The sequence below is a fragment of the Megalops cyprinoides genome, chromosome 15 (assembly GCF_013368585.1).
Source record: "Megalops cyprinoides isolate fMegCyp1 chromosome 15, fMegCyp1.pri, whole genome shotgun sequence".
NCBI classification, from domain to species: Eukaryota; Metazoa; Chordata; class Actinopteri; order Elopiformes; family Megalopidae; genus Megalops; species Megalops cyprinoides.
The window spans coordinates 10184396-10307990 of NC_050597.1; the positions used below are offsets into that span (position 1 = coordinate 10184396).

At 42.7% G+C, this 123595-nt stretch overlaps 7 protein-coding genes across 8 annotated transcripts; 5 read left to right on the forward strand and 2 right to left on the reverse strand.

Moving 5' to 3' along the window:
* Positions 1-3670: 3670 nt before the first annotated feature.
* On the forward strand, positions 3671-10426 carry mtrf1l (mitochondrial translational release factor 1-like). Its single transcript, XM_036546751.1, has 8 exons — positions 3671-4391; positions 4788-4867; positions 5094-5277; positions 5477-5640; positions 6505-6622; positions 7611-7747; positions 7903-8145; positions 10200-10426. Exons 1-7 carry the CDS (start codon positions 3941-3943, stop codon positions 8110-8112), a joined length of 1344 nt encoding a protein of 447 aa, XP_036402644.1. The 5' UTR covers positions 3671-3940; the 3' UTR covers positions 8113-8145; positions 10200-10426.
* On the forward strand, positions 10250-12439 carry fbxo5 (F-box protein 5). The gene is made up of 4 exons (XM_036547225.1): positions 10250-10911; positions 11183-11273; positions 11519-11674; positions 12185-12439. Exons 1-4 carry the CDS (start codon positions 10250-10252, stop codon positions 12437-12439), a joined length of 1164 nt encoding a protein of 387 aa, XP_036403118.1.
* A 10648-nt stretch (positions 12440-23087) lies between these two features.
* sertad2b (SERTA domain containing 2b) lies at positions 23088-52042 on the reverse strand. Of its 2 annotated transcripts, none has more exons than XM_036546775.1 (2): positions 51971-52042; positions 23088-24165 (listed from the first exon to the last, which is right to left on the reverse strand). In XM_036546775.1, exon 2 carries the CDS (start codon positions 24159-24161, stop codon positions 23088-23090), a length of 1074 nt encoding a protein of 357 aa, XP_036402668.1. In that variant the 5' UTR covers positions 24162-24165; positions 51971-52042. The 2 variants fall into 2 exon arrangements, with proteins under 2 accessions (XP_036402668.1, XP_036402667.1); XM_036546774.1 differs by lacking the exon at positions 51971-52042 and adding an exon at positions 32658-32909.
* Positions 52043-56434: 4392 nt separating this feature from the next.
* Positions 56435-68724, forward strand: slc1a4 (solute carrier family 1 member 4). Its single transcript, XM_036546776.1, has 8 exons — positions 56435-57096; positions 58635-58677; positions 60974-61039; positions 63910-64076; positions 64731-64964; positions 65386-65580; positions 66103-66237; positions 66635-68724. The coding sequence occupies exons 1-8, from the start codon at positions 56579-56581 to the stop codon at positions 66897-66899; spliced, it is 1623 nt and encodes a 540-aa protein (XP_036402669.1). The 5' UTR covers positions 56435-56578; the 3' UTR covers positions 66900-68724.
* Positions 68725-69568: 844 nt separating this feature from the next.
* On the forward strand, positions 69569-80612 carry cep68 (centrosomal protein 68). Its single transcript, XM_036546169.1, has 7 exons — positions 69569-70113; positions 74513-74899; positions 75031-76479; positions 76672-76794; positions 76937-77033; positions 78456-78610; positions 79559-80612. Exons 2-7 carry the CDS (start codon positions 74558-74560, stop codon positions 79598-79600), a joined length of 2208 nt encoding a protein of 735 aa, XP_036402062.1. The 5' UTR covers positions 69569-70113; positions 74513-74557; the 3' UTR covers positions 79601-80612.
* Positions 80613-82505: 1893 nt separating this feature from the next.
* Positions 82506-94483, reverse strand: LOC118789666 (ras-related protein ORAB-1-like). Its single transcript, XM_036546170.1, has 6 exons — positions 94308-94483; positions 85095-85167; positions 84690-84785; positions 84202-84297; positions 83559-83690; positions 82506-83296 (listed from the first exon to the last, which is right to left on the reverse strand). Exons 1-6 carry the CDS (start codon positions 94328-94330, stop codon positions 83099-83101), a joined length of 618 nt encoding a protein of 205 aa, XP_036402063.1. The 5' UTR covers positions 94331-94483; the 3' UTR covers positions 82506-83098.
* A 7942-nt stretch (positions 94484-102425) lies between these two features.
* Positions 102426-118741, forward strand: LOC118790174 (actin-related protein 2-A). Its single transcript, XM_036547037.1, has 9 exons — positions 102426-102532; positions 106574-106684; positions 110650-110865; positions 112033-112105; positions 113301-113437; positions 114041-114190; positions 115632-115777; positions 116361-116493; positions 118459-118741. Exons 1-9 carry the CDS (start codon positions 102485-102487, stop codon positions 118627-118629), a joined length of 1185 nt encoding a protein of 394 aa, XP_036402930.1. The 5' UTR covers positions 102426-102484; the 3' UTR covers positions 118630-118741.
* Positions 118742-123595: the final 4854 nt, after the last annotated feature.

Sequence of the window (123595 nt, forward strand, 5' to 3'; positions counted from 1 at the left end):
CTAAAAATAATCATTTCTCACAGCCTTTTTGCTTTGGTTTCTCTGAAACAGGAATACCGAAAGGGCATTCTTCATCATGAGCCAGCAAGGAAAACCACAAACCTGGTAGTTAACCTCACTCTTTTATTGACAATCAAATACGCCAATGCAAGTGTCACAAAAATAAGCAACACTAAAGAACCTACAGGATCAGCAAAATTTGAGCAGTGGGTGTAGCATTGTATGTAAAGGCATTCAACAATCCACTTATCTATGAATGATCATGTTCTTTATTGTTGAATATGCAGTTTTTTCTTTAACTTAGTATACTAGCTTTATTCAGTAACAGTAGCTTCTGTGCAATGAGGATGAGCACTGGAAATCATAGTTGTAGCTAAATTAAATTCTGAGCACATTTTAAGTTATTTCCAGTGAGTGTATGCGGCCTTTACATGGTGCACATGGCGTGTAGCAGTTATGATGAAAGGCACGCAGCAGTGGTGCCCAGCATAGCCACGGGCAGATCGAACATGAAAAAAAGCACAGCACGTGTATTTCATGAAATCTCGCACAACTGTGCGAATCTGATGGGCTCCGTGATCAAGTAAAAATCATCGCCCTTGAAGACAGGGAAGGAACAAACCCGTCTGGTTTATCTCTCATTTAGAGACAGAGATTATTCTGGGGAAGGATGCCAGTCCTGTTTTGTCAACCATGCTTCATGGGCAGACTCCCAAAAGAAGCACAAAAAAGTTGCCATGGAGAGAAATACTTGCAGGACCTTGGAGCTACTGCTATAGTCACTTTATATTTTCCAGCAGTTTAGTCAGGGACAATTGTATGTAGAGACAGACTTTGCCAATGGATTGTAATTTTTTTTTTTAATAAATGTATGCTTTGTTTTTAGTTGAAAGTATCTTCAAACAATTTAAATCTCTGAGAGCCAGAAAAAAATGCACTCATAAAACAATACATGTCTTTCAGTTACTTCTTAAAAATACTTATTTTTAAATGTTGCAGCTGTCAGCCTTCCCTTGGCCCATGTGGGTGTCTTTATGTACAGATACACCCATCCCGTGTGTCTGTCAGCCTTCTTCACCTCCAACCAGGAAATGGGCAGGACTGCTCAAAACTTGCTAAATAGTTTAAACCGTTATAAGCGGAGTTTTCCGTTACAGTGTATCCTGGGATCAGGTCTGCTGCTGCTGCTGCTGCCAGCAGCTTTTAGCTTGGGGAGTTTACTGTAGGCCCAGGACTCAGTTCTCCTCCTTCCGCACAGAAATCTATTGTGACACGGCATGGTCACTGGCTTGACCCATTTAAAGCAAATCCTTCCAGTTCTTTAGAATAATTAGCAAGTAACTTTGCCAAAGATTAGGCTTTTCCCCCAGTAACATGTGGGGAAGCCAGCCCGGGCTTCTTGTTTCGCCATTGTTATTCAAGCTGAAAAAAAAAGGGTGAGTACCTCTCTACAGGAGCCATTTCCTGAGACAAAGCCTGGCTTCCCGGGAATTCACCTCCACGTTTAGATGATAATCCCTCAGACGTGAATAATGCACAGTGTCACTCACCCAGTGAACAACATACAACTGTTTGAGGATAGACATTTCCATGTATCCCTTTAAAATGCGACAAATACTTCGCAAAAAAAAATATAAAATGGCAACAGTAGACAGGCTGGTGAACAAGCCTGTTCTGCTAGATGAACAAGATGTTGTGGGCATGGTCTGTCAAGATTGCTAGGGTTTACTTTTTGACTGGCACGCTTTTCCCTTCTAAATTAATTATGCTCCATGACTTGTGTTTTCAGTTTCTCTTATTGTACCAATAACTTGGTGGAATGGTTACAATGCCTAGTATTAACTAGGCATTGTAACCATTATTATTATTAAATCGGTGCACAAGACATCTGCTTCCAAATGAATTTCTATCAAACTGTTTTTAAGCTAACAAGGCTTGATGGTGTGTGTAAGTATACAGACTTCAGTGTGCCAAATGTGCAGGAATTAAGCTTGGCATCTGAGTGTAATTGTGTGGTCTCTTTCTCCCCTATCCCAAAGCTAAACTCAACTCTACAAATGCTCAAGTCTCTCTCTCTCTCTCTCTCTCTCTCTCTCTCTCTCTCTCTCTCTCTCTCACACACACACACACACCATGTGGCTAGAATTCTTGGCAGTACATCCATAGAATTCAAAGATTCATTTATATAAAGATTAATAGTGTGCCATAAAGAACTCCAGTTGTCATGGTTTCTATGTGAAGTCAATGTGGTGACAACCCCAAAAACCCACAATGAAATGCAAAAAAAACAGCCACTCTCTTCCCTTTTGGGGTTAGAATCTGAAGATCCGCATCTTTATCAACCCTCTCCTGTGTTCCTTGTTTAGCCACTCAGAGTGAGGGCTGTTCTCCCTGCAGTCCTGTCTATGCGATGATACGCAAGTGTAGTGTTCCGCATGTGACCAGTCATCTTCTTCCATTTGGCCTTGATGTTTGCACTAAAGTCACGTTCTGTTAAGAGTTTGAAGCTGACAGCTTTAGCCTGTTTCAGAATGTTAGGATTGGGTGAAATTAAAAAGACTTAAAATATGTGCAGGTTCTAAGGGAAATCATACCTGCCTCTTTATGGCAAATTGATGAACACAGGACAAAGCTGTGTTGCAACGATGATGGTAACGCACGATCCTTATCTGAATGGCTCTAAAGGCTCATTATTACAGCACTAACCTGCTGTCTGCTTTTGCCACCAATGCTTGTTGCTTTAAGGCTCTTTGTGTTGAAATGCTCAAGAGAATGAACAGTTATGCAACCACCTTAAGTCATAAGATGAAACTGAAAAGTGATGGAAAAGCTGATTTTGTTGCCAAGCTTGCCATCTGCTGGTAAATAAGGGCTACAACTGAACTGCAATGCTGTATTTCAGAGTATTTGACACGTTAATGCTTGGAATTGAAAGATATCAATTATCTCATGCGCTACCAAACAATCATATATATTTGAATTATTTTAGTGCCCTTCACACTCAAATTTATGCTGAGCGTTTTACACAAAAAAGGTAAAATACCATAGCATGAACTACATATTAACAACAGTGAAAACAAAGGGCAGAATAACACAAATAAAAATGATTAAATAGAGGTAATAATAATGTAAAAAAAAAAATACATACAACTCTGGCAAAATCGGTCAAATTCAATTTCATTGAAAAGAAAGCACCACATAAAATAAATTGAAAACACATTAAATAAAAAATGAATTATGACAAGTGATAGTAACAGTTGTTATAAACCACACACTTTTGTGAACGAAAGGATTTCAAAGAATATGAAGTTTTAGAGCATGTATATCAAGTTATAATGATCTCATGGAGCAGTTACCAGTTCATACTCACACGCCTACCTAGGTCTGCCACAAAGTTTGCACATCTCTACGGAAAAAAAAGGTTTCAGCGTTAAAACACGCCGTTACTTACATGTATCAATATTTTATTCTCAATGCTGACATGAAAAATATACATGCCATCCAAACACAAGGACGTCTTCAGCGTGTTCGCTCTATTTTGAACATACGTATTTATGTCTGGACTTACGGTTATTACGACGCAAGAGGCACCCAGTACGCATGCGTACGTTGACAACGTCAGTGTCCTTGACGGAAGTACAAAATTGTCACATTGAAGGCGCATGACTGAAATGTGTTCTTGCAAGAGTGACTCTGTTATAATGAGTTGCATAAGAATATACAACGTTGCATTGTAATAGAGATGTATAGCTATAGTTCAGCAGGGATTTAAATGGAACGATTAGTTGACAAGCTTGTACAATATGGTGTGGTTAACTAGATAGCAAGCTGCTGTAGCTAATCAGTATAGTATGCACTGATCGTTATTAGTTATTGACAGTTTAGGAATTATTCAAAAATTGATATTAGTTAATACGAAGGAGGAGAATATCCTGCCGTTATGTCTCTGGCTAGCATGGCCCTTTGTAGGACGACTATACGCCAAGCTTCAAGAATGCACTGTTTACAAAAGCATGGATGTCATCTCCACACGCGTTCACCTGCAATGTTCAGAACTGATCACCTGTACACTGATGAAGGGACCATGTATCCTAATCGGCTCTTTCAAAGAAGACGAGGTCTGCACGGATCTCGGCCAATGATGGCAACCAACATACTTTCTGTTGAAGAAATATTTAGAAAGGAGTCGTTACAAAACTACCTGAAGAAAGTGGATACAGAATACAGAGACTGTCTGAGAAGTGTTAACTCGCCAGAGGGAAAACAGAATTGTGAAGAGGATCTGAAACGGAGGAGTACAAGAGTTGCTCATTTGGCCCCATTGGTTGACTATGTCAAAAAGCTGGAATTAAAACAGAAAGAGTGTGAGGAAATCGATGCTTTATTGAAAGGTTAGCGACTGAACGGATTCAACTGATTAGAATGAATGAAATAGAATTGCTTTGGAACAATTCAGCTACACTCTTTGCCAACTGTACAAACTGTTTTTCTTTTTTTTTTAAACTTGAATGGATACACTTGTGTTCTATTGCGCTGGAAGTGGCTCTAAAGAAGAGCGTCTGTTAAATGCATGTAATGAAATATAATGTTACAAATGCTTTGGGGTACTCACAATACAGTATTTAAGTAATGGCGTAACATCTTTTTTAAATGTAAGTGATCCTTTACTTTGTCGCAGACGTTGCCCGCGTGCCTAAATGTATGTTTAGCTGATAAGTGAAACAAGGATTTAACTGTTAATTTACATGTTAAAAGGTGTTTACTGATTGGTCTTTACATTCTTGCAGATGAAGATCCTGACATACGAGAACTGGCAGAAATTGACAAGGGTGCATGTCAAGAGGCTATAGAAGACCTTAGACAAAAGGTAAAAACTAAAACTGACCTCCTGTGAACGGCGCTTAATTCTTACCATTTCAGTTGTACCATATGGTAATACTATAAATATAAAGTGCTGTGTTAACATTGCCTGTCATCAACCTATGCACTTAACAAAACATCAAATCCATCTAACTTGCATCATGCAAAAAGTATACAATAGTGGCGGAGGAGCCCAAAGAAAACCAGTGTGTCTTTCCCCTGTGGAATTCCAGATCCTCTCCTGCTTGATTCCCGCTGAAGAAGTGGACGAGAGTGACCTGGTGCTGGAGGTTACCGCGGGTGTGGGTGGGCAAGAGGCCATGCTCTTCACAGCGGAGGTGTTTGACATGTACCAGAATTTTGCTGACTTCCACGGGTGGCACTTTGAAACACTGGAGTACATGCCGAGTGAAATAGGTCCGTGCTGAGGCTCTGTCTGTGTTTAAAATTGCCATTTCAATCTCAGCTTGCGTCTCCTTTCAATATTTGTCTGATTGCTTAAATACCCTAAAATGAGGATTTGCAGAAATGTAAAGTAGCAGTACAGGACGCATTGTTGAAGAGGAGAACCTTGGAAAGTCCAAATCCAGATTGCCTTTTTGTCTTATTGTGATAGGAGGATTGCGTCATGCAACTGCTAGTATCAGCGGGCCACAGAGTTATAAGAAGATGAAGTTTGAGAGCGGGGTGCACCGAGTGCAGAGGGTCCCCAAAACTGAGAAGCAGGGACGCATGCACACCAGCACCATGACTGTAGTAGTGCTGCCCCAGCCCACAGAGGTAAGAAATAATAACAGATTGTGTTTATATCAGGTAAAGGATCTTAAAAGTGCTTCACAGTAAACCTGACGGAGTGTGATTTACCCTAACCACCAATGTGTAGCACCCACCTTGGTGATATATGGCAGCCAGAACGTAGCTGAAGTGGAGAGGTAGATATTCATTAAGATGAATAAGCTGGGGGACGATTAGATCGCTAAATATAGAGAGGTAGTTTTGGAATTTGCTCAGGACAGTAGGGAACCTATACTCTGTGTTAAGTACCATGGGATCTTGAATGATCACTGCAACTTAGGACCTAGGTTTGGCAACTCATGGTCTCACACAGATAAATAGTAATGTTGCTTACACCTGTCTGTCAGTATTTCTTTCTTTCCAAATACAGAGATTGGTATCCATATTTGTATCTGCAGTTGTAACGGTCAGTTATTTAAGATGCTCTGCCTGTAAGACATTCTCTTTATGTTACCCATCATTCCTATTCTGTGGAGATCACATATATTCTTTGGACAGTTGAGGTCATGCTTGGAAGTTCTTTTTCATTATTTCTTCCTTACAACTCTCAGTGACGCTTGCTAGGTGTATTCATCTTGGTCATTGGTCATGCATGTCTGTAGGCTGTGCTACCTGGCATTAAGTGGCCTTTTATTTGGTCAGCGTAATAAATAAATATCTTGGGAGTACTGCCAATGTTGTGGACCGTTTTGTGTCCGCACCCCTACACTGGCAATGAATACATCAGTCCAAGATACCCTTTCAACAAGCACTTCTGTTACTCAGTCTGTCCAACTACAGGATACATCATGGCAAGCGTTCCAGAAATACTGATTGTCTTCAACTTGGTGTTTTGTTTGCATTTTCAAGATTGCTTTGACAATTCATGCCAAGGACTTGAGGATTGAAACCAAGAGAGCAAGTGGAGCAGGAGGCCAGCATGTCAACACCACAGACAGTGCTGTGCGAATTGTGCATATCCCCACAGGTAGGGAGCAAAATGACTTTTCAGGTGGTTCTGTCATAGACGACCATTCGCGTTATAAGGTGACTAACCGTGGAATTTCTTGATTTAAATGCACTGTCACTTCAAAAAGGTTTATGGGATATGTACCAGCCATGCACCTGTAGGGTGGCTGGACACACTGTTAAAACTGGTCAGACAAGTTTTCAGATTGTTCTGATCATGGCATTGTAGGGTTTGAATGGTTAACCTTACCAAATTTTCCAGAGCATGCATGTGAAGGTTTTATTTTGTTTAGCGTGTACTACAGTCATTTAACTTGGCACATTATACTCAGGAATCTGGGAGAGCATCTGTATGTGTATTTTTCTTTGTTAATGTGGATTTTAATGCAGACTGCGCCACAAAAAACTCCATGTTGTCCTTTTTCTACTGAGGTCTTTTTAATCTAAGCAAAGATTTAAAGGAGAGCTACACCCAGATTTGTCATTTTATGTGTCCTTTACTATAATAATTATTCTTATTGTTACCCTCCTGAGACTAATTTAGTTGTCCGGAATCCAAACTTATCTTCAAAGTATGTGACATATTACAAGGAGACAAAGCATATGCAAAGACTTGCGCTGATCTACTGATCCGTGTGGGACATGGGATGTAGAGATCTGATCAGAGATCAGTAAATCTGCACAGCTTCATCATCAGTTGAGACACTTTGGTGCATTTCTGTTGACCTGTTTTAACAGTAACAGGTCACCTGTACCTGAGGAGAGCTAGAGGGGTTTCTGCAGAACATGGGGTAGCAACATTTCAGCAGTAGGTGTGACCCCATAGATTGAAATGCGGATTTCCTGTATTTAGGTGCATATCGGCTCATGTCACAATGCCACGCATACCTGTGAAGTGGGTCAGTGGTATCCAAAGAACAAATTACCACACAGTGAATGTTTCCAACTGCTATCCAACATCCAAAGTTTCCAACCGCTATCTCAGTGATCCAAGGTATGATTTTTAGGTGTCGTTTCGGAGTGCCAACAGGAAAGGTCCCAACTGAAAAACAAGGAAAAGGCCATGAAGGTGCTGCAGGCCAAGCTTTACAGCTTGAAACTGGAAGAAGAGACCAACAAGAGATACCAGGCACGCAAAATCCAGGTACCACAGCTGTATATATTCATTATATTTTGCACTGAATAATGAATGTTACCATGCAGCATATATTGTGGAATGCATGAGTTTTTTAAATAAAAAAATCTGTTCTGATAACTGGTACTATATCTAGTATAACATTGTGTTTGTTTTTTCATTAGATTGGTACTAGAGGAAGATCAGAGAAAATCAGAACATACAACTTTTCGCAAGACCGAATCACAGACCACAGGATTGGAAAAACCCTCCACAACGTTAAAGAATTTATGCTTGGCGAAGAGCTTCTGGAGGAGATGAGTTTGGCTTTACAACAGTTTTCAGAGCAGGAAACTCTGATGGACATCTTGGAGGAAAATGCATCAAATAACTAGACATATTTTGTTGGGGAAAAAAATAAATAAACGGTATAAAATAATTTCTTATTATTTATTTATTTCTTATTTAATGTGGTTATTGTCTTGTCTACATTACTGAGATGACCAAGTTATTTGTTTGCACTATCAGGTGGTCTTGGAAGTGACGTCTCACATCCTCTTCTAACGTGTCACCCGATCAGTTTTCCGCTTAAGTATATGGTGACAACGTAGAAGAAATATGTTAAACATACACCCATACATCATCATTGTTGTTTTGATAAATAATATTATTATTGCACAATCAATTTCGCGCGACTGTACACGATAAGACATTCATTTATGGCAGTGTGTTCGTGGATGTATTTTAAACGCCATCTAAATCGTTGCAGCATTTGTCGCCTTTGAGATTATGCTTATTAGATAGCCTATTTACATCCGGCCTTTTGCAAGAAATGCTATGTTTGTTCATTGTGGATGAAAGCGTGACCATGGAATATTTTGGTCATGAGAATATCACAATTTCGCCGTGGTTTCCCTGCAATGTGGCACAACTACAGCGAGACATGCGCACCACATGTTGTCTCCGCTTTCTTCCTGTGGCGTCAGCTCCGCAATCGCGTCAACCCATTGGCTCTTTCCGAAAATTAAAGGTATCCCGCTCTCTGCTGTGATTGGCTGGCGTATTTCGGCCGCAATATTCAAACTCTTTAACTGGCGCTTTTTCTGCACTCATTCTTGTGATGTTCGCTTAGCCTTAGACTGAACTTATCTGGCGCCTCTCGGAGAAATAGACATTACAAGTTGTAAGGTAAGATTGCTGTCTGATTTTAAAAAGAAAATTACACCTGACGAAACAGTTGGCAAGGTTCGTTTTAGATTTTAGCTGAAATAGTCATTTGGCTGTCTTATCTGGATGATGTTGCACTAGCTAGCTGCTCACACGCACAAGTTAGCTAGCTGCGTTGGTCGCACGCAAGTCAGTAATTTACTTTATAACATCTTGCATAGTAAAACACTTAGTATTTAACGTTACTGAATACTGTTTTAGATTTACTGTCTAATGTTATGCGATAGTATATTGCTAGCAGTGACTAGCCATTTGGGGAAAACGCATAAGGTAAACGAGTGGGTAGCTAATATGGAGGGAAAGTCTAAATAAGGCAGGCAGTCTCATCGGATTTAATGTTAGCTGACTGGTTTTCCACAGTCTCCCTAGATGTTTAATCAAATACCTTTTAGCTAGATAGTCAACGTTCACTATGTGATAATTGTTTAGGCTTTTTTAAAATTTAATTTCTACCCTTCACTTCTATCTTTGGTAGCCAGTCCAGCCAAGTGAATGCGTTATTGGTTCGCGGTTCCTTGTTAGATCACTTGGATAACTAAGTTTTTGTTTTGTAACTAACGTTTTTATCATAACAAGCAAGTTGGAGGTTGGTATGGTAAAAACTTGATACAGGACATATAGTCCGCGGCATCCTTACTTTAGGCCCTGAGAAACCAGAATGTCTGGTCAAGAAGTGGGGGCGCTAAAAATGTTTCCTTTGCATTTGCATATTGGGTTTAGGCGCCACGGCTGCAAAGCCTGAACTCGTGAAGTGGGATAATGGGGGGGATTTACTTTATCACCTAGGCGTGAAAATGGCATAATTTAATAGTTAGAAACGAAGTCGCTTAGCATGGGCACAAGTAGAGAACGCATGACAAGCAAATCTCGCTTGCTAGGCGCTGGCTATTTATAGTCCATTTGCTGTTTTAGCTAGCTAACTTTTGTTACATTACATTAATTGTTAGATATGTATAAGTAACTATTGTATATTTACAGTATATTTCAATACATATACGTGTGACTGGAAAGCATAGGATTCACAGCATATACGTAAAATGTGTTTAAATTTGAATGTTTTTCTTTCCAAAAGTTCCCTAAATTAATTATAGATGGGAATGTAGGTACATTACATTGGACAAAATAGCATTTTTAAAATGAGTGACAGTGCAGATAAAATATGTAGAAATGCACTTGATGATATAAAATTCCAGGGGGCAATTGTCTCTGCAAATTTTATTTTCCTCACTTCACCATTTCCTTTCTTTCCCTACAGGCTTCTGTCATTTTCACTTGTATAGAGAGCCATAAAATACGCATAAGAAAATGAAGTGCCCTTTTACTCAACCAGAGACCCCTCGTGTCCTCAACATGGAGCATTGTAACAAGGTGTCGCCAAACCAGACTTCACCCAGGAAGAGTGGAGCCAGTGTTGGCTTCAAGCTCCATCCCCCGCCATGTGTGAAGATTATTACCTTTGACTCCACTGAGAGTGTAAAGAGCACCCACAACAAGGAGAACCATGAAGAGCTTCTCGACAACAGGGACTTTGACAGCGAGTTGATCCTGAGCAGCGGCGGGCTCCAGGAGGACAGCGGCTACCTGTCTCTTCAAAGCAGCCGCATAGAGAACGAGGACCAGGACTCCGGAGCTCTGAAGCCTTGTGGGAAGTCGCCAGAGGGAAATGGCTGCTCCCACTCCACTCCGGCCAGTAGCTCCCAGTTGGAGGCAAGTCCGTCCGGCCCCAAACTCCCGGTGCTGCTGTTTCAACGCGCTGTGTGTAAAGAGCTGGCCAAAGGCTACAGGAAGACCCAGAGCCTTGACCTGACTGTTATCAACAGTCTGGCGGGGGAGTTTGGTCTCGAGAATGTCATTGGTCGGAAAATGGGCCTGGAATACATGGACATATTTGAGGCACTGCTGAAGAAGAATATGAAACACCTCCTGACTAAGATTCTCCATCTCCTGGGGGATGCTGATTTGATAAAGTAAGTATTTCTTATTAGGTTGTACTCACAATTTTGGCAGAGGATCTCCTTCATTTGCACAATACAGATGCAAGCTTACATATGCACTATTGACCTCCTGTTATTGTTTGTCCTTCAAATCAGTAATGTCATTGATGAAGACTTTCATGTATAATGTGCAGGGAGGGGTGGGGAAGAAAAGCAAGCAGGCCATAGGGACACAAGAAGAGTTTTGGCTGGGTTTTGCATGTGTATTACGACCACTGAAGTGACACCTTTTTTCTTTCCACAGCTGCAAAAAAGTGAGCAAGACCTGGAGGAAGATTATTTGCAGCGATAGGAAGGCACAAAAGAAGTGTAAGGAGGCTGAACAGAAGCTGCGGGTAAGCCAACTTACTAAAGCAGACTTGAATATGTGCTCTGTTAAAGGAGTTGGTGTTAACAGCCACAGATTTCATGTGGGGATCATTCAATATTAGAATGATATTACTGTTTTCAAGATGTACTTCATGTATTTTTATGGCCCATTGTCAATGTGCATATACACAGGAAAGAGATTAAAATGCATAAATGTAATATCAAAAATTTGCTTTGTGAGATTTGTTAAACTGTTTTATTGTTTTCCTAGGTTTCTAGGCGGCTGGGAACACTTACGACACGGGACTTTGCCCCCTCCAGGGATGTGTTCTCTTCCGTCCAGGCCCTGGCCTCCACTCCCATTCAGAAACACTGCGCCCCGAGCCAGATGTGTCCTGACAGAAGCCGCTTCAGAGAATTCCAAGAGGTGATATTTCTATCGCAGTCGGTCACTATGTTGAGGCTTATGTTGTAGAGCTGTGTGCTTCCATCTGGCACCTGCATGCTCAGTTTTGGCATTGCATAAAAACATGATGGTGGCCCATCATAAATATGACAAGCTAACCTGAAAAGCATCACTTTTAGTACTTCTGGTCTGTCATTTGCACTGATGGTATCATACCTGAGGAAACATCAATCCCAGACCTGCTGCGGTAGAGCCACTTGACTTTAGCTGTGGGGAAAATAAAGACTTCGTTTATTTGTTTGGAGTAGAGGGCATTATGCAACTTGCATTGTTTGCTTTCTTTTATTAAATAATACCCATTTATAAAATGCTACAATCTCTATGCTTGAAAGGTACAACAGCGGTGTCCTTTAAGTTACAGGCTCAACTCCTTATCGATTACACCGCAGCGCGCGTCTGCTGTCAGTGTGCTGATTGTTGTGACAGTAGCTGTGAACCCTTTTAATGAACGCGTCTGAATGCCCTCACCAGGCTGCGAGCGCCGTGAAGAAGCATGAGGCCCTGAAGTGCTGCATGCGCTGTCGCTCCCCTGCCAGGTTCGACCCTGCCATCTTCAGAGCCACCTGCACCCGCCGGAGCTGCGGGTTCGACGTCTGCACGCAGTGCCACTCGGAGTACCACGGCTCATCCAGCTGTCAGCTGCGGGTGCTGAGGACGCCCGTGCGGTCCAAAAATGTGCCCATCATCGGGAGCGCCCAGAGCAAGCGGAACGTTAAGCGCCTGTGAAGGAAGACTTTTAAACGGGACCAATTCAAGAAATGCACTTTTAATGGAAAGAAAAATTTTAAAATATTTATTAGATGTTTTACCTGGTATTCCTCAAGACCAAAGTGTACAGGGTCTGTTCAAGCAATTGTTAGTGATTATCAGATGTAGGGGCCACTGCGTCTGATTTCACAGTCTGACAATCATGCTGGATGCAAAAAGAACACGCTTGGGGGGGTATTTGCTGTCTTGGGAACGTGCATTATAAAGTTTTATTGTAAGTGGACTTTTACATGAATTTTATGTCTTGATGGCATTAATTTCAGTGATATAAGTCTTGTTTGTTCAGTCTTTTCTTTGTAAAAATGTAAATATTTCATTTGTATTTAAATTTGTAAGTCAATAAAAATGTTACATGTGTTTTAAAGGATTTGGTTTGAGATTTTTTTTTTTTTTGAGAAATATCATTGGTCCCCCTACCCTTGAAACATAAGATTCTCTGTTGCAATCTTAAAAGATCAATATATTCAAGTGTCTTTATTTGACACCAGCTGGTCATACTGTCATGTCTAGTTATTTCAGTGTCAGTATTGCTAACAAGGTGGCTGGCTTGTTTGCTTGTAGATCAAGCCCCTTGCTAAAAGTCTAACCATTATTTGCTGCTGAAGAGCTTCCACAAGTGCCTGCATTGACATAAATATTTTAAACATGAACATTTTCAATTACTGAAAATATTTCCTCCTGCACTTGAATCTTCAGAGCAGCCCAGTTATCTCACATTCACCCACATAATATTGAGAGAACTGGAAAGCATGTTTCATTACTGGTGAAGGAGTGCAAAGTGTGATGTTCTTATACAGATTCAGTTGAACCAATGTTCTCTACTCCTTTGTTTTAAAACTTATTTTTTTGTCTTGATAGATGACATCCAGAATGACTCATGAGGCAAGGGTACAACAGTGCATGTAATAGTCACGTGAGCAACAGAACTTCAATTCTGAACAGGTGTCATTCTATCACTAGTGATGTGAGTACAGGAGGGCTATATTTTATCTAATGCAATAAGAGGCATGTGCAAGGAAAGGGAAGGAATGGTCGTTGTGTTAATGTCTCACCACTAGGTGGTAGCAGTGACTTTTTGATGTGTAATGTAACAGGCGTTTGAATGAAATAGAACTACAGCGGTATGCAATGCAGTGTTGTGTTTGATGAGGGTTCTTCTGAGGACATGCTGTATTTATCAATCCATTTATCTCAATATTCCCCACCATTAGCCACATCCATTGTGATTGTGACTGCCAAAATATATATTGTTTAACTGGGTAGAACACTTTTTTCAGAATTAGCAGAAAAACACACACACACAATCAAATAGTAAGATGGTACAGTAAGACAATGGAAAAACAGCTGGGATACATGTATTCCTGCTTATGTTCCTGCCTTTTGTTCCTGGTCCTTTAGCCCAAATTTAGTTAATAGGCCTAAGCCATCGGGCCTGGTTCCTCCTCTAAGATAAGAGGCCACAGATAAGAGGCTATTGCTTGGTTTTGAAGCCTTCTGTGCTTCTCACATAGGTGTGAAGAACTCTGTCAGTATGGGGCTTTGGCTGCAGAGACACAACAAAACATATCACTTTCAAATCTTGAAAGTCAAGATCTTTCACTGTATAAGTTTCCCCTTCAGGTGTTAATTAAGATGAAGCCACAAGGTCCCTGTATTAAACCAGTACCAAATGGGAGAGGCTACACTATAGCAAAGCACATACAGTTCTTTTCAAAATATAGGCATATCGTAAGTATATCCTCAACAGGAGTTCAGTGTAATTAGGCTAATGCTTCTTATGCGCATCACCTAATTTCCATTCTCCTCAGCTGTTCAGGCATAGCACAGATGGACCCGGGGCCTGGCACCATTCTGCTCTTTGTGGGCAGTGCTGCTGGACACTTCACTTACATGGTGTGTGGATCCAAACTTTTTCCAATGACTCCAGCTGCCCGCCGGAGCATGCTTTCATGATAGAACGCTCTAGAATTCAGTCTTTGCAAGTTATGTGACAAATGGAACGCATTTTCCGGTGTTGTTTTCCTGTCTTTTTCCTATATAATAATCCGTGAATACCGTGAATACAAACAGCTGTTATTCCTAAACTGTAATTGTGCGTTTTTTTAATGATATTTAAATATGTAGCCAAACTGACATGAAGGAGTCGTAGTGGTATGAGTGTTGTCCGTCCGTCTGCTGCTGATTAATGGGAAAACAGAGTGAGTGCCAGAGGACCTGCATCTTCGCGCGGCATCTTTGTTTCCCACAATTCACCGCGTAGGAATCCCGACACCAACGGTAAAAGATAATTCTTATTTCGGTTACATTGGAGCCCTGTTTTGTGGTCTGCATGGTTTGATAAAATTCAGCCCTCCTGCACCTGTGTGAAAAGTTTAAAAACATTCTGTTGTCTCGTGTTTTTCTATCATCAGAAACTGGAGCAAGTTAAAATGAGATCTTTTCCTATTCTATACAACTTGTTTCTATGCTGGCGCCCTCTAGTGATGATAGTCAAAAAGACACAATGCTTGATTTTAAGATTTATCCTGGTTGCAGATGAAGATCAGTGTGAAAGAGGGAAAATTGAAATAACAGAGTTCACTTCAATATACTTGTAGACATACAGACAGCTGAGCTAAATGCTATGGGCCACTTACACCTAGGACTTCCATGTTCACAGTTGCTTCCAGCCAATAATGTTCCTTAAGTAGCTCATCTATGCAAACATATCCCAGTGTCTTATATATACAGCTTAGTGCCTTACATGCCAGAGAGCTGGATCTTCTATCATTTTGATACAGGAAATCAATTGGAAGCATTCTATCCTTCGAGGATATTTTGAATGAAACAGATTACTTGTTTCTGAGATAATAACAATAATAACGGATTACATTTATATAGCAACTTTCAAGGTTGTCAAAGTGTCTTACAGTGAAGGGGAATACTCACCTCAACCACCACTAAAGTACAGCGCCCACCTGGGTGATGAATGGCAGACATTTTGCGCCAGACTGCTCACCCCACATCAGCTGAGGTGGAGAGGGAGGGAATTAGATGCTGGCTGCAATATCCTCACGGTAAGATTGCAGAAACCAGTCCAGGGAGAACGGGGAATATTAAGGACTGTGTTCATGCTCTTCTACAATGTGACTTGTCGCTCCCAGGCCCTTGTGCTCCTCACAGCCTCGCTCCCGGGCTGTGACTCTGTGGCATCGGTCAATGTCTTTCTCTCTCCGCTGCCTCCCACACAGAGCCCTCCTCTCCACATGCTCACTCTCTGTGCAGCCCTGACACTGTTCCCAACAGCAACAGCCAGGATCATCTTACCCTTCCCCCTGTTAGGACCATGTTCCTGTGATGATGGATTCCTAACCGTTTTGTGTAAAAAGATGGATACTGATCTGGGATCAGCGCATGTGAGGAACTATCTACATCAGACCCTGTCCATATCCATGATTGTGTGTAGGAATTCCAGGTTAGGGAGCAGGGCACAAGTGAACTTCACACCGTTCAACATGAAGAGAAAGTTCTCGTCTCACCTACTGCAACCCATTGGCTGGAGACAGAGGCAGGTTCACTGCTGAGGTCTGCTTGATGTTCAGGGGTAGTGGAGAGACAACGCCAGTATGAAATGATCTTCCCAATAATGGCAGTGAAGTGAATGAGTCATGTGCCGCTGCTCAGGCATTGTTGGACAGGGAGCAAGAGGCCGAAATGCTATCTACGTGAATGCTTCTCTTGTATTCGTGTGTAGACTAGCCACATTTTAATGAGTAACTCTGACTGACCTTTAGCACTGGCCTAATCTAATTGTGCTGCATGCTGTATGTGCCTTTGCTTAAACATTTTAGCTTGAAAACAGTGTTTTGCTCCTGAGGTGAAAAACAAAAGAAAGGAGTGGCTATCTTTGCATGAATTTGCAATGGGCTGCCTTTTGTGATGAAGTCTGACATTAAAGAATATCATAACTACTGTTTTGTGTGTTGAACTGATTATACCAATTCTTTTGATATCTATTATGCCAATCCAGTATTAGAACATCAGCTGTTTCTTATTCATTTCTACAAACATTAGCCAATGATCATTCAGATCGATAATCTGATGTCCACATTAGTGCATGCCTTCAGTTGTACACATTAATGTTTCATCTAAAGAACCCATGAGGTGGTTAATGTATAGTACAATGATTATAATAATAATATTGACTCTGGATAAATACATCCGGCTAAGCCTGTTGTTGTGTTAGTGCCTGCCAGTTCTCTGCTGTCACAGTGACAGTGCAGGCACACAAAGGGTCCCCTGCTGCCAGCGCCGCCGAGGGGAAGAGAGCTCGGAGTCACGTGAGGACAAACTGCTCAGACATGGCCGTCTTTCCACATTCCAGCCAGAGGGGGCAGCAGTAAGTCACCGTGGGTGTTACATAAGCATGTGTGGCTGGCTGCATGAAGTCTGCTTGAAAGGGGTGTGTGTGTGTGTGTGTGTGTGTGTGTGTGTGTGTGCGTGTGTGTGTGTGTGTGTGTGTGTGTGGGGGGGGGGATGGCGGAGATCAGCTGCAGGCAGGGCTTGTGGCGAGGGAGAGTGGGTGTGACTCAGCTTCCTTATCAGGAGGAGAAAAACAGGATCATTCAGATATCCGCTGCACAAAGCGAACCTGACAGAAATAAAGGGAGAGAGAAAGGGGGAGGCAGTGTGTAAAACAGCTCCAAGCGCTCTCTCTACTGTGCCACAACCGCACAACAAGGGTGTCCTCTTACTTTTTTTTTCTGCACAGTGGTTTAGATAGTTTTGGCTGTTCCACAATGCAAGCAGAATCTCTTTTCTTGTGCTCTTTTCACCAGAGTGTGCATTACATCCCTGTGTTAATGGGATCCATACTGTTGTTATGATGCTGTGTCCACTGTCAGAGTGGGACAGGAGCTGGGTCTTGTAAACCACAGCACTTCCTCAAGAGGTTTCCTGACTTTCTGAAGAAGTTTTTTTTTTCTGTGGGTTAAGCCCCTGCTTTGGTCAGACGTGCATGCATACAGAGGTGCACAGAACACAGGAAGAAGCATGCACTCTCACTCCCAAAAAGTAAGAAAACACACACACACGCACACACACCTGCAGGTAAAAGCTTTCACACACAAAACATGCAAACACATAAGTGTTTAAGTAAGTGGCAAATGTTGTGCAAGCAGTCCTGATGGGAGGTTGTGGACTACTTTTAATTAACTTAGTTTCCTGTCAGTCTCTCTGCCAGGCACACACACAAAGAGGTTGCTTGTTTTGATCATTGCTGTGTAGACCGCGTGCACATTCACTGGCCTTTAAATCATCGGCTTGACTTAGCCTCGGCATCACAAAGCTCCCTATATGAGCCCATCCAGATACGATGAAGATCAGCGAATCTGCTATGCACCACTAACAGACACCACAAGTCAGCCACCAATTAAATGACAGCTGTTGAGACATTGCTGTTGTTGACTGCGGATCAAACCATTTATGAGAGGTTCTATTAGCAATGTTTCATAAGATTTTCTACTGGAAGTAGCGTCTCATGACTATTTGGCAGGTGTCAAAGTTGAGGAAGATGACCATGTCAAATTGCAAAACCTGCCGGTCATCCTCCTGCATTGCTTTGGTATATATGAGGCTGAACAGACACCTATTTCAGAGCCCCGTATAGCATCCAGCCCAGATAAATGGGTTCTTGGGTTACCCATTCCTTGTGTGAATCAGCTTGTTCACAGCTGCTTGTTCATTAGCTAAAAAACCATTATTAGCTAAAGTCACACTCTCAGATTAATTTTAGCAATGGTCTTGTTTATCTGCTGGTGGGAGCCACCGTGATGCTGTAGGCACTTTTCTGAAATAGAAATCGTGATCGTTTCCATTTAGGCTTTCTGCACCACCAATATTTAAAATGCGGAAACAAATGATATTGTTCAGTCTCTGGTATATTACAAAAAATGCACTGTTTAAACACTGCAATCACACAGTTGAACAAAGAATCTTTTACTTTATGAAACACATTTTCAGTGTCTCCCGGTAAAAAGCCTTTCTCCCAGAAGAATCAGGGTTGGCCATGAAGCCTACATTACAGAGTGGATTACATTGCTTAATCCCTATTTACAAACCCCTGCTGCAGTCACTGCCTGAACTTGTTGCATTCAAATCACTTCAAACTCCATGATGTGTGCATCTCAGGACCGTGACTAGAGCTATATAAACAATCAGTTTCAGCCATGTCAGAGCACAGAAACAGGTCCACACACTGAAGATTACATTACATTATTGGCATTTAGCAGACGCTCTTATCCAGAGCAAATGACATTGGTTAGTTTTTTACAATGTTATCCATATTAAACAGCTGGATATTTACTGAAGTAATTGTGGGTTAAGTACCTTGTCCAGGGGTACAGCAGCAGTGGCCCAGCAGGGAATTGAGCTGGCAGCCTTTTGGCTACAAGTCCTGCTCCTTAACCACTACGCCACACTGCCACCCCTAGAAGATCCCTACAAGAAAGACATACTGTGCTTTTTATGAAACCAACCCCCTCCAGGATCCAGCCCCACTGAGCAGCACAGTCCTGCAGCTCTCGCAGGCAGGCATGGAGCAGGTTCACAGCCAGCCACCATTCAAAACGAGGGGGAATCTCTCACCAGCCTGCGAGGAGCCAGGCCACGATAGCCCTCTCCCCGTTCCAACTGTGCACCCACACCGCGGTCCAAAACCGTCCCCGGGCCATCCCGACCGCGTCTGCCCTGGCGCCGAAAATAGACGGCGGGTGAGTCATGGGCGTAAAACAGAAGCAACCACAGACCAAGGGGGACAGCATGGTGTAGGAAAAAGATCAACCTTTCCATGACATTTTTTGTCTTGGGATCATGAGGAGAGAATGATTGTGATTACGTTGTATTCCATATTGAGGTCAATAATATTTAGTATCAACATTCACATCCAAAAAATCAAAGTAACAATGACACAAACACCAGAGACATTTTTTTACAGTTTATTGTATAATATAAAACTACAAAAGTAAGACTGTTTCAAATTCATATACACCTGTCCACGGTCATTATATACTACAGCCCATAACTTGATGCAAATACAGTAATCCGTTTTGATGTTTTTTTTCTTTCACTGAATATGAATATGTTGGTAATATTGCATAGAAAAAGGCACAGCTCCAAGGTCTGTGAAAAATATAGCCGTCTTTTTAAAAAGAACAGCCCGCCCTGCCCCCCCCCCCCCCCCAATTCATACACAAAGTATCTCCATAGGCCCACTCCCACACTGCCCCGCTTACTGCATATTTGTCACTTAATGCTGACTAAACCACCAACTGGAAACAGCAACAAATTCAAAATGAAAAATAACAAAAGAAAGAAAAAAAAAAACTGCTGTACCATTCAGGTCTTCCTTCTTTTACACATACAGTTTGGCATTGGTGGTTGACAACGTAGGTCAGCTTTGGATTTCCAAACGTCTCAAGTTTGTGTGAACAAAGTTGTATTTGTATTGCTGCACCAGTCTTTCCCCCACGCACACAAAGCAACACAGACAGATGCACCATCACCATCCCAATCAGATTTAGAGAGTGTTAACCATGAACTGGTACAGATACCACACCAATTCAATAATGAATAAACAAAAAAAAAAGATACTATCATAAACATGGCTTTCACCCCATTTCCAGAAATAATATACATTCCTAAAAGAAGAGTACATTCCTACCATACATTCTGTACACAATTACAATCCAGATGTTAGCTTCACATCAAAATAAATATATTTACACGGGAAATGAAGAATAAATAACTTAAACAGAACAATCACTTCAAACCAAATATTTTAAAACCATTATTATTAATTATAATTATGAATTAATAGTATTGTCCACTCAGCACTCTCCTTGTCACCATTTAAACTGTAAAGACAACCTCACACTCAACCATACATGCCATTTCCCCACTAGCCTGTCTCCTATAGCATATTCCATCTATCAGAGCCAGAAATGACTGCACTAGGAATACAAGTTGTCAAGACTATAAATTGCCAGCCACTGTGTAGAGTGTCCTTCCTTCCTCCGACTGCAGTGATTTTAAGACAGAAAACAAGTTTGTATTTATAGCAATATGTAAATGTCTCACCATCCCACTTCTCGGTTTACCCAAACAGGTGGTGTTCAGTTCTGTGGAACTTGTATCTGTTCTTATCTGTGGTCCCTATGTCTGAAATAGCCGGACAGCGACTTTTTTGCAGGTTCAGACTGAAGTTGAATAATACTTCTCTTGTGGGTTCCATTAGCTCGTTAACTCAAAATGTGTCTTTTTATAACTGTAATCTGTTTCTCAGGACTAACACAAACACATTTCGGTCTAAAGGAAATTTAGGTCTCCTCAAATAAGTGTTTCCAAATCTTGCTGTGGTGAAATAAGCCAATGAAGCAGGAAACAACTACACAGATTTGCGGCTTAACAAGAACAAATGAAGTTATCAGCCCAGACATCTAACTGACACATCATGCCACTTTGCGTGCTACAAGTGACTTGTCACCAGAGCTGTAAGTCATCGGTGTGACACCCCTTCATCCATAAGCAGACACAATAATCAGGCTTTTGTGCTGGTAGCAGGGGGGAACACAGGAAATACAAAAATCAAACTTCACTTCTCCAACTCAGGCACCACCTTCAAACCTCCTTCATGGATCTTCCCATTAGCCTGTTCACAAAGCGCCCCCCCCCCCCCCCAAAAAAAAAAAGTTGTTTCCCTACAGAATCCCACCTTCACAGTCTGAAATGGCTGCACCAGGAATGCAAGTTGTCAGAACAGTGAATGATCTGTGTCAAGGGGGTTCCTCTCTACCCCCCCGACTCCATTAAAGTGCTGGTTTGTCACTGCCTCACAGAAGACGCAACCCGACCCAGCAGTGACAGGGAGAGAATGCTGTGCTTCAACACTGCTGAGTGCCACACTGTAAACCGTTTCAACAAAACTGGAATAAATTAATACAATTACTCATACCAACCTCATATTTTTTTTTCCTCCCACAATGACAGGCTGTATGTAGTCCTGCACACAGGATACACTTTAACGTACCGTTAAAAAAAAAAAAGAAGCAACATGTGCCATATAAACGCAATATTTGGCAACAGGCGTGATGATGAGTTGCAAATGGTTACCGTAGCATACAAGTGTACAACGTAATCACTTCAAACACATGGAAATGCCGTTTGGCGTAGTTGGTGGTGAGAAAGTGAGGAGGCTTGCAGATTGACCTGTCTGCAGGACAGCATGCATAGAGAGCCTCGGCAGCATTCCTGACCGAGCGCTCTGAAATAAAGGGCCAGTTGCATCTCTTGAAAGCAGAGTCCCAGACCAGAGTGAATGTTTGTTCGACACAGCTTTAGCGTTAGCGAAATCTCAAGCAAAATGGGTCTGTTGCGAAGTTAGTCAAGAAAAGTTATATTTAAATAATTAAAAATGTGCCTATTTTTTCTTATTCAAATCATTTTTATTCTAACGTTGTGATGGGCATTCTGAGCTTCTGAGGGTCAGAGAGGAGACTTTGACTCATTTAACACCTTAACCAGCATTTGTGACATCAATAATGGTTATACTTTCTAACTAAAATGTCAATTAAAAAGAGCCAATTAAACTTATTACTTATGCATGTATGTATTAAAAAAATAATACTAATCCACTGGCTCAAAGGGCCTCGTGAGGAGCCCTTTACCCATCAGCCCTGTCATTCTGGGTGACATACTTATTGCCCACTGGAGGCAGTGTCTTTTTGGTTTGGTAAATCTGAATGAGCTTCCTCCATGACTGAACTCATGCAGTTTTTCCACCCAGTGAAGCTTCAGCAGTTCACTGCTCTTGGACACACTCTACTGTGACTGTATTTCACACAACGTGGTATAAAAAGTCCTTCCTGTACATTTTGGATAACCTAGGAGTTCTGAGAAACAGTCATATCAAAATATGTGCCATTTATCCATTTTAGAAAACAACATTATCCATTAGGAGAATCGGTATAAAAATACAAATCGCCACGGGCAGCACTTTGAAACTGCCGAGTCACGCGTTCGGACGACAGCACCAGTCTTCAGACTGATTAATCAGAGCAACAGCAAAAAAAGACAAAATAACACTTTTTCCAACATTTCTGACAATGAGAATAAAACTAAATACAGAAAGACACATGCAACCTAATGTTCCTCTGTATAATATTTGTGCTTCAAAAAAGTTCATTCTCACACCAGAAGGAAGAGAGGTGCAAGAGTCCATGGGGTGTTATCAAGTGTTCTACAGGTAATCACATCTTTTTCTATGATTAGGACAAAAAGATGATAAAAATGACCAAAAAGGAGCAGAATTTGGAAAGTGGTCGTTGACAAATGAAGGCACTCAAATTCGCTAGAAGCTGTGTGTTTCTTTTTCTTTTTGGAAAGCCGAGCACGATGCATGCACAGTGTTGTGAAGTAGTATTAGGTGTCATCACGACTGATCATTACAACTTTCAGTCTAATAAAACTTATGCTTTTTTTAAAAAAAAAATAATAATAATAAAATAAAATAAAAGTATCAATTTATTTGCCCTAAAGATTTCTTTGAATTCTTCCAGCTGAAGTCTCGGAATCAAGAGCCAACCAGAACCTCCATGATGTGGTCCAGTTCTGTGAGGTCCATTTTAAAAGGCTGGTTCGGGGTGACAGACGGGGGACTGCCGCCGTAGGGGGAAAGAGTCTTGAGGAGATCGTCCGCCGTCACCACGGGCGCCATTTTTGAGGCGCTCGTCCCTGACGCAGAGGTGCAGGGGTCAAAGTCATACATGGAGGTGTCTATGTCCGCAAACAGGATGTCGTCCAGGGCCAGGTCTGTGAGGAACCCTGCGGAGCACGAGGAGCTCATGTCCAGGCTGCTGGGGGGCAGGGAGTCCATCAGTCTCGACTCGGCCGCGGCAGCAACACCCACCCGGCTCTCCAGTTGTGAGACCAGGCCCTCAAATTTCTGGCTGCAGGCCCTGCTGCAGTCTTTTGCGTCCGCGCCCACCGACGGCGAGTGGGGGAGGGCCGGCAGGTGCGGGGCCGGCACAGCAGAGGAGGAGGTAGTAGTCGTCGTGGTAGTCGGACAGAGCTCCTCGATCTCGTCCAGGGCCGAGGAGAAGCTGTCTTTCGCCACCAGCGGGGGCGGCCTGGGCAGGCCGTGATAGTGCTGGGCGGCGTGTGGGGACGGCAAAGTGCAAAACGAGGAGGCGTCGTCCTCCAGCAGGGAGGCGGGGGTGAGGCAGGAGTCCGGGGGTGCGGGGTCGGAGAGGGCGGACGGGGGTGGGGCCGGGGGGGGCTGCGGGGGAGGCGCGGCCGCCACGGACAGCATGCCGAAGGCGGGCTGGGCCTCCCGGAAGCCCTCGTCGACGGGGTCGTCGGGCGGGGCGGAGGGGGGGAAGAAGAGCGGCCGCAGGCTGCCCTCCTGCGTGAGCTCCTCCTGGATGCGGCGCAGCACGTTGTTGATGAGCACGCGCCTCTCCAGGCTGGGCTCCGTCGGCGCGCGCTGGTTGTACAGCTTCATCAGCGAGATGTTGAAGATGGTCTGCCTCTGCAGGGTGTAGGACACCTTGGACGGCGCGTCCGCCGCCCCGCCCAACGCCAGCGCTTTGCCTTCCAGCCCGTCTTCATCCTCGTCCAGTTTCCGCTTTGCTCCTTTACCCAACATATATCTGCAGGAGGGGGAGGGACAACATGCGTTAGCAACGCTGCAGTATGGGGGCAGCCCAAACCCAACCTGGTTCTGCTACACGTCTGATGACTGACGCTAGAAAACAGATCACTGACAAAAACCGGAACACAGTGAAACCTGGACATGAAAAACAAGGAAACTGTAACATTTCTGTCTGGGACTTTAAATGTCAAACAGAACAGGACCTTGCATATTGATGCGTTCTAACAAACAGCTCGCAATAAACAGGAAATGGCATTCACATTTGGTCTGTAAAACACGGGGTCACCTACAGACAGGATTTCACTGTAGCCAGCCAGCGTGCCTACATTCTCGAAAGATGTGGGACCGTCGGAACATGTGCAAGGATGACACATACACAGTCCGCACACTCACTCGGTCCCTATAACAGGGCCTACGTGACAGGAGGGGCCTTCCAACGCAAACCCAGGCTGCCTACAGTTGCCACAGCAACCAGCGTCAGCCTGGCTGACGTTTTGTCACGGGGTGATTGACAGAGCGTTCACTGATCAAGAGACGATTCCTGAGGATCTGCAGCCTCTGTGAGTCACTGTCTCTTTCTCTGTCAGCCGCTGTCACACACAACCACAACCAGTGAAACCAAACAGAGAAAAGAACTCAGCAGTCACGTGACTTCCAGGACACCTTGTGGCTCACGTTTACCCTTCTTGTTATTTCTTTCGAGTTTCACTAAAAAACTCGCTGGCAAGTGCCTGAGAATGTGATACAGTGAATGTCACCCTAAACTTTGGGTCATGGGTCGGAGACAAAAATTTAAATTATGTGTTACAGACTAGTCTCTCAACAACAACATTAAAAAAAAAAAAACACTGCCAATGAAAAGAACAACAGCTCCTTTCTCTGGAACAGAAAGAATAACACGCTTCTTCCTTGGAGTCTCCCTGCAAGCATTCCCTATTAACAGCAGCCCCGTAGCACTGGTGGCACCGCAGTGTGTATGAGCCTAATCCAGACTGACAGCCTCGCGCACACGCTCCCCCCCCACCCCCGCACAACCGCGCCTGCGCTGCCCCTGCTCCTCCAGGCAGCCCACTTTCTCAGGAAGTACAAATGGCGAGGCCAGTCACCTCACCGCCCGTTACCATGACAAACACAGTCAGCTGGGAATCCGCCCAGAGACAACAAGGGGGGGGGGGGGGGGGGGGCGCTTTAAAGGACTGAAAAAAAAAAAAAGTGTTCCTAGTCCTACTCTTTGTGTTCAGCTGCAGCTGGTACGATAGGCAAATCATGCAGAGAGGAGAAAACAACCTAGGAGCATTAGAAACACGGGACGAAATCTTCGTGTGCAACACAGGGGCCCGGTTTGCATCGCGCCCATTCGCAGTGGCCCGGGGGCCCGGGTGCACGGGAAGCCTGCGCACGCTCCAGCCACATAGGGAAGGTTTCGGGGGGAGCGAGGCGGCAGCCGAACGAGTCCCAGTGACTCTCAACAGGGACCTGCATGAGGAAGTCAAATGCCACTGCAGCCCCACCCTCGCATTCCTGGTGCTTGTGGCTCCTCTCCTCAGTTTGGCTCGGACGCCTCACACAGGCAGGGCCCGATCGGGCTCTGACCGGCCGCCAGGGCCGGGCCAGCTGGGCGGCAGCTGGGAGAGGGGGCGACACTCTGCGGCCCTGCTGACACCTGGTGTCACTGCGCAGCAACAGGGTGCTGGACGCTCCCTGCGTACAAAGGCGGGGGAGGGTAAATCTTGTGAGTGCACTGCTACTACAGAGGACCTCCGGTCAGACACCTCATCGGGAACAGACACAATCACTCTCACTCTTAACTCACAAAGGTGGCAAACACACATCCTGAAGCGCCAGACTGAAGATCACTGTGCCTGGGGCTATATGCCTGAAGTACCCATTGTGTCAGAATAGGGAAGGTAAAGGGCACTTCAGAGAAGCTTTCTCCATTACATCTGTGGGACTTTCCAAAAAAATGAACATCAAAACCTTTTTTTTTCCTTCTTAAATTGGCACAACTGCTTTGAAGAGCTTTATAAAACACTTGGCAAACCCCCATTTTAGACCGCAGTGTAAAAGCACAGCTAAGCTACTCGTTTCCTGGATACAACTCCTGCCAACTGCTAACTGAAACACAGCACTTGGTAACTGCAGAACTAAGGTGAAGTTAAAAAAAAAAAAAAACATCAGCTGCACAACTGGCAAAAACACAAACTTCTCCACCCTGTGAATTTCATCAAAGCTCTCAATAAGGACTTTTTCCACCATCTGAACCCGAGACAAGTAACTGGAGATGCAAACTTTTTTGCATCTAGTAATTTGGCAGACACTCTTACCCAGTGCAAATTACAAAACAATGAATCTGATGCAACCAAAAAGGTTCCTGTTAGTGTTTCCATTACATATCCCTTTAAAGTACCATTCCAGGCTGCCTCTGCCTGGCCTCAACAATCAGCAAAGACTGAGAGGTATCGAATTTCCTTAACAAGATGGTGGACAATCTCCACAGGTACAGAAAGTAGAAGACTTATTCCTGGAGAAAAGCCTGTGCTTTTAAGCTGGAAACTGTATGAAATATTTATCTTCAATGTGGTGTGAGACTAGCTAGCCAAAACACGTTTGAAATCTGCCTTCAGAAGGTCTGACACCTTGTCAAAGAAACTCTCACCTGTTTGGCTGTGCCCAGCGGCAAACATGACAACTCATGGCTCCTACATCCCCTTAGCTACCTTCAACTTTGGCATAGGACTGAAGTAGCATGGCAATGTGTGCAGTTCTAGTTCTGCTAGAGAAAAGAACATAGAAACGCATGAGGAACCATACTCGGGTTCCTGGTTCCAGTAGCAGCACCATGAATAATTCTTCTGACAACAAAACATGGCTTTACATAAAAACCACTCAAAAACAGACTATAGATTATACAGGTACAGAGACACTGAAATGTGTAGACAGGTAGACAAAACACAGTGGTATGGAAGCTGGAGCTTTGAGTGATACTATGATCCTGTAACTGGATATCTGCATCTACATACCTCCCATCCCCCTCATCTCTGCACTGTGCTATTTCAGGTCCTGAGGGGGCACGCACACACACACACTCACACAAACACACGTTTCGATGCCACAGAGTTCATCGGCGGTTCTGCACCCTCCAACACACGTGCAAAAAAGACAGCCCTACACCCCTCCCCGTCCATTTTCATACAAACTCTTCAATAATAAAAAAAAAAGAACTGCTGTCTCTTCTTACAGTATCCTTTTAGACACACAATCATCCTCTCAGACATGATTCTACACTAACTCCACAGGCCTTTCCATACCAATCAAAGAAAAAAAGGAAGAGTGTGACCTGTACACGGCCTTCAGAGGGACACATTGTCTTCACTGACCAAAAAGACAAGACACATGACGGCAAGATTCTACAGCTGTCAGAGATGGAAAAGCGTAAGCACATACCACCATTTTTCCATCCACTCGCTGAAAGGACAGGATTGACAGATGACAGTTACACTGCCCTCCTATTCATCATTCTGTAATGTTCAGTAATGTTTCATCTTTTAGTGTCACAGACTTCAAAGACGTACAAAGGTGATTAATCGCCTTTATTGAACTGCAGAGTTTCAGCATGGTGAACTGCCAGAAAATGCTTCAGACAGTAACCAACAAGTGCCAACATAAGGCAGCAGCTGCACCAGACCAGCCCGATGCTCTTCAAACATTCCAATACATCATCAGACGTATTGCTGGTCTGTGAGAGCTGTTCAATGACACCTTCACACAGAGCTTGTGAAGTGGAGAACTGACACTGCTATAATAACCATGAAGTTTAAGACAGTGTATACTTACTGGGCTCGCACAGGAACACACAAACAAGCCTAATGCCCAAAAACCAATTTTGCTTATTAACTCAACCCATGTGCTTTGTATACACTATCAGTGATTCATGAGGTTTTTAATCCCATGTGTCTCCTTGGATATGAAACAAAGAAATATCACTTCACTTATTTTCTTTTTTTTCCTGGTACAAATTACTGAGAGTAAGTCTGATTATTCCCACAGCTAGTGGTTTGGAGCCAACCTGGTGAACTATTTTATTGGTCTTTCCTTTAGAGAAAATAATAATAAAAGAATCTAGCCTTTATTGTAGCCCAGTACAAACGATGAGGAAATAAAGGTGAACTTCGGTCACTCAGGGTTTTTGGGAGTTCTGGAAACGAGGGCTTTGCTGGCAAAAGAAAAACACTGTGCTCACCTAACAGGCTTCCTGAGCGAACACTTTACACCAGGTGGGCAGTGCCAGAGCTGAGCCAACACCAGAGGCCTTCACTACAAAGACTGAGTAATTACAAACAGGAAGGTTATTCATGAGCAAAAGCCTGGCATGAGCCTAGTGCGCCAAAGCTTTTTGATTCTACAATAAACAGGGCAACTTTCTGAGGCAGTATCAAACTACATTAAACAGCTGTATTTGTTTAGAATCATGTCTCAAGCAGAAGGAGAGAAGGCAGCATGGCTATGATTATTGCGAAGTCCAGTCCCATTTAAACTCGCGAGTCAGCGAAAAGCACCAGGGAAAAAAAAAAAAAAAAAAACACACACACCAGAAACGCACCTCCTGTATCATTATTCAGCCATACACATCCCCAAACCAAGAACTGAAATCAACACTAAAATGGGATGAAACTTTGTAAAATGGTGGCCCTGTAGCCCTGTTGCTGATGGCACTGGCAAAGAGAGGGGACAGGTCTACAGGAACCCAAATCTGGGTACAGGCAGGCTGCTGCATGCTCAGAGCCATCTCTACTCGCTCCCAACAGCTGCACTGCTGGCTGCCAGCAGTGGAGGAGCCAGGCTGCTTTGGGTCTGTCTGACTGGGTACGCGCATGCTGTGTGTATTCATTTATAGGCAACATTACACCCAATCCTAAACACAATATGTCTGGGACCAGAACCATCATCATTTTCAGGCATACTAGTCAAACAAAACCAGAAAGATCTTAATCTGTCAAGTGAATGCGAGCAGGGTCCATCAATATCATTAATGTAATACAACTGTACAATGCACCAGAAGCTTTACAGCATCTTGCATCTCTGATAGGAGAACCCTAATAAATTACATATTGAGATGCACATTTAGCTTTCAGGGCAGTGGGGCGAAATAACATATAAGGTCCTCCTCCAGGGGACAAAAAGTCAAAACAAGACCAGAAGAGGCACCCATCACACAGGCTGTGACTACTTTTCTGGCGTTCTTGTCACACCCTTCAGTGCGCCAAGCAATAAATGTTTTTACTGTGAGAGCTGTGCAGTCAGTCGGTCAGTCAGACAGGGAGTGAGTGGGGGACGCTGTAGTTTTTCAGGCTGCTTCTTGCAACGACAGCCAGAAGACTGGCGACTGCTCTGTTGAAGGGCCGGCTGGAGTGACATCACGGCACCAAAGATTCTATATAACACCAAGATATCAGGCTCCATATACTTCACACTAATGAGTCTGTCTGTGCCATTCCTGAGTTGAAACTTTCGCAAATGGAAATGCTTCACTTCACAACAAGATAAAGCTGAAACTCCTGAATCAGGGAGGAAATCGCAGTGCATAGTCTCCCTTCTGATTGTCAGTCTCTGATGGAGCCCTCATAGACTCTTCATGTCACACAGAACTCTCACTCGAGAAAAATTTCATTGAAACTCAAACCTCAGGCAACAATAACACCAATGACAAGAACCCTGACTAAAATTACAGAACATTAACAGAGGACTTCTACAACATGGTTGCTGCAAAATGTGACCAACAGCCGTAGTCCTTACTCCTAGTGTTCACACAACCAAATCCCTGCTAACCTACTGCAGCACATATTACAATGGCAGTTTGACCACTTAAAGGACTGTATACAAACAGGTCTAACTTTATTCAATTCAATTTTATTTGTATAGCACTTTTTACAACACAAGTTGTCACAAAGCAGCTTTACATTGTTCCCAGGCCTATATGACCAACAGGAGAGGGTTAATAATTCTATAATATAATAATACGCAGTATCACTGCTAATACTTAAGTTCCATATTCCTACACATTCCAATAAAATGATCCAATTTGTGATGTGAAACTAATAGCTTGAAACAAAAACTAGAATAAATTGAAAACATCCATCCAAAATGTGTTGGCTGTAAGAACAGCGTGCACATCAGGTGTGAATCACAACAGCACACTGCCCATCCTGCCATACTCATAAGCCTTGGGTACAGACTGGTGGCCACAGATAGTCATACAGGGAAACCACACTTACAAAAGAACTGGCAGGGGGCATGCAACTATGCTCGTATCAAACTCAAAAAAGTAAAAAAATGGCACAGCAGTACATTCAAAATTATAAACAAAATGGGCGGGGGGGGGGGGGGTGTAACAAGTGCTATAGCTAAAAAAAGAAAAATCAACTTTTTTACAAGAGACTGAACAGGCTACAGGCTATGTGTTATGGGCAAAGACACAGAGGTAATCTGCTTTATCCAAAGGGTTGGCAAATCCTGGTGGACCTTGATCCCTCCTGGACATAGGCACCATGTGTCCTTTGGACTCTGAAATCACAGACCAGTGTGTGTGACAGTGAAATCCACTGCCGTGGCACTGCTGTAGTTAAGAGACTTCATGAGTCACACGCTCAACACTCCAGAAATAAAAAGGAGAAGAAAACTATGAGGGGAAAAGAAGAAAACTATGAACAAAATTAGATCTGTGCAGTAGTGTGACCCAGTCTGCAAATGAAAACTGGCATTTTTCACTGGCTTTTAGCCAGTCTGTTACACAACGTGAAAGTAAATTGATGTCTGCATGTATTACATACGATGAATTAATTCTACAGCCGAGAGCAAACTGACTTTGACAGACTATACATACATCTCACCGTTTAAGTCACCAGTGGATTGAATAATGTCATGGGATCATACACACTTTTCCGATCCCGAAAAATCTGTATCTATTGTACTCTCGCAAACACATTCATGCAGGCCTATAGTAGCTAATACCGGTAATGGTGCAGTTCGTGAGGGAGCTTTTCACCCCGCGACCGCCAACCGGAACTGTATTTAAAGAGCAAGGCTCTCTGTACGGTAGTGTGACCTGGCTTGCAGCACTCGAATTTTCCGAATTACCTTCCAATTGGATCGCTCAATGAAACGATCCAGCTACTGGTTGAACAGTGTCTCAACAATCCTCACAGGATGAGTTCATAAACTCCCCTGTAGATTTTGTCAGTATTTGTGCATAACTTTGCCTCAGATAAATTTAGATGCGACTTTTTTCCCAGCAGATACATTTTTCATTCATTTTTGTGATCGCCGAACACGCCAAACTGTAAAAAAACATCTTTGCATATGACTTCCAAAGATAAGAACATTTTAATTGAATCCTGAGGTCAATCTAACGAATATTCTCCTGGACATAAAAGACAACATCAATCACACTAATGACACTTATTATCTGCATTAGCGAGTCAAATTTGATAAACTACAGTATTCATAGTTAATTCAAAATCCACCCCTTAGTCTATCTGAACTAAACCTTGATAAGCACGTTCTAATGCTAATTACTACAACGTAAGTATTCATTCCAGTTTAATTCCCGTTGTGTTAATTTTCTCTATTGTCTGCAAAGCTAGCCCAAGGAGTTTGCTACAGATCTCTTTAAAACAAATTGGACGTATTGCTACCTGAATAGCACTTACCTCGGTTATCGACTGATTCTGCAAAAGAACTACACAGCAGCAACTCAGGACGGCAAATACGATGTATTTGTGACAATGCCAGAAATGGCTAAATGGGTTCATCGACAAATGAACTGCTTGGCGGATGCAGTTCACGCTTTCAAATAAGTCATCTGTAGCAGCTAGCCCTCAAACAGCTAGCTAGCTACGTAACTAGCGAAACCCTCTATCAAGCAAGCTTCAATAGCTAGCGTTATTTCTGAGGGCAAAATTAGCCCCGTTCCCGGGCTAGCTAAACATTAGCGAATGCACCAAATTCGTTGAGTAATCCACAGTGCCACTCGCAAAAATTAGCATGTTTTCGTAGGTGCAGCGCTCAGTTAACACAAGTTCACTCCAAAACTGTGACAACCGTCACCAAAACAGTCTGTATCGACACTGACTTACCAAGACAGCTTCCTCGCTAGCTACGTGCGAACTAAACTTGAGACCGACACAAGCTTGCGAGGAACGTACAAAGACAAAATAATTGAAATTGCACTTTCTGTACATAGCTATAAATGTTGCACAAATGTTGAAAATGCAGCTTTGAATGCCATCGTTTTCTTTTCATTGATACTACCAACGAAAGTTAGTAATAAGGACAAATAAGATGTCAGTCTCAATAATACAAGCAGTAAACTGGTCAGTACACAAGCTGGCCATCTAGCTTGCTAGCTGGCTCGCAAAGCTATCTAGCTAAGTTCAAAGGCTTATAATTCAGGCCATTTCTTTACATTTGACATCTCTGAAAATATGTACTTACCACATCTACTTCAACGTGAGGTTTTAAGTAAAGCATCAGGATCACCGTTTCGTGAACAGAGCTATCTCCAACCCTTAAAAGACGGCATCCAGTAAACTCCTTTGACTACATCGTTCTCAGCACTTCAGCTAATTCTCATCAGACAGCGGCGACAGAATACCCGAAGTCACACTATGGTGTGCAGAAGAGGGCAGACAAATTCTCCACCAGTTACAGAAAAGCCGAGAGACTGTGCTGTCAGCGCCGATCAAGCGGCCCCCGAAAAGGAATGACGTCCAGTGCGACTTCAGCTGTGCAGTGCCCCGACAACACTGTGTCTGGCTTCACCGAGGTCCGCCCCTGATGCGCACGCATACTCACAATCATTCGCCTAGGCTGCGTCCTTTCTCCTCCCCCACCTGGCTCGCTCTCTCTCTCTCTCTCTCTCTCTCTCTCTCTCTCCCCCTCCTCTCTTTTTACGCTTAACAGCTGGGAGAGGGACCGAGCAGTCGCAACAACTACAGCCAGCCTGCTACACATGCCCCTTCTCCATCTGAGTAGCCAATCAGTGAAAGGATTCCTGGCTATCCACTCCCGGTCCACTCATGGCTCATGCATGTGCTTTTATACCATGGGGAAAATGCTGATATTCTTTCGGTGCTGCTGCCGCCGCCAAAGTTACGGTCAGCGCAATAAGAAGGTTTGTGCAAGACTTTCACGGGACGCCGAAATCAGCTGTACAACCTTGCAGAGTGGTTTTAAAAATCGTACAGTCGGTGACACCAAGCAGGCATATCTCCACAACACTCTCGTCCGAGAAAAAACAAGCCCGCTGTGAGAACGAGCAACCGCAAATATTTGAAGCATGCAAGTTATTCAACAACTTGAAAACCGGTCAACAGCTTCACCTACTAAACATTTTTGTGTTTTACATATACAAAAATGAATACTTTAGATATAAGAAATAATTAAATGTGCATTTAATTCACGTACATACAGGAACGTTTACGCACAAAAATATTTCACGTTGTATAAAGATTTTGATTATTGAAGACCAGAGGAACAAGCAAAGCAAACATCATCCACGGAGATGTAAAATGTCAATGCAGTCCTCTGTCGATATGCGTAATACACATGCAACTATCTGCCTCTGACTCCAAAGCAACGGTGTTTTTACCAGTTTATAGTAAAAAGCATGCATGTCCCAAATCAAATAGGGTGTCCTTATAAGCAGTGTTATATACACATTTCAGAATATGTAAAAACTGGTCGAACAGGTATTTTCATGGCACAGAAATTAAATAAACGCTGAGGCATATAAACTTTTCACTTAATAGAAAAAAGGGTTCATTAATCAGTAATGGAAGCATCAACCTCTTCGTGACTGAAACATTTTGGCAAAGCAATACAAACCCATATAAAATGCTCTGCTTACAGAAATAAAATAATTTTGGATTCTTGTAAGGGGAGTTCACTATAGTATAGCTATAGTGTAGCTATTAAAAAATTATGGAGTCAGATCTGGTGCCAATGATAAGGCAGTACTTTAGTAACACCATTAATAACAAACCACCGATTTATTTTGATGAATGTTGGATGTCACTAATACTGAAAGCCATCCAGTCTACCTGGTTAGCTTCTGGAGTGGTTGTTTTTGTCTTGACATTCATTCAGTAGAGGTATGAGCAGAGAACGTGACTGGGATTTGAGGAGAGGGCAGCATGTGTGGGTGTTTATTCTCTCTCTTGACTGCTGTGCTGTCAACAGACTGCTGCCACACCTCTAACAGGATATGTGCCCAGGTGCATTATGGGAAGAGTGCCTGCATGCATCACCTTGCCCATCCACAGACATCTGTTTATGCCAATTGTTAAACCTGGCCTAGGCTGACTGAGACAAGACCTATTACCAGATGGCAAAGCAAAACCAGAATCCTTTCAAATCATGGGAGCTGATTCTGTCCTAATGAATAAATTAAATGCTAAAAATGATATCCCTGCTTTGTTAGTAATCTGATCCATAACCCATGCACACACTTTATGCCTGGTCACCACTCCAAAGAGTGATCTCAGACTCCTGAAAAACAAGAGGAAATAACAACAGCTCAACTTCCATTCAAAGAGGAGGGTATAAAACGCTGCATCAGGTGTGTTTTCCAGTGGAAACAAGACTCCAGGGCTCTAAGCAGCTCAAGCTACATTTACACCAACGTTTTGATTGCGACACAGTTCCCATTTTTAGACTGGATCGAGGTTTCATAAATTTTCTTAGTGTGGACACAAGAAAACATTAGCAGATCAGTTATATTAAATTATGATTTTCTCCTCACATCTGGAATGCTCCACCTTGGTCAAATCAATCTTCTGATGTCATCACACTGTGCTGTGAGAAAGGTGGATAACTCTGGCTGCAGCACGTTTTGGAAGACCAAAAGTCATGAACAATATGAACGATCAGTCTTGGCCCTTCTCCCACATCTATACCTCTCTCTCAGCTGTGCATACATTGATGGCATCCATACTAGCAAAGACTGCAAACATCCCCCTTTCTGTCATTTTCCGTTTACCACGCTTTGGTGAAGACACTCCTTTGCCCAGCTGCAAAGCTCTTCCCCCAACAAAAGCAGATTTTGCACACTAACCCCTGCCATTTTAAATCTGCAGGGTCTCCATTTTATATTCTCTTCCATGTTCACAGCTCTACACAGACAGTTCTCAGTATGAGCATACAGAATCAAATCTGAGGCAGGTTTGAAAATGTGTGTGGGTACATGGACATCAAACTGGATCTGGAAAAGCTGAATTCATCATCATCATCACTGAACCCAAATGTAAACATAACCTCAATGAGTGCCGCTGTGGTGTCTCTCTGGATGAGAAGGAGCTGATTGTGTCATGGTTTTTGCAGACAGCAGTAGGTACGAGCACTGCCACCCTGGTCCCACTCCCCCTTGCCACCTAGCTGACTTATTCCAGAGGAACAAAAGCGGGCAGCTGGAGCCTAGAAAAGCAAAGAGACCAGACTGCTTCCCAGTGCAGCACTGTTCTAACCTGAACAAGTAGCAGCATGCCATGCTAAGAGACAGTGAAACCTAATATCCATGTGGCTGTGCCATTTAACCAGTCAGCACGAGAGGGGCCACTTAAAATCCCCTCCGGCAGGATCTTTAAAACTTTCATCAGGGAACAATGAAAGTTACCACAGAGGTACTGGAAAGGTTGAGATAAAGTTCACAGTGTTATAAATCCAAACTAAACCAAACCTCTGTATCGGCACACGGAAGTGGCTGGATGTGCCACACTGCTTTGTACGCCGTTCGTAATAATGGAAGATGATGACAGAAGGTGTGCAGTCAGGTTTACTGTTGTCTATCTGTCGCCAGCGCGTGAGAAAGACTGGCCGTATGCTCACCTATTTTCAGTCTGGCATGTGCTCAGGCGGCAGAAGGCTCCGACGCCAGCCCTCTCTCATGTTTCACCAGCCAGCAGCAGTGAGCGCAAACAGGTGAGAAATGCAGAGAGCGTGCGACTCCGTCAAAGCCCATAACTCAAACCCAAACAAAGGATTCACAGGCTGTGGGCTGCTTCACTAACACCGGCAGAAAATGACACAATTACGAACGCAGTGTGTGAGCATGAGGCACACAGCTTAGTAAACATGTCCAATATGTCCTGCGTGTGCAATCTCTTTTGTGCACTTTGAGCAGACTGCAGTTTTCTTTGGCAGTTTTATTTCCCCTTTTTGTTGTCTTTAGCAAGCAGCTACTGTACAGGGAGGTGGTTCTAAATAAAGAATTCACGTCAACAACAGGAAATGACTCCCTCGGTAATGAGGACTGAACCAAGTAGCACTGGATCCTGAGCTGAACCCACAACAGCCCTCTGTGCTCCACCCAATGAGTGGCCACAGTCGCCAAGGAGAGGCCCACCACTCAACTCTGCACTTTGCCCACTGGTTACTCTCAACATCTTCCGCCAGACTCACCGTCTCAGCAGAGAGCTCAGGATTTGGTCGATAAAGCACCAGTATGAAAAAAAAGCACAATCAGTTAAGACCTTTATTCTCCAGAATGTACACAGCAATTTCACTGAATTTCAGTGGGAGGCGGAGAGCAGTGGTATGTGAATCCAAAAGTAACCTGCCAATCTTATCTTCTGACTAATTAGCAACTTTGGTGTAGGTGTCCGTGAAGCACACCGAAACGATACCCCACTTTTCATCCCTATTAAAGCTGCACTGTCACGCAGACAAAGAAGCTGCTTGATTATAGTGTGCTTAATTACATGTCCTTTGAGGGCGTGAGCGACACTCAGGCCTGTCATGGCAGCTGAAGCCGGGGCTTTCAACACCCTTCTTCTCCACTCCAGTGAAGCGCCCTGGCATGCCTCGCTCCTTCATTATTTAATTGGGCTCATTAGCCATGCAGCCGCACAGCGGGGACCGCACGCCGGGCCCTCCTCTCGTGTCAAAAAGCATCAGATTATAAAACGTCAGAAGGGGCTGGGTCGGGTGCTCAAGAGTTAAAGACTGAAATTTGATTTCATTTTACCTTTTATTTATTTATTATTTCTGCAGTGATTTAAAAAAAAAAAAATAGGCCACCTGGCAGAGAGTAAGAGAGGCATGATACGATACACCCTTCAGGGATGGGGGCAGCAGCTTCCTCCATCCTCTGCCCTGCCCCCATCACCCCCCCACTTGCACACCTCTCATCCCCCACCCCACATCAGACCACGGCATAGTAACAGACACAGAGACGAGCGTCGCTCCAGCATTAGAGATTTAAAAATGACAAACAACACAATATTGACACAGTAAACCTGAGCCTGCTGCACCAGCTCAAAGCATGACTTCTGCCCTAGAGCTTAAAAGAATCTCTGCTTACTGGAGCTCTGAGCAGGTCGGGGAGGGGGGAGGAACTGCACCAGATCCTCTGCTTAGAGGACCTGCTTTCAACACAGTGGGTGGAATCTCTGCATCCCAGCTCCTCCTGATTCGAGCCCAGCAATACTGCATCCACAGAGAAGGATGGAAATAGTGCAGAGCACACATATACTTAGGAAACTGAAATGGTGTTTTCATTAAATATGGATGTCCTTACATTTATACCTAAGGTGTCACATTTGAGTCTGATACCACATAGATTCTACGTCATGAGAACACACCCCTTCAAAGGGGAGCGCTATTCCAATAATTCATTCGCTAGTACTCGAGGTTAGAAACATAAACAAGCATGCTTTCTTTACCCGCTTTGGCAGGGTTTGCACTTTGCCACCTCTCTTATCTACGGGCACGCTGAAAGGCAAGCAGGTCCGGGTGGTGAAGGCATACAGACAGCAGCACCATCCCTGATTCCCTGCCAAGCCTCTCTTGACATCCTGATATTTACCAGCACATCCTGGCCATCTCACATTCACAGTGCCTGGAAGCTTTCTGCAGTCAGGCAGACAGCCGGCCTGACAGAAACGTGGCAAGGCAAAGAGAGAGGGCACACAGGCAGACACCCCACACAGACCTTACAGAGAGCAAAAAAATAGGCTACAGGTTTAGAAACGCAATCTAGAGGAAGGAGTTGAATGAACACTCTGTGAAGGCGGGATTTTGAAAAACAGGAGGAGAGACAGGCACAGGTTACAAAGACATGCAGTCAGCCAGAAAAAGGCAGAGCCAGGCAGACAGAAAGACAGACAGACAGCAAAGTGAGGTGACAGATACTACAGGCCAGCTGAGACCGACTCAGTTTTTCACAGCAGCTGGAAATAATCCGAAGAGGGGACAGGGCCTAGCAGGGTGGGGCATGGGGTGTGTCTCTTTATTCCTTGGTCCTCAGATTCTCAGAAAAGACACTCAATCTGGACCATGGATCCTTCAGGATTAATATGACAGGGGAAGCTTTAACACAGCTTTAATCTTAATGTTAATGTCACTATTATTACTACAGCACTACACCATGGAAAGTCATGTCAGCCATTGTTTCCATACTGTTGCTCCTGTGGGTTTCGGCTGCAGCAGCGTGTTTGCGAGTTTCTCAAGAGGCCCTCTGGTTCTTACTCTGCTGATTGTTTTACTCCTGTTGTCATGGTTATATTGCGGAACACATGATGACTCGGCACCAAGTCTGGGGATCTCTTACGCCCACACACCCCCAACAGTAAAAAAAAAAAAAAAAAAAAATTCATAACTTGGGTGCTGGACTGTAATCAAGAAAGTAATGTTTGTGGTTTTGGAAGCTGACTCCTCGCGAGACAGCTATCCATCCATCACTGTGTTTTTCTTTTTCATTTCATTTCTCTTGGCACAAGCGTATAAGCAACTTCAAATGCAGTGTATTTACTGAGAACAAATGTCAAAAAATATAAAAATAGAAGGAGAAAAAAGTTGGAGAAAAGAATTAAGGGAAAAGTAAGAGAGGTCTGGTGCAGATGTCCTATTACTTCTATACTGTGCTGAAAAACAAATTCAGGCATCCAATTAGCTGAAACGGCTATTTATTAGTACACTCCACCAGAAAATAATCATTTAATATGTTGTCCCATGCTTTTAAAACAATTGGTACTGTTTTGACTCAAACCCCTTTTTTCATTATATTAGTATCACACAGATCGGGCGCTCAAATAAATGACAGTTTAAAAATAATCTGCTAATTGAAGCACTTTTCAATTCAATCAGATGAAATGGTTTCAGTTTCAGAGATCACAGAACACCATTGACAACATTGACGAAGGGGCAAGACTTCCATCAGAACAGTCGGCGCTTATTTTCTGGGGTCCCCTAAGGCAAATGGAACGCTGCCCCAGCATGGCACCGGCGGGTTTAGGGGGCCCTTGCAACACAGTTATTAATACTTGACTCAGAGGGGTTAGTTTCCTTTGGAGTTGTCCAGATAAAACCCACTGCATATGCCTTTCCTTTGACTTAAGTTACATCTATAAACTTTTGTTTTCTATTGTAATGCCAAAATCCCATCCCAAGCTATCCTCCATTTATGCATCGTTCGATGGGCATTTGTTTTTAACCAGTCCAACATAGATGACTCAAGCAATTGAGAATTTCTGATGGTTCACAGATACTGACAGCCACTCCACCCCTTGTTTTACACAGTGGCTGCATTCTTTTGTCTGGTATTTTGCAAAAAGACATTATTTCACTGTGATTCAGTTGGATCAGGGCTTTTGTCTCAGTTCATTCCAGCACTGATGGGGTCAGGAGGAATCAGAAGTTAAGAAGCTGTAAACAGTGTAACTGCAGAAAGTTAAACCCATGCGGCTAACACCAACTTTTCTCTACACAATGTCTGCGGAAGGTTACGCTGCACAACTCACACGAAAAAGAAACTATGAGAAAATACAGTAAAAGATTAAATATCCTAAAGAAAAAAGACACACAACAAAGATGTGGCTTTCGTAGTATTGATATACTGCCCCGTAAATCTCCACCTCCCAGCTAAAAACTTTCCTTGTCTTTCAAAACTGTGGGCTCTCTGGAATGTCATGTATGCCCATCTACCATTTGTCTTCTGTCTTTTTTTATTTTGGTATTTTGAGGTTACCCTCTCCACTTATTCTGAGTTACTCACACACAGTGATTCTTTGTTTTACCATCAGAAACCACTGGAGAGATGTTGCAGAGAGGGACAATCTGACTCTGACCGAAATGGGTCTGACTTCACCACTCAGATCAATAGCTACTAAAATATACATTATGCGAGAATCATTGATTTCAGCCCCTCCAGTGAATCATTACAAGAGCACAGGATGAGCCCTGTAGCCCCAGTTCAAAACCAGTCATTTGCCGACAATGACCGGGAGCCCATACTGGCAGAACAAATAGGCACAAATTGAGTCATGGGTATGTGTCTATCCCATGTTGGTGTTTGACTCCTGGTGCACTGTGGGACTTGTAGTGTGAAAAATAGGTGTGGTAGGCCCGCGTGTGTATCAGAGGATTGCTTGCACCTTAGCCCCATGCTTCTACATTGAGTTCAGTGGTTGCCGTTGTTGTGGCGACAAAGCTAAATGTATAACTACTGACTAAAACTGGGTGAAAGTTAAATAATATACAATAACTTTGTGATGATGCAGATCATGCTCTAGCGCCTTATTTTAATTTAACAACTCCGTGAATTGAACAGTTCTGCCCGACAAAATGCGTAAAAACATACATTTTGACCTGGGCCTTCTCTCACTGATTTGTCGTATTTTCTTGAATGGTTACTCATTCGACACGACATCCATGGAATAATGACAAACATTTTATTTCTGTCTGTGAGATAAAAGGCCAGCTTTTGTGCCAGTTTTTGTGCATGTAAATGGAAAAGTGCACGTCCACGTGCATTGTGTCAGTTTGTGCAACCTCTCATCTAGAAAGCAGATACCAACATGGCCACCGCTTATACTCTGCACATTCTGTGTAGCTGGGGTGCTGTTCACTTGGTCTGAAACTTCTGCAATGGAAAGCAAGTAACTTACTTGGCATTGTCTGCAGCAGCAGATGGGGTGCAGTTTCTAGCAAAAGACACAAGCCTGAGTGTGTACCCATGATCGACTTTGGTGGGATGATCAAAGTGCCAAACTGCTGAAATGCCCTGATTACCAAACCTGTGTATAATTTATGCAAACATAAATGAGTCTGATTTTGTTTAATGAAACACTTTTGTCATTTAGTGTAGTTGTACAGTTTTATGTGAGTTGAAACAGGAAGATGGCAATGTGTGTAAGTGAAAGGTGGTATTCTCCTGTTGGGGGGTAACCTGTGAAGTAGGGTATGAAAGCCACTCTCTTAATAGAGGGAGAGAGCCGGTACATGAGACTGTTCAGAATCTACATGTGCATCTGCTCAGCTGTGACGTATTTTCTGGCTCACCAGTGTCAGTAAAGTTTGATACTGTGTGTATCATTTTGTATTTTGTATACATTTCCTTTTTTTGAACACTGTTTTTTGTCTGCACTGTGTATATATTCACCTTGGAACCTGCACCTTGTTGTAAATAAACCCCCACCTCACACTGTATTTTGGACTCTTGTATTTCCCTGACACCCTGTCCCCTGGCTGTGTGTATCCCACTGCCTTTTTATTCCAATCCATTTGCAAGAAAAAAAAACAGAATATCGATACTGACATGCCATTAGTTATTGGTCGTAATTTGCAAGGTGCTTTGCCATTCCCATAGCAGTAGAACAGCTCAACCCCCTTCCTTACTGACACACACACTGAAACAGCTCACAATGTATTGATTCTCCTCCACCCTTCCTCCCCTGGCACCCAGCAAGCAGCCCAGGCAATTCCAAGACACATCTGCCAGCACGTTGGCTGCCGATGGGTACAACTGTGTGTGCCTGTCTGTATCTGTGGCTGTGGCGTGAGCACCAAAAGTAGGGGGTGGTGATGGCGAGATCCCCCACATTGTATGCCGTGAGCATCTGCTCTGTGTCTGTGGCTCATGTGGTCGACTGGTGGCCTTGCATAATACCCAGTACCTACTCTCTCTCCCTCTAAGATTCCCAATACTGGCCAGCCTCCCATTCTCTCTCCCTCTCTCTCTCTCTCTCTCCCCCCCTTAACCAGCCAGTCTCTCTCTCTCTCTTTCTCTCCCTCTCTAAAAGGCAGACACCACCCATCATCCCTCTCTATGGCTCACCAGACCTCAGACCTCTCTTTCGGTCCCTCTGTAAGCCGGCACTCATCTCAGACAGTTCCAATGTTATAAACATGCTTTTTAGTCACAATTTCCATCAGTCCCTCTCTCTCTCTCACAGTCATAATCCACACCCCACCCCCCCCTTCCTCCTGTCAGTTAAGTGGAGCGCAGTAAGAACCTCACTGCACGCTATGCCCCAGGACCCCCCCATCCCCACCTTCAGGGCCTCTCCAGCATGGGGGAAGTGAAAGGCTTTCGGCCCCCACAGCTGTTACTGATGCTTTCGTCCCCATCGCTCAGCAACCGAGAACAAAAACACCAGCCACCCCCCTCCCTTGCCCTTGCCCCTACCCCTCTCATACTTATCCCCCTCCCTCTCCCCAGCATCATAGACGAACACCAAGTCCTTTGTCCATTTTTGCGAGAATAACGCATATCCTAAAATAACAGTACATACCATGTGGGTCAAAAAGCAGCAGCAATCTACAAAACATGAAACCTTCACACTGCCTCTGACAAATATAAACAAATGAGCAACACTTACGGTCTCTCTAAATCTGACAGTCCTTTGTGTCTTGTTCTGTCCTTTTTTCAATTACATGACTGTTCATATTTCATAACAAGTGAAAAGGGATGTGTCTGAAGTTTCTGTGATGCTCAGGTAGGAAAATGACGTAAAAGTACAAAAGCACTATGGGTTTATTTTCTAATAAGGGGAAAGCAGAGAGTGAAAAATGATTACAATCTAAAATACCAGCAAACATATTGTAATTAAACCACTGATTATAAGAGAGGCTGCATATCTCCTATATTTTCATAATCACAGAATATGATATATTTGACAGGATGTGCTAACTCTGCTATTCATCAAACCAAACCCACTGTCATTGCAGAGACGGTGTGTGAACCAGCAGGATGAGAGCAGTGTAGTAACTTCAACTCTCCTCCCTACAGAGACACTGGCTGCAGCTGTGGAAGACTAAGCAGTTAGAGTGGCAGCTAAAAGAATGAGCTGGAGGGTGGATCACTGGGCCGACTCGGCACACCTTTGATTTTGGGAAACGTGAGCGGGAGGGAAAGGCATTATGCTTCCACACACACGGCTGAGCTACGCTCGTGTTCGGCACCGCCCCAGACAACGGGAAAAGAAAGGGCGCCGCCAAGTGCGGAGAGCCCCTTCCAGGTGGGTGAGTGGATACCCCTTTACCATGCCAGTCATAACACTGGCAATCAACCCACCAACTGCTCGGGGGGGGGTGGGTGGCCGAGGGGGTCGAAGGGCAGATTTAATGTGGTAGCCTGTGGCCATGCTTTCTTCTACAAATCCAGGCGCTTTGTCCATATCTTGCAAGGATTTCAAACAAGGAGCAAAGAGGGCTACAGGCACAACATACGACAAGGCACATTAAGAGTATAATAACACCATATTTACACATAAGAGTAAACACATTTTATGTGTGAATCTTTTTTCCTGTCATGGTTATGAGCCAATCAAAATCTTTACGATCACCTTATTTTACCTTGTTTAAATGAGAAATTTTAGTCTTTAAGTGGGGACACACATTTTAAAAATATAATAATGACTAGTGAATTACAGTTAAAAAAAAGATGTAATGTCAACATAATCTTCATACGTGTGCACTTCTTTGACCGCAAAAACAGACAGTCATTTTACTAAAATATGACCTGAAAGCCCAGAGTGCAGTAGCAGGTTTATGGGGCCGTCATAATAGACAGCTTTATGATAAGGGTGGAGCACGGTTTACTACACTCCATTGACATAATTAGGGGGTAGGGAGCACGCCAAGTGCTTAAGAATGTGGCCTTTCTTCTGTCTGGCCCGGGCCTGAGAGTGACTCTGTTCAGCACTGCTGGTGCACAATTACACCAGCGGGCACCACCCCAGGAGAGGCTGTCTTGATTTTACCAGGGTGGCCAAAAGCCAATGAATGGGTCCCACATTGTGCACAAACCCCCAGCAGATCAAAGGGTGGCCTATACACACAGAAACTACCTACAGTGCCCTCTTATGTAGAGGAAAGAGAGGATTGAGGGACCTCCATCATCCAGGCCAAACTCTTGCATCCACATACCTCTACTTGCTATGAGACTAAACATCCTATACCGGCTCAGGACTCTAAGAGCAAAACTTTAATCCTTACCATAGCAGATTCCTTCATGGAGCACTCTGATGCCTGTGAGTGTTCTATCAACAATATAAATCATTTACTACACAATTTGGGAAGCTGAATGGTCATGTTGTTTAACATGTAAATGTAAAATGAATAAATTTGATAAAGAAGGCCCCAGGGATCTTGTACAATAAATTTAGTGAAAATCTGCAAGACCATTCATGTATTGCCATGGGGTGTCTAAATTTGGTGGTGAAGCTGTGAAATTCAATTGGCAACGGCGGCTATGTTTTTCAACAGATTTCAAATGTTACCAAATCTGGTACACCGTACAGTTACAGTCTGCTACGTCTGTTCTCCAAAACCCAACAAGACAACAGATTTATGGCAATGTTGTTTCACCATCCAATATTAGTGAGACAATGAAGTGTTCAACTTACAAATGTAGTTGTATATCAACTCCATTAAAGGTTAAGGGAGACGCTATGCTTTCAAGTCATAAGACCAAGAGGCTGCATATATATCACAAACAAGATCGGCCCTAATATAGGTCCCTGGGCAGGGATGTACTGTACAGGGAGTGGGAGCAGTGGAAGACATTAATTCATCCTTTGTGAGGAAAAAATGTCCACCGGAGATTTATGAACTGAACCAACCCAGTACATTTTTACCAAGACCCACCAAGGTTCTGTAATGACTGGCAAGATTGAGAAGAGTGATTAGGAAACAAAACAGACGATTTCACAAGGGGATAAACATCACTTTTAAAATATGTAGGAGCTAACCCAGTGGCAACAGAGCTATTAATGACTGGGAGATGTCGTGTCAGTTCCAGGTACTTCTCTGAGCAGTCTAGTCAGAATAACATCAAAAGAACAAGCTGAAGATATTCATATGCAACAGAGCTTCAGTCAGCTCATTATCATATGCAATGATACAGGGCTCACCATGTTTCCACTTTCTGCGACTCCCTGAGAGCCTATGAGTCAAGGTGATGTGCCTATCTTCTGTTCAGTATTTGGTCTCCTACTGCACCATGGGACTAATAGGGCATACTGTGCAAACCATGTCACAATAGGACAAGCCTAATATACATTCGGCAATTCCAAAGTTAAGGGTAAAAAGAGGGGAAAATGCAAAATAAGTTGTGGGAATAATAATTTACTCAATGCTGAACAAAGCTCAGAAGATACTACTCTTTACAGGTGAGAATTAAGGAGAAGTTGGCTCTTGAATCATTCACAGGTTTATTGTATTTAAGCACAAGGCCTTTCATTCAGCAGTAACGTAAGGGCAGTATCATATTTTGCTGGACGTTCTGATTTTTTCAGGGGATATTTCCTTTGATAGAAAAAGATTTTACCCTGACTGAGGCTACACAGTCAAGGGTTGCATAACAAAGAGTGTCAAAGATGTTACCTAAATCCTCAGCTGAATGGAACTGTAACGTACCTGGCTGAGCCAGTGACAGAGATACATTAGATAACCTATCCACAGTGGAAGATGTAATACTTCAAGAACACACTGAGTGAGACTGCTTTTAACAGGGAAAGGTCAAGAGGTCAAAAATAATACTAAGACAGTTAGACTCGTCTCTGTCCTTCTTTACTAAACTACTTAGAGTGAGACCATAGCTCACAAGATCAAGAGTGTCATCAGGGGAATGAGTAGGCTATGAAACTTGCTGATCAGAACTGAAGCATTAAGGAAGAGTCAAGAAGATAAGACTAGACCAGACCTGCTTGCTAAACTAGATATTTTATATACAGACAGGTTGTCTGTGTAAATGGGTCATGAAAAAGGCCTTCTTTCTGTGTGTTTAGATGACATGTGTGTTGCAGTGAGCCTCAAAAGAGAACAAATATTCTGTAACCAACACAAACACCTTATGAAACTGATGGGTGATGTTAGGTCTCTACATTTCCAGCATCCACCCAACACAATATTTCCCTTCATCTGACCTTGAGACCTAGGGAATTCATGTCCCCGTCCACAAAGATAGTGCAGAAGCAAGACCAACCCCTATGCAATATTCCCCACCCCCAACCTGACACACATTTCTATACACCAAACCCCTCCCTCTCAGTTTCTAATGACCGTGATATACAGCAAGAGGGCAAATACTCAATAAAATTACGAGACGAGAAATGGTTTATTTATAAACATTCAACATTCACCACATCAATTATTTTAAAATCTGTGGGGTTGGGTTTCAATGACATTGTTGCTTTGAAATGCAACCTCCATATCTGCGAATACACACTTCCAAGCCTGAGGTTCACTAGGGTTACTCGGGTACATCAGGCCTCACAGTATTCCATCCACCACTGTAGAGTGGTCCCAGATTTACAACCCTCATTGATATCAACCTCCAAGCAGCTGCTGATTTAAAATACCAGCTGCTCAACACAACATTATCACTGCTGCAAAATGTACTCGATCCTTCCTGCACCCATGTCCCCACCAGGTCAACACACATCACACTGGAGCTGCCAGGGACAAACTCGCTTCCACTGCCTCTGTGTTTCCTCACTTGCCCTGTCTTCTCGACGTCACAGCGGATGTATTCACAGACAGCCAATGACTGCTTCTGTCTGTGCCGAGGCAGCGGGAGCGCGAGGGAGCGGGGCATTCCCGGGATGAGCCGGGGTGAGGCAGGTCTGATGCAACCTGAAGCAAGAGTGTGAGCATCACAGTGCACATTCTCTGCTCTGATTCACATTTCCGGGGTCCTCCAGAGTGCGGCAGCCAGGCCTACAGCTCACTGACATTCTCAATATGGCTCACTGAATGCAGCCTTGAATGCAAAACGACTGCAGAATATGGTGGGGGGGTCACAGCGCTGAGCATCTCTGCCTGCACTGTGTGTGTACGTTTCTGAAGGTGTAGGCTAACACATGTACGTGTGTTTGAGACTGATAATGCAGATGTGTTCTCAGTATGTGTGTGCACGTGTGTATGTATGTGTGTGTGTGCTGTAGGGAAGTTAGGGGTGTTAAGTGGATGAGTGTACATGCTTTTTTTTTCACCCTCACCCACTGAGCCCCTGACTTTCCCTGGATTCCCTGGATCTTAGCCCCCTCTTTTATTTCTCTCAGGGTAGATGTGTTTAAGTATTAATGTGCCAATGCTGTTTGCTGCTGAAGGAAGGGGGGGGGGGGGGCATCTTTGCAGGTGTTCCGCCTCCTCTGGACTGGACACAGCTGAGCGGACACCTGATCCCCAAATTAGCTCCCATTTCATTCAGCTCCACGGGCTGGATCACATGGAGAATGCAAAGAGCCAGCAATGTCACAGCAGTTTCTTACTGGAAACCAGCACAACACCTGCCTCAGTCTGCAAACCAGTCAAATACTCTCCTCAGTCTGGTGGCAACTCAGCTACAACACCAGCTGATGGATCATAGACCCTAATGAAAACTGCAGCTAAGAGTATGTGGATAGGTGAAAACTGGTGCAGCATCAGGGATGCGCCTGCTTGAAGTATATTTAAAGGCTGAAAGCAAGCTGGCAGGCTGAATGTTAGTGGCTGTGTATAATTCTTACACGTTGGGGAGGAAAAAGATCAGGATTGTGCTGGTACTTCATGGTGGCCCTCTGAGTAAAGCACTAGCCTGACAGCTGACATCAGCCAGCTGAATGTTTTAGCCACTATGCTGACAGAGTGGAGCTAACTGGTGTTGAACCTGGAAGGTGGGTAAAAAACACAGCTGCCTGAGCATCGGGTTAGGTGGTTTAAATGGCCAAGCAGATTGAAATGTACTTTCTGTGTCTGATAAAGCAAAGGAGGGCACCTCCCGAAGTCCTAAGTCACAGTTCGGTTTCAGTTTTCAGTGCAGCTTGATCAGGGCGATTGATTGTTAAATGCTGGCATGAGATGGAATTTATTCCATGTCAATGTTTTTAAAATCAGGCCAGGAAGTGAAGCTGTATAATTAACACTCATTCGTCACATGGTGTGAAAGCTGGCTCAGTGACAAATATGTGTATTTGTGTGTTTGGCGTAATCCGTAGAGGAAGTCCATGCTCAGCCCTGGCTTTAAATGGGATATTAAAAGCACGGGCTAGAGTGATAACTCCTATCCACATCTCCATGTATAACAATAATAAAGATATTCATATCACAATAATGCAGATGACTCATCCATGCAGTCAAGGACTCGTGCAGGGCTTCACTCATGGGGAGACACCCAGTCCAAGAGCTACAGCATCCATCTCCTAGAACTCCCTGACCTGAAGATGAAACTAGATGAAATTAATCCAGCCTGTCTTTTTTCTGTTTTCCTATCATTAATTCTAATGATTTTAACTGAGAGCCAGCCAAGCACAACGCTGGCTAGTGCAACTTTGGACCTTCACTAAACAGACTGAAACATACACTAATAGCATTGATGCAAGCTCAATTAAGCCGTTTGTAAATATTATAAGTCAAAAACTGTTTAATACCTGTTTCCCTTTGTACAACCCTGTTTGGAACCACCTACTGAACATTGAGTTTGTCACACCACAACAACCTCTGCAGTCAAGCAGGAGCAATACAGCAAGATGGATGCAATCCACCTATACACCTGCACTGTAGTGTTAAGGTTAACTTGTGGCTCCACTAAAACCACTGTATGACCCTCTTACAAAAAATTACTGTTGATGAATGAATTTGACGTTCCTCTTGTAGTTTGTTTCTTGGCAGTTATCCTCTAAAGTCTTATGTATACTTGCTTCATATGTAGGTCTCAAGATAATCTTTCGGTAATCAGTGCAATGTTAATCATATAATTGTTTCTGCTGCTAACTCATTGGAACAGTACAATTGTTATTCATAATCAAAATAGTTTTGTGGTTATGATTTTAGCTGTGATAGACACATAGTACCAACAAGCAATTTGCTTAGCAGTCACACCAATCCAGAGTACTTACAAAGCTTTCACCTTTATCTATTTGTACAGCAGGATATTCACCAGTGCAGCTCAGGTTAAATATCTCGCTGAAGGTTACAACAGTGATCCTACTGTGTTACAAGCCAGCTCTATAACCAACACGATGTCCTAGTTATGCCAGTTCTATCATATTGAGTGTTAACGATATAGAGCTGTCAAAGCTGGCAGTGAGCGCAAACAGAGACAAGGTCCAAGCATCACTGCATAAAGCAGGAACCAGGCCTTTGCCTTTTAGCACCTGCCAAGACACTATGTTACCCTCCCGTGAGCTTCAGATTCCCACTATTTAAAATAGTTGCTTGACTTGACCATGACAACACTCAGGCTGTAATTAATAGCCCATCATGACCAGCTAAGGCTCTGCCCCCCCCCCCCCCCCCTCCACACACACACACACACAGACACACACCCACACACACCCACACACATACACACACATACACACACATACATACACATACATACACATACATACACATACACACACACACACACAAAAAAAAACACATACACTCTATCCTAATTGAAATGACTGTGATAATATGCAAAAACAGCAAGTGCTGCACACTATATGAACAAATTTACATAATAGGTGACAGGGCTGAGTAATGGTGTTCATTACCGATGAATAAAGGCTTACAGACAGTCCAGGGAGTGCCATTCATTGCTTTACAATGCCTGATAACCTCAAATGAAATATTTATTTCATCACCACCAATAAACTGGAAACTAATTAATTTATGCTTATATTGAGACATAGATGTATTTTTAAAAATTATTACACAGATCTTAACGAACAATCCCCCATTTTAAAGCAGAACTTGGTTTAATATACTCTGTGACCTTTAATTTACAACACACCAAATATTTTCTTAATCCATTAACACTGAACAAACCTCTACCCACAAGATGCATGCAATTCTGTCTTCCTGTGCAAAACTACACAATACTGAGAAATTTGTCCTACGAATGGGGGCAGCTTTCCTAAACGTATGTAATATCAGAATAATATTTTTTATGCTTTCAGCTTCAATAATATTTTTCTCTTATTTAATGCTCAGTCTACATAAAAAGACACAAAGAGCTCTGACAATTATGGTGACCATTTCTGCATTGGCCCATTGACCACTGTTGGTCTGAGCTCTCAGATCGACCTCCCAGCAACACTCTCTTGGCAACACACAGGGAACACTAATCTGGATTAACAGCAAAATTAGAAGTGCCTGTCTAATCCTCCATTGACAACCCCTGACCGTAGCCATTTGACACCAAAACCACTAAAAACAGCTAGCACAGTGCATGTGTGTTTGTGCGGGGAAGGGGGGAGAGTTAGTTGGGAACAACTGTGCTTGGAAGTCTGGCGTCTCTGTTTTCAACAGCTTTCTGCAGGACTCTCAAATTAAGAACCAAAGCCCAGGACTGTGTTCTATGTCATGGGTCTTGTTGACAAGGGCTCTCCACAAACAAGCATGCATGCTTGTTTGCACACATGCACACATCCACACAGAGGGCAAGGATAGAGAATCATTGTAGGACCAGCCACTGCAAGGGCTCTCTCCCTAAAACGTGTCACCATCATCATCATCCCAACAAGAGGGATCCGACAAGATCAGCACAACTAACATGGTTTATAAATGATTAAATTGCACCTGCATAAGCAACTGCGGAAAGGATGATGGAATGGCTACAAGCTTGTTTACAGTTCCAATATAATCATCAACCAAGCACGCTCCATTTAAAATCCAAAATCAGAAACACGACGGCAAGCCCGCGGATACAGAGGATAGAGGCTAAATTATTAAAAAATGAAATCATGCATTTCATTGAACAAAATCATATTTATAAGTCATCACTTATCACAATTATCTAGTCTGGACTCAGACTCATAGTTGTGTGAGTTTTATCAAAAACAATCACAAAGTTCAATTACGCATTATACCAGTTCGACAGCGATCGCATCCACTGTAAGTATCCACTGAATTACACATTTTACAATTTGATTTGAACACAGGCAACAGAATCTAAACAGAAGTTTACATTTGCATGCATGTCTAGTGCCGTCGGCTAAGTGAATATGTGCAATATCCCGACGTGTCCAACGTATGCTAAATTCTTTCATCAATATACAGCAAGAACCAGTCAATTCACAAACAGCACGCAGGCGAACCGATATATCGTTAAATGTGAAAACGGGAAACACAGGATTCCGCTGTTGTGCGAGCAGCCATAGCCTTACAAAACTCAGTTATATAATAATGCTAAGGCAAACGAATCCTGCCATTACACTGGTTCGAAATTAAACTCCGTTTGTTTTATGAACAGACACAGATGTTCATTCTTTGTTATTGCACAAAGGACAACTATGCATTTACAGTAATACACCTAGTTCGTCTTATATTATTCATATCGTGAAATGACATCGAAAGGTAGCCTGTTTCACGTTTAGTTTTACCTGTGTAGTTTTTATTTGGATTCCCTGAAAAGTTACATGTTCAATGCAATTGTCACGTTATCAAAATAAACAAACAGGTCCATGCGCTGCCACTGTCCCACCAAAACTCCTTGACCCAAATTACTATCGCACAGGCCGGACAATGTGGTCTCATGTTGTAAGCTTTAGCTAGCCACTTACCCTTTTCGGACGGGCTGTCCAGTCTGGGCGAACGACAATTAAAAGCGATTCATTAAAATATTGACAAACTAAAACGATATTTTAAAACATTCACCGCTACCGCATATAAATAGGCGACGTGCTGAAGTCCTGGCTGTATACATTCGCTTCCCACTTTTTAAATTTACTTCAATGGAACCCCGCTATCGGAGAGCGTTGATTCGTTCTTTCCTAGACAATGTAACAAGTCTTGACAACCCAGGCCAACCGTACACTGGCTTTGGACTCGCTATCCGAAGCCCGGGCTGCGAGCGCAAGACATTTAACTTGATTGATGGGTCGTACGGAGACTTGATGGGCTGAATCACTGCGCTCAGTCCCGCCTACACTCAAGTCATCGGCGAGCAGAACTCGCGAGACAGAGGGGCGCTTGGACGTTCAGCCCTCGATACCTGATCCTGGATCAGTGTAAAATATAAGAGTACATGGCTGGGGAGAGGATTGGGAAGGGCAAGCTGATCTTAGACCGGCAGCCGCTCCATATGAAATTCGCCAATACAAGTCAGAGCGTTGCATTCTGCTCTCGGTAGTATTAGTTTGAGTTGTACGATGTGGAGATGTAAATTACACGAAAAAGACATCCTTGGAGCTTTTTAAGTTTTCAGGTTGAAGGGACGGTAAAACACGGGTAGAGGTGCACGCAACAAAGAAATGGCTCAGGGTTACAAAGAACCTTACATCCCTATATCAATATCCCGCAAATGTATGCTGGAAAGTGGGGGCGTTTACACGGAGGATAACTTAACAGGAATGATGCTTTATTCACTGTGTAGAGCATTTCTTAACCCTGACATTATAATAAAGGCGCCGACAGAACTATATGAGGCACTATGTTATCCGCTCTTTATAATTGGTTTACGGATATATGGCACCACCACATTATATGCTATGGCAACATGCTTTGATTAAATGCTGTTATTTCCATCAACCTCTTTGATCCCAGACTTCTAAAGCGCATTTACGTTCACGATTTGCGTAACATTATCAACTATCAAAGGCACCATCTAAGCGCATGCGCATTTGGAAACTTTCCGTTCATATATAATGATGTAGTACCAAGCCTCTGTATGTGTGATTTATGCATGTGCGGACCTGGATAAGTCAATTGTGTACGGTTCTCATCCAGTTGAATTGTACTGTTTCTTCCAACTGAATTGAACAATGTCACTCAGCATCTAAGGCTATGCAGTGTAAAAAAAAGTTTATGAGCAATATTCCTATTTTAAATGGTTGTAGCAATTAGGTTCCCCCAAATATGATCAAGTTGCTCAGCTACCTATGTACCTGATCTTGATCTTTGGAACTTTGCCCTCTGTCAATTTTTTTTTATGTTGTCGGTCCCCCGTTTCCCCATCCATTAATTAATGCGCATATTTTCGTAAATAATACAAGCTGAAAGAGTCATTTGTGCTACAACAAAATAGATCATGGACACAAACACAAAGCATTACCTTACCACCATGTTTACCTGGGTAATTTACATAATTTACTTCTTGAAAGAAAATATCTTACATTCTTACCATTGCTGATACTCATTGGTGAGGACACAAAACATTGCATATATATTGCTGTCTTTCATTATTTCATGTGTATATTGTCTGTTAAGTGTATCTGCTGAGAAAGCCTTAAGAATTCCAGAGAGTCTAAACATTCATTCTAAGGTTCTTATTTAGTGGAAAAACAGCTATTTTAAACTCTTAAATGTCTTGTAAGTACATGGACTGGGAGCCCTCCTCACCCTGTAGTTTTGCCACCATCAATAAAGTGAGGGAAAGAGATACTAAGGCTAGTTCCAAGGGCTGAGATATGCATTTTCTCATGTGGAGTAAAAGCAACTACCTACAGCTCTCAAGACAGTAGTTGCAGCTTGATCCGAAACCGCAATGAGGAGGGCAGTTCCGCACAGTCAGAGAATAAGAAAAAAATAAAAACAATTCTGGCATGATGCTCACTTACTGCTTGGCTCGTTCTTTTTGTTGCGGGTTAAATCTGTGCAGCATAACAGGAAATAGATGGATCAAGTTCCACTGCTGGAAATAGACATATTCAGAAAAAAAATACGAAAAATAAGAAAGGGAAGGGACTTTATTAATACAAGGAAAAGTATGACATGGTTGGACATTGGGAAACAAGGAACGAGGGCATTTGACATGGTTCAAGGAGGAGAATTAGTAGCTTATTGTGTGTGAATGTGTGTGTGTGTGTGTGTGTGTGCAAGTGTGGTGGATGTGTTAGCTGATGTACAGCTAATATAATGTGTAATGTAGGGGCATGGAGACAGGGAAAGAGTATTTTAAGGCTATGCCTGGCTATGTCTGGCTGGTTATCTGTGTATCATATTTTCACCATATAAAACATGGAAATCTATAAAATACAGTGCATTTGACATTTTAGTCAAAAATAGCTGATTTTATTACTTAGTTTCAAACCACTGAAAAATTCTTTGTGACATCATTGCACTGTGAAATATTCTGAAGAAAACAAATCATGACAAATACTGTATAATAAACATTTTTTTCTGCCACACTGGTAGGAGAGACATCTAGCAAAATTTTGTGAACAAATTGTAAAACAGAGAGGTGAACAGCAGCAGTCACACAAATCATATTTTTCAACCCAGATGACTCATATATTAACCACACACAACTCTGCTACAGAAAACCTTCTGGCTCATCTTACAAGGAAAAGTAGCTTTTTAGCCGCACAGTTGGACAATCACATGAAGCTGAACTAGACCCTTTAAAAGCTTTAGCGGGTCCAACCTTTGTACACAGCGCCCCCAGGTTTTAAATATGTCACAACATGTGTATAATTTTCGAAGTCGAATGTACTGTACGTAATCCATTTAGCAGTTCACCAATGTGCTACATCTTTCTTATTTTCACTCCATTTTTGTTCTTTGTTTTGCTAAACTAAACAGATTTAGTTAAAACTGGGGTGGCGCCTATATATTTGTCTAAATATACAAACGCTTTAAATAAATTTCTTAGGATAAGGATGCACTCTAGTGGTAGAAGCGTATAAATGCAAGTTATCTGAAGGATGTGTTCACCGTGAACAAAATGTGTGGAATTGGTGAGCTTTACAAGCAGTACGCAGTTTACAAGCACTGCCGGTTACTGAGGAGACATATCGTGCTTTTGAATAATGTTGATAATGTGTACACTATTAGAAATTCTGACTAGAATTGAAACGTGTACGGCACATTTACTTCCTTTGTTAAGGAACACGGACTCAAAGGTAAATGCAAATGTCAGCATTGTGTATTTGACGTAATACATCAGTCTGATTTCTGTGTCTGCCTTGAGTGAATCCAAAATCCAGATATGGTGCAGTATGGTTAGTGAACTACTTTCACTGTACAACACAGGCAAATGCAAAACCCATTAAGTATGCCAAGTACAACTGAATAGAATAGAATAACGGTGCGCTTTAACAGGGCTGCATCCACACATAAGTTTCCTCGTAAACTCTAAAGCGCAGTTTACACACAATTGACTGCGTGAAAGCTCTGCTCTTGTATAGCTGTATGGAATTTGGTATCGCCTCAAGAGCGCGGTCAACTGGCTGTGTCTAGATATTAGCAGCTGCTGGTGTTATTTTGGGAGCAAAGTGTGTTCATGACGTCTAGGTGTCCATTGGAAAGCCTGTGTGTTACAAAAGAGTGAATGTATGAATGTGAATCCTTGTTGTATGGATGAATGACTGCTTTAATGTGTAAATGTTGTTAAATATTTAGTAACCTCTTTTTAAAAACCATGACCAAGGTAGCCTATGGCACAATTTCTTATCATCTATTATCTATCATTTAGTTAAGAATTTTTGCTACCACAGTCACCTGGGGCCAGCTATTTTTATTACGAAATGTAGGCCCCAGACTATTTCGGCACAAAACTGTCACCAAACAAACAAAACGGACCAAAATAATAATAATAATAATAATAATAATAGTAATAGTAGTAATAATAATAATAATAATAATAATCTAGGTTAACTTAAATCACCATGTGAAAACCTGAATTCCAAACATTCCAAGATAGTTCCATCTGAGTGTTGATATACTAGATACTGTATAATCGTGTGTAATCTATGGAATGTTTAACTGAAGTTTTCCTTTTTAAATTTAGGCAGTGCTGCCTTATTTGGTATATAAACTATAAAATAAAAATAAGGGCATTTACATGTTTTCAGTTAATATTTGTGCTATCTATATTCTTGGTTCACATTCAGAAATTGCTCAAATTCGGCCAATCCATTATCCAGTATGTAACATTAGTCCACGTTTCTTATGTTTCCTATTAAATAATATTCCATGATTCCAAGAAAGAAGCAATTTCTCGCCCTGTTGCATCATTTGTGCCAAGCACTGAGCTTTGCTGAAAGAGCGCATGCTCTGTCCACTCTACCCAGACCCACGCACGCCATTGGCGGAGAAACACGTTGCGCTTGAGAGAATACCAGAGACGGGCAATGATGCCTAGCTCAAACCGTTAAGTTACCGCACGGTTAGGCAGTGGCGAGGCGCACATTTTACTCATCCCGTATAAGTAATCGCATTTTCAGCAAGAAATGGAGAAGACTAACGAAATTAACGGACACGCTGTGTCCGAATGCTCGGCACCTACAAGCAAGATTCCAGCCAAGAATGATCCGAAAACCTTCAAAGAGAAGTTAGTGGGGTTTTTCAGAAGGAATCTGTTGGTGGTACTGACGGTGTCCGGGGTCCTGGTGGGCGTCGGGCTCGGCATGATGGTCCGGAATATGAATCTCACCCGCGCGCAGATGACTTATTTTGCTTTTCCCGGAGAAATGCTTCTGAGGATGCTGAAGATGATTATCCTCCCGCTGGTGGTGTGCAGCCTTATCTCGGGCGCTGCCAGTCTGGATACCCGGTCACTGGGGAAACTGGGTGGGATCGCAGTGTCATACTTTTTGGTGACCACTCTCATCGCCTCGGCTATCGGCGTGGCGCTTGCATTTATCATCAAACCTGGGGTGGGTGCAGGGGCACTGAACACTAATAACCTAGGGCTGGAGACCGTTTCTGCCAACAAAGAAACCACCGACTCCTTTTTAGATCTCGCCAGGTAACGTTAATATATGTTTGTGCTCAGTCTCATTCTGCGCCAACGTTGTATTGGTTTCACAGAAACAGAAATGCCGTTATTCACAGTTACAGGATCAGTAGTATGCCCCCTATTGAAAAATGCCGGGAATCGTCTGACTGTAGTGGCTAGTCAGCCTGTCCGCTCTACCGTGAGATATATAGGTTACACACACCATTGCATCAGCTCTTGCTCGTTCCCGAGTCAGAAACGTCAGCTCCCTTGCAGGCTGTGCGCTTAGAATATGACCCACATTCAAGAAATCCAGAAGAACAACATGTATCCTTTACACGTTCTGTTTGAATGGCAACGTTTGTGTTTATTTTTATTCGTATGCGTTGAAATAATGGAATTCATCAAGATACAGATTCATACTAAATTAAGAAGCATCAGTCTGCATACTTAAAATGCAAGTCAGGATTGTGTTTCAAAACGGGCAACGGTCTGTTGTCGTCACAGTTATGTAAAGTGGCTATTTATCACCATAAATGTCTTTGCTTAGTGACTGAGTTCTTGAAATGTTTTCACGTGCAATCGCACGGCTACAGTATGCATGTGTGTCAGTTCAGGCAACAGCTGCTGTAACTCGAGTACTTTCCGGTGGGCTTCAGTGCACGGTTGCACGTGCGGTCTGTTGCTTTAACAGAATGAACAAAACCGCTCGGTCGAATCACCACAACATTAGATTTTACTTAATAGGCACCACAGTCTGTCAGCATTCCGAATCCTGTTGGGTTAACAGTTATAAATGAAGTATTTCAATCGCATAAAAGGGCGTTTAAAATCATAACACTTAAATCTTGTGCCCTGTAGAAATGTCGCTGTTATCCCCATGCCTACACAAGCGGCAGACAGTAGTCCTGCTCCTTTTCTGATGTCAGATAAAAAGTGGCTGGCCACTGAACAGCTGGGGGCTATGTGTGTTAGCTGCTTACATAATGTACATGCCCTGTCTGTAATGAAGAGGTGACTACTGAGGAGAAGGGCTGATGCATTTTGAAGAGGTTCACACCACTTTCTGTACACTCAATCATATTAACTGTACAGGTATTTACATCATCAGAATATATGTCTTAATGTGCATTATGTGAGTTACATAAAGAACGAAAAACCCATGCCTCAATCTGCAATAATCCTAACGGCACTCTCAATCATACCTCCCGAGAAAACAGAAGATAACAGTTCCGTATATACATAAAATAATATCTTTGTGTGTGCGCAGGTCCATGTAATTACCAGCTCTCAGTAAGGATTGATTTGCTGATCTGTTTGGAGAGAACAAACAAAACACAGCTGTTAGTGTTCCCACAGTTGTGAAAAGTGAGATCCTTACACTCACTGAGTTCAGGCTGAATTCACTGTGGGACATTGAGCTAGGGACACTGGTGGCAGACTGTCATTGCTGACGAAGCCCATGCCATGAGTCAGTGTTTATAGTTAGAGGCTTACTAGATGTCTTTCTTCAGGAATAATGTGGGTGTAATTAAACAGATTTTTTTTATCTCCTCTTGCCCCTGCAGGAACTTGTTTCCAGCAAACTTGGTCGCTGCAGCTTTTCGTTCTGTAAGTCATCATTTTCCTGCTTTTCCTCTCCCTCTCCAAGTCAACACAGACAACCACACCAGTTCGATCCAAAAACAGACAATACCTTACCAGACTACCTTGGCTGCGTATGTGTGCCTGCTGTTTTTTATTGCAGTTCTCTCATATTTACAACGAGAAACTCAATGGCAAATGAAGAGAGCTGCATAATCAAAAGCCCATTTTTTATCCCTGCAGCTGAGACACCTCTCACCTTGTCTTGCCACAAAAGCAGACCAGGGTTTCCATAGTGAGCCAATTCCAGTCCCAGCAGCCTGGCAACCTGGCTCCTTTTACTGGTCTTTAACAGAGAGGCGGCTGCCTGCTCCCATTTCACAGAATTACATGAGCTCAGTTAAAGTCTACAGAGGGTCACTCAGTTCAGTGTAGCTGGCTAGAGCCCATGCTGTATGGCCTGGCCAATCTGTGCCAAGGATGGAGTGAGCTGTTTCTACTGATGAAGCCTTAGACTACAAACAGAGCTATATGCCAACTAAACTAAATGAGTAAACAATTAAGTGATAACCATCTTGAACTGAATTCAAAGGCACCCAGAGCTACAATCTGCATCAGTCCAATATCCCTGCATACTGCATTCCTGCAAAATGCATACGTCTAGAGTATTCCTCAGTCTGTAAAAGCAACTGACGGAGGTTGATAATCTGCCTAATAAATCAGGCAATGATGGGAGAATTCAATCAAGAATCTAGCAAAAGATTCAATTCCCCAGTGGACAGGAATCTTCTCTCCATGCATGCCCAGCTCCCAGATTGTCCGACCCCAGCTTGGTGCACTTCCACTGATCCTACCTCCCAAGTCAAACTCTTGAGCTCTTGTTACAAGATCTTGTTACACAACTTATAACACTTGAAACCAGATAGCCCCTTTGGTGGCAACTGCAATGCATGTGTAAAAGCATCCGTGACACGCTTTTAAAATCATTGCACATAATAGATAGCAACATGTTTTCATGAAACAGAATAAACACAATGTCCGATCCCAACATGGTGGTCTGAGTAACCTATGAAGATCGTTTTGAAAGCTGTCTGTAGAAGGCCAAACTGACCTTCATTGCTACCGAGTGTAAAGAATGGAGGCCCCTGCCATGTTTAATTCCACAATTTATTACCACAGACAGGAGAAAAAAATGCATGTGTCAGCAGAACAATGAATGCAGGACAAGTCATCAGTGAGTCACCAGTGAAGCTTGGCTTTCAAGTGGTTACTACATAATGTTATTTATTCAGTGATGTAAAATTAATATAGTAAGAAATGGTATTTAACAATGCTTTTCACAATACTTTTTTAAAAAAGCATTTTCCGCTTAATGCAACAATGTTTTGGAATCTCCGGTTGTACATTAGACCCATCTCGCAGCAACAGCCTCTGCAGTCAGGACTGCCTAAGGAAGCTAATGCAAGCCCCTGATATGCTTACACAGGAAATGGCTATTTTTTGCAAAACGAGCCACCCAGTGCACCGCAGTGAAGCGGGTGCTCATTGTAGGATAGGTGCCACTCCACAGGCACCTGGCAGTTTGCATCGTCCCTGAGAGTGGAAACATGAGGAAACCCTGCCCAATACATCCATCCCCTCTCCTCGGTGAAGTAAAGCCAGTCATTGACGGTGGATGACATGGCCAGTTTTAAACCCAGGCCAAAGGGTCCAGCCTGCAGTCAAGACGAGCGCCTCGCTGACTGAGCACTTGGGAGCCCTAGTATTCAGCTTTTTTTATAGGAAACAAAACATCTTTCCTCATCAGAGTTGAAGGCAATCTATGAAGGAGTAACAAAGACACGCTGATGCGATTTGCTCACATGGAGACAGTCCGAGCTAAGTTGTTTCTAAGTTTCAAAGTTGGGGGAGGGGGGGGGGGCATCAGCTGCTGCCCTGGTTTGGCATCCCACAAAGTTCCATTTTCAGGAGGAGATCTCCAAATCAATTGCCTGTGGGAGAAGGGGTCCCCCGCATTGTCTGTGTGTATACACTGCTGCCAGCTCTTCTTCTTTAGAGTTATAAATGGTGCTTTGTCACAGGGCTGGATCTGAGCCACTGAAGTAAAACCCTTGAGTGATCGAAAGGAAACGGCCACCAGTCACTTCAGAATTAAAGCGCTACAGATCATCGTTTCAGAATAGTCAAACATATCAAAAAAAGCACACATCTCAAAAGTAGGAAACCAGTATATAATTATACAGAGAAAAAAACGAACATTTTTCAGATAACTGTTTATAACGCGGACTTTTTGTACACTTGTGTCTCTCTGTATCATTCGCAGTACGCCACAGATTACAGAATGATTGCCGTGGGAAACAACACAAATGGAACCCTCATCTACCAAAAGGTATTTACCTTCATTGTGGAATGGGTAATGGTAACCCCAAGTTATTTTGTATATCCTTACATTTATTTCCAGTAACGCAATATAAATCCTTGTCCTCTTCTCCATATGTTTTTTTTTTTTCATTCCTTTTGACAGGTTTTGCATGAATGTAATCGGATCTAGCGTGAATGAGTTAGTGTGGATGGGGGGGTCAGAGTGTGAGTCAGCACAATAACATGGATTGTGCATGCAAAGGATGTCAAGCATGCAAAGGATGTCAAAAGGCACCAACGTAGCTTTATGAGAAAACCCAGGGAAAATGTTCAGTTCCATGCACCAAAAAATAAATCAGACTTGTGCTTTGTTCTGGGGTGGACCTTCCAGGTGGCTGGCCTGCGTATTTGCCATGAAGCACTATTTTCACTGGAGTATAAAGAGTAAGATGAACTGGGTGATACCGAGGAGTGTAAGTTAAGAGAGTGGTTAGTGGTGTGTGGATATGGGGCACAGAGTACATGAGAAGTGACCCACAGCAGTAGCAGAGGAGCATTGTCAGTAAAAGCACTATTGCTCTAAAGTTGTTCATTACTGTAAAACCTGACCGAGTTTTGAGTTCACCACTAATGGTCACAATTTTATCCAAGATTATCACTGACATTTCAAAACTTTATGTCTTTGTCTTTTGTCATGACAGCTTTGTGTACAAAGAATATAGTTCAAGCCATTTCCTTTGTTTAAAAAAAAGATTTTTGAAAAAACTCTTACGACACTGCTATGTTACAAATAGCAATAAATGTGGTGTATTTCTGTATGTGTTACTCTGCAAGGTTTGTGTCTTTGGTAGTTTTTTTGGCTGGCGCTAAATAGGACATAATGTCAGTTTGACATTGTTTGCTATGTTTATTTTGTGGTGAGTGTTGAACTGAGGCTTAAGTCCATGCTCAAAGCACTGACTTAGTCCAGTCCTGGGTTCATGCAGTGCAGTACTTCTGTGTATTGTCTGGGAATGATCAGAGGCAGTGACCTTTCGCCCTTGTTAAATGGACACGCTGATTGTTTGCACAAGGCGAAAGTGAGGCCACAGGACCACAGTGTTGATAGCTGGCCTTGGCTCAAAGCTTCAGCACCTGGGAGTGTCAGGTTTTTCCCAGAGAGATTTTCAAAATGTGTGCTTCAGGACACTGTGGCACATGTCTGGACTGTTGGATGCATGTGAATATACTAACCTGGCGTCCATAGCACGTGACTTACGGGCAACACGTTTGATCACACACAACTGCCTACAGATGTGTACAATGTAGACCAACCGGCTCTATATTGGGTGGCAACTGGCAAATCTAAATAGCTGGATATATTTAGAGTTTAAAGCAATTTCAAAACTAGAATTTGAGTGACTTGTGGCAGCAATATTGTTCAGCAGAGGACATTTTAATTGATTTTTGAAAAAGCTTGTACACAGATGTTGTTTACCACTTTTCAGACCATTCAACTGTTCAAGAGATGTTGTTAAAGTGCTGTGGGTAACATCATTAAATTACATTACATGCATTCAGCAAACGCTCTTATCCAGAGCACCTTCCAGCACAATAGGACATGAGTGTATCCATTCAAGTTAATAATAATTGTAATAAATATCAAGAATAATTGCAACAATAGATATGCAAATGTGATGGCAGTGCTTCTTAAAATATCTTCTGAAATTTGGAGAGATTTTCCATGTGTGGTCCAGTACATATTGTGTGTAAATGCTGCAAATCGATTGACTTTCTGGCTGAGTATCTTTTAAAAGGCTGGGACCAAAGAACAAATGATAGAAAATTGTCTCAAAGTTGTCTGTTGTCTGCCTAAGGGTGTAAGTGCATTGTTTAAAGGTTTCTCAAAAATCCAAAATGGCAGAAAATCTAACATGGAGGACCTCATAAGTACATGTGCAAAACTGTTCCATGTGTTGTAAAAAACATTTGTGCCATATTTAATGACGCTAGAGCATACTGGTGAATATTTAGAAAATTTTGGAAAAAATTCCAGAGTCATTACAAAATCCAGTGCGGTGGACTTACCTGTTTGAGCCATGGGAAAAATAATGTGTGTATATTGCGTGGATCATACAATCCTGACAATTTTCTACATGTTTTTGTTAAACTGTGTGGATAATTATTTTTCAAAGTGATGGGAAAAAATCAGAACATAAACAGTATGGTGTCAGCATGTTCGCCACTTGGCTTCCTAAATCAGTTTCCCGCTCTTAGAGTTGGCTGTGTTTTCCTGTCTTTTCAGGAAGAGAGTTTATGTAGGCTTATTCTTATTACTCATGAACCAGAGACTAAAAACCAGATGATGAGCCAGTCATTGCTGTCTGACAGCCTAGAACAACAGGAGGATAGCGGTGTTGAATAGCTCTGTCTCTCAGCACTCACAACATTCCCAACACTCTTTTCTGTCCAAACTTCTGCTGTTGACCGGGTGTAAGTGGTGCTGTTCTGTTAAGATTCAGATGATAACCGGGTATGATTCTGGGCTTTTGGAGGTCATTGTACACATTGGTGGATGGTGCGATTGTGCATCACTGGCATTCAGTATGGAATGCAGATATGATTTCCTCAGTTTACATAAAATGTAGTAGTGTAGTCTCACTGGAAGGGAAGGAGATTTCTGTGTTGAATTGTTCTGTATTCCAACTTCTTTAATCACATTATAATCATATCATGATATATAATCAACTGACGGTTTCCAAGACCTGTCTATGGGTCCTCAGATTTTTTATTGGTTTTCCATCAAGGGTAGAATATGAATTCACAATATTATCACTATTATTAAACTTATGTTAAGCTTAAAATGAGCTAAGAGGTAAGAGTTCAGAAGATAGTCAGATGTGTTATGCTGGGTTGCAGGTTCCAGTAGGCACAGAAACCGAGGGCATGAACATCCTGGGCCTGGTTCTGTTCGCCATGGTGTTCGGTGTGGCTCTGAGGAAGTTGGGGACTGAGGGGGAGGAGCTTATACGCTTCTTCAATGCCTTCAACGAAGCCACAATGGTCCTCGTCTCCTGGATCATGTGGTAAGCACCTAACTATCCAGGTCATTTCTTCTCATTACTTTATTCCATGGTTGATTAGCCACTAGGAAAATGTGATAACTCTGCTAATATATTATACATAAATGGGTGATTGGTAGCAAATCATTTGATTAGCACACTGCTGAGTAAATAAATAAAAGGTTAGCTGAAACAGGGTGACTGGTCTTGTGTTGAACCTCTGCTCTTTGTACTCATGCGTAAAGCAGAAACTGCTTACCCTCACTGCTTTGCCCTCACTCCAAATTGAAATGGCAGTATTTATGTTTGAAAGCGCAGCTCTTTGCCAGTCCTTTCTTAGAGGTTGTGCTGTTCTAATGACTGTCAGCAGTAAGAAAATGGGTCCAGGTCCAACAGTCCACTGGTGAGACACAGAGGGTCATGTGCCCCATAGCCAGTGACTGTGCTGACCAAGGAGTCTGAGAGTCTGCCCTCTCTAAGACAGCCTGCTGAAATTTCATTCTAGTCATAGTTCAGTCTAACAGGTATTTGTATATATAGTAAGAAAAAAGGTCTGTGTTGACATCCTCTTGTTTTCCTATCACAAACTCATGTGATCAATCATCTGAGGGGCTAGGTGTGTTAAGAGCCAGCAGAAGTGAAGGGTTTTGACAGGGTGTGCCTCTCTGTGTCAAACAGGTATGTGCCCGTTGGCATCATGTTCCTGGTGGGCAGTAAGATTGTGGAGATGGAAGATGTGGTCCTCCTGGTCACCAGTCTGGGGAAGTACATCTTCGCCTCCATCCTGGGACACATCATCCATGGCGGCATTATCCTGCCCCTTATTTATTTTGCGTTCACCCGCAAAAACCCCTTCAGCTTCCTGTCTGGCCTCATCACCCCTCTCACCACAGCCTTCGCCACCTGCTCCAGGTACTGTGTCCATCGCCTAAGCACAACAGTCTTCCACAGGATTTTATAGACAACAGAAATAAAGTAGCCAATCATTTTTTTAAAATATAAAATTTTTTGGAAAGAAATTCATACATAGGCATCAACTTCACTATTTAAATTTGTATAAGAAACAAATTTTAAGCATTTAAGCATAAGTCTTTAGATCAAAATGTCTCTGAATGTATGTTTCCCATTATCTTAATTAGGTGTGTCCAAACTTGTGTCTGGTACTGTATAAAAAGTAACTGCATCCAGTTCCCATTGCCTTGGCTAAAACCAAATGTAAATCACATGAAATTGAAATTGTTCTTTGTGGTTTAGTACGGGTGTTAAGCGTGTCGCCTTACAGTCATGTGGGAGCTGGCATGAGCTCTGAATTTCCCCTGGTCTCTGCCACCAGCTCAGCGACCCTGCCCTCCATGATGAAGTGTGTGGAGGAGAACAACGGTGTGGACAAAAGGATCAGCCGCTTCATCCTGCCCATTGGAGCCACGGTCAACATGGACGGAGCCGCCATCTTCCAGTGCATCGCCGCCGTCTTCATCGCGCAGCTCAACAACGCTGAGCTCAACGCTGGGCAGATCTTTACAATCCTGTAGGTGATCTTCTTATATTGAACCAGTATCCTTGTGTAGAGGATAGGAATTATTCATGTACAGGATGGACACAGTGTTCAGTGCTGAAGTTGTAATCCTTTGCAGTTGTGGCAGTGTAGAGTAAAGGGGGGTTGTACCAAAGAGAACATTGTGCTGGAGCCGAATGGCATACTCACGTTAGTTATGTTATTTATTTACTTTACATATGTTCTTATACATTGTAACTCCCAGAGTATATTACATTTTTTATGTATTATCCATTTATACCTATTCAGCATTTTCTGAAGCTGTTGAGGCTTCAGAAAATGGCAACAACTGCACTGCCCCATATCAGAATGGAACTTCCAACCCTGCCGTTCCAAATCTAAAACCGCTGTGTCATACTGGCTCCCATTACCCCCCTCCCCCCAGCTGAAGTGTTTGAGTCTGTGAGATTTGGCTACCAGTCCACCGGGAATAAGAGCATGGGTGCCAGGCTGCGTAGCTTTCTCTGTGCTGAATACCCTGCATTCTGCCTCCAGCGTTACGGCCACAGCATCCAGTGTTGGGGCGGCTGGCATCCCGGCTGGGGGGATAATCACCATCGCCATCATCCTGGAGGCCATCGGCCTCCCCACCAACGACCTGTCTCTCATGCTGGCTGTTGACTGGATCGTGTGAGTAGGATCCTCCCACCCCATCAACACGTAACAACCTAATACTCCAAGCATATACGTTCTGGAGATATTTGTGCTACTTAGGTATATAGTTTCATGTATGGAACAAACATCACAAACTAAATTTCTCACAAACGGTTTACTAGTTAAAAAGGATTGTCAACCAATGGGTCACATCCACACTTTATTATTAGCTTGCTTAAGTTACATTACCTTGTATAGCTGAGCTTATGTTTTTTCTGCATTTGTATATTTTTCCTTATTATAATCATGTATTTAGTGCAGGAACCCACGGCAGCCACCTACTGTACTGTGTTAGAATGTTTACCACTGATTCATCCTCTTCAGTCACCATGGTAAATCATGTCGAATGATGTGTGTGTGTGTGTGTGTGCAGAGACCGCACAACCACGGTGGTAAACGTGGAGGGTGACGCTCTGGGGGCAGGGATCCTTCACCACATTAACGAGAAGGAGATGAAGAAGCAGAGGCAGCAGGAGAAAAAGGAGGAGGAGGAGGAGCTAGCGGAGGTGAGGGTGGAGGCAGTGGCCAACGTGTCGGCTGAGGAGGAGACATCCCCGCTCGTGACACACCAGAACCAGGCGGGCGAGGTCTCCCCCAGTGCCTCAGAAGTGAAGGAAGCCATGGAGTCTGCCCTTTGAACTTGGAGAGATCCACTCTCACCCGCGTCAAAAATACCACTACTGGCATCCAAACGACATGACCTGTCTTTACCTCTGAGGATAAATGAAGTTGCACCTCTTGAAAAAAAATGCCATTCTGTAGATGCAATATGTAAGGGTTGTTATGTTGCTAGGTTTGTATTAGGGTTAGGCACACAATCCTGTTGAAAGCTCTAATTTCTTAGTAGGCTGTGGAATTGCCATTTATTTTATCTGTTTGATTCCTCGTGTTTCATTTCCCTGTTACAGAAAGAAACTTTTGACTTGGCATCAAAATTTTGGGTGACAGTTTTAAGACTGTCCCCTACATGTCCCCTACATGTATGAAATGAACGATTAGAGGTTATGAGACAGGTAGTGAGGAACATTATTTACAGACTGACCTGCTGTCTTGTTTGTCCACAGTGTTTTAACTTGGCATGTAAAATATTAACCAATTTGCAGATTGGTAATGCTGTAAATATTTGTGAAGTTAGGTATCTTTCTTATCTATGTATAATGTGACACACTGGCATTACTTGTTATACAATTGTGATTTGATAGGGGCCAAGCAGGTCGTTATTTGTTTATTCGTTTGATGTTTGATTGGACTCTACACAGACAACATTTTTTATGAGTGTAATGTGAAACGTGTTGTTAGTAACACTCCAGTCAACTCAAGTGTGTTAAATGCATAAACCAACAAGGGCTGGCCCTAGGTTTTTTATGCAGGTTTTCACAACACATGTAACAGCTGTGATGGTCTCTGAACTCGACAGGGAAATGCGTTGTGCTAAATACTCCAATGGCATCTGAGCTCTGTGGTTTTACTTTCTGCAGCAGGTAACATCTGTGTATTTGGGAGAAAAACCTTGCAGAGTTGTGCAGCTTTAAATTTTCATACAGTGGATGTTTCTTTAAAGAATTCCAGTCATTGACAACTGGTCAGTGTCTCTCAGGACTTTTGACCTTATCAAAATCAAAAATACACCCACAGACAGATCCCTGTACTTCCCGGTATATTCCCCACAATTATAGTATTATAAGTATTTAAATTCAATTTCCCTGCCTCTTTCAATGATTGGTTTCTTGGACTTCTGTTTAAACATGTAGTGTGATGCCACCTACAGGTGAAAAGGCTTCATGTTAAAGATAAAAATTGAGATTGTTTTTGAAAAAGAAAAATGCCAAAGTATTGGCTACTGGAAGAGAATTTCCTGCTCTTGGTTAGTGCCACATATTTTGCATATGATGTTTGTTTATGCAGATTACATCTACATTTCAAAAGAAATTATTGAGAAGATATAGATATAGATGAAATTATTGAGAAGATATAGATGCTAAAATAATAGCATATGACCATCTTTTTACAAAATCAAGCAGCAAACAACACAGAAATATTCAGTGCATGTTGAAATGTTTGAAATCCTGGTTATTTATCAAGTCACTTTCCCATATACATAGAGGAAATGTGTAAATATGACATCCTGTATTCCCCAACCTTCATTTGAAGAGTGTGTGTTGCCAAGGACATTGTTTTGGTTGGATAAAGAATGCATGACAACTTTAAAGCCAGTTTTCTTTCCTTCGTGTTTTAGTGCTTGTATGTGCTGAAATGAGTGAAAAAGGGAAAATGTTTAATAAAATATAGATCTTCAAGACAGATTTATTTGTTGGAGTTTGCAGATATGGCACATACATAAATCTGTGATGATGCTACTGTGGGATATTTTGTGACAGTCCTGTATAATTTCATGACAGAATGCAAAACCATTTGACCCAAATGAAGCTAGAGAATGATGTGTTGAATGTATTGGAAAGGCAGATAGACTGTGCAAGAGATAGAAACTGTTAATTTATTGTAATTGTTGTTAACATTTTTTTACAATTCTGTTCTGCCTTAAATGCAAACTCTTATTTGCTCCTTATTAATTTGTGAGGTAGATGCCAATTATGTATTTACTGTATGTTTTATTAACATAAATATATTGTGATTTTCTTTCATTTGTCAATGGCTATTGTTGGAGAAGGTCCAGTTTGCCTGTTCTGTCCTGTTGTTCATGGGTACAAGAATGTGGGTTTTTTATCCTTGATTTTCCTACAATTCGCTGTCTTTGTAACTGCTTCTTCTGTAATTTACGCACCCTTTTAACATTAAACCTAAAACAGTTGCTCTGTCATCCATATGAATATTTTGGCTCTTTTGTGACATGAAAAATGCAGAGGTATAATTAAAACTACTGGGATGAACTCGGTCGGTTTTATAAAGGACGTTGATATAGGATAACACTCGTAACATCTTTCGAGCAGGAAGCAACAGGGGCTTTTCGTGTAAAGAGTATCATATTTTCACGGTAAAATGAAAGAATGTCTAAATTATTAGTGCAAGAATCAGGTGAAATTAGTCCAGAACGTGGCGCTGTTCTCCATATATTTAAACATCGGTGGTACTTGCACCGCTTTTCATTTACGCTTTGTTGGGTTGGGGGCGGAGGGGAGCTGATCCTGGGTCCCTTGTCAAATGTAAAAGGTACCCGAATTTCCCTTTAAACTCCGACCACCTCGGGAAATTAGGACGACCACATATAAATGTGGCATAAATACAGGAAATGTTTAACTAAGACACGCCCTTTTTCATTTTGCAACATTCACAGAACCATAGATTCTTCTGTCAGCCAGCCACTTGTCTCTGTCATTGCTAAAGCTATGAATGTCCTAATTTGCTAGTTCGTTGTGAACATTCTTTAATGTTCGTGATCTAAAAGCAAAAGATTTCTGAAATGACAACTGAAAATTTGCCCCTAACAAAAGCGGATATTCGATGCTCTTTGTAACCATATCTGTCCTTAATCAGCCTAGGGACCACATTTGTTTTATGGCACTTAGTCTATCAATGCAATGCAATGTAATGTAATATCTGATAATAACAATATCTGTTGCAGCTCCACTCGGGATCATGGCACGGGTCTGGTTACCGCGAAGATCTCATCAGAAGGACCAACAAAAAGTCTCATTGCCTAGCTGCAACAATCTCTTCCGCTCGCTCCGCCTGTTTATTCGTGAACCATTTCCTTCAACGAGTGGATTTCTGGGGAGGTTGCTTCCAGCCTCTGTGAGACAGGAGCTTACCAACGTAGCTGGCTAGCAAAAGCGAAAGCAACATTTCAGAAGATAACTGAAATAACAGCCTTCAAATATACGCAAACATTAAAAGGTATGTGGGTATTATATTGCATAAACGTATTGGCAGGATAGCTAGCAACACAAACACTGTAGTTAGCAACTAGCAATCAACGCAGAGGAGAGCATTGTTTAAATGACAAGGACAAAGAAAGACAGATGTGCCGTTATAATTTTGCTAATGTACAACTGTTTTGCGGGCTTGCCATTGCGTGTGTTGGAGCAAATTGGTAAGGTGTGTAAGCTAACTAGCTATCCTAGCTAGCTAGATCGGTATCCTCATACAATTAGCTGGCGAGCTCAGTAGGTCATGCTTGATGATGATCTGGCTACATGGAAGTTAATAGTTTTCCAGCTAGATATATTACACAGTTGACTGAAGTCAATATTTGAAGGAGGTTTACCAGCTAATCAGCCATCTAGTTGCAAAAGCATCAGTTTGCACGCGCTAAGCAATAGAAGCTAAGCAATACAAAACTCACCGGCTGTATTATAGTTAGGTAGAACTAGTGTTACTACCTCTGTACTGAACTTTTTAAAGTTTTTAGTAATATTTTTAGCATTTAAGTAATATTACTGCTATACATAAACTTGCTTTCGTGCAGCATTCTGCAGTAGCTACCTCTGTGATCTCTGTAGTTAAAGAGAGATCTGCTCTTCGACATTACAAATAAAGAGTGGTTAGCTAGACAATATGTGAAACGCCAAAGTGTATGTTCTACAACATTCATATGTCCTCCGAGTAAAGGTCAGATTATAAGAGCTGCTGGCAACTTTTAAATGGAGATCGGTGCTCAGAGAAGGAAGTCGATTTGCACGGTTTTGGAATATTTTGTTAGTGAGTTTGATAAACACTTTGAAGTAGTTAGCTAATTACTTTAATTACGATGACTTTTTTTTTTTTTATCTCTTGCAGTTTGATATGGACGTTTATTCCTTCTAGTATGTTTGTTGCTATTTCTGATCAGATAATGCAAGAAAAGAGGAAATGTCAGAGCTTCATCTAACCTGTTCATTTGAAGCGGCAATTCAATGTAAAAGTGAGTTCCCTACCACTTCAGTTCTGCCAAGTGAAACACTCAGATCTGAGAGGGGTTACTGTCCCATAGAATGAAATCGCTTCGTAATACAAACCACTTAAATATTTAGTTATGAACAAACACCAACGAGGTATAACTTGATTGTTTTTGTGGTTTAAAATTTCTCAAGCATTTGGTTACAGTTCAGTGTTTGCTGTCCTTTGCTCACTTGTTGCCATGGTTCCTGGTATAGCTGATGCATGGCCGTGCAGTGCTAGTCTAAACGCTATGGCTGCCCGAGGTATGTGTATGTCCCAGGCCCAGTGGAACATGAGACAGATCCAAAGGCTTCAGTGGTTCTTTTATGTCTCAAAAGGCCTCACTGCCCCCCACAGGCGGAGTGGGCAGCCATACACAGCTCGAATTATTTTAGCTCCTTTCACTCACAGCTAAACCCCTACACTGAAGGAATATTTAGCTCGAGACTGAGTTTAAACAAAGTGTTGTTTATTGCACATATGCATATGTTTACTGCCCAAGTTTTGGCACAGGCTGCAATACTGAGCACAAGAGAGTGTGGCGGTCACACAGATTGTTACATTATTCATTTTCTTATCAGACTTCCTTGTCCAAGGTGACTTGGAGTGTCCTGTATATTCAGTGGCACAGCTTGCTACTAATTAGAGCAATTGAGGTACAGCGGTACCTTACCTGTCTCTCCAGCTGGATGCAGAATCGTCTGCCTTGTTACCGTTACATTACATTACATTACATTACATCATTTAACAGACACTCTTTCCCAGAGCGACTTCAAATGTTATAGCCTCTTGTTGCAAGGCCCCTTCCTTTGCCGCATCACCTAAGCAAAGTAGACTTTAGTGAAATCCTGGCTAGCTTACTTCTTGAGAAGTTTTTTGTAACATAAAATAAAGCTTTGAGAACCATATGTTTCCAGTACGTCCTTCTGTATCCCTCTCGTGTTGTGCTTAGCTCTTTCATTCTTTCACTTACTGTCTGTACTCTGCGGCAAACACCTCTTTAAACATGAAGTCTGGCCAAGGGGGTAGCTGTACATCCAGAAATGCAATTGTTTGTTTAGCGAAATATGATTTAAATGGTAAGAGGAAACATAAGCAGAAAGAGATTACAGGGGAATAACGGTACAGAAGTGATTACAGGAACTTGCATTAGTGTAATTCTGTTTTCTGCATTGGTTTTGCTGAGGGTGCCATGCATGTAATGTGGGAAACCCTCAAGGTAAGACTGATAACCTGTTGTTAAGGGCCTCTGAACTGAAATTCCAGATCCCCTCCTAGGTTAAATCTACACCTGCATAGATAAAGGAATTTATCTCTGCAGATTTGGTTGCTTAGCTTTCTACTCCTAGCTGTAGAATCCTTATCTTACTGAGTATGTGTATTTTTTGCAGTAGTGTTAAATCTTTATGGTCAGTGGAATGCAGGTAGTCTTTCCTTGTTTGCATTACAAGTGTATTCAGTCAGCAAGTGTTTCCACAAAACTGTTATACATATTTAACAAAACTGGCATGTGCAAGTTGAGTAATGTTCACGTGAATTGTGCTTTCAGGTAACAGCAGGTTCATGCATCTCCTTCCAAACGCAGGTTATTTGTTAGGAAATGTCAAATGATCAGTTTATTGGTGTAGAGAAATCATTGCACCAGTCAGTACAGAATTGCTGGGAGAATGTGCATCACTTGTTACTAACAAGCTTGAGGAACAAACGTTGTTGCTAGATATTAAGTAGACATTGTGATTAAAGGCTGTATGCTATTTCATAATTGCTAGTAAGGGCACATGGTTGGTGAAAGTGGTCTTGTGATTCTGTGCAGAAATAAAATGAAATTGATTTGTGTATTATCTATAATTACCCATCATGCCTCTGTTATTTGATACATTTTAAACACAGTCAAGATTTGCTACATTGATTTAAAAAAATGTTTCTTAATTTATGGGGAGGAAAAGAGGTAGTAATTCACATTCACCCAAACAGCCAGGATCAGCCCACTGTAACGGTCTTTGTTCTCAGGGACGCTGTGATTGGCAGATGCTCTGTCATCAGTATTCTCAGGCCATCCTCCTAAGCAACTCACCATGGAAACAGGGAGATGGTTAAAATAACACATCATGTGAATTACTAAAAGCACGGGTGCCACATTACACAATGAAGAATTCTACAAACACACAACAAATGTCAATGGTGAATAGCTTATTATGTTTTATATTTATGATTTATAGACAGTGTTTTATAACTAGGGCAGCAGTAGATATATGCAGTCTGTTGTTTTACAGTCTGTTAGTTTGTAGTCATTAAGTTTAAGTTCCATTTTTTAACAGATTCCATTAACATCCTGTTTATTTGAAGAACAAACTGTATTTTTATGTTTTTCCATTTTGGATCTTTTCATTGTCCTTTATCTGTCAGAACTTTGCAGTTTTGTTTGCTGCTGTGACCATGACTTTGATGTGCAAAGATTGCCCGCTGTACGATCAGTAATTGACCCTATGGGGTCTTCTTGGGTTCTTAACCCAAAGCAGGCTTCTGCTCTTCTGCATTGCACCCGGGACAGCCACACCAGCAGGTCTCTGTAACCTTGTGGACTCCATTTGCCGTTCCAGCAGCATATTTTTTTGTGAAGAATGGCCCGTGAATTGCTTGGTTCTGTGGCTGTGAGGCACTCTGTGGGAGTGGACAAAGGGAAGCATTCTTCCTACTGGCCCATGGGCAAGCCTGAACATGCAGCTTTAATGAGATTATAGAATTGAATTGGGAGTGGACATGTTTGCTATGCTCATATGAACTGAATGTGCCCTCTGTTTTTATTCATGCCTGTTTAAAAGACTTGACAGTACATATGACATAGAACGTGTTTAATACGGGTGTAATTTTAAAAATTATTTATTATTTTCAGAAAAGGCAAATGTAAATTGTCAACTCGTAACATGAGACCTGTAGGTGTAATGCAGGTGCTCTTTGCCATCTTTTGCTACAGGCTCCAGGTATTTGTAATTTGAAAATTATTTCTGATAGAGCAATAATTTAGGCAACCTAATGAAGAGGAGTAAGTAGTCAGCAGTGATAGACCAGTCATAGCTGTGAAATCAATACGTACCCTGTGTGTCAGTTCTCTGGCATGAGTTTCAAGTATGTTGAGATGCTTCTCTGTTCATACCACTGATTCTTCCAGTCTGCCTCAATCTAGTTAGCAGTTGATATGATGGTAACTGGTTTGAAGTGAATTGTTGAAGGTGTTTTGAGATAGATATCTAGTGAATTACTCTCTCTGGCCATTGCCCTTACATCTTCTCTCAGAGATGATAATTACAGCATTGATGTTGGTTGGTACAATTGTTCTGTATATCTTTATGACACATGGTGCGATGTCTCTTTACAGATTATTGTGGACGCATGACACGTCACACTGGCATGTTGCTTATCCATGGCCCTGGGAGTTGACAGAAGGTTTCCAGAGCTGTTTTCTCAGATGGAACCCAAGGATTATGGACGGTGGAAGACACGGATCCCTGGGTATACCCGAAAGAGCCAATCTGGATACAGATCTGGTGTGCAGATACCCAAAGAGAGGACACTATCAACTTCAGGCCTACCTGCCAAAGACCAAGACAAGGAGAAGACCAGTCACAAGAAGACTGTCACCATGGCACCTGCATCCAAGTACCTCACAGGGAAGAGTCAGTACATAATGAGAAAGCCACTATTTGCAACTGACAGCCAGACTTCAATCCTCAAGAAACCTCAACCCCAGGAACACTCAGAGCAGGTAAATGACACATAGGTGTGGGAGTGAACTGATGTTGACACAGGAGTAAAATAAACCAGAACAGAAAGAAAGCCATTGCTTGACAAGGTGATTTTACTGATTGGTTTTTGTAATGATTTCTCCCTTTTTAGGAAACTCAGCCTGAGGAGAGTTGCAGTAAAATTGATCTCCCTCAGGATGCGGGGCGTCAGTCCAGATCACCAGCTGAGGAGACCCAGGACAGCTTTAGCGTCCGTCCAGCTGACACCTCCTCTCTCTCGGCCTTTGGAGAGAACTTGACTGCACCCCTAACTACCTCGGACTTGAGGAGCTGGTCACCTCGTGACGAGTCCATCTTTACTCCAAGGTCTCCAGCCAATCGGCCCAGCCGACGCAGTCTGTCCAGCCCTCCCCTGGACGTTCACAGACTCACGGTGCAGGTGGAGCCCAGGTGGACTTCCTCTCAGAGATCCTCCTCCTTGGAGGCCTACTCATCTTCATACTACTCAAAGAGGAGCAGAGCTAAGGCCAAACTGATCCAGTCAGGGGATGCATCTGCAAATCCTAGGTCATTTCTCAGTGACAGTAGGTGCCGCCCACCTGCTTTCCATAAGATGTCCCCTTATCAGGCTAACTACTGGGCGTGCGCCATACCCAGCACCCTGCCTCCCTCCCCGGACAGAAAGTCCCCCAGCTGGGATCCTGACAAGGAGTACCAGGCCCTCCTTGATTACACATACCCTCTGAGACCCAACCACCTCTCAGCCCTGGACTCGACGGACACCAGGTCGCTGTTGCGGACAGATCCGCTGCTGGACTCGGGCATTGAGCTGGACCGTTTCTGCAGCTCTTCCAATCTGTCATGCACGGATCAGCCTCTGAACGGGAGGAGGTGGCGTGGTTTGGGAGTGGGACTAAAAGCCATGGAGCAGCGGAGCCTGGCCCTGAAGGAGCTCTCACATTCCAAGCCCTTAGACTGCAGATTGTCCAGCAGCTGGCATTCATCTGTGGACCAAATAGGGCTGTCCGTGGAAAGCTTGCTGGACACTGAAGGGAAGCAAGGCCAACGATGGACACACTACCAAAAGCAGGGCGTCTCTTCACCCTCCGACATGGGCCGTTCTTTCATTCCGACCTCGCGCGTCTTGCCCGCTCATGGGATTCCCTTGGACTGCGATGAGGAGTTCTACGCCCTGCCGGGGCAGCTGCAAGAGCTCCAGGTGTTGTCTGAGCACCTGCGTGCAATCTCAATACAGGTCAGCAAGCCCGTCAACAGCAGCTGGGAGTCTCTGGAGAAGGAGACATGCTCTGTGAGGTCATTGACAACGTTATTGGAGAACAAATCAGCAGAGGGGCCTGTGGTGGAGGAGGGGGAGGAGCCTGGATCTGAGGCCCCCTGCAGCTCAGAGCTCTCGGCAGAGGTCCAGAGCCTGGAGGCCAGTCTACAGAGATTAGGCAGCGAGGTCAACAGAAGCAACCTGAGGCGAGTGGCCTCTTTCATGGGAAATCTGAGCGGAGTCTCACTGTCTGAGTTCCAGAGGAGGACACCCACAGACCAGGAAGACACAGAGAGTAAAGAGTCACTCATGTACCACATCCAGGTATCCTGTGTTGTACACCCATTGTTGTAGATAAATAGTGGAATCACTCTGTGTTTGTAGTTTATTCCTTTTTAATATTCTACTCTGCTGCATCTGCCTGTTAATCTCAAGGGTTCTCTAATTATTAGCGATGCATTGGGACCGCAGGGTGTTGTGAATTCATTGTTTAATGCTTTGCTTGTTCCCTGGCAGTCGTTCTCCTCTAACCTGGAGGAGCTCATCCTGTGGCTGTACACAGTGGTGGAGAAGTTGGAGAGCCTGGCTCCGCCCACTGCGGACATTGACAGTGTCAAGGCCTCTCTCGCCGATTACAAGGTCAGTGCTGCGGCTCTCTGGTTGCACAAGATGGCAGCACCTGGAAGGAGCCTTAGCATCACCTGTTGGCATGTTAAAATGGCTGCATGGCCTGGTTGACGAAACTAGCTCAGTCTCCCCGTCTCCACTCTCTGTCCCCCAGAGTTTCCAGAGGGAGGTGACTGCTCGCCAGCCCCTGACGGCTGCCGTGCTCCACACAGGAGAGATTCTCCTTCGCTCCATGAACTCCACATCCCCAGGTGAGAGACACAGCAGGGACACTGGGACTAGCCAGGTCACTGGGGACGTAGCTGGAGCCGTCATGCTGCTCCTTCTTCTCCTATCTCTCTTCTTCAGTTGGAGCTACAGTGATGACGCTGGTAGTCTAGCAGTACATAACATCACATTACATGCATTTAGCAGATGTTCTTATCCAGAGCGACTTCTATCACAGTAGAACATAAGTGTAACCATTCAATTTAAACGAGCAACAGTGTCAGAGCAGGCTTTAAACACTCCCAGACCAGTGAGTGTGAGTAGAGCTTGATATCCTCTGCAGTCTTCTGAGCTTTTGGATCTTTGACTCATTTTGTTTGCGGCTGTTTCATATTGACCACCACCTGGAGGTGCCATTAAGTTCTGGCACTTGAGACAGACAAAAGACAAAGGACAGCTTGTTGGAGAGTAGAAACAGAGCAAAACAAACAAGGTAGCCACAAAATTGTGGTTTTCCTGTCAGGCCAAACCTGCTACTGAGTGGCACTGAAGTACTTTCAGAGAGGACAAAAGAGCCATTTGTGTGACAGTGTTCTTGGAATAAACCCCGTTACCATGCCTTTGTTATCCCGTTGAACACCAAATTACTTTCGTATTCTTGTACAAGGTGAGGTATAAAATCTTTGTGTACCGCCTGCTTGGACATTTGAAATGTGAGCCCTGTTACAAATGTTCTTCAGTTAACAATGTCTCACGTGCAGGAGACTATCATTAGCCACGGGAGAGTTTTTTCCCCCTCGTTTGTGAATGGTGGTGAAATAGTTCCCTAGGACGAGTATTACCACAGCACAGAATTCATGCAGTCCAGTGTAACTCTATACCTTCTGCCCTCTCCTCTGTCAGAAACTGGAAACGGCCTGGCAGGAGAATTCGGCCATGCATGCATCTCTGAGACAGCAACCTTGCCTGTCTAGTTTTAAAGCTATAGAGTTATTTTTTTCCTACAGAGCATTGATGAATGTTACTGATAAAAGTAGTTGTGTTGTTTTTTTAATTCTTCTAATGGCAAGTACGTCTCATTTTCTGATGGCACATGTCAGGGCATGAATGACAGGTGATCTACAAATATATGTTATATCACTTATTATTATGGCATCTTTTTTATACACAATAAGCTTATATTTTTCCATGTTATGCATGTATTCCAGGTTGACCTTTCAAGTCAGAATGAATAATTAGAATGAAGCAGAATGAATAATTTTTATCCATATCCTTCATCATAATCATCATTATTATGCAATATTTGTATTTATTTGTTTATTTATGTAAATTACCACTTAGGGCCAATTATATATATATATTCAAATAAATAAGCCATTACAATAAAAATATATTCAGCACAATGCAAATCCTTCAAAGGCAGAACCATACCCGCTGACCTGTAGTCTCTGGTGTTGAATGTGCAGTTCTGAAAGACACCCTGGCGCAGATCGAGAGGCAGTCGAGGGCCCTGGAAGCCCATGCAGAGCACCTCTTCTCCTCCATCCTGTCGGCCATGGACAGCCTGACGGAGCCCAGCAGCACTGAGGCGGAGGAGCAGGTCACAGAGCCCTCTGTGAAGGTACGGCCAGCAGCTGGGAGCTCTGGGCAGGGTCTCAGCAGCGGGTGGAAGTATCTGACTTCCATGTCTGTACCAAATTTTCTTCATGTCTTGGTGTCTGTGGCCACTTTACACTGCATTCGGATGGTGACACTCTGTAAGGTAGTTCTTTGTTTTTTTTTTTTCATCAGAGTGGTACCTATTGCCTCATGCATTCTGATTTGAAAAAGGGAACGACTTGGGGTTTATGGGACTTGACCTTCTGGAATACATCTGGCATTCAGCCCCGATGTATATTTGGATTCAAAGGTTTCCATTAAACAGAGTTCCATGTTTTATGGCAGTTTAAGCATCTGATAGGGGAACACACTCATAATTATTGTTTTAGACAGGAGCTTTGTAAATGTAAAGGAAAGGATTATGGTTATGGTATTGACTGTATTTTTTTGTTACAGAGAGAACTTGGATTAATACCTGTTCAGTACTGTGTACATGGAAATATCTCACTGAAATGACAGGACAGGGTTGTTTTTCAAGATAGGTTATAGTTAATTGCAAAAATCAACAAACTGGGACAGTGGTTTGCAGGGAAACAGGAAGAATACAAACTCTTAAGTTTTTACAACTGAATCCTTGCATGTCCCAGGTTAATTATCTAGGTTGCTGTTGTTAGACTTTGCAGTCTTAAGTACAGTATGTCCCAGTGGTTGTATGTTTTCTCTGGAGCTCCCTCCAGTGGACCAACTATGTCTTGCATAGACTGTGCAAGACTTGTGTTCTTTCTGGAAGGTCTCCACACTCTTTAGATATAAAATTTGACTGCCTATGAGAGGCTTGTACATCTATAAGTCTCCTGTGAACTGTGCACAGCAAACTATTGAAATTGTATTTACAATTTAATGTGGACACATTTGTTGTCACAAGCAGCACCAGACAACACAGTAATGCACAGTTGTCATTTTCTTCCAGCACCGAGATCTGAATGAGAGTGGCTTTATGGAGCAGGAATGAGGAGGACAGAGAATGACATCACACAGATAAGCCCTTCCAGCTCAGCGAGAGTTGCCTCATGTCCGCAGAGTGCACTTATTTTTGCCCGGCAGTTTACTTCTTTCTTGCTGCGAGCAAAACCCGCTGTCTTTAATTAATACTATTGACATGTCAGTTTTATTTGAGTATCATCTTGCTGTGACCACTGTATGTATGCGTTTTGTACCACTATTTTTTTTTATCCTAGCTAGCTCCAGCAGTTACAATACTATGGGTTTTTTTCAATGCAAGTGCAGATTGTGCAGATTTATTGATCTTTAATTCTCTTGGATGGATCATCCCACTCACTGTGCTTTGAACAACTTAAAAATCCTAAAAATCAATGAATCTGTGCAAAATCTAGTAAAGAACAAGACCTAAATCACCAACAGGATCATCTGGCTCCAACTTTTAGTGGTCCTGTCTAGCCAGGTAGTCCCGTTAATATTACCTAAAAGAGAATAGGGCCACTGCAATGTAACAGAAACAGAAACAGCTTTGTTCCACTCTTTGGGAAAACCCTGGATAGGTTCCAAAAATGAGTGTTCTGTGACCATAGTGCCCAAGGAGGCCTGCACACCTGCAACTCCTGCTCACCAAGCAGGGAAACAGGAGACCGCTCCCCAGCGCCCCTACAGAGGAACTGCTGCTGCTGACTGTGGTGCACGTCAGAGCAGCCTCTGGAATGTAATTGTACTGTAGTGCTTTAATGGGTGCCTTCTGACTCATATCTCTGCCCTGCACGCTGGGGAAATGCTCCACTCACAGGGAGGACGTATTCATTCGTAAAGTACTGCTGAAGTAGTTACATCACTCAACGAAAGACTGCATGAAGCAATAATTACTGACTGGTGGGTTATGATTTTGCAGCTTTGTTCACCGGGCTTCCGTGGCATTGTGAATCATGGTGGGAGTCCCAAACAACCCCTTAACCATAATGCAAAGCACAATCACTGACACATCTCTGTGGAGGTTGGTTCTCTTCCTGAAATAAGCACAATTATTTGGACTCATTTTAAAGTGTAAGTAAATGAAAGCCTGAAGTGAAAAGATGTTTAATTTTTTTCATTTCAAGCTATGTGGCCTTGAATTCAAGTGAAAATGCAGACAGGCAGTTTTCAGAGTGCACAATAGCTACATCAACCTTTAGGTGAACAGGTGAACACAAACAGCTAAAAGCACTTTCCAAAACTGTCCACAAGTCTGTCTGCCATTCATATAACATCAAATTAAACACACAAAATGTACCAAGTTTTGACAGGCTTCAGGGAAAACCTGTTGAGTTCCACACAACATTATAAAGAGGTGCTGATGGGAGGTAAAGGATATTTAAGACAAAATTCTCCAGAACCTCTTCCTTTGGACACTACCCATCATTAACTGCAAGATAATTAGCAACATTTGCTTTCCAAACACACCACAGCAAGTCAATCGAATAATCCCTTTAATCTCCTTTTTGACCGTTGTGCTTTGAGTATCTGTCCTTTTTCAGTTGCTGGAATATGAGATCTTACTTCAGATATCCGGAAGCTCTGAAACACTATCTGGTCATGGAAAGAGATGTCAGATATTTTTTAGTGCAAGTACACTGAAAGAAAATGCATTGAACAAACCCATAGCCTTTAATAATGTGCAAAATGTAAGCTGTAAGTTAACCTTTTTGTGTCTGCTTTTATAACCACAAAACCACAATCTTTACATCCTTACAAGTGTAAGGTTTACACATTTCATGAGTTTGACTTCACCAGGAACTTTTCAGATAAATGTTCACACTGAAAACCTAATGATGTAAATGTCTTTTCCACAAATAAACATTGTAGAAAAAGGTTGCATTTCAGTGTTGTGCTTGAATTGACCTTGTGAGATACATTAGTGAAGACTGCTTTAAAAAAAAAAAAGATGCATAACATGACTAAGAATTAAATGCACAGTAATGGGTGTACTCAGGATCACACTGTTGTATAGCTCATAGCTGAGTAATTCACAATTCTAGTAGAAAGGGTGGAAAGGTCCTCCCCCAACACCAAAGAGTCAGCTGAAACAAGGAGTCCTGTATAGGCTGCAGATTCACCAGGCTTCCTCATTCATTCACCCTTTCCATTGACAAAGTCCATGGGAATTTCACACAGCTGTGTGCACTTAAAGGCCTTGCTTGCATTTTAATAAGGACATAAGGTTTAACATTAGCTCCTGGGGGAAACACATTTCCAAATTCCTAAGTAATGGCAGGATACAGAACTTGATAGGTAAAAAAGGGGAAACTGCATTCCTTAAAAGATGTGTAAGCATGCAGGTATTTTCCCAGTATGACCCTGGGTAAGTTATAGGCCTTGGTACGGTGGGGGCAGCATATTTTAAATACCAGGAACACACTGAAATCAGCTGACAAAACTAGACAAAGTGTTCCCCAGCTCATTTAAAACTGAATTCAGTTGCCTTTATTATGAAAAAAAGAACATAGTGTTTCATATATGCAATTCTGACATAGCCACTTGCAATCAGGTATTCCACAGGTAATGGCCAAATTGCAAACAGAGTCTAAATTACTGGTACAATATACTTGCCATATAAATGTAGAATAAATAATTAAAACACACAAAATGTATTCTACCTATGCCACTAAGAATCGCAATCTTTTTTATATCGTACAGTCTGGTAGTACAATATTTATTTAACATTTCTTCCATTGTTTGTTACATTTTGTGCAACAAAATTACAATAGTCTGCAGCCACAAATTAAATGCAGAGATTATAAAGTAAAACTATTTATCAGATAATGTCGTCCACTGAACTCTACAGGACAAGCAAATCAGATCTTACAGATACATACACATTTTATATATATGTACATATATACACCTTATATATGCACATATATATCATATATATGTACATATATATACATACACATATATGTACATATATTTTATATATTTCACCAGACTGGACGCTGGACAGTGAAACACTGTTGTGCTGTTGGTTGACACGCATTGGCGAAACTTCATATTCAGAGGACAGAAATGAACTTCTAAACATGCTGATATACACAGCAAAAGTAATCAACAAAAAACGGGGGGAAAAAAAGACAGACAATGTTATTGAACTTGACCACACCAGCCCTGCAGTAGGAATGCAGTGAGATTTACACACACGTTGGGGGGAGGAGGGGTTAAAAAAAGTTGAGAAAAGGAGAGTGGCCGTCTCTTGAGGGGAGAGGAAAAGCAGCCCTGGGGGGGGGGATAACGGAGGGAGGGGGAGGCTGACCAATATCTGATTACTGACCTTATTTCACTTTCCTTTTATTTTTTTGGGTCGTTTTTGGTAGTGCGGCTACATACAGTACAACTCAGGCAACTTTGACTATTTTCTCTCTGTCTGGCTTTCCTTCAGGCTCTCGCTCTTTCTGAGGGCATGTTACATTATAGATTCTGGGGGGCGGGGGGTGGGGAGTGGTGGTGGAGTGGGGTGGTGTCGAAGGCCTCAGCAGCAGCCTCCTGAGGAAGGCTTCACCGGCGTGCTGTGGATTGGGACGTTGGACTTCTCCGAGCCGCCGGCGGTGGCCCCGGGGCCCATCCTCTTCTTGATTTCGGCAGCCATGGTCATGAAGGCCTGCTCTACATTGGTGGCATTCTTGGCACTGGTTTCCAAGAACGGGATGCCCAAGGAGTCTGCAAATTCCTGCAACGGGAAACACACAGTACAGTTCTAAGTGGAGGGACCTTCTGATTAAACATACTATCAAATCAGAGACATCCCTACCATTTCAGGTGTCTAGTATCCATGACTTAAAACCCTTAAAACTACTAATTTCATGTCGCTAATGTGAGAATTATGTGAAGAGTATATACCTCTGTTGTAGACAGGCTAGTGATCACCCTTTCCCCTGAATGGCAGACATTAAGGGTTTTATTTTTTTTCGTTTAAACGGGTGAGCTTTTACCTTTGCCGTTGTGTAATCCACAACCTTCTTTGTTGTCAGGTCACACTTGTTCCCTACCAATAGCTTGTTAACATTTTCACTGGCATAGCGGTCAATCTCCTGTAGCCACTGTTTCACATTATTGAAAGACTCCTGTGGGGCAGAAGAAAGGTAATAAAATCATCATTGGCAAGAGAAGATGGGACTCAGATTTACTGCCAGGCAAATAAAATGTATGGTAAACATGGTGTGTATACAGACAGACAGACAGACAACCAACACACCATACTGGCATATATAACAGAATATAAGGCAGTCCTGATTATAGGGCAATTCCCCCCTCCCCTTTGCACCGTTTACAAAGAAGGGAATTTGCTGTGGTGCTCAACTAGCAATTCCAGTCGAACAATTCAAGTCGGGGTGAGAAAGGGCAGCAGTGAGAATGCACTCGTCATCCACTAGCATCACTGTCCTTTCCCATTTGGAATTCTCAGTTTTGACTAGTCTATTGAATATTATTGGCAAAGTACATTTTTATAACACTCTGGGGGAAAAACTCTGCCTTAAATTCAGGTTGATACAGCATATATTCACAGTTAACTCACACCAAAAACCAAGTGCACATTATCCTTAGATTGAGGAAAAATAAGAGTGCACCCCTTACCTGGTCTGTAACATCATAAACTACAATAATGCCATGTGCTCCTCTGTAGTAACTGGACGTGATTGTGCGAAACCTCTCCTGCCCTGCTGTGTCCCACTGTGAAGAGAGAGCAGTTAGACACTGACCCAAGCACCTCTGACCAACAGGGGCACGACACACTCGAATCATTTCAACCCACGACTGGCTGATCGGCGTTAGCAAGTCAGCACAAATATGGCTTAAAATGCATGAATATTTGAAATTCCAGAATAATTGGTGCAGTCATTTGTTGTTGTTCAACGCAAAAAAAGGAACAGGTTTCTTGGCAATAGCTTCACTTCTATTATTGCATTCCAACCATTTTTCATTCTTCCTCAAACACTGTGCTGCAAAACGAACCCAAAAGGGAACAGAGGCCACAGTCAAATGTTTAAATGAAAAACTACACTTCACCATGAATAGCTTTTTTGAAATTGCAGAACACAAACACCAAAACACAAAATACTTACAATCTGAAGTTTGATCGTCTTTCCATCTAATTCTATAGTTCGTATTTTGAAGTCCACTCCAATAGTGCTAATGTAGCTCTCTGTGTACGTGTCATCCTGGAAGGGTTGAAGACAAGCAGTAAGTACACTCACATATTCACAAACTCACTCTCGTATTCTCGAAGCACTCATCTTTTCCGTACAGCAACAGTAACCTTGACCATAAATGTATGGGACTGCACTGTATCTGTGTGTTAAGAGGTGAGTTAATGAGGAGATGGGGCTGTGGTCCCCTTCCTGATTACAGCTCCTTCACTCAGGCTTGGAGACTACACATGATGTGATGTCACCATTGTAACAACATTTTAGCGAACCCACAGGGTCAGAAAGGGGGGAATGCAAAAAGCTGAGGAAGACGACACTTACTGCAAATCGGAGGAGAAGGCATGATTTTCCAACACCGGAGTCACCGATCAGAAGCAGCTTGAATAAATAGTCACTGTGGACAAGAGAGGGGGAAAGCAGCAGGTTAAAATAACAGGCTTTGCTTTCCATCCTGTGCCGACTCGGACAAAGCCGCAAGTCAACTTCCCCTTTCGCTTAAAGGGCTAACCGCTGCCTTTGCTTTCGCTGTGTCAGAAGTTACGTGCCACAATCCAAAAAAGCTGAACTGTGATCAAACTACCATCGTTCAGGCAGCGTGTCACAGTGTAGCAGGGCTGTTAGGATGAATCCTATGGCAGACACAAGGGCTTAGATATACTCCAGCAAATTTTCTACAAGCAGAGACACACCATCCAAGAACACATGCACACGAGTATGGGAGAGCTCAACATAGACCCTGTGCTCAAACATAGAAAGCATGGCTCAACTGCTCGAAACATGCCAAAAGTCCAGCCAAATGGAAACATGGTTGTCAACTGCTTTGCATTAACACTCTAAAATCCGGTGTCAAAAGAGGACAAACCATACTACCATTTAACGAGCGGAAGCACTTCTGATACTTGCATCATTTAAAAGCCACCCACAGTGAGAGTGGGCTAGTTTAACAGTCTGAAAATGTCTAGTCTAGTGCATGAAACCACGACAACACATTCACTGAATAGCACGAGCATGGCGTCAGCTGGCTCAAACAGAAACATACTGCGTAAATATTGCTAAAATAGCCTAAATGGCAGAAGTGTGCAAGATTTGCAGTGCAAATCTGCCATACCGCTGACCACCAACTGTACCAGCAAATGACTGAAGCATGTGAAGGAACCACCAGATCCAACAAAACATTATCACTGTACACTATAAACTGTCATCCTCATCTGGAGAAACTCAGAGCGACATGCCGCTGTTTCCCTTCCATAGGTGAAGTTGTGCAATTTGCCCTGCCTTTTCAGACTTCAGTATGCATATTGCCTTAGGTGACCTTGGCATGCAGAGATAAGACACGTTTGCTGGATTTTATATTATTTAATGTAACTAGCCAGATTGAACAATCAAAAAGGCCTCTGACACTCAGCACTGACAGTGTAAAATACGAGAATATGAACAATTTTAAATGATGCTAGACCATGCAGTATATGGATCAAAGCACATTCATATGGTCACTGACAGTGAAGGGGATGTTCTAAAAAAACGCTGCATTACAAAAAAAGTTCCATTCCATTCCATTAGTTAGTAAGCCCTCTCGTCCAAAGTGACTTAAATAGTTTACAAATTTTACGCTATTCATTTACATAGCTAGATTTTTACAGAGGCAATCTGGATTAAGCACCTTACCCAACTGTGTAACAAAGGCGCCTCAAAGGTGCTGGAGAACCAAACAAGCAACGTTTGGGTTACAAGCCCTGCTCCTTACCACGGTACTATACAGCTGCCGCTGATGCAGTCTGTCTTACTCTGTCTCTAGTGTGCTGAACTTGTTTTTAGTGGCTCTACGGTATTCAACATTACTTGTATAACTTCTGTAAAAAAACGAACTTCCCTCTAAGTGGGTCCTACATGCTGCCTGTGCAACTGTCCTAATTAGATTTGCATGAACAACTCTTTTCCCTGAGTTTGTTCTACCACTACCCCCTCCCCTCAACTCCACTCACTAGGTGCAATTATAAATTTGCATGTTGAACAAAGAGCAAACACTAAAGCAGCCCTTCTTTTGGAATCTCATTGCAGGAGAGCCCCGGGTTGTTGTCTTAAGAACACGATTCTTTTTTTTTTTTTACTACAAGACTACATTCCTGCTAACTGAAAAGATCGGCAAAATAACCATGACCCATGTGTCACAAGAACGACAGCAAGCGATGAATCAGTAGCTTGTTTTCCATAAGGAGAAGTTTGTAATAATCAATCTATAAATGTGAAATGCCGTGCTATTCATTTTGCTTACCAGAATCAGTGCTTGCACACATGCTCTCTGGTTTTGGTTGCTGAGCAAAAAAAAAAAAAACATTCGGGGGAATTAATGCTGCCGAGTCACCAAAAGTCTAACATCAAGACATTATTTTTGGTTTCAGTAAGGCAAGGAGATCACAACTTCCTCCCAGGGAAGGCTGCATACGGCAGCTTTAGAATGTAGTCAGATCAATACAAAGTGTGACAAGTGCCAAGTACATTAAATGAACAGACAACTGAAGGGCACTTAGGCAACAAAAAAGAAGTCACCATAATAGTCACAACCCCGACCCCCCCCGCCCCCTCTGTGACAGTAAGAGAAGAGCCCCAACATGGGGAGTGAGGTGTTGTTCTTTGCTTCCTCCATGTCGAAAGTCACAACCACCCACTTCTCAACTACTGCCCTAACAGTCTTCAGGGCTTTTTAGTCTGATGACAAAAAAAAACAGAACAGAGAAAAAAAATGAACATTTAGATTTCCTCTGAATTTTGTATTTTGACAAAGGCATCAAAGGCATCAACTGTCCTTTACTCTGAAGCAGCTTTTTATTTTTACATTTCTGGTAGCCTCAAAGACATCATTGCGAACTCGCAGAGCACAGAAAAAAATGTCAAATGCCTTCAAAGAAAATCGCAAATTGAATCCCATGTTGTTCATTGATGTGAGAAAATCTATACTGTTTCAACTAAAATTTTTAGAAATATCTGCTTGTCCATCAAAAGTAAATAATGACCTACATAGTTCTGGACAGCCCCATATATGGGCTTTGAGGGCTCAGGCAGAGACAGGGAAAGGTTTGTAACAGGGAGTTACAAATTCTTTGCTCAAGCATAACAAAAGGGGAATGTAACAGATGCTAATGTCAGAGCTAACCAGTCCTGTGGAAGAACACTGGGATCTCTACTATGGGACATGTTCCTTTATTATAGATATATATGCATACCTATCAAACTGAATTCAATGTTACACTCCTCACACACTGTCAATAAGCATCATATGAGCAAAATACCGGTTACAAACACCTGTATCAACTGAATAAAGTGGTGGATAAAACGCACTGATGACAAGCTTGCAATTACACAAGAGCACACCATGCAAAGCAACAAGTTCTCTGTTCACTGCAGCAAGCATTAGGGTAGTGCCTCCAGGTTCATAACATGTAGAGAACATATGAAACCAAGGTATTATTGCCTTGCATCACAGCTCAGTATCCATCCTCTTAAAAATCTGAGCAGCAAACAGAGTCGTGTTCAAGCAAATGACCACCATTGTGATGTCACAGAATTTGGAACAACCCCTGTCCATGGTGAAAAAAGGCAACCCTGCCTGAGCTACTTCAATACCCTATGACTGGGCATCCACAGCAGTGACTGGGAAACCCCAGCAGTGGGACATAACTGCCTTGTTCCTGCTGGGAAAGGGTGGTCTTACACTGGCCAGGACCCCTCAGGCTGCACTGTATTAGTTCCTCCTAGCGATTTATCACGAACCTGCATGTTAGTGTGTTGTTGCACCAATGTGTCAACTGAACCAACTCTCCAGTTGTACACTGTGTGGTTTGTGGTTGGTAGAGCGGTTGGTCTTGTGGATGAGTGTGTTGGAGGAACACTTGTGACTTGTTTCAGTGCCACCTTATAGCCCAAAAGTGTATTTAAGAGGAAGGGGAAAAAAAAAAACAACACTGAAAATACATTTTCAGCAGATTAGTCTCAGAGCCCAAATGGTCTTTTTAAGGTCCCTGGTCGTCTCAGTGAACTGTCACGGCAGTCAAGACTCACTGCAGCAGTGATGCACATGATAAGATTGTCATGGGAGTCACGGGAGTTGCAATACTGGTGCCCGCAGCACAGACGGGGTGTGCTAAAACAGTACAACCTCAAGGAAAGAGGTGTGTGAGGCCCAAACCACAGCCGCACATTTACGTTATGGTACATCTGCAGTGAAGCCAATCTGAAGGCCAAGTGTCATTCAATTCTCATTCTAGAAACTACATACTCAGTTAGGGCCCAGTCAAGTCAAACTACTTTTCCAAACACTTTTATTCACCTAAGCCCATAGCCTGATTTAATCATTTGGATTCTGCTCACCCCCCCCCCCCCCCATGTATCCAGTCTCACTCTAAAGTGGACTTGAGGGGGGATGGAGAAGAAACAGTGAATGTGCAGTAATTATCAATATATCTACATTTCATAACACTCATTCATAATAATAAAGTTAAATATATGATTATTCCAGTTCAGTTAACAGTTGTTCTCCTACTGCTGAGCGCATAATAGTCAGAAAAAAAAACACTAAGGAGAATTGGCTTTCATAACACAATAGTAGCTAAATGTCAAGTATAACATTTCCTTTATTTGCTCTGGTGCTTCTTACCTTATTTGTGTTAGTGCTGATAATATTTCTATACTAAATGGAGGTGAAGCAGCAAATTGGCATATTAAAGCTATGCTCAACTATGACTTAAAATCCCTACCCATTTCAAAAAGCAATTTCTTTTGCAACCCCAGAAAATGGGAAAGATCAAATACCACCACCCTGTGACTGACATATGTCAATACATTACGTGATTATAATTTGAGAAACTTTTTTAATATGGTCCACCTCAAAAAAGTCACACCTGTGAGAACAGTGAAATGTTAAACCATTTCTGCTTTCAGACGGTTTCTAAGCTGGTCTGCCATTTCGAGAAGGTCTCTGCAAGTGTGACAGCTTGGCATTAGACCCCATGCACTGACATTTCAAAATAATGAGGGGCACCTTTGTGCAACACATATATTCAAAGTCAACTCTGATGCAACGTCAAAAGGACTTCTTCTAGAATTAATACTGTCTGCGTATTTGCTGAGCCTACGAAGGCTACCTACGCAAAACAGGCTTAAAAATATTAGCCATGGCCAGTTATCAAACAGTTGACCCCAAAGATATGAAGCAGTACACACCCCAAAATAAAATACTGAGCAAACACTGGAGAAAACCTAGAAGACGGATATATACTGATGTGTAAAACTCAAGACACTGAGAAGAGATGGAAAAAACACTCTTTACAAGAAGACTATATACTAACACGAGAGGCAGGACACCACTCATTATTTTCATTCAGCAGATTGATAATATTGGGTTTTTTCCACTTGTTAAAGCAGCTCACACTTACATTTTGAAGAAGTTTGGCTTTTTCCCCTGTCAGTTTTCTGATTACTGGCACTTCATACATCTTCAGAAAACATGTCTGATTACTGCAAATGAGGAACTATATAGGAAGGTAATAAGCACCTGAAGGTTTTTAGCAGTAGCCAGTTTAAAACAGAATGCCCTGGAGGCAGGGTGACTTTGCCAAACTGCCTTCATGGGTGGGTTTAGCATTACTTGACATTAAGCCGGCATCTATTACAAGTGCTAATATGCAGGCATTTACACGTAACTGTGAGGTGTATACGTCAATGTGAGTTTCCTACTCTTCCATAGCTCAATCTCCAGCCTTAGTCACTCAGGAAGGACACTGCAGAATACAGGATTCAGTCCAAACCCTGCTTTAACATAAGGTGCTACATAGTGACAAATCGGCTGTCTGGCCAGTTAAATCAGATCTGACGAAGAATGGAGAATAAGTCAGGATATTCTCCATGCGCACTCAAAAGCCCACAACATAAATTAAACATTTACTTACCTACTGGGGCAAGCAACAGAACAGTCTTAACTGTATCTTTTCACATACTGTTAATAAACTTGGAATTGTTGAGGAGAACCCTTGTGTGTACTGTAACACTTTTGTTCTACTCTGCTCAACTGTGACAGAGCCCAAAACAGAGCCCACAGTCATCCACCCCTATACACAAGAGGCTCTAGGACTGCTGTTCATTAAATACAGATCTATACAACATGCACAAGGAAGCAGGGAAATCTAAGTAAGCTGATTAAGCATTCCATCTGAAAGGAACTCTGCCCGATGTCCTAAACCCTCTGACCCGTCAGCACTTCTTCCAGTGAAGCAGGAAGGAAGCCTGTTTCATAGGACCTCCACCGGTGCCCTCCTCCAGCCCAAAAGCAAGGCTAGAATTGTGACAGCTGACTACTTAAAAGACCCTAGAATGTAATGTTCCAGGAGGAAGTAACGTTAATGTGACCAAATCAAATTTTCAATAATGCTTAAGCAATCATGTTTTCGCTGGGGTCTATATTTTATGTTTATGACCTCATTTCCGACCTATGTTTACTTTCATTCACTGGATTTATGAGTTACTGCTTTGAATGCAACTGATTCAAATGAATGAAAACTTTTAGTAATCTTATTAAAAGCAAGCACGTCAAAACAGATCAGTGGACTGTGGAGCTATGACATGACAGCTTGAATTTTTCACAATGCGCTTGCGTCAGTGAATGATCTGCAGTATGGTCTTCTGGACAATGCACAACTGCAATGGCCAGGCTGGTCATTTTTACTGTCATCCTGTAAAAACACTGTCAAAGATGGCGACTCTGCCGTTTGCACTGTAACAAATTCCTGGCATGCCTTTACTGTTCTACCACTGACTGGGTGCGATCACCTTCATGCTACAGAGTAAAAATCTCTTTCCTCCTGTCTCAGTCATACTGTATGACATTTTTACCTTTGAAACACTTTCTGCAGCACTTGATTTCCTCACCAAGCAAAACTTTTAATGTTGGAAATGCATGGCACGAAAAAGGTTCACACCTACAGCAATTGTAGCATGTCTGCCTTTTACCACAAGTATGAACTTAAACCCTTCTTGGGGTTCAACAAAGACTGAAGGTATTCAACATCAGATTAGTATATGTTTGAATGAGACAGGACTTGACAGTTGCTAATGTGATGTAATGGACACTACACCACCATCCATACACAAACAAATGGCAGTTTTGTTGTGAAGAGCACAGTGTATATTGTCCACAGAAAAGATTTTCCACACAAACTGAAGAGTGCATAGGGAAAACTCCATAAAAAGACAACCCAATGCAAAACTCAACCATAGTAGTAGGTCTAAGTTAAGGAGACCCAAGACTACCACTGCTTAGGGGGAAAAGTGGCAAAGGGTCAGTGTGGTGGTGCAGGTTTGGTGTGAGAGAATGACCTGTCTTCTACACCGTGGGCTGCTGTTAACTGGTTTTTAAAATAATGCTGCATTCCATTATGATAAATGGTGTCCTCCCCACTGCCTCCAATGTCACCACGCAGCTTTCTCCTTCAGCGTGATCACCCAGCTTGGTGGGATTTCTTTTGTGCTACTTGTCACATTACCCTAAAAGGGCAGAGGTGCATTCAGTGGACACGGAGAGTGAGGGGGCTGGGGTCTGCCAGGACCGAAGAACAAAAGAAAACGACCCGTTTGAAGCTTCATCTCCGCACGCCGCAGCATGTAGATGAGCTCACGATGAGCAGACAAACAGAGGAAATGTTTCTGCTGGTGACAGAGGAAAACCCCACGCACCAGGATACACTGACCCTCCCTCTAAATAAAGAAATACAAACTAATAAGTGTTTGTGAATCATTGCCATTTCATACTAAAAGTGTGCTATTGGGGATTAATATGACGGGTCAATACTTTTATCAAATCTAAAGTGTGTCCTGAACAATTCTCCCCAATCCATCAAGTATTTGGTGTGCACTTTTCACTCTGTACATGAGCAATATTGCACGTGAAATTGTCAAATGACAAAATTACACGTCCTGTCAAAAAAAACTATAGGTAGCTAGGGTTAGTGTCAATGTAATGATTTTTCCTCTTCAACACATGACGTGACAGTTATATGAAGCAATATAATACAATGAAAAGTAACCAGTTAAGATTTTACCATGTGACTTCATTAAAGAATTGACTCGTTCCAAACAAAAATGATCACTTCCGAAATTGGGTCTAGTCTTTCATTTGATTATTTACTTTTCCAATTTATTAAAGTTATTTTAAAAATTCCTAAACAACAGTAGAGGAGCCGGTGACCAGATGGTGTCCTTGTGATCCCTCAAATTTTAAACACAGATGCAAATCGTAATCTGACTTGAAACCACGCAAATCAGCCCCATCTCATTTCTAACAATAGCGGTGCTGTATCCATACCCCACCAACCTGCCCAGCAAACTCCCGTACATCCTACGACCAATTGCCCAACAACCTAGCTACAGTGTGTTGCAAGAGCCCATGTGACCTACACATGACTGACTCGCTACCGAGAGGATGGGTGTCTCCTACCCTGGCGTCAAATTTGTTGATTGCCAGTCACATAAAAGAAGAATTTCCCCTTTTGTTTTCAAAGCTCAAAGCAAGCTAGTTAGCTAGCTATCAATTCGGATCACAATGTTTACTTCGGTCCCAACAAGCAGCTGGCTATAAACAACTGACAATTAGATCGCGTACCCGTATGTTACAGTTTTCGTCTTAAGTTACACGAGAACAAGTGCAGGGCAGAGAAGGATTTGGCTAACCAGTTATTCTAGCTACCTGGCAAGTTAACACTCGCTATATCTAACGAATATCACTGTTTAAATCAATTACGGATTCTGTCCAATCGTAATGATGCCGGATCCATGTAGCTAGTTAGCCAACCGAAACATATGTAACGTTTGCAACCTAACCAAACATTTAACTACGGATGTCATGATATGAAAATCTTAACATAACAGCCGGCTAAATGAACATCTAACAAACAGCTAGCTGACTATAAATCTCAAAAATGAAGCTGTAACATAACGTGTTGGCAATTTTACGGTCAGATGTGTGTACTTGGCAATAGCAGGCTATCTGCACCGACGTATTGTTCTAGCTGGCTAACAAGTCCAGAGAATTCTTACTGATGGGTAAAGCAAGGTAAGTTAGCTGTCGTTGTTTTAACTAGTCCGGTCGGCCTGAATGTTGTGGATACTGTCGCGCAGATAACGTTAGTTAATTGGAGTTTACAGCTCCCTTTGAAACTTGATACATTTCGGTAACTACTGATAGTGGCTATTTAATGAATTACTTTAATCCCGGATGATAACCGGGCAAGAATGGCTGCCTGACTCTGTGAATATCTAATGTTAATTGATTAAATATTCACTCAATTGTCACAAACCGTCACTCGTTAACAAGGTAGGTATTAGAGAAGTAAAACAGCTACTTGACCAGTTAGCTAGCTAACACAGTATCCTCTTTTGTTAAGCTGTTTTTCAAATCAACTTCTTAGCTAGCTAGCCGGAATCCAAAAACTCGTCACTGTGTTTAGGAGACTGCATTTTAGCCAACGTTAGCTAACGTTTGTTACTTACTATTCGGGATTCATTGTTGACATGTCACAGCAAACTCCCTCTTCTTGTAAGACGACGCTCCTCTTCGCTTTGAGGAACTTGAAATGGTTGGCTAGCTACCGTTTTGTTCAAATAAAAAAGTGGCTAACCGGACAGATACTCCCCCAAAACCCAAACCCTGGTCGTATCAAACCTAAAATGGCTGCTACTCTAACCAGGAAATAGCAACTCCTCAAACAGACGCGATTTTCACCCGCGTAAGCTGTCTGCGCGATTATTGCTTCACGGAAGTTGTAGTTTGAAACAAAAGCGTCCTTTATGCGTCGCGGTCTGCCGATGCAGTATGATTGACTACGATACCCTTCTAACCGTGCGCGCCTGAGGCATGTGCAATGGACCGCGTCTGTTTCAATAAGTAAATGGACATCTTCAACACCGCCCTACCCACTCTGTCAAAAACGAAAAGGAAGGATTACGTCATCAGTGAAACGTGGCACAGACTGGGGCAACAGGAGTGAAGTCAAACAGCGATACTAAGTTCTTTGTCATAAATAAATGCCTTAATTGAGAACAGCTGTAAAACCTGGCAAGCGGCATTGATTTATCTTTATTTTATATTTTGCAAGGTCTCCGCTTGCCCCACCCCGCCTACGTCATGATGAGCTAGAATGAGGTTGCTCACAGTGTCACAGTGCTCGTCAAGAAACTACACGAATCAGAATGAAACTCTTTGGGACGAGGGGCCATGCAAGACTGCATAGAAGTAAAATTTATACAGATTACCCAATTGTGGTCAGCATGCTGGAAAGTAACTGCTACTAAGAAAAACTGAAAAAAGTATATATGCTGTAGCATTTTGTTGTAGTACTTTGGGTTATGTACCTTGCTTGAAGATACAAAAGCAGCTGCCCCACCCATAATTCAACCCTACAGTCTATTGTGTGAGTACATTTCACAAACCACCATGGATGGCATGGTGCCATACCCACAGCCATATCTTTATTTCAGTACTTCTAAAAACAAGCAGCTACAGCCCTTCCATAAGGGAACATAGACTCAAGAAGGAAGACAATAACAATAAAAAGTAACAATAAAAAATACAGTTATACAGACCTTACAGAGGGAGAAACATTGTAGCCGATTTTAAAATATTAATCCCAAGTGGGTGTTATACTCGTGAGTGTGACAAATCAATACATACCTTGTTGGTCACAGTATAAATATAACAAAAGTTATTTTTAAGATTTGAAACCTTTTTCTTTGCCTCTAAGCAAACTACGTAATTAGTTCTAGGTCCATCATCATATATTTCAGGTCTAAATACAAAGCTGCTATTTCTTCATACCCATTCAGTATTCTGCCACATTGAATACATTTACCCTCATTATCTGGAAATACCAAATTATCCATATTCATTTTATGATGTCATGCTGTGGAAGCTTGAGGTCAGCAGTTACTAAGGTGCCATAACTATTGCTTGATGAAACCAGTTTTTCAACACTTTGAAACCTTATCTATTCACTTATTAACCTTTTCAAAAGAGCATGCATTAATCATTACACACCTCTTTTTATTTGATCTTACAGGGATGATGGTTAACACAGCAGGATAATGCAACATCTGTGACATATACTCAATGAGTTATTGAGTCTCAGTGAGCGGGTTGACATCAATCTTCCACCACAAGGGTGGTTCAAAGGACTGAGTAAGCCTGAGGGTAGTCTGCGCACAAGCATATCCCATTCTGAAATACTGAGAATGGTAAATTTTCCAAGAAAAAACTTGCATGTGAAATTCTAATTAGTGTTCCATGCTGGTTAACCCTAGCAGATGACACAACATGAATGCAAACAAGCAAGTGAAGTGAATTCATTGGGTATTGTATTCACAGGTATTGTATTCACCAAGTTATGGACTGGTTGAGGTATGGATAGGTGGGGAATATCCCACACTGATACACTGACGATTAGACCCAGTCTCGCCACCGTCATTATTGTCATTGTCAATTCTCTGCAGGGCTGTCCCCAGCCATCTTCTCAGGGTCCTGCGGCTAAAGTTCTGCATATAATTCATTTAATAATAATTCCTACATAAGGATAGCCATATGCCACTGTTTGTGTCAGTTCCAATACAAGCGACAACAGGAGGAAAACACTTCCCAAACACTGTTCAAGATTTCATGAATTTGGCAGGCTGACAAACGATTATTGTCGGCAGTACACACCCCTCCAACCTCCGGTTGCCTCGAAATTGACTTTCAATTTTCAAATGCCGGCCACTGAGAGCCTTGTCTGGTGAGAGAAAAGGGCACCTGTTTGAGTTTAAGGCATAATTAGAGCAGTAACCACAGTCATAATGATAAGGCCACAGATTCTGCTTAATAGCCCAGAACAGTGAGCAGAAAGAGTATCTTCACAGCCATGGCCAGTAGGCTGATCTCAAAGCCTCTCTTGGTAGCCGATCTCCTGCTGATGTCCTGGAGCACAGCATGGCAGACCATGGCAATTGATGACCCCATAGGACAGAGGCAGGCATGCACTGTAAACAGCACTAGTCCAGTTAATGCTTTGCTCCATTAAAGCTGGCCTGCACAGACTGGTGGAGGTGTTTAATGAGATTTACAAGTCCACAGGTCTGCTCCTACCTCGTGACTCATAGATGCATCAAACCTATGCCAGGATCACTCCCAGGATCACCTCCTCAAACACCATGCAAAACAAATGACAGCTAATAATAACAGCAGAGAGATCTATTGGAAGAAGAAATTCACAGAATTACCATTGATGAATTCCCATGATGAAAGAGAAACAAATGGTCAAATCTAAGATACGGCTGATGTGTGTTTTATGTATTGTCTCCACCTCCCACAGGCTTAAAGTCTTGTTTTTATGGGTTTTTTTTTATTATAACATGTTTTTAATTTTCCATTTTGTGCAACCCCATTTTGGAATAGGTAACTGTATGCTAGACTTGTCTCACATCAACCTCTGCACTCACACAGAGTGCTGAAGTGAGACAAATGTAATCCTCTGATATACTCACATGCAGCCAATCACTGCTGTTTGCTTTAGAAGTCAATAAATGTATTACAGTGGGTGGACATTCATTGCAGGATGCACTTCCCCAATGATGTCATCTGAGCAAGGAGAATGAACATTCACACAAGTTAAGCATAATCCTCTTTCTTCCAGTGCAGAGGTATTAATTTTTAATTATTCTGTATTTCTCATTTTAGTTTTACCATTGTCAACAGTAGTGTTACTTGCTTCATCAGTTGAGCAGCATGGAAACATGGACAGTAGTATGATGAGAAGAGAAAAGTAAAATAAAACTAAATAAATTCAGACTAAACAGACAAAAAATGACCAATTAGATGATAAATTACTAAAACAAATCGGAAGAATCTGTTACTTAATCCAGGGCTCTAAACCTAATCTGTTTCTTTCATATGATAAATGGATAAGTCAATTGGCCTAAGAGCCAGCCTTTGCAGGAAGGGAGGCCCAGACCCAGTGCTAAAAAGAACATAGTGATAGCAGCAGACTCAACCTCCTGGCTCTGATTGGTTCCTGTCTGATTGTGCCACTTCCAGCCAAAAGAAGTCAGTAGATCGACGAAAACCACGATAAAAACTAGTACACAAACCTATGGCCGTCCTAAACAGTACAGCAGGAGAGAAATGACTGACCTGATGACTATAGGACAATTTGAGTTAAACAAAAATCCATTCCCTTATTCCTATTAACTTCCATTTATTTCACATATTCATCCCACCCTGGCCTTCTCACGTCACTTAATTTTGTAGCATGGGATAATTTTGCTTGATTAATGTTCATGTAAACATGCAGACTGATTTGAATATAATATTGTTTCGCAATCATAGCTTGTTGGTTTTTGAAATGAAATCAAATGAATATATTTCATTAATTCTCAAGAACAATGTATTTTGGTTTAGTGCAAGATTAGATGAGAAGGCCTTAAATATTTCATTTTCTTCCAGGCTACTGTGCTGTAAATTCAGGTCAGACAATTTCTGGGTCACTGAAATAACTCCATAATTTTGTCAATTACTGCAGACAATTTAAAGTGAACCTGTTATGACTATGCAGCCTTGACAGTTTTTCATGGTAAAGAACAGAATTACTCATTAAGCATCACTTTACACTTCTCTTCATATTAAATTTTGCCATGTATACTGTGATGTACAACACCATCACAAGCATATTGTGGAAGGTCAGTCATAACTGCATAGCAACAAAATTTCATCTTAATGGAAGTTACACATTTACTGAAAATTGTCCCTTATCATTCTGCATGCACAGCTCAGAGAGTACAATCTGTACAATCTGCATACAGGACACAGCCACCCTCCCTGGGGCTTTGAAACGAGCCCCCCAATGTGGACACACCTGTTGAACAGAGCAGAAACTCAGGTGAGCCAAGCCTTCAAACAGGTTCTGCTTCTAAACAACTGGACACATGCTCTAGGACTTAAACTGCTTTCTCTGTTACATAAGTGTAGTCCTGTATTACATCACATTGCATTATTGTCATTTAGCAGATGCTCTTATCCAGAGAGACTTACAAAGGTTACATTATGTATGTGTAATGTATTATTTTTGTTTGTTTGTATGAATGTTCATTCCCGCCTTGCTTCGGTTTCAATAATGTTTCAGTGAAATGCAAGTGATGAAGTTGACCTGTATAATACAGGCACATCCAGACTGGGAAGATATTTATTGCATAAAATATCCCTCTCAGACCGTTTCAGGTGAGGAGCCCATGCAGGGTAAAATAGCCCCATGTTTGCAAGCCTGTACTGACATATCTTCAGTACAACTGCTGCACCCACAATTCAAAGAGCACTGCAGGGGGAGACTGAAAGGGAGCAGGACCACAGAAAGAGACACAAAGTGAAGACACAATGACTTCATATTGAATGACTTAATGCTGCCCTTAAGATTCAGAGCAATCAACCCATTAGGGAGAGGAGGAGATTCAGCATGTAATCAAATAAAAGCCAGCAGAATCATTAAATGAGTAATACATTTCTAGACATAACAGAAATAAGCATCTAAAGAGCAAATACAATGTTGGTGACACTATGGCTTGGGCTGAAATAGTGAACTTTGGGAAAGTGAGGTAAGCCCTGGACTGTGCTCTCAACCACATGAGAAATTCAGTTTGATCTCTCTCAGAAGTTAGGTACACAGTTACTTTTACACACCATTAACAAGGAAAGTCCCTGAAACAAAGCTGGATCTGAGCAAGTCAGAGCAAGAATATGGTTCAAAGAACAAGATGAATTTAAAATCCCTTGTACAGTAGGGTGATGCTAGTGCTGAATGACTGAATGTCGCTGTGGCTTTTACAAGTAGAAAATGCAAGGGGCTCCCCCATGTGGTCTGAGGGCCTTATCACAGGCAAATTGGAAATAGACAATTCAACAGACAACTGCAAGTAATTTCAAGGGCATGTTCATCTTTTTTTCTGATTGAGCTCTTGCTGTGTTCATTATTTGTGAAGAAGAACAAGCTCATAATCAATATGAGTCTTGGTTCTTCTATGATTCTCCCATTCTTGATGTTGAAACTTGATCTTTTTCAGAAATTACTACACAATACATATTGAAGAAAATATTAATTGTCCATATTTGTTTTAAAACCATGGCATGGAAATCAAGTTTGGTCTAAAAAAGTTAATTACATAATTACAGAATAAATGTATTGTAAGATTGAAGTGACCACACAATTGTGGCATTCCAAAGATACATAATCCACTTCCACGGTACATTCCACATGGTACAATTGTATTGATTCCTCATTGATTCACACTTTCAGCAAACAACCTCCCTGTTTAACACTACACACACCCCCACTGTAGAATTTAGGACCTGGGAGGAATTACTGGAAATATTTGCCCACTAAGCATCACCAGAAAACCAGTAATGTACTACTATAAAGGGGTTGGAAGCATTTCTCTGCATTCACACGTTTTACAGTAAACCAGTTTTTGCATATCACAGTAGAGATTGCCATAGAGCTGCATGAGAAATAGGGCAAATAGTGTTATTCTTTGCCAACTCTGCCCATAGTCTCTGTACCTTTCGAAATAGCACCACATACCTTCAGGGCCAAAAGGATTGCTCAGCAGTGGAAACCAAGATTTTCTGAGTACAGCATGCTAGTGGAAAAAGGGGAACAGATAGACAGGGGACTGCTTTATCCAGTTGCTGTAATGGCACTGTTCTTAGAAGCTATTTGGATTCTAGACAGCATGTATTTTCTATGATTTTTCCCCCATCGATTTCTAGCTCTACCATTCCTTCTCCCTCTCTCCCCCACAGAAAACAGGTTATCTTTACAAACAACTATGACCTGAAAGGAAAAAAAATGGAGAGCAGCCCCTAGCTCAGGTCAAACTGGATCTTAAAAATAACCGGTCACTACCCACTACAAATCAAGAAAGCAAATACATGTACTGTATATGTATAAACAAACAGAATCTCACCTGAGCCGGAACTTTAAAAGAGTCAAATATGCTTAAAACAGAGTTCAGTCGACTCATCTATCTAGAGCCCTTGCTTCAGTGTGAGTCTGTGAATATGAACTTGTTCAACCTGTTTTCATGTTATCTATAATTAATTCCCCACAGCAAGAGGGCAGTGACACCTGAGAGGCACTGACTGTATCTGCAGTCAGAATGCTGCCGTAGTGCTCCAGGGTGATGCCCTGACCCCTGGCAAAGACTTCCACACCCTCTCCCACCGGCATGCTGTGAGGACTGCTGTCCATCACCTTGCGTAACACTTGCACTGGTGCCTCCACCAAGGCGGCGAACAGCAATCACGCAGTGCACACATCCACAATGGGCACACTCTTACACATGCAAGAACATACATTCGAAAGCCAAAACTGCTGACACGTGCATGCATCTACTTTGACAGAATGTTGACATGCTGTCATATGGAGAAATTTATCCTGTTCTGTGAAAAGCAAGGGTTTTCACAGCACCAGTAATGCCAAAGCAAAAAGAAACAAACTGACAAAAGAAACTATTAAGATATTTTTCATAATCACAGGAATGGACTTTGTCTTGTTGCTCATTTAAGTTAAAGCAGCAAAGTTAGCATCAAGGGGGGGTCTAACTGGAGTCTTGGTCAAAATAGCATTTACACTCAGTCTAAACATTCAGGAACTCTAGCAGAATTATTGGAACCTTGAGACTCCTCTTCTTTCATTTCATCAAGTCACTTTGGCAGTCCAATAAGACCTTAACCTGTTCTGTGTGTATAAACAGACATTACTCAGGACAACCTGCTCCCACTCCTCAGGTTATCGTGCAGCTCACCTGCAACAGCTTCTACAATGTCAGAGGCATGATGTAATTTTCTCCCGGAATGTGAGAATGCCCATGTACTCAAAGCTGCGGTTCTCTTTAGCTGGGTCCCCTGACATCCTGCTATACACAGTATTTCAGTCCGTGATGAAGGAACTAATCAATCAATCCTCTAGGAAATATTTAAGCTTCGCACTGTACAAGAGTGGTACGAGCGCTTCACTGCGCTGTGGAATAGCCTAAGGCCAAAACCAAAAACTAGAAATGAGATGATTACCCATAAAAAATATGTATGAAATATTTTCAACATACACGCCATATTAGTTAATTACTAGATGAAGCAAATTAGCTGTTAGCAAAGCACACAGATGACTCATTTGCCTGGAAAAAAAAACATTTACGTCTTTTTACAAATTTACCGAGACCAATATCTGAAATTTTAAAGTACAAATAACGTTATTTGAATTTGTATTCTGTTATTCTTATACCCAGTAACAACCGTTACCCTGACAAAAAGTACACACACCCTTTTCAGTGTTTGAAGGGCTGACAACAACCATCTTTTGCTCATTGAGAAAATGTCCCACCTCCCATGAGAACCTCAGACTTAAAACATGATTGGATATGAAATATTGCCGTCCGCCGCACTTATCAAATAGAAACAAAGTTAACATATTTTTAAGTACGCGATTGGTTAACGTTCAAGTCTGTATTCTGGTATGTAGGCGGAGAGTAACGTGGAAGGGAGGGTCACATGTCATACATACCGGAAAAAGCCCTTTCCGGGAGCCGGGGTGTGATTTCCGGCTCGGCGAAGAAAGTTGAGGAGGAGAGGTCTGCAGGTTCCTGGATTTTATAAAATGGATAGTCAGGGAAGGAAAGTGGTGGTTTGTGACAATGGAACCGGGGTAAGTCTTAGGGCAGAACGCTCTCTGCCGCTGATCATCAGTCGCCCCGGGTTTACCCAAGGTTATTTTTGATTGCGAGGAAAGATTTTTTCCCTGAAACAGGAAGTAAAGAGTGGCTAACTGGGTGGGTAGGCAAAGGAATGTGTGTCTGTCAGCTTGTCAATTATGTATTCTTCAAATGCACCGATGGCATTACGTGGCGCTAAGCTAAAAGACATGTGCATAATACTGGAAATGCCGCAGTTGAATGTCCTCCACGCTCTTGATGTTGTGAACCTGCCGCCGCCGCCGCTTATTATGGGTGCTGGAGCTGGCATTGTGCATGCTCTAGCTATAAATGTAGTCATCGCTTGCCATGGTCACAGCTAGCCATGTTAGCACAGTGTTACCATACCTAACGGACAATTCTGGTGGGTTGTTTCAGTCTCTAGCAAGGTAAATAGCTAGCTAAGAGAATTAATTTATTTTAAGATCTCCCTGATTTATTAATATCTTACTATCCTGTAGCTAGCTACCGTTAGTTAGGTAGCTGGAGCGCGATAAGATTAGCTAGCTATTATCCCCGGGAAGCTATCAAGCTAACTCATAGAATCTGATTGGGCGCTAGTGCCTTTACTAGATATTTTCCACAACAGCTAATTAACAAGCTAAATATGCAAATCTTGGTTGAGGAAGTGGTAGGTAGCAAGATAGTTGGCTAAGATTAGTTCGAACACACCTTGTCTGGCAATATAGGTAACTAGCCTTGTTAGTAGTAGCCAGTTAGCCCCAGCTACGTCCGACTAAGGCGTAGGTAGCTGGCTGGGTACCGCTTCAGTGACATTTCCTGGATTAAAGATTTGCTGCTCAGACTAAGAAACTAGCGGGACTGACTGGTCAAGTAGCAGTTAGCGTTTTAGCTAGCTACTGCAGATAGCCATATCACTAACTATATAGCTACGAATAATTGTACATGGCACGATTTTTATGAATGGAAAAGGACGAACAAGGTACAGATAATCAAATCCGATTGCTGGCTGTCTCATTCAAGAGGCTCCTTTTGTATGTCCGAGACTGTCTACTGCGACCTGTTTTGGACCTGGCATGATGTGGTTTGCTGGCCATGTCCCAAATTGACACCAATACAGGCGCGCTATAATTCGGGACTATGATTAAGATGGGGCTACCTATCTGGTAGCTAAGTAGATCTAGAAAGCCACCGGGGTACGGGTTTTCATTTTCACTTCTCAGACAATCCCCCGCTACTGTTGTACTTTCTTCCAAGTCCGTCATACAAGAGTTTTCTAGTTGTGGCTGTTAGCTATCGTACAGCTAACACCTAGGAACGGTTTTTAGTCCCGCGCCACATTAGCCATGATTGCTTCCACATAATTTATTTCCGTAGCTGTATTTTCAGATGTACCTTGATGTTACTGTATCTCATGCATTATTGTGTTCGTCATACAACGAACATGCAGCTAACTTCTCTTCGCGCCACGACAGTGCATGGGTAGCAGACCAAAGTTAGCTGGCTATTTTACAATCTTAATACCACCACAAAACATACAGAATATTGAGTGCAGGTGGTTAGCTAATGTTAGCTAGCTATGGCGGCCAGGTGTAGCTCAAGATGAACGCTTGTCAATGACATTAATATTTATCGCGAGAGATCTGCGTCCCGTGTGATTATCTCACGCTTAACAGTTGACAGGAAACTGCAGTAATAACAGTAATGTGAATTAGTAAAAAATGCACATGTGTAGTGGATAGGGACAATGTAAAAAAGGGAGCTATAGTGGAAATCAATACATATTTACATTCCCAATAGCATGTGCTAATTTTTAGGCTTTGAATATAGATTTGAAACATGACGTTTTAGTGCTTTACCTCAAATCTGGACCACGGAAATCTTTTTAAATCCATAGTAGCCAAAGATAGGGCCTCGTCAGGTGTGTTCGGGGTGCTAAATAGGACAGGGCGACCTAGTGTAACTCGTACTGTTTTTCTGGGACACAACAGTATCTTCTCTCAAATTTTATGAAGTAGTCTTCGTTGATCTTCTGTGTATCAATGGCATGTGTTGAAGCATGTATTGGGTAATGATTTTATTAAGAGTTTCACTTAAACACACCTGTAAATTGTGATGAACTCACCTACCAAAAAAAAAAACAAAAAACAAAAACAAAACAGTGATATGACGAAAGTCAAGTTGTTTTCAGCATGTGAACTGATCACTGTAAAAGAGCTGTGCTGTGCCATGCAATTATGGTTCTTTTGAAGTCTGTGTAGGTATAGCACATGCAGACCATCTGGGGAGACTCAGCTCAGAAACAAAATCTGTACGAGCTTTCTTTTATGACATTCTGGCATCAAAGACTGTGTAGAAAAAGTTTCTGGTTTTTGGTGCACATTACCTTGCAAGGGCAAGAGTATTTTTCCAAGCAGCCAGAAGGATGTTGGTTTAGTGTTAGCAGTGTAAAAAGTGCTTGCTGATGCAGACCTCAAATGATGAGTCAGAGATAAGTGAGACCAGCTCTCAACCCACAGTGTCTGTCCAGGGAGCCCCGGCTGCAGTTTGTAAATGAAGAGGAAGGTATAATTTAAACTGCTGCCACTTCCGCAGGGTTTTATTTATAGACTTCACATCAAGTATTTTTTGGTGCAGAGAAGTTGCAAGTGGGTGACTCAGACTGTCTCGGGTTTGGGGTCAAATGAGCTTTTCTTGGCTCTGCCGTTGCCTCTGGTCAACCTCAGAACTGGTCTGGTGTCATTGCAATTCCATATGTGTGTTGAATTCCTTGTTCAGTTTGACAAAACGATTGGTTCTGACCAGTCATTCAGAATGTATGGGGATGTTCTCTGGAATATCGAGCTCCTGATGCTTGTCAGCTCAGAAACTAAAGAAGTCGAAGACTGCTCTTGTGGCTGCAGGGCGTTTCCATCCCCAGTGTACTTCCTTTTCATAATTCCTTATCCTAACAACCAAGCATCATATGACTGGGGAAAGAAGCGGTTTTTAATGCGCACCGATGGTGTATAGTGCACATAGGTCTATGTTTGTGAGACCATTCATCATTTCTGGCCCACATGAGATGGATGTATTAGCCAGTGGTGGGATGTGTTTGTTGTAGAAGCTGATTAAGCTTCCTCTGTGTGAGCAGACACCTAGGGCTAGGGCTAGTACATTGCCTAAGCATTAAGACTGCTTGTTGCTTTTGTAACATTATAGGAATTTGTACTGAGGAGTTTGGTGGGTTGTGGGAAGAACATTCATAATTTTTTGCATGTTGCTTAAAATAACCAGTTCATGCTAGATAGCTGTCACACCAATCTGTTGTTTTGTGCAATAAAATATTTCTGTATGCAAGGTTTTTTTTTTTTTTTTAACAAGACAGTCTGGACTATGTGAATTGTAATTTCCCCTCAAATGAATATTTTCAGTTAAGGTTTGCTCCAGACAGAAATGTCTGTGGGGTTGGTCAGTGAAAGTATATTATGGGTTCATATCATTATTGATTAGGCTGTAGCAGAGTGTGGTGTTTGCCTTCCTGATGCATCTAAATGGAGTTAAAAGCCACTTACAAAAGCATTGTGCACTATTCAGTCTTCTACATTACATTCTATGTGAAAGATGTCCAGAGAATGAGAAGCATTTTCCTCAGGGCAATAGAACACAATGGGGGAGAAATTTGGTCATAAGATTATGTATATTATTTATTAACCAAACAGACACCCTTATTCTGGGCTACATAGATAGCTAACGTGCTTGCATGTCTTCCTACATGCATGTCTTATTATTTTTCAAGGGAAGGTACAATCACGGTTCCTTATCCGGGAGTTGAACACGTAGCTTTGTGTAGGTCCTTTAGAGTGTAGTTCCTTTAGTTTGTACTGCCTCCCCAGGGAATGTAGCTGGATAAAAGATGCATATCTCATTGTCATGAAAGATCCAGTATTTCCAGCCTCTGTGTGCCTTCTGACCGACTCTCTCACCTCTCCCTCTGTGTGTATCTTTCTCCTCCCTTTCCCCTTTCCCCTCTGTGTCTCCTCTCTCCTCCACAGTTTGTAAAGTGCGGCTATGCTGGCTCCAACTTCCCCGAGCACATCTTCCCTGCCCTGGTGGGCCGGCCAATCATCCGCTCCACAGCCAAAGTGGGCAACATCGAGATCAAGGTAAAGCTCTCCCGCCCTGATCACACAGGCCCCCAGAGGCCTTCTTCATTTCTCATGTAGGCCTTGTTCAGAGACCACAGTTCTTATCCTGGTAGCCTGTTTGCTTCCTCTTTCCATCTTTTTCTTTCTTGCCTTTTTGCTCATGCTCCCTCCTCCCTCTGCACTTGCAATTGTCGGGTGTGCATTAAGCAGTGACACTCTCCAGATGCTTTTGCTGGAATTCACCTGCTGAGGTGACGGGCACGGTGGGCACTGCTGTGTGAAGCTGTGGAGAAAAACCTGTCACATTTGCCATTTTACAGTTGTGTGACTGTCCACACAATGGAAATGTGTCTGTGTTTGCAGCTGTTTTCGTGTCTCGCACAGCAGAGTGGCTATTTGTCTGACCGCTGCAATGTTGCCACATTGTCAATAGTAAGGCATGCCTCTACTTTCAGTCATGTTGCAGACCGTGATTAGCACTGAAGTAGTGCTTTAGTAGTCTTCCTCTTGTGAACCTTGTATCAAGTTCGCCATGTTTTCTCTGTGTCTGAGTGACTTTGCTATTTATTCATGCAGTTTGTAGGAGACATCTTCAGGCCCTAGAGCCAGGTACTTTGAAACCAGGTGTTGAAAAGTTCATTTGTTTATTGTGTCAGGATTTCTCACCGATGAACGTTTTGTAACGAATAATTAACTTTTAGCCTTGTTAGCTTTGTAGCCCCCTTTCCATGTGTCCTTTTGTTAATCTTCTGCTTCTGGTCAAGAAATGGACAAATGGCAGACAGATGATTGAAAGCCATCTATGCCAGTGCTGAGCTCAGTATTAATAATTCATAATGCATGAAAAAAATAAATCATTAATACTGGGTTTAAACAGAACACCCACACCTTCACCACTGGGCTGATATTTGGTCTACTTGAAAAGTGAAGTAGACAGGTTTGTCATGTTTGGAGTTGAAAGATCCAGCTCCCCTCATCACCACACAAGTTCTGTTCAGGAGAGTATAGCAGTGTGTCCTCAGTGCTGGCCAGGGACCTGACCCCTTCTGGACTGTCCACCTCTTTCTACTTCCTCTCTGACCTTCTGCTCTTTATCTTCTCTTCCCCCTCTTTCTTCACCTGTTGATGTAGAATTACAAAAAGATGGTAAGTGTGGTTTGGCGTGTGCTCCTTCCTGTATTTGCTTGGCCAAGAGAGAGTATTGCTGTGCTTAGTCTTCCTCTGTAAAGAAGTAACAATTCTTTATTTTTTATTTTTTTCTGTCTTATTCTTCTTTTTGGGTTGTGTTTCAGTTTGAGTTTGTGTGAATGGGTTTTGTTCCTTCTCTCTCTTCCTGTTACTTTTGAAAAGTTTGCCGTGATGAAAGAATGTCTTCCTCTAACATCTGAATCGGTTTCTTTTCATTTTGGGTTTCTCTCTGTTTCTGTCACCTGGCTTATTCATATATTAAGATTATATATGGGTTACTTGAAGGCTAGTCAGCGCTGAGCTTGTCGACAAAGGTAAAACGTGATTCTAAACAGTGAGATCTCTGGCACAGAACACGACCGTCAGTCCTCCAAACCAGACAGCAAAGGTTCCCCTTTTCGACTCCTAAAATGATTAAGCAGAAGTAAAGATAATTAAGGGAAACTGCGACACTGACTGTTTAAGCGGACTTAAAATATCCTCTGAACCCTGTACCAGAAGCCTCCTCTGTATTGACCTATGATTTCCACTGGGCCCACCCAAATCACTAATCCACCTGATTAAGAGACCTATGCTCTCCCTGGTTCAAAGATGGCTAGTGATCAGAAGAGGGCAGAACTTCCTGCTGGAATGAGGATCAAGCCACCAAAGTAGCTTCCAAGTCCATGCAGCCATCACAAGAGTATAGGGTAGTTGAGTGATTTTTTTTTTTATGGTGTCTCTGGGGCAATAGGTGCACAGGGCTGGTCCACTGTAATGTTGTATGCAGCGTGGAGTTAAGTACATCGGAGGCCCATGTGTTCTCATCACTTCTTGTGCACAAGACCAGTCAGAACGTGCAGCTTCAGCAAAAAAATGTGCCTGTCAGGTCTTTATTTATGAGTCTATCCCAAGCAAACCATAGTCAAATTTGGCAAGGAGCCAGACACTCCTTTTTAGGCGATTTTTATTGTGCTCTCTGTTTCTGAAGAACATCAAATTTTTTTGGCAACATCAAAGACTTCATGATAAAATGGTAAAACGTAGGGGCTGGTAAAATTATAGCTCTGAAAATAAAATGTAACTTACGCTCAGTTGTGTGCAGTTTTAGATGTCCCTGTGTGTTTTCAGTGTGAGACTTCCTTGACTGTTTTCACGATGTTCTCCAGCTGTAGTGGGAAGATATGCTTGCTAACAGAACTCTAGTGCCAACTTGTGACCACAGGTTATTGAAGGAAACGATCACAGCGCTGTGTTGGATTGCAAAAAAAGATGGAGTTTGTTGCTGTACAGTGAGTTTGAATTTGGAAATTTGCTAGCCAGTAAATTCGTGAGACCGCTAACTTCAGGGATGGCTGTTCCTCATTTGAAACGCGTGTGAGTGCTGGGGTTTTTGTTCGCTAAGCCATATGGTGCAGTCTTTATCTGTAAAATGCATGTACACATGCAGGCAACAGCTGTGGCCATATGCTGTGCTCTACACTGAGATACCCTGCTGCTCTGGATTGTTTGTTGAGAAGCTCATTGTTCCTTTCTATTTCCAAAAAAGCAGTCACATTAATTCCATGTTCCAAAGAGATGTCCACTTTAATACATAATTGTCTGTAAGACACACCACTGGTGATTTCCCCAGAGAGCCATCCTACAGTAGGTGCCAGCCAAACGTAGATAGGACTGAATGGGTCTAACTGGATAGAGTGGTGTCTGCAGACATGAAACTCTCACCAGAGCAGACTGGTTTTCACAAGTTGAGAGAAAAGCACAGCAAGAGCCCCCCCTGGTGCAGGAAGAAAGGTTTTAAAAGGGGAACAGCATCATAAAATGTTGAATGTGTGACTAGGAATGATCGATTATTACTAACAGGGCAAAATGCATGGGAATCTCCTGTTTGTGCATGCTGGGTAATCGCTGGCCACAGTCTCAAGTGTTTGGAGACTGTCTTCAAGGTTCTCAGTGTGTGTGCCGAATAGCTGCTAAATGCACCATGTTTGCACTTGCTGTGGGGCTATAATGGATGCACCATCAATTCAGTTCCCTGTCAGAGCTGGGTGTGGGTGACAGTAATTGATGAGTCCTTAGTGCAAGTGGCCAGTTTCTGAGCAGTATTATATATGTTATGGCATCCACACTGAAGTTTATTCAGTCCTCTGATGGTGTGGGCTCACATTCTGATGTATTCTCCATGCTTATACTTATGTTTTGTTGTATAAAGGACTTAAAGCCCTTGTTTTATCATTATTTTCACATAACATACCAAATTTAAATGCGCGAAACATTAAATTTCATTTTAGTTAAGTGTTTTGATAAAATCAGTACACCGCTAATGCCACCTAGTTATAGAAGCCATTTCATGTGACAGTTCTTTCAGATATTGATACTCCTTTCCCTGGATCACTGTTGTGTTAATTCTGAACAGTTCTCCAGTCAGTTCTTTCAAGTTTCATTTCAGACGTCTTGCCCCAGATGTCTTCAGGTATTGTACTGGCCTGTATGACGTCACTTACTGTGCGACTCGGTCCGATCCAGCCCCACTTTACCTGTTTTAGCATATCATTTTCCAAAAATGTTCACTGGACTGTCTGCTCAGACAGATCCAGCAATTAATGCATGCAGGGGGATTAAGAGGAGGTGCTCTAATGCTAATGTGCAATTGGGCAGTGGCAGATTCCTCAGACATAATTGCATTAAACGGATATTAACCAGTTGTAACTGAGAATGCCATTAGCCCCACTGGCTGGCAAAGAGTGGCCCATCATTGCAGCGACTGAGGGCTGATGCGTGGCTTAAGCTTTAACCTCTGACCTCTGACCTCTCAGGACCTGATGGTGGGGGATGAGGCAAGCGAGCTGAGGTCTATGCTGGAGGTGAACTATCCCATGGAGAATGGCATTGTGCGAAACTGGGACGACATGAAGCACCTGTGGGACTACACCTTCGGGCCCGAGAAGCTCAACATCGACTCCCGCAACTGCAAGATCCTCCTTACAGAGCCCCCCATGAACCCCACTAAGAACCGTGAGAAGATCATCGAGGTACGGGCTGTGTTAACGTACACACAAATAGCTCTCACTGTGGCCCCACACAGGAATCTGGGGGCTGTCTCATGATTCACCTGAACAATTTAGGTTAAATGGTTTACTGAATGGTACAGTGGCAGTGCCCCCAACTGAGAACTGAACCCACAACTCGCTGATTACATATCCAGTTACAAGCCTTTTTACTCTTATAGTTAACTCTTATACTTAAAGTTTTTGGAATATTCTACACAACCTCATCACTTTTGATTTATGCAATGAGTGGTTTCAACTTGGTACACATTGACAGTAGTGACACAGATAGCATCATGTTCAGGCAAGCTGCAGTAATTGTTTGTAGAGTATGACAGTGGCATAGATGCTGCTCGGAATGTCTTGAGCGCTTTTTGAGCTGCAGGGCATGTGTGCGTGTGTGTGTGTGTGCGTGCGGCAGTGTGATCCCCCTGGTCTCCTGACCCTTGCCTTGTGAGTGCATGGGCTCGGTGGATCACTCTCACTGTTTCCTGAGGAGAGGCATTTGCATCTGGCAGAGCTCACTGTCAGGATACGGATAAGGGGCTCTTCCAGGAAAACCTCTCTGCTTTCATAGTACATTCTGGTTTGGAGATTGTTTAGTGGAAAAACTCATTTTAAACCTCCTGAATATATACTATATCACCTTCAAAGATTGCTGTACCCTCCTTGTTGTGTATGTCTTGACATACGCTGACACTAATATTCTCTCACACAAAGACGCACACACACACACACACACACACACACACACACACACACACACACACACACACACACTGCTCACTGTGGGCCCCTGAGCTGCTGTCATAAATGATGCAGACCCTGTGTTGTGTGTAGCCGTTGAGCTGAGTGGAGCCATGCTGAGTGCTTCAGGGTAGAAGCTGTCTGACCCCTCTGTGTCCCATCCACCCCTCTGCCTGCCTCTGTTAGCTCCACACTCACTGATCTCAGCAGCCATGGATGCACCTCCTGAGTTGTGTCCGCAGTGCGGCACATGGTACTCACACTCACGTTTGGACACATCTTCAGATGGGCCCCACCGGAAATGCACACTCAAACTGTCAGCATCTTTTTATCCCAGGTTTGGATGGATTGTTTGCTGTTTATACTTGTTCTGATGTCCTCTTTCACATCCTCTCCATCCTGCAGGTGATGTTCGAGACATATCAGTTCTCAGGGGTTTACATTGCCATCCAGGCCGTGCTGACACTCTATGCTCAAGGTAGGTCACCTTCTCCTTTCTGCACTGCCATGGAAACTTAGGACAAGCTGCTCCCAACTTAATAAATCTTTCATGCCATTTTGTCAAGGCTAGGAAATACTTACGGTAATTTCACGTGCTGTGTTCAGTTTGCCAACAATGCTGATCAATACAATAATAATAACAAAATGTATTTGATTTACCTCATTGTATAACCTCCCAACCATTTTCTGGAGTGATTAGCTTGAAGTCTGGAGATTGCAGCTCAGAATTGGGATGTCTCTTTTTGTGGGGTGATTTAGTCAGTGGGAGAGGGTTGGCCGCTCCCTGGTAATTTTCTTTAGGAGTTCCTGACCATACTAGGATGAAAATCTAACAGCCCCAACGGGGCGTAATTGTGAAGAGGTAGAGGCACCAAGAGGTGAACACCCATGAGCTCTTGCAGTAGATTGTGAGAACTAACGGCAAGCTGAACAAATTGGACAATAATGGTGAAGAGCAGGGCTTTAGCATAGAACCTGGTCCTTGCAGAGAAATTCCTCGAGCTAGAAAAGACGCAAGGTTGTCCCAATGCCAGTGGTTAGCAGTCATGTGACTGTACTGAGACTGATGGGAGCTGGAGAGAAGTTGCAGATAAACTGAACAGCAGTATGTGAGGGGTTCCAAAATCCGAAGATGGCAAAATTCACACAATGTTGCCTTGGTTTAGCTATACAGACAAGCAGTTAATGAGCAATATAAATTACAAATTACATTTAAATTTGAAATCTTGAGAATAAATATTACAGTTCAGCTCTTTAATTTTATATGAGCGCTTTTGCATAAAACCTGGTGGGAAAGTCTGTGCCACCTGCCAGTTACAGAACCCCTACACATAAAATTCTCTTGCATGTCTGCCATTTTACCACCATGATTGACCTTGTAATTTTAGAGAGAATGATTTTGTTTCTAAGTTGTGTAGTGCCACCTAGTGGCTGTATTAGTTTTACAGAAACAAACTCTGTAAATCGTGTGGATTAATGTCTGTCATTTTTCCATGTGATGTGGATGAACCCTAATGGAATCATATTGTGTAACATTCTATTTAAGGGCACGCGTCCTCCTTTTGTCTGTGGTGGATGGTTATTGAAAGGATCTGACAGATTCACATTCAGTAGTCCACAGTCCACAGGTTGTTCCACAGTGCCTCAGTGTCTGTCTTGTGGCTGGTGTTCAGGTCTGCTGACGGGCGTGGTGGTAGACTCGGGCGATGGCGTCACCCACATCTGTCCCGTTTACGAGGGCTTCTCCTTGCCCCATCTCACCCGACGACTGGACATCGCGGGGAGGGACATCACTCGCTACCTCATCAAGGTGCACTCCTCTTACCTGACCTGCTGGGCTCTGTGACCGTCTGTGCCACTCTGTGTATCTGTCTCTGTCTCTGTCTTTGTAGATATGTGGATGTGCATGTGTCTGTGCTCATACTTCCGTACACCTTTCTGTGTGGCAGTCTGCCCGTTATGAGAGTACTTCAACAATGTGTAACAGATGACAAAACTGATAATGGTAGTTTCCCTACACGGTTGGTCTTTTGTACCACTAACAATCGATAGTGTGTGCCTACAGAGGTCCGGACATGAAATTTTCACTGGGAACATGACTTTACCTTACTTCACATTATTGGCATTTAGAAAATGCCCTTATCCAGAGCGACTTAGATAGGTTGAAGTTTTTTACATGTCACTCATTTATACAGCTGGATATTTGCTGAGGCAATTCTGGGTTAAGTACCTTGCCCAAGGGTACAACAGCAGTGCCCTGGTGGGGAATCAAACCGGTAACCTTTTGTTTGAGTCCTGCTGCTTACCACTATACTAGATTACTACTGACTTGATATGACTTTTGTGCTGAAATATCCTCCTTTTTCCCCATTGGCTGATGCTGGCAGTAAAGCCGTTTCTCTCCCCTGTGCAGCTGCTGTTGTTGAGGGGCTACGCCTTCAACCACTCGGCAGACTTCGAAACGGTACGCATGATGAAGGAGAAGCTGTGCTACGTGGGCTACAACATCGAGCAGGAGCAGAAGCTGGCGCTGGAGACCACGGTGCTGGTGGAGTCCTACACGGTAAGTCCCGCCCCGTCCCAGAGACGCAGGGAGAGTAGCCCAGAATCCTCCTTATGGAAACGGAGCAGAGTCCGTCATTTTAACCAAGTTATTAGTTATTCCCAGAAGTTGCCCATTCCTACATAGACGGCACAGTATTCTTTATTTTTTTTTGCAGTTTGTACAAGTTTGCACATGTACAAAATCATATTAGAACTATAAACGTTCTGTTGTAGTGTTAAGAGACCCAAAGGAAGGAAGTGAGTACCCCCTGATGAAATGGAAGTAATTTGAGCATTCTGCTGAGCCTCCTGTAGATGGCAGCAGTGGCCACTGCCTGAGACAGTTCCGGTCCCCTCATTAAATCGCTGAAAAGAAAGGCGGCTCTGTATACACTAGATCCTGACCGGCAAGTTTAGCAGAGTCTGCAGCGTCATGTGGTCAGAACCACTGCTGACTGACAGCAGAGGCCTCAGATGGAGGGGCAGGCACGGAGACAGCTGTATGGGGGAGCAGGGCAGGCACAAGGAGAGTGGAGTCCTGAGTAGTATTTAAAGCTAGAGCTGGGGCCTCATGCTCCATTTCCTTAGAACCATATGCTTTAGAGCCAGCTGACCAGCTAGGATTGGTCTTTTGCCCCCCCCCCCATCCAGTGTGCAGTCCCACACGTGTTTGCTCATTGGACGCTCACGCTCAGGCCAGAGACTTCCGGTCCCCCGGGGGTGTGTGGCGGCCCAAACTCTCGCTGACCGAGAGGCTCCCTGCGATTCAGAGCGTGGAAGAGAATTTTCCTCGTGCGGTTTGATTTCTCTTTGCAAAGCACTTAAGACGCGAGAGACAGAAAGTGGGCAAAACAAGGAGCGCACTGTGGCTGCGGGGCGAGCTTACCCAGCATGCAACGTCGTTTCCTGCGTGGCCAGGGTCCTGCACACCGCTGACCTGATTTCTGTTTCCGCCTCTGGACCCCAGACATTGAGCCTTCAATGGGCTCTTTATGCGCTCCCAGTCCCACACAATGTTCCCTGATTTTCTTTAAACCGAGTTCAGTCATTATAGATGGATGTGGCCAATATGTGCCATTAAGACGTGCTGTTTCACAATAGTGCTACTCTACAGTGCACACAGGTAGCTGTTATCAGGAGGCAAGGGGGTGGTGGTTGTTATAACTATTCACATTATTCATTATTAGTCAGTTACAGGGGAACTAAAGCGTAGAAAGGCCTTTTCTTGCTCATAGTATGAACGTGTGTTATAACTGATAGGAGTCACATAACATAACATAACATGTGTTCATATTATGCAGCAGGAAAAGGCCATTTTACCCGATACTGTAATGTATCTCATTGGTCACAGCCCCAAGGTGATTTTAATATCAGAGCCACTACTGTAGAGACCCTCTTGTGAAAGTCTGCCCCCAAGATACAGTCTCATAATGACACCCATGAATGACCTCTGTTCGCAGCTCCCAGATGGCAGGGTCATCAAGGTAGGAGGGGAGAGGTTCGAGGCCCCGGAGGCGCTGTTCCAGCCCCATCTAATCAATGTAGAGGGGGTGGGCGTGGCTGAGCTGCTCTTCAACACCATCCAGGCAGCTGATATCGACACCAGGTAATGCTCCACTCCTGTACACAGTCAGCTGGGTCATGTGATCAGGGCACTCTCTCCCCTAGGACTTAAATTATGCCTAACCTGACCGTAGCTTTCTGTGCACTGTCAGCAAAACAACCTCTAAATGTTATGTGTTAGTGCTTTGTGTTATACATTTACTGAAGCAGCTGAGGTTAGGTGCCCCGGTCAAGGACGCAACAGCAGTGTGTTACCTTGGATTTGAAACTAGGTTTTTGCCGGTTTCCTACCCACACCACGCTGCTGCCACGAACACTGCATGAAAGATGCTCAGGCCTCATAACCAAAAGGTTGCCGGTTCGATTCCCTGTTGGGGCACTGCCGTTGTACCCTTGAGCAAGGTACTTAACCCAGAATTGCCTCAGTTAATATCCAGCTGTATAAATGGGTAACATGTTAAAAATTGTAACCTATCTAAGTCCTTCTGGATAAGGGCATCTGCTAAGTGCCAGTAATGTAATGTAATGAAAGATGCTTTGTTGACTGTGTAGTGAGTAGCTGCTGTGTAAGGGTGCAGTGCTCTGTGTTCTGACCCTGCCCGTGCGATACCGTGCCCCCTCTGCAGGGCGGAGTTCTACAAACACATCGTGCTTTCGGGGGGCTCCACCATGTACCCGGGCCTGCCCTCCCGGCTGGAGCGGGAGCTGAAGCAGCTCTACCTGGAGCGCGTGTTGAAGGGAGACGTGGACAAACTCTCGGTAAGTACAGCCTACGGTGCCTACCGGTGCTGAAGCTCCCTTCCAGCCCAAATGCAGACTGTTTGACACAATACTTTTCTGGACAACGTTGGTAAACTTTCAATGTTTTATAGAAATGAGGAAAAATGGCAGACACTTTAGGGTATGTGTTGACTTCAGCTAGTCTTGTTAATACCAGCCAGTGCAACAGTTACTATTGAAGCTTGTCTACCCAAATGCAAACTTTAGACACACTTAAAAGACTATTTTCTTTTCTATCACACTTAAAAGACAACAATGTCCCAAAGCCTTTCTTAACCTAAATTGTGCTTGTTATATAAAATAAGTGAAATGGCAGACATTTTAAGGTATGTGGCTAGTTTGGCTAGTCTTATTAGGGCCAGCTAGTATAAAAGAAAGGTATTTTTACTACTTTGGGGGAGACTGTCAGCAAGTGAGTAGTGAAGGACACTTGTTTTTTTTTTTTTTTTTTATGGTGACTAGGTGGCAGGTTTAAACATTGACATACAATCCAAAATGTGAACAGGGCAATGTTGTGTTATAGCCACTAGGTGGAAACAGAGCTCTTTGTAAACAGCTGAAATAACAGGTCTGAAATAAAGTTTTGGTCCACCAGCCAAGGTGGCTGGTAGATGGTAAATTCACCAGCTAGTTGGATTATTCACAAGCCAAGATAATTTATTGCATTTAAAAAAATATATAATTGTACTGAGCTGTTGTGCAAAATCGCAACTGGTATGTTTTTTTTTTTTTTTTTTTTTTTAATTTATCTTATATTAATATTGACAGATAAGGTAATGACAAATTTAATTCAAAGCGAGCACGTCTGTTTGAACTTCTTCCCTAGACAATTTGTCATTAACCAGTAAATTAAACAAAACCCCAGAAACAAGTTAGGGTATTATTCTGGGTCAGCTCTCGTTGAGATTCTCGCATTACAACTGACATTTATCATCCCCAATGAACAATGCTTTTCATTCCTGTAAGTGTTTCACAGGAACATGCCTTTGTTTTCATCCAGTGTACAAATATTACTTTGCAGAATGTTATTCTGTTATTAGATATCAACTTTTGATTCCAGCTCATCAATAATACACATGAATCATCTTTAGCTAGTTTAGCAAACCAGTGATCGTACTATCAAGCTGGCAACTTTAACAATAGGAGAGAAAATTAAAGATAAAATCTGCTAATTTCAGACCCTGAGTTTATGAGTCAAAATATTCAGATGCAGATACACCCCACACACACAGTACATTACAAACTTTCCAAAGGATGCATTTTCAGCGGAGTAGATCGCACATGCAAGAAGGCTGGGGTTAGCTAGGCAGAGCCCCGTCTCATTTAATACCTGGCCCTTAGCCTGGAAAACGTTATTGGTCTGGTTGTCAGCGTTCTATATTTAGATGATCAATTACAGATGAACCGCTAGATAAGGTTAAGTAGCGTGTCTGTCTGTCTGACGGCCGCATTTAAGGGAAATTAAAATCTCATTTTAATATGTACAGACTCCAGTGAGCTCCTAACCAGTGTCTTTTCTGCATCAACACAGGACTCCTTTAGAGTAATGTATGGGCCAGCTAAATAAATGCTGAGTTGGATGGCTTTTTGGAAAAAGTGTTTATGGTTTTAATTTGCTCGTTGTATGAGGTGATTCCTTTAGCTTTTTCCTCTGTACCCTTCTGCTTCCTCTTAAGAAGTTGGTCTGGGGAAGGCTCTGTGTTTTGACAAAATTTTACGGTCGCGTTGTTGTGGAAAGGCTGAAAGTGTGAGACTGGGGCAAATGGAAGACGTGGCAGAAATTACTTGACATGTTACTATGTAAGCTTGCACTAAAGTGGAACATGGAAATAAAAAATGGTGCCTTGTGTACACTCTCACTTCTCTTCTTTGTGTGTGTGTGTGTGTGTGTGTGTGTGTGTGTGTGTGTGTGTGTGTGTGTGTGTGTATTTCCCCCCCTTGCAGAAATTCAAGATCCGGATTGAAGATCCTCCTCGGCGCAAGCACATGGTATTCCTGGGTGGGGCGGTGTTGGCTGACATCATGAAAGACAAGGACAACTTCTGGCTGACGCGCCAGGAGTACCAGGAGAAGGGCATGCGTGTTCTGGAGAAGCTGGGGGTCACTGTTAGATAAACTCCACATCGGTCCCTCACCACCATTCACCCCCGACTATGTATCCATCCTTCTCTCTCTCACCTCTTCTCTTCTGTTCTGCTACTTATTCCTCAGAAATCACTCATCTATCAGGGGGAGGGGTGGTGGGGGGGGTGGGTGGTTGGGTTGTTGGGTGGGTGGGGGGGGGGGGTTGTGTGTTGGGTGGAGACGTGGAGCCCTTATGACAATTTTCCTGGGAAGGTTTATGTTTTCTGCCCATAACCGCCACCAGATTTAACCACCAAAATTTCACCAAGATTGTTATTCCTGGCCTGAAGGATCTCAGCCACAGCGGAGACAGGCTTGGATCTGTGTGTCTGTAAGGATCCTGCTTAGGGCTAGCTGCTCACTATCACAGTGTTCGACTCCTTTCTCTCCCATGTACTTCTCATCGAGGTTGTGGCAACAGGTGTGCTACTCTAATCGAAAGCAGTTGGGATGGGTGCACAGCGTTTTCCCTGGATATGAATTGATTTTGTTCAGGGTGAGGCTGGGTTGGAGGCGTTTGGCGAGCGAGGGCGAGTTTGTGCAGGCTTTCCCTGCTCACTGGATCCATCACCTCTGTGGCTTGGCCTTATGCCCTTTGCCCACTTCATTGACATGAACTCAATTGGACCTTTCTCAAATGGGCATTTACCATTCCTTTATAATGGAAAAAATAATAATAATTAAAAAAAATCAGCAAATTCAATAAGGACTGATCAGTTTTTGTCAGGTTTATTTTTTTTTTTAACTGTTATGATTCTGATATTCTCTTTTTGGGGGAAAAATGGGGTTTGCTTTCTTTCTGTTGGATGTCCGATACATATTCTGTTTTTATTTTTCATACTTTTTACTTTTTGCAGTGCTTTACTTCCATTTTTCTCTGGAGTAGAGAGCGAGAATGTGTAGTCGTGTAATTTCCCATCACCGCCATTTGACACGGAGCTTAGGAAAATTTCATCCTGTTTCACTGAGAAATGCAGACGAGAAAAAAAAGGGACAGGGCTTTCCTGACCTCCACTCTAGTGATGTTTTCAGGGGTCTGAGGGGGGATGAAATGTTTGTAATATTAAATAAGAACTTGGTGTCGTTAGACATGGAGACATTGTAAAAGCTGGTATTTAAGTTTTCTGTTTGGCTCTCATGTGTATATTGGAGGCACTTCATATTCAGTATATATATATTTTTTTCCATAAACGTTCATCCAGTGCCAAGCGCAGTTATTGTATCTGGATCTTTTTTTGTTTATTGTTTTCTTTTTTTTTTTTTGTTTTGTTCATAGCATAACTGCCTAACGCGGATTTAAATAAAGCAAAGTGATTTATAATGCTTGTGTACAATTGGTTTATTGCGTCAGGTGTGCCCGCACAAACCAGGTATACAGTTTCTTTTGATGCATATATATGTATATAAATTTACCAACACTGCACATCCACATAAAGTCCTTTGTAGTTTTTTTTTTTCTGCTGTAGGATTTCATTTACACTAACCCTTCTGAATTTGTATAGAGCCCAATTATTGGCTTTTGGAGTGTCTGCCATATCGCTGCTGATTTAAATGACAACATTTAACCAATAATAAGTCACATTGTGTATGGCCTATCAAAGCCTATATACGTTTTTCCATCAACTTCACTCCCTGATGTGCACTGTACACTGCTTACATGGATACATTGGTTGTTGGCAATACGTTTTTTTCCTTTTGAAAGGAGAAACAATCAGACCAACCTTTTTATATGTTATGCCTGTTTTACATTAAATGGAACTGGTGCTATTAATCTGACGACATAATAGTTTCTGTACTAACCTTAATACCTTAACCATAATCCTGGGCCTAAACCTGGCCCTGGGCTGTGTCCTGTTATGGGACTCTGTCTGATGATTTCTTTGGGCCAAATGCATTTGCGTTGGGTTATTTTTCTGCAACTCGGAATGATATTCATTTCTGGGGCTCGGCATTTTCTGGTGTAATCTGGGTCGAAGACTCCCTTGGGAACGGGCAAGAGCTGTGTCCTGTCTGGGATTTGGCCTGGGGGCCTCTTTTTGATGGTTATGACCTAGGCTGTGGGACCATACTACTTACCATTGTGGACATGTGAATGTGTGCCAGGTCATGCTCTCTTCCTTATACTGACGGAAGAGCCCAAACTGACCTTTACCTCACTCTAACCCCACAGTAGCAGTAGAGCAAATGTCAAAAACTTCAAAACTTCAAAAAGAGGCATTCTGTACAGTTACTACAGGATTGCAGTAATGAATTAATTCTTAGTCTTTGCTTCCATATAAAACCATATTTTCATTCAGTCTTCTCTTGTGAGGTACCATGGTAAAATGTAGTTTGGGTGAGCAACTGAAATAATTGCACAGATCTACATTTAATCATATACATGTATAATTTAAGGGAAAAGGTCTGGAGGTAAGGGGACATGCAGCTGACAGTCACTTTTGCAAAATGGAGGTGTTGATGTCTTTGATGTGGCCAGCTGTGTGGACCTATGAAACACCAGTCTAATGTGCTAGACGTTCACGGCTGTCAGAGCTTCCTGTGTCACGACCATCAAAAGAATAAAAAAAAAATCTACAGTTTGTTTCCTTCAGTTGCCAAAATATAGATGCTCAGAGTAAGATGTCCATTTATTTTACTGGATTTAGAGCGTATGGATGGGGCATTGAGCTCACATTTAATGAAGGATACAAACACAATGGCCCATCTGGGGTTGTAACCCACCCACTCTGTAGTGACCCTGATTCAGTGATGAGCTTGAGTTTTCCATTTGAGGACAGGCAACAGCAGACCCAGGTGCTGAGGAGAATAGACCAGAACTGGGGAACTCTTGACTGAAATCTCAAGGATGCGCTCAAGTGAGAAAGGGACCTCACAGGAGAGCAGGAGAGCCTTTGAACTCTGCGGGTGGTGGGGGGGCGGCCGTGTGCTTCCAGAGCCATTTGTGCGAGGGACACGCATGGCATCCTTCTTTATCCTACTGGCAGTCTTGCGTTTCATTGGGTTAAAGGCACTTTAAACTGCAAGGCTCTTGCTGTGTGGGAACAGAACTGCTCCAAGGCCTACAAAGGCCTAAAAAAAAGTACGGCCTACATTAGCCGTTGTCATACTTTTCAAGAAACGCATCTTTGCAAACCAAATTCTATTTCATGCCCATGCCCATTTCATTGTCATCGTTAACATGGCATTGTAATGTACCAGTGGTGGTTGGCAAGCTATGAAGGAGTGAGAACTTTCCTTTTTTCACCACCAGTTCAGAACCTGTTTTTGATTGCATTGAAGGATCAACAAGGAATCACTGGAATTGCTGTCCACTTATACAGACAAATTTACTCTTGGACATCAGCATTTACACTGTGGTTTTCAAATATTTCCATCTTTTGAAAAACTGATGATTGCAACATGCATTCTTTGATGTCAGCCTCCTTTGTGGGAAAGAAATAAAACAATCGTTCCTCCCATAATGTGTCTATTTCTTTTTTGTTTTGGAAATACTTTGCCGGAGATTAACTGTTACCAAGATCCGATCTTCTACTAAAACCTGTTAGTTGTGCATTAACATGTGGTTGAAATCCAGTGAGCCAAGTTTGAAAAGATCATGTGTAAGAATTCCACTCAAAAGCTCTCCGTAAGGATTTGTATGATCTGTAGTGTAACAAGTCAACATAGAGGTGCAGAGATTTTAATGTAGCCCTCTCCTTCCTGTCACGTACCTACAGCATAAAACTCTTAGTTACAGGCCCATTGGGGGGCAGTGAAATTGGGTTGTTATAAATTAAACATGAATTATAACATACTTCATTTGGTTTGACAGGAAAAAAGGAGGAAAAGACAAGAGATACTCCACCAAGCCAACATAGGCTCTCTTCACTACTCAAGTCTGAACAGACTCCTCAGTCCGACAGTGGGAGGACTTTTGTTGAGAAAGTTCTGAGCTAGCCATTTTAATCCTTCAGTGAAGACATGGGGTTACAAAAGTCAATTAAGGTATGGGGCAAAAATGGAAAAGATGGCAAAAAATAAAGTTTCAAAGCGCAGGTGAACACATGGCTGCTTGAGGTTAGAAAGTAAGTGAACAAGTGCTTTGTTCCCTCAAGAATAGTCTGGTCAGGCATAACATTGTGCCAAGTGGCGAGACCTCAAGAGAGCAGAGACAAATATAGCCCAGAACTGGGAGACTGAACAATTTAACACAAGCACCATCCGAGAAAGAATATGTATTAAAAATTCCACCTTCCACACACAAGGCAATGCTTTCCAGAATGGTATTTCTCTTGGACAGGCGAGGAATATATATTTTTGTGCCTGTCTGTGTGGACGTTGGGCTGGCCCAGCACAATGTTGTGCAGTGGATTTGTGGCCGTTTCCCAAGCTTTCCTTGCTTACAGTGCAGAGCTGTGTGTGTGTGTGTATGTGTCTGTGTGTATGGGGGAGCTCTGTTTTTGTAGGCCTCCATTTGGAAGCATTCTCTGTTTGTAGGCCTCTGTGCAGGACTGTGTACAGACATGGCCTGACTTTGGTTTGCCCCTGTTCAGAGGCCTCTGTGTATCTCCACCTGGGGATTCACACCCGAGGAGTCTGCACAGACCTTGTTCTGGAGGTCAGGGGAGAGACGGCAATTACATGCTAGACTGTCCAGCACACCTCCCCCAGACCTCAGGGGGTCTGCTTGTAAAGGAAGGAAGGAAGTCATTTTTGGAGGATAAACAGAGAAGGCCTCAGGAAAGAAAGAGGGAGGGAGAAAAACAACCTCCGCAGATGGACAAAGAGCAAGGAAATGTAAATAGCACAGAGCTCTGGAGACTCCAGAGGGGACCCGAGGAAGAGGGACTATTTCCGTGCCTGGAATAGAGGTAGTGGAGGCAATCGGGGGGGGCGTTTTTTCTGGGAGTCATTTTTCATTAAGGCTCTCTGTCACACAATACCTTCCCCTGCAGAACCTCCTTAGTCACACACTGGG

What these genes read in the sequence shown, in the direction of transcription:
- mtrf1l (XM_036546751.1), top strand. Translation starts at nt 3,941, where the DNA reads ATGTCTCTGGCTAGCATGGCCCTTTGTAGGACGACTATACGCCAAGCT. An exon ending in AATCGATGCTTTATTGAAAG is followed by an intron (nt 4,392 to 4,787) that starts GTTAGCGACTGA and finishes ACATTCTTGCAG; the next exon opens with ATGAAGATCCTGACATACGA. An exon ending in TAGAAGACCTTAGACAAAAG is followed by an intron (nt 4,868 to 5,093) that starts GTAAAAACTAAA and finishes GTGGAATTCCAG; the next exon opens with ATCCTCTCCTGCTTGATTCC.
- fbxo5 (XM_036547225.1), top strand. Translation starts at nt 10,250, where the DNA reads ATGAAGTGCCCTTTTACTCAACCAGAGACCCCTCGTGTCCTCAACATG. An exon ending in AGGCTGAACAGAAGCTGCGG is followed by an intron (nt 11,274 to 11,518) that starts GTAAGCCAACTT and finishes TTGTTTTCCTAG; the next exon opens with GTTTCTAGGCGGCTGGGAAC. An exon ending in GCTTCAGAGAATTCCAAGAG is followed by an intron (nt 11,675 to 12,184) that starts GTGATATTTCTA and finishes TGCCCTCACCAG; the next exon opens with GCTGCGAGCGCCGTGAAGAA.
- sertad2b (XM_036546775.1), bottom strand. Translation starts at nt 24,161, where the DNA reads ATGTTGGGTAAAGGAGCAAAGCGGAAACTGGACGAGGATGAAGACGGG.
- slc1a4 (XM_036546776.1), top strand. Translation starts at nt 56,579, where the DNA reads ATGGAGAAGACTAACGAAATTAACGGACACGCTGTGTCCGAATGCTCG. An exon ending in TCCTTTTTAGATCTCGCCAG is followed by an intron (nt 57,097 to 58,634) that starts GTAACGTTAATA and finishes TTGCCCCTGCAG; the next exon opens with GAACTTGTTTCCAGCAAACT. An exon ending in GCCTTCGCCACCTGCTCCAG is followed by an intron (nt 64,965 to 65,385) that starts GTACTGTGTCCA and finishes CTCTGCCACCAG; the next exon opens with CTCAGCGACCCTGCCCTCCA.
- cep68 (XM_036546169.1), top strand. Translation starts at nt 74,558, where the DNA reads ATGGCCCTGGGAGTTGACAGAAGGTTTCCAGAGCTGTTTTCTCAGATG. An exon ending in CACTCATGTACCACATCCAG is followed by an intron (nt 76,480 to 76,671) that starts GTATCCTGTGTT and finishes GTTCCCTGGCAG; the next exon opens with TCGTTCTCCTCTAACCTGGA. An exon ending in CCTCTCTCGCCGATTACAAG is followed by an intron (nt 76,795 to 76,936) that starts GTCAGTGCTGCG and finishes TCTGTCCCCCAG; the next exon opens with AGTTTCCAGAGGGAGGTGAC.
- LOC118789666 (XM_036546170.1), bottom strand. Translation starts at nt 94,330, where the DNA reads ATGTCAACAATGAATCCCGAATA. An exon ending in GCCTTCTCCTCCGATTTGCA is followed by an intron (nt 84,786 to 85,094) that starts GTAAGTGTCGTC and finishes CAACCCTTCCAG; the next exon opens with GATGACACGTACACAGAGAG. An exon ending in TGGATTACACAACGGCAAAG is followed by an intron (nt 83,297 to 83,558) that starts GTAAAAGCTCAC and finishes TTCCCGTTGCAG; the next exon opens with GAATTTGCAGACTCCTTGGG.
- LOC118790174 (XM_036547037.1), top strand. Translation starts at nt 102,485, where the DNA reads ATGGATAGTCAGGGAAGGAAAGTGGTGGTTTGTGACAATGGAACCGGG. An exon ending in TGCTGGTGGAGTCCTACACG is followed by an intron (nt 114,191 to 115,631) that starts GTAAGTCCCGCC and finishes CTCTGTTCGCAG; the next exon opens with CTCCCAGATGGCAGGGTCAT. An exon ending in GAGACGTGGACAAACTCTCG is followed by an intron (nt 116,494 to 118,458) that starts GTAAGTACAGCC and finishes CCCCCCTTGCAG; the next exon opens with AAATTCAAGATCCGGATTGA.